Source organism: Electrophorus electricus, chromosome 13 (genome assembly GCF_013358815.1).
Source record: "Electrophorus electricus isolate fEleEle1 chromosome 13, fEleEle1.pri, whole genome shotgun sequence".
Lineage (NCBI taxonomy): Eukaryota > Metazoa > Chordata > Actinopteri > Gymnotiformes > Gymnotidae > Electrophorus > Electrophorus electricus.
Genome location: NC_049547.1, coordinates 10,149,621 through 10,293,321, shown reverse-complemented (window position 1 = coordinate 10,293,321; position 143,701 = coordinate 10,149,621). Strand labels below are relative to the sequence as shown.

The following is a 143,701-nucleotide window of genomic DNA, read 5'->3' as shown; positions in this document are numbered from 1 at the left end:
TTGCTACCAAACCGAAGTACGCTGTACTGAAGATGATCTATCAATAGATGCAAGGACCATTGGGTGAATGGGGGATGTATTAGGTAGCATGCTTCCTAGTTATTTTCATAGAAAGGAATGGTGATAACCTCAGTAACCCTTCTTCCTGTTCTGGAGTACCATCTCATAAATCAGGCAAAAACTTTTGTCATTGACCTCCTTTTATAGCTTTCCTCAGTGGCCATAAATAAGAACATTCTAATTGTCTCATTGATTATTTTGGTTAAACCTTTAAACAAATTGTCTAAGTAGTTAATTTCTAAATTGACCTGCTCATATAACCTTTAAATAGTTAATATATGGGGAATGTCAAAGTTTAGATGCCAATTCAAAGTTCAGGTATTTGATGGAGCAACTTTGCCTCTGTAGGGATACCCCTTTGGTGGTGCGATTCACTTCTTTAATATTATATGTTTTCTTAAAAAACTGGTTCAATAAAAATCCAAACACGAATTACATATTCTCATAATCATAATAGACATGTTGAATATTGAATAGAAATGAATGAATTTGAATTAATGAAGGCCTATAGTGTAAAGTGCTATTGAAATGAGTCAGGATGAATGTGGGTGCAGGATCGTTGCTATTCTGCATTAGTCCTGTCAGCTGTTCCTGCAGGTCAGAGCATGAATATACGCTGAGGCCCAGGGTCTGGGAGTCAGACTGCACTGGAAGGGAAAGAGATAACATCTCACAGTACATTAGCATATATATACTACACCCATGACCTCCTGTACACTGTGCGTGCACACACACACACACACACACACACACACACACACACACACACAAACAGCCCATCAATACACACAGCTTCTGGGAAAGATCGATGGGTTTAGTGTGTGTGTGTGTGTGTGTGTGTATCTGTAGATGTATGTGCACATGTATTCACCCACGCTTGCTCTGCAACAGGCACTGGGCTAGCCAAATGCACTGGTCTTTTCATAAACTAGTGCCAAGTGTGGGTAAATATTTAATGACATATGGGCTCTTACAATTGGGTGAAGAACAGAACCTTTGACACCACCCAGAGCAACAATATGAATGATTGATTTACATTCAGTACATTCAATCCTTAGTGTGGGAATTACGCTGTGGTATTCTTCTCACCATAGCCAGTACTGTTAAAGGCAAATTAATATTTTATAAGTATCCCATGAGAATTGCAGGTTTTCCCAGCTTAGTCAAAAATCTGTCTCACTCTTTGTTTGGGCTTCTGTATAAGTTTTGAGGCCTTCTGTGTTCAGAGATTTTGTTTCCTTAATTGGCACAAAATCTTTATCATACATCCTCCATTTCATAACACAATTTCTCTCATTTCTTTTAGAACCATAATGATCTACAGATAATTCTGAATAAGTGCTGTATTATTTCCCAGTGCGGTGCAGGATCTCTTCATACACATACATTTTGAACTTTGTTCCTGGCCTATAGGAGACTGTCGCCTGCCTACGGTTGGGTTTTTATCTCTAGAACTGCAGTGCCAATTGGCTCCTCCAGCCCCAGTTTGTTTGGGATTATGATAACAGTTTCAGACTCTCTTGATGCGGGCTCCTGATAAGAGGCTTGATGTCAGGTCACACAGAATCAGATCTGGATCTGTAGCAATTTTACCCAGACCTCTGAAAGTATAAAGGGCGAATGGCTCAGGTTTAAGAGGTGGCCACTTTGTGTGGTTTAGAGGATTTCAGTGTCATGACATTTGGTTTTTAGAAATCCCTACCTCGACACATACACACACACGCACGTGTACATTTCCGCTCTTTTATTGCATGTGGACATCTCTGAATGTGTGATCTTTATCATAAGGTGCATGTGCGGACCAGACGTGTGCTCCTGTGCTCTTCCTATGCGTGCGCATCTCACTGAGACACGTTCCTGCTGAGTGGCCTCACGTCGCACATGCTATCCAGCTGCTTCAATCACTCCCATGTTATGCACAGAACACTGTCATGAATAAATGCAGAAGACATAAAGACGTGAGAATAGGCGCCTAGTTAGAGACGTTCATGTAGTCAAACTGAGTGATTACGACGGCCTGCGTTTCACATAATGTGGAAATGGTTGCTATGGTGGTGCACCCTGTAGGCTTCTAGACCACAGCTGAAGAAATCTCATGTCTAGTCCTGATTTTATGTTTGTTATGACAGTGATATGGATCATAGTGAAATGTGTTGACATAATTTCATGCATCTGCTCTTGAGCCTTTGAAAATGCCCCCATGCTCCCTGTGATCGCCCTGTGCCTCACTTTTCTGCACCTCTGGCTTTCTCTTCTCATTCTGGCAATGGCATAAGAGAACATGCTTGCCATTCCTTCTTCTTAGAGGAAAAAACACTCTTTGATCCAGCAAACCATGTGCTTTCATTCAAATATGATAAGCACAGGCCATTAATTCATCTGGTGCAACTATGAGGACTGTTTTCTTTGTTACTTGTTGTCAAGGCAACTGTGCCATCTGTCGTAACAAGAAGTGTGTTGAAGGTTGATATTGAGTTTCTGAGGAAAAAGCACACAACCCTCTTTAATCAGTCAAAAAAAAAGCTCAGCACCCCTTTGTTAAGGCCTCCTATGATATCAAATAGCTGTTTAGGTAATAAAAATCCAGCCACATAATGGGTATTGGACCCCTTTCTTTAACAGCCTCCATCAGTGTTGAATCTCACCAGCTTTCTAGATGGCACTATGTCATGCTTTCTGCTAGAATTCTTTAAATCACCATCTCATTATATGTATAGTAACACCTCCAAACTAATTATTTTGGTAATTCTAATATACCCTTTTGTACATGGTTAAAACACACACACACACACACACACACACACACACACACACACACACACACACACACACACACACACACACACACACACAGGGGCTCTTATCCAGTTGAGGCTCCTATCCAGTTTCTCACTTGGGTTTGTCTCTCCTAGAGAATCAGGTAATCACAGGCATCAGACTGGTCGGCACCAGGCTTCTGGGTAACCTTGAAGACATATAGAGCTGGACAAGAGCAATATGCAGCCAAATGAGGTGGGATTGCAGGCCCCTCCATCAGGCAGTCAGCCCAGACCTATCACTCTGCTCCCTGCCCTGCTGTCTACACTGGAGACAATGGAACAATCACACCAGGCTCATGCGCTCAGCAGACCATGTCGTCTTTGCCAAATCTTCACTTTCAAACGTTTGATTCCCAATTAAAACAATAAAGGGAACAGCAAAAGTATTGCTTTGCTTATTGTTTGTTTTGTTGTTGCTATTTGTTTGTTGCTTTGTTTTCAATTGATGTGTTTTTATTGACATTTTTCTCCACAATGATCCTAATTAGGTTCTTCAGTGACAAATGATATTCTCTTACATAGTTTGTAATCCTTTTCCTAATGCTTGTGCTTTGGCTCTTGCCACTTGGTTGAGTTCTCTGTCCAACAACGGCAGGACAGCAACAGTACCCTGGTGCCAAGATTCTCCTGAGCTTACACTTTCTAGCTAGACCAGGAAGACCTGAGTTCATCTGTGATCATCTCTGGTGATCTTATCAGCAGAGGTGTTTATTTTAGCAGCCATCACAGCTTCAGGAATTTACCCTTGACTAGAATATGCATCAAAGCATCTCAAAGCAGCCCGCTTTGTCCAAACAAGCTCCACTTGTCCTTCGACCAGGACTGGTGGAATGGTGAAATGCTGTGAGACTCTTCCGTCCGCCGTTTTTGCTTCATAGCTCATTTGGTACACAGTACATTACTAAATCTTGCTTAACAGCACATTTGTTCCATGAGCAAAAACAGTATGAGTATGGGTCTCACAATATTTTTCTCATAATCAACATTTTCCAAAATCTAACTGTATATTTTTTTCTACCCATCTCATTTCTGCTCATCTCAGATACTTACATTAGTCCCATTCAGCACCACAACCCTGCTGTGACCACCACCATGACCACTGATGTCTGTTTTGTGAGAATGGCATGGCATTTGATAGGAGTGACATCCACTTTGTCACTGCAAAGATGAGTGACTCTGTGAAAGAAAAGCAGACAGTCGGGGATGGCCTCTCCCTTTCAACCACCAACAAGACAACCACTGGAAAGAGCGGATGGCCTTGAACTTCAGACAAATGATTCATTGTGTCCAGTTAAAAGCTATTGTTTATCTAAAAGGATGGCAAATTCAATGTGCTTGTCAATCACTTGACTTTTAACCAGTGGGTCTTGTTCAATGAGAATTTGAGGAGATGACAACCAGATGGTCACTACTAAAATGAAATTTAGCCAAAGATACTAGAATGAATTTGATTAGTTTGAACCAAACTTTGCTTGCAGCTTTCAGGAACTTCCTTTTTAGCAGTTTACATAATACAATTGAGTATTTACCAATAGTCATTAATATTTGCTTAGCACTGACTTTGATGAGAAACAAACAACCACAAGGTATTTATTTTTCTTCTGGTGCCGCTATGCAGCACTTCAGATGACTGACACATGCAGTCTGCTACAGGAGGGCTTTTTCAAGTCTAAGGGTTTTAATGCATTGTTAACATTGGCTATAAAAGCTGTTGATATTTCAGGGTAACTCAAATGGGGCCTCGGGAGGGACAAAGGAATACTGGAGCCATTCCCTTTCCCAAGTTAAACAAACAACAAAAAAGAGACCACAAATCTTTGTGTAAATGTCTAAGCAAAGAAATCTCTTGTCTCACATAAATGTCTGAATGGTAGCTTATTTTAGCAGAAGCAATCTGAAAAATTCTGTCCCATTTGGTGAATCATAGCTAAATGAATTAGGAACTAAATCCTTTTTGTGGACACGGGGCCAATTTAGGCTAATTTGACCTAATTCACACGTGGTTGCTAATTGTGCTAGATGACTTGGAATGGCTATACATTAGATATAGCTGTTGATTGGGTCCTGAATAAACTATGCTGTGTGGCTGTTTCCTTTCAGAGACACACTTATCAATGTCAACGCAGGTCCTTTCATTGTAGACCATTTGCCCACCAGGCTCCTGTTGGGGCTGTGCTGTAATGGGCCAAAGCTAGACCCCAGATGTGTCATCAGCAGCTGTTACACTGTCTGACATACATGGGATGCTAGAGGTGTGAGGAGAGGGGGAGGAAACCAGTACTTGTTTGGTGGAAAAATACTTCAGCTTCGCTCAAAGCTTGTAGGCTCATAAATGTAGTACTGGTTTGCAACAGTGATCTTTCCTCATTAGTAGAAACAGAGTCTCATCTCCTAAACTACGTGGTTTGATTTCCCTTTTAACCGGAAACCTACTGAATGTATTCCTTTTAGCCCATTTTTTGGCCTGGTAATAAACATACCTCTGCAGCAGTGGATTTTCAAACAGTTGAGGGATACCACCATGCTGTTTATTTGAAGACTTTTACAAAACCTTGCACTCAAGATTTCAAGTTCCAGAGAACTCTGGTCACTTAGACAAGGATACGATACTTACTATGACAGGACAAACAAGCATGCTCCACATATCATATGGCTCCAGTGAAAATATAAACAGATAACTGTCCTTTACCAGAAATAGGCCAGTAATCAAACAAGATGTTTTAATCTGTTAGACTGAGAAATGATGTTTTCTATAGTTTTTGCTCAGTGGCAATGAAAGGCCTGAGGAATAACTCTATTTGGTTTTCTCATATGGAAAAACACTTTATGCAGCAGTAGCCACTGCTATATCCCTTTAAAGTGACTCTCCTTCATTCCTAATTGACCAAGTTCTGTTTTATCTCTAAAATGTTAGGGATTTCAGATGACACTGCTAAAATACTCTCACCAATGTGCTCCCAGCCAGGAAACGAATATAACAAAAATGAGCCGATCTGAGGTTAAAACTGTTCCCTCCCTCCACTTCCTCCTCTGTCTGCTTCGTTAAGTGTGTTCTCATGATCAATTACAAGGACATCTATTGGCCATTCAGAGCCTCCAGATGGTATAGTGTTTTTGCTAAACCACAGGAGAAGTCACAGTGTGTTAGGGACCTGATTCAGAGGCAGGTCCCCTTTGTAAATTTCTCCTGTCAAGTCTACCTTGTCATTGTGTGTAACGGGATATGAACATGACTTGGAGCAATGCCAGACTGTTTTAGCTGGTAAATGACTAGCCGTTGCTAGCAGCCACATCTAAATTATCTAAAGTGTTGACAAAAAAAGCCCTGACTGGAGAGCAGAGCTAATATAAGATTTCCATTAGAGATCCTTCAGCACTATAATGTTTGTGTGTAACCATCAAACCTCAGTTGTGGCTTTACTAAATCCTGGCTGTTAATAAATTAGCTGAACTATTTCAAAGCTATTGAGTTTTTTCATTTGTTTCTTCCTTTATTTTTCAAGGACTGATGTGTTTTAGTTAAACTTGCATTTGTATAGCTGTTTTCCTTTGACTCAGATATGCCGTACATACATATCAGTTCATATTTAAGATATACTACCTCATCGCTTAAACAACAATTCTGTATAGCGTTAAGTGTAAAGGCCTTTATCTGCTTGGCATAAACTTTTCTGGAGTCTGTAATCTTATATTTATTACATTTACTACCACTTGGGATTTTTCCATTTTCCTAATGTGTCCACCATTCTAGACTTTTTCTGTTTCTAGATTCATGATCCTATGATGCTCCAGCACCTCACAGGTTTCCCGGTGAACTGAAGTGCTGAACAAAAATGTTGAACTCAAATTTTGAATGGACTGTAGGAATACTGGAAACACTAAAGGTGATCAGAACTGGAGCAATCTCTCTGGAGTCTGGCTCTTACTGTAACTGTCAGATCAAATAGTCAGTCCACCCTTAAAATTAAGTGTGCTCTCAATACAGAAAATCTTTGATAAACTCTTAAAAAGTTTTTCTTGGCATTTTTAAAATGTAGGGGATAACGCTTACCAATAGCTACAGCTGTGATGTAAACAAAATCTAATTTCCTCCTGGATCTGATATCTTTTTTATTTATTTACAGTAGTTGCTTATCTAATTTAATTACAACTCATGAAGGTCATTCGGTAACAAGTACTCATTTTTACACAGCATTTAACAAAAATTATAGTTCTTCTTTGTACTGAGAATATTCCAAGTAAGGAAATTAGAAAAACTACTTAATTTAGCAATTTTATGAATATTATTTTTGAATTTTGTCACATGCTTCTCAAAACAGAGATTTGTACACTATGACTAAATTAATAATTATTTATGAGTACTTTCACTTGTTATTACAAATGTCACAAATATTTGATTTCATGATCTATCAATTAGATTCATCATCTAAGCCATATGTGTAGTGTGGTTTATTCCATAATAATATTCATCAAAGGAATCTGAATTTAGCATTAGCATTTGCTCTAAGCCATGTGCCTTGGAACACACCACTACAGAAATAATTTTACATCTAGAGTCTCAAGAGTTCAATTAGCCAGTGTTGCACCCTGTAGGCCAGTGACCAGGCCATAGCTGTGCGCTTGTTATTCAGAATTCAGAATTCCATGATGTTGTGCTGCGAACTAAATCTTCAGTGGATAATTAAATGTGAAGCATGCCCCTTAGGGAAAAAAAGGCTCACTGAGTCATCATGCACACACACACACACACACACACACACATGCACGTAAACATACACTTCTCTGCTTTATGTTAAAAAGCAAACACAGAGAGAGAGAAAGACATGCCTCCTTGACTGTTGTCCTCAAGGATGTTGGAGGGCAGCTGTGAGATAATAGTTGCATATAAATAATCAATTCCAGTTTAAATTTTTCATATGCTCCTTACCTGAGGGGAGAAACAAGTTGACAATGATACATTCATTCTCTCTCTCTCTCTCTCTCTCTCTCTCTCTCTCTCTCTCTCTCTCTCTCTCTCTCTCTCTCTCTCTCTCTTGCTCTCTCTCTCTCTGCAGATCAGGAACCTGAAACTGCAGTGTGGGGTCATCTCTTTGTCACTGTGTAGTTCCCCGCCCTGCGTCTTAATCTGGTGGGTCCTGTTGGGGGTTAGAGTTCACTGCTGGGACAATCTTTATTTCATTTATTGAATCCAAATATCATTTCCTGAGACGATGGATGTTGAGTAGGGGTCAAGCCAGTGCTTCCTGGTCTGGCTGGTATTATTCATGCATCTGCACTAATTCCATTGTATTAACATTTAACTCATTCAAATGTGAGTAAGAAGCAGTACTGTTATATGATAAGTAAGGATGCAGTACTGTTACATGATGAGTAAGGATGCAGTACTGTTACATGATGAGTAAGAAGCAGTACTGTTACATGATGAGTAAGGATGTAGTACTGTTACATGATGAGTAAAAAGCAGTACTGTTACATGATGAGTAAGGATGCAGTACTGTTACATGATGAGTAAGGATGCAGTACTGTTACATGATGAGTAAGAAGCAGTACTGTTACATGATGAGTAAGGATGTAGTACTGTTACATGATGAGTAAAAAGCAGTACTGTTACATGATGAGTAAGGATGCAGTTCTGTTACAAGTAAGGAATCTGTACTGTTACATGACATGTAAGGATGCAGTACTGTTACAAGTAAGGAATCTGTACTGTTATATGACGTGTAAGGATGCAGTACTATTACATGATGATAAGGCTATAGTACTGTTACATGACAAGTAAGGATACTGTGCTGTTACAGAGAAGGCTACAGTACTATTACATGATGAGTAAGGATGCAGTACTGTTACATGATGATAAGGCTATAGTACTGTTACAATGAAGGCTACAGTACTATTACATGATGAGTAAGGATGCAGTACTGTTACATGATGAGTAAGGATGCAGTTAAATGTGTCTCTATATAGTCGTACTGCAGCAAGATGAAGGAGTGCATCAAGAGGCCAACTTTTATGAGTAGAATTTAAGAGTTTTTATATTCACATGGTTAAAATGGGCTCAACACTAATAACACTTCAGATATAGTATCTTAATTACAGTCTGATGCTGACCTGGAATAAACAGCTAATGTATTCCAGTTTAAAACTCCATCTTCCCACAAGCAGTGCTTACTCTCGCAATATTTATATTATTTATTTCAAAGTTTTTAAAAGGGAAGTATTAACTATAAGGTTAATTTACCAAATTAAAAAAATATTCCCTAAATCGTGTAGGTAATTGCCAGTTCCTCCTTGTTTCGGTGTTAGTAGAATTGCTTTCTATAATTTGCGGTAAGTCTTATTTTCTCGAGGTAAATGGAGCTGGGGTTGGTGGGATACTGGAGTGGAGATGGCACTAAGTCCTTTTGATGTGAAAGCCAAACACAGGCCTGTCTCAGAGCTTCACTATCCTGATGGACATGCTGGAGAGAGCCAGCATCAGAGACGTGAATCAACCTGCCTGCTTTATCAATAAATCAGATCAGTGCTCTGAGCCACAGAGAGAGAGAGAGAGAGAGAGAGAGAGCGAGAGCCTGTTTGTGTTTGAATAATCCCCATCTCTTCTGCATTGAGCAGCCCTGGGCCTGGTTTCCTCGACTCAGCTAATGTTTTGCTTGGCTGAGCGTTGCTGCTGAGACCCAGGCTTCAGAGAAAGCGAGAACGTGACATCATAATTGCAGTCCTATCAAGCGATCAAGCTTTTCCTCTGCTAGGGTTGGCATGTAGCCGTTGCTGTCGTTTGTTTTATATTTGAACGGGGATTAAGTATTTCACATAATTGAACTTTACAGGTCTAATTTGCTGCACAGTTTATTGTGGGCATGAAGAAGAAGCATGCTTTAATGCTGTGACCGCGTGCTGTTAATTGTCTTGACGGACTGCTGGCAACGATTCGATGTCTTGGTGCATGAGCTTTCTTTTCTTTTCACATCCATGGCTATGTGTTTCACATGTAGGTCATCGCTGGCAGACTCCAGGCCTGCACTACTTAATCAACGGGAACAACATTAGGCCTTTAGAAGTATTGCACAAAACCTGACCTGAAAATTAAGCCCTGAGGATCTGGACCCAGCCCAGCATGCTGCATGAAATCCTGGACCCCACCTGGTTCTCTAAATCACCATTTATTTTTACATCTAAACTTTGTTTAGAATTTTTGACAGGCAAAACAATTCCAACAGTTAAATCTGGCAGATGTTTCGTACGTCCAATAAAATGACAATAGATTATATAATATTTTGGAGGTAGCATCGAGACTAAATCATGAATCAGAGTCAGAAATGTCATTAGTATTAACCACAAAACTGCTGTTAGCCACATCTGTGGCTTGAAAAGCAAATTGCTGCTCAACTCAGATATTGTTTTACATTGTGATTACCCAACTTACACCCGAAACAGTGGTTCCTTTGTCCATATCCTGCAGAATTACTGAATGTTGCAGACTGCCACCTCCTAGCATGGAGGAATAAACATTAGCGCATGACTCTGCCAAAGCTGCCTGTGACATTCTCAGAGGCTCTGCAGGCAGAGGGGCAGTTTGTCACAGGAACAGTAGTGTTGTCAAAGCAGAGCCCAACTCCATACCTCACCCACAACTAACAGTATACTATCGCTCTCTTTTTTTCTCTCTGTGCTGTACTCATGACACAGTTTCAACTGTATAGAAAGAATGATGTCTTATCCACATTATTGTTCCCCTCATAGCTCAGTGTTTCACATGCTAAACCAACCCAGTGTGACTCTCTGATGGAATTTTGGTTAGGCTCCCTGGAAATTGTGGTACTGGTCACTGTGTTCCCATTCGCCTGCTCCTCACTGCTTTGCTGGCCTGCAGGATTACTGCTGACCAGGCATCGGTGCGAAAGGCAGTGCGTCAAAGCGGTTTAGGTGAATACTCAGTACATGAGTAATGTGCAGCCAGTCCCAGCCCACAGAATCCCTAATCACCATCACTGATGAGTGTACTGCCTGACTTTGGTATTTCTTAGTCCTTCGCTTTGGTTTCTCATCTGCAGTGATCATTTGACTTTATCATGCAACCCCCCACGGGCCCTGTTTTTGTCATTAGACATTTCCCTGCCAATAGAAACATGGAGTGGCCAAGCATTAGACTGAAGTCCAACCAGAGGAAGAAAGGGACCCTATAAATAGTGATATCAGTCCATCTAGGAAAAGCAGGATGGCTTCAGCTTTCCTACATTGGAAATTTGATTCATCATGTGTACACAAAATGTACCAATCCTGCTCTAATATTGGTGGGATACAGTTATACTACAGTAAAGAAGAAAAATTGCACTGAGTTCATTTTTACAAGTTTTAAGTTAAACCAAAAAACATGACAACACTTACAAACTTTTTTCTGATACTCTGGTTTCCTTAACATTGTATTACATAAAACATGACGTGTGTCATTGACTGTGTGTGGAACATTAACGTTTGAGCTTCATGAGTGGGAAATGATTTCGGCACTCAGATTCAGCGATGCCTGTGGAGGTCTTGGATCTGGGCTGAGCAGAGTCTTCCTGCTCAGGCAGGCTTGGATAACAGCAGGGATACACGACTCTTTTGAATAACCTCCAAATAAAACAGAGAGGAATTCCAGGGCGCGGCAGAGAGAGAGAGAGAGAGAGAGAGAGAGAGAGAGAGAGAGAGAGAGAGAGAGAGAGAGAGAGAGAGAAAGAGATGGAAGGGGGGTGAATGTTGTATTTGCAACAGTCGTGTATACAAAGAGTTTTTGTGCAGCTCTTCTCTGACAGCAGAAAGCAGATGCAGTGCTGTGTCCCTGGCCATGATGCCTATCACAGCCCCTGAAATGTGAACAAAATGAAAAACTGAGAGATGGCTTTTATTTTGACTCCTCTGAGACAGATATGGTCTCCCATAAAACAATTACACACTGGTTGTTATGCCTTTGTAGTTTTACATGGGGAGAAAACAGACAGACAATCTAATTTGCTTTAACAAACATGCTGTTTCTGCCAGTGTTAACAAACACACTGTTTCTGCAAATAGAAAATTATAAGATGTGTTATTTGAGTTGTTCTGGAATCTAGGCCTATAAGCAACTGGAATACAGTTGTAGAACCCTGTGCAGAATTCTGCTTTTCCTGCTGTGATCTTCTGTTTCAACAATGTCAATGATTAGATTCACAGAACATGGAGCATCACATTCCTGAACTACATCAATCATTTTTACAAACTGTTCTTTGAGAGCCCAGGAGCAGACCATCAGTGATTCAGTCACACAGACATTTCCAAAACCGTGAAAGTCAGAGTTGGCCTTTGGTGCCTTAACAAAGGGATTTGTTTGTCCAAAAAGAGAATAACAAACTTGGAGTGTTACTCCAAGACTACAAAAATATGACATAGAATTTCTCCAGACGAATAAGCCAAATGGGCAAAAGTTCGGAAGATGGCAGGATTGTATTCTTAGGACCAAGTGTTTTTTTTCTGACGACTCCCCCATCTTTTCTGCTTCACAGGATATTGAACGGTTTATTAAAGTTGTGTTTTTGGACTGCTATTTTAGTCCCCACCTATTCATTCACAATGATCAGTTCCAGTAAACCATAAATGTTAGTTCATACAGGTTTCACACGCATAACATCTCTTGAATAACATGGAATAACATCTAAATAACATGGCGATAGTCATAGGCTGACCCCTGGTGTTCATAATTATCATTACAACCACTTCATTTCCACCTCTTGAATCGTCTCTTAATATAATGAGGCTGTGTATAATTAGGTGACCTATTATACTCCACGAACTGAAGTGTTTGAAATTAGTGATCAGACTCAATTTAAAAAAATCTAATGTGATGTGATAATTCTTCTCCAGCATTATCAACATAACTTTAACAATAGCAAAATAATTTTTTGCAATGGTTGACAAATTAACAAATTTGCAAACACAAATGGCATCTGAATTAGTATCAACTAAACAATGCAATGACTTTACATCCTTTTGTAGCACTAAAATTCTCAACACCAGACAAGCCATTAGTATGTCTTTATCCATCACTGAGCCTGTGACCTCTCTATCACCATGTAAAGTTATCATGAAAATGTCCCGGTTTAGTGCTATTAACTATGAAATTTTAATTGATACAATGAGTTACACTTTACTCTTAATGGGTATTTTTCCTAATTCACCAAAAACTGCAGTGGTAAAGCCTCTATTTAAAAAAAAAAAATCTGGAAGCAATTTTGTTAAGTAATTACAGACCTGTTTCAAATCTACCGTTCATTGGTAAAATCATTGAGAAAACTTTCAAGCAACTTACTGGTTTTCTATCCTCAAATAGCTAGACAAATTCTAGTCAGGATTTTGGCCTATTCATAGCTCAGAGACTGTTCTAATTAAGGTATTGACATTCACTTAAATTCAGAGTCTGGAAATGTATCAGTTTACTGTTGCTTGATCTCAGTGCAGCTTTAGATTCCATACAAAATTCTGATAGGCAGACTTGAGAAAAGGGTTGGACTCTCAGGAAAAGGCCTAATATGGTTCAGTTCGTACTGGAATTACTTGGTCAAAGTAGGAAAATAATGTTTCTAAATGAGTGCCAGTGTTTTGTGGTGTCCACCAGGGTTCAATTCTTGGGCCGCTCTTTTTTAACTTAAACATGCTTCCTCTTGGCCAAATCATACAGGATTTTACCATGTCTATGCAGACGACACTCAGATTTACTTAGCCCTCTCCCCATACAACTATGTTCCCCTTGACTGTTTGCAAGTGTCTTGTATAAAAAACAGAGATTATTATATTTGGCAAGAGCAGTGAAAGGTGCAAACAAGCTGCCTTTTTGGACGTGAAAACCCTAAAATCTAAAGAGCTATATTCTGATCTTAGTTTTATTAGTCATATGAATCAGTTGCTAAATCAGCATTTTATCACCTTAAGAACATCAAACAAGATCAGAGATTTTCTGTCAAAACCAGACCTAGAGAAACTCATCCATGGTTTTATCTCCAGCAGGGTTGATTATTATAATGGACTCCTAACAGTACAATCAAACATCTTTAGCTGATTCAAAATGCAACTGCTAGACTTCTCACTAGGAGCAAAAGAACATATCACTGCCATTCTTAAGTTGCTACACTGGCTAACAGTATTACTACAGAGTTGACTTTAGGTATTATTACTGGTCCTTAATCACTTAATGTAAAGGACCATTGTAATCTGAGCTGGCCAGAACTCTCAGATCATTAGGAACGGGTCAGTATCTCCGGTAAAATCAAAGCATGGAGAGTATATTTGAAGAGTCCCAGCGCTAGATGTTTTTAAATTGAAACTGAAAACATCCTTACTTGGCCAGGCTACAATGCATTTTTACAGTGTATTTTTATTTCTTTTAACTCTCAATTCTTCATTTATTCTTAATTTATTCTTTATATGTTTGATTGTAAGCACTTTATGTTCTTTATGTTCTAATAATATTTATTTTAATTCCGGTTTTTTATCTCATTTAATTTTCCTTCTTTAAATTAACTTTAACCATTTTAACTTTTTGATGTGATGGACCAAAGTATGTACTAAGCTTTATTATATTTCTATATCTGATGTGAAGCACTTTGAATTGCTGCTGTGTATGAAAAGTCTTATTGCAATTTGCCATGATAAAATCTGTTGTTCTGTGATTGAACTATTGAGGAAGTAGATCTCAATCAGTGTATCAGCATGCAAATGTTTTTATTCATTCTACTGCCACTCACAATGTTTAACCCATAGACCAGAAGATTAACAGCTAGGGATTTCCATAGGTTACTGTACCCAACAGTACATTTCTACAGATTAAGTTTGCTGTAACATATTGAAAAGATATTTAAAAAAATAAATAAATAAATAAATAAAAAACAAAAAAAGCATAATGTATGCGGGAACTCTACATTTTCAAATGATTTAAACGTGTGAACATGTTTTAGCAAAAAAGCCACATATTTAACTTTGTCTTTATATTTAACACATACCTTGATATTGATCAAGTCCCTATTACAAGAATCTAATTGTAAAATATATATTTAAACTGTTTAATAATCAACATGTAACCAGTTGAAATGTAATACATGAATTGGTTGGAAACAATAACAACTCAGTGAATTTAAATGGTGCATAAATGTAAAATTTCACTAGACTCTGACCTTTTGATATTTTATGGACAATGTACATAGGTGTAGGTCTTCAGGTCTTAAATAGTATGCACTACTTATCAAAGTATAAACTCCTCACTAATCTGTAAAGTATGTGCCATTTAAGAACTATGCTATAAAACAGGCGGTTAGGTTCCATACCACTTAAATAATATAATACTCCAATATGACATCTAATCCTGTAACCTATAGCTAACAACTGCTGGCACATTTCAAATATGGCCTTGTCAAACCAATTTGTTTGAATTAAACCAATACATATGTAATGAATATGGAAATATTGGACCCATTTACGTTCACCTATTACCTACCGTTTTATTTGGCACACTTACTGTTGTATCATGGAGTAAGGAATGCACATAAATAAAACAAAATAAGATGCAATAATCTTTCTGTTCACTTTGATTAGGGAAACTTGGGAAGACTCTCCTTCTCACGCTGCTTTCACTCTCCGTAGCAGAACATCCTGCAGATTACGCTATACAAATTATGCTATACAACATATTTGCCGTTTTGGTAGACGAAGCATCCTCTAACTGCCACGGGAAGCAAACACGAGTCTTCAAGTGGAGAGTTTAATGAAACGAACGAAACCAAACGTTAAAGTGCACTAACTGGAACGCAAGAAATCCAAAGTAATTTACGTAACGACATAACATGACCGACAGCGTTCATAGGAAACAAAAAGGGCTTATAAAATGATAAACATACTAACATAACAACCCCCCGGTGGTGTAGTGAATGAGACACAACACACAGACCACCTGTGGGAGGCACGGCAATAAATCAAAACAGAGAGAACAATAACAAAGCTTAAACACAAAGCTACGTGCAACGCCACCGCCGTCTAACGGAGGCTACCAGCAGGGGGCGCCGTCACAATAACATTCATGAGAATAGAGAATAGCAACGTGTAATTTACCAGTTTGTAAGCAATATGTAGACACTTTGTATTTTACGTATACATAAATATATATTATACATACAGCAAAATAAATAATGTACATCTCTTTCTGAGAGTTCAATAACAACGAAATGGGATAGGTAATCAAACTTTGTGCAATATACAACACTGTAAATCCACTCTCAGCCACCAGTATCAGCAGTACCACTCAGTGTATTCAAAGCCACATCAATGGAAATTCTAGAAAAACTAATCATAAAAAAGAAAAACAAAAAGCAATAATCTTGTAAAAACCCAAAACACTGTTAAATTTGAAACAATTACCACGCGTTTTCCATACATTTTATAAATAATCAATATTCAATTTAATTACATAGACAAATGATAGATATAAGGTGGGCTTGAACCCAGGTCAGGACACCAATAGCCTACTGGGTGAGCAACCACACTCTAACAGTGTTAGGCCTGTGTGCAGAACAGTTAGAGCTTACATCAAGTAAAACAGAAAGAAAAAAAAAAACTAAGCACTACACCGAGCGTGGAAAAAGGGAGAACAAAGGACACCACGGGAAGAAATGGCAACCCTGATGCACTGGGGAAAACCGCGAGGGGACCCAGGACTGCTCCTCGGGCCCGTATCCCTCCCAGTCCACCAAATAGTGGACCCCACCACGAACCCGTCCAAGAGGTTGACCATGTACATGGGGCACCGTCCACCATATGCGGACCTGGTGGGTCGGAGGGGTCGGTGGGGAGGCAATAGTTGGGCCTTCTGTTTGTTAAAGGTGTCCCCGAGGTCCCAGTATTCCTGGAGGACCTGAGACAGGTCCGGACCGCCGGGACCATGACCAGACCCAGACCAAGGCTTGGGTAGCTGCAAACAGGAGCTCCGACATGACAAACCCAAAGACAACACTGACCGGGTCAGCCAGTCCACATGGGGATTATGTCACTGAAGCCAGGGGTATCCCAAAATCAGTTGCAAGTCGGGAGCATGGATAATATACAGTGCAATCTGTTCACTGTGTGGGCCAACTCACAACGTGATTGGACGAGTCTGATGGCGACTAACCCCTGGCTTGAGGGACCGACCATGGATGGCAGCAATGGGTAAGGATTTGTCCAGTGGGACCAGCAGCAGGACTAACTTGTTGGCTAACCCAGCATCGAGAGAGTTGCCCACTGCTCCTGAGTCGACGAATACCTGGAGACGTTTCAGACGTTCCCCAAGCAATTGTGATACTTAAGAACAACCCCTGAGCTCAGGTAGGACTGGTTGAGTCTGTCAGAGGTCCTCCCTCCCCTGATGGACATTTCCTTTTCCCTGGAGCTCAGGACAAGCTGGGCGGAGATGACCCGAGCTTCCTGGTTGAAAGCGGCCATCAGTGCTGTGGGGTTTCATCCACTCTCTGCCGCCACAGTGCAGAATTCAATCACATAATCAGCCACTGATCTTTTCCCCTGGCATGTATTAAAGAGATGGGAAATCATCTCCCCTCCAGTGACTGGATGGTCAAAATTCCACTTAAGGGCAGCTGCGAATTCTACTGCAGTGGAACATATGTCAGTTTGGTGCTCCCAGACCCAGACCAGAAGGGAGATGATGTACACCACCTTTTCGCTCTGTGGGGAACCAAGATGTTTGAGAACATGAGCAACATGCCTCACCAGCATAGCACTGAGGGGCAGGGAGCAATGGCTCTGAATGTGAGGTGGGCAGGATTTGGGCTAGCTCTGCTGCTACCACTGCCTCCTGACTAAGGGCAGCCAAAGGCACTGGTGTGTGTGTGTCAGGAGGTCTGTCAAGACCTGCAACTGAGAGGCAATCTGTTGAAGGGTCTGCTCATGTCAACCAACAGTCACCCCTGATTAGTCAGAGCCACCTTTACCTATTCCAGATCCAACTGTTGAGCTGGGTCTTTCTGCAAGATGGGCTTGAACCCAGGTCAGCTAGGTGAGGACACCAATAGCCTATTGTGGGTGTGGGTGAGCAACCACACTCTAACAATGGTGGGCCTGTGTGCAGAACAGTTAGAGCTTGGATCAAGTAAAACAAAAGAAAAAAACTAAGCACCACACCGAGCGTGGAAAAAGGGAGAACGAAGGATGCCACAGGAAGAAGTGGCAATCCCGATGCACTGGGGAAAACTCAAACTAAAATTTCCCAAACAAAACCGAAAGAAAAAGAAAAACCAAAGAAAACAGGGAGGAACTTGAATGGTTAAGGGAAGCCTCAGGAGAGAAAGACACCCGAGAGGGGAAAACTGGAGAAGGGAGGGGACGTGTAAAAACACTGACACCCTCACAGAGCAGAAAAGAGGCGTAGCACAAGGGCTCACAGACCTCAATACCCAGAGTTACCGGCTAGGAGCTTGGCTCAAAACTTTAGCAAAAACCCAGCACCAAATGACTGGGTCACTGGGCTTATATAAGGTCTAGCCCAGCTGTTGGGTGTTAAGCCTGTTTAGTGGTATGGTTGACTCAAGGCTTCCCTCTGGTGGCTGGAGGGGGCCTCGGCCTGGTGCCAACCCTTATTAATAATAAAAATAATAATAATAATAGACATGCCAATCTCATATTCAAACAGTGTTCTGGGAACAAATGGAAATGTATTTTCAACATTAAAGAAGTGTCAAACAATGCAAGAGCAGGGCTGACAGCAATGATCTGTTGTTCATTTATATCATCTTTCCAGTCAAATCCAGTGAAGTTCCCTAGCAGTGCAGGGTTCCAACAAAATAGCATAGCTACAAATAAACCTGGAATACCATCCTGTCTGTTCAAGGAAAGAACCTAACATGTGGGTGGAGCTTGTATGACAGCAAGCATGTGATCAGGACCTGGTTGCAGATCAGCAGTCAAAATGACATGGCCAAGAAAAGGAAGCTCTTTTTACCTAAAGTCGAATTTTTCCATGTTGCGCTTAAAACTACAATCATCAAGGCAGTCTACTTTCATGCACTTCACCATAAATGGATGTCATCCAGTCCAACCAAGACATCCTCTGACATCCTCTGCAATGCACTTCATGCAGAAGCTACAACATAGGGAACCTGGGTGAAATTATATAGTTCCTGATATGTAACAAACACTGCAAAATCTCTACTGTCTTCATGCAAAGTTATTTGGCTGAGAGCGTGGCTGAACCCCTGAAATCTACAAAAACAGGTCAACCTACAACCTAAGTCCTCACAAATCTCCTTTGTATTATCACCAGGTGTGATGCTCATGCAAATTAATCTACTTATTCAGTTATGTCCTCCAGTTCCAGCTTTTTAACTCCAGTGATACTGAATCAAGTATGGGAAATAGTAGTCTGCAATGCTTTGGTTGTGTCATTGGGAAATTGCTGGTTTGAGCCCTGATGATGCCACAGCCATAGCCAGGTGTGCAAGGGAAAAACTGGTGCTGCTCTCTGGGTGGGAGGGATGGAATTCCTCTACCCCCTGTCATTCACTGCGACACTAGTCGTCTGTTTGTTTGTGCTTGCTGGTGCGTTAGGTTGCCCTCTGTTGCAGCATGGACTGCAGTTCCAAAAGATGTAGTGCTTAGTGTCATGTGTCTTAGAAGGGGCATGTGCTGCTGCACTCTCCATGGTCGGTAGTTAATTGGTATAATTATTAAAATTGAGAGAAAACAGGATAAAATAGATTTTAAAAAACAATTAATTTTTTTTGCCTTTGCCATGCTTAACAGGAAATCTTAGATACTTGCAGTGTGTGAGCCCAAACCACAGCATGTCTGACCAGCTGCTGTTATCTGAAAACTGGCAGATGTAGTTTGCTACATCAGATTTGATATGCATTTGATATAGCACCTGCTTCAAACTGGGGACACCACCGGGGCTTTTCAGGGGAATGAGCACATGCATGTACAGATTTGACCACAAATTTGCTGGTGCATGCATACATAGTTCACAAGCAGTGCACAAAAAGCAGCTACATAATGTATAATTCACCAGGTCTTTGTGAATGCTGACCACATTGTGTTGTCACACAGAACATCTTCACTGCCATTAACACAACAATTTAAGTATCATCCACCTCTTCCAAAGTGTAGAAATGTATCATCATAGATCAATGGAAAGAGACCATCATAAATGCGCCTTTAAATTGAAATCAAATACAAAAAATTAACCAGAACACCTGACCATGACTGGAGTTATTCATCTTGCTCAAAGTACACTACATACAGACTTAGCAAAATGATCACTGTGAAAGTAGGCCATGTTTACATTTCTTTTCAATAAACAGTGCTATATGTGTTGACAGCTATTTCAAAATACTGTGTGAAATACTTTGTTTTGGTTAATCCAAAATTCTGATGTCTTATGTTGTTGTTGAATCATATTGAGTATTGGAATTTAGTATACTGCAATACATTTTCACATGTCAAAAGTTTTCTTTAAAATGGGTTCATTTATTACCATGTACGTGGACAACTGGAGAGAACTCATGCTTTTGTTTTTAAGTTGTTATTTAAAGTTATTTAAAGTTTATTCTTTTTTCTCTGAAGATATATTTAAATTCATATAAAAAATAAAATAGAAGTGAACATCCACTATGTGACCTAAAGGTAGAGAAAAAAGAAAAAATGTAAATTACATAATTATAATTTCTTTACTTTTGCTTTGCTTCTGGGTAGCATTAAAGGACATTCATGTATAATTTAATTAACTCAAGCACTTTATGAACTTGTTCAGGAAAAGAGTTGTACCTAAAAAAGTGTACAGTGAGTTTATGTGCAGCTGAGTTTTTGAAAATATGACTGACACACCTATACTAACTGGATCTTCAAATAACAAATATTAGAAAATGCTTCCTTATGTTTGAAAGAATTATTATATAAGGTATAAGAATATAGCTAATATAGAGTTATAGACAGACTCTAGAGTTGATTTATTTTATTTTCAAATTGTTTAATTGTGACTTAGGACTGTTCATTAATTCCAACTAAATTTTGAAATGTTGGACTTATTTAAAAAATGTCTACAACATCATTTATCAAAAATACCTTCTTTCTTACAGAGCAAGGAATATTTGTACAAATGATAACCTTTTTGTCATCCTGATTTGACAATATAATCGATATTATTTAATAGATACCAAATAGTGGGTCAAAGGACATATCCATCATGGGGGTTGAAATATACACATCAATGAGCAGGGTAACCAGGGCAGGTGCAACACATAACAGGACAACAGGTTAAAAGTACCTGGCGGGGCTGAACCATGTGGGTCAGGACTTCGTGGGACAGGCCATGACAGAGCCACACCACAAGGGCACATGGCCTGGTGGAGCCAAGTGGCCAGGCATGCCAAGGTAGGCCAACAAGCACAGGTTAAGGAGGTCCACTGCCGCCAAAACCATGCTGCTCACCAAGAGCTATTTCTGCCCATTGGCCTGTGTAGCAACATGTGCTGTCCTTACAGACCTCGTCTCCTGCTTAGCCCCTGAATACCTACCAGACTCTGCTGCTCTGAGTCTATTGATAGCTGAGTCACGCTACATGCTCTTGTAGGCTGCTTACTCCGGCATTAAACCTGTCACACCTTGATCCTCTTGTATATTGAGTTTTGCTATCATCACAATATCCAGCTTGTCAGTGCTAATATTGTCTTCATGATGGCTAAGTTGTTTGAATAAATCAGTTGTGTCTGATCACACCTCCACCCTCAGATACCCACAGAACAGCCAAATAAGATGCCAAATGGACACAGTTCTTGCTCTTTTACATGTTCAGCAAGCTACTTGCACTGCCAGGTAACAGCACACTTCACATGAAAACCTGCTTTTTCCATTTTAACATTAATAGTCTTAGACTTGGCTGAGCTAAGATACTGGTTAACTGCACCACCAGAGGGGAATTTTTATTTTCAACATTATGGTGCTTCACTAAGTCACCCAAACTTCAAAATATAGAAAAATATATTTAACACTTACCTAAAGATCCATAAACTAGCAATAATTTTGAATAGAAAATAATTTCACTCAGGATATGATTCAAAGAACATTATAACCGTATAGATATTAACTGGATTTTATGTAAGTCTAATTCCCACCTCACAATAGAAAAAAACAGATCACGCCTTCCAGAGGATTAATTTAACATCTCGCAGGTATTAAGTTCTACCCTCCAGCAGAAACAAGGAAAGGAAGCCTATCCTTTTCTTCTACGTGAGCAATCTCAATGGAACCTAAAAGGTCTGCTGGGAAAGTCACTTCAAAAGACTGATCATCACGCACAATCAGTAATTCTCAAGTGGATATCAGGTTTATTGTAGAATAGAAGTTGTATGTATATATCAATAATAGACAGACAAAAGAAGAAAGAAAATAAGGCAAATAGTAAAAGCTGAACCCAACGTGGGTCCAATCTGAAAGAGCAAGACCCAGCTAATGCCTGGCATCAGGATTTAAACACAATCAGACCTTGATGTGCAGCAATGATGAATACACAAAGAGACAATAAAGAATAAATGGTTCCAAATAGCTACTGAACATGTATAATTAGTAATCAGTGATGAACGTTAACGTACTCTGCTAATTTGAAGTGCTAATCATTACATAATGATTCTCAATTTTCAATCTTCTACCAGTCAAGCATATAGGTTACTGCTCAAATACACCGAACCTGTAGTGTAGGGCCTTACTGATCACAACAATTAGCATGTGCTTAAGGGTTCTGCTGTCTGTGGTCATCCCACCAGTTTGTAGACTCTTTCACTGATTGTATTACAATGTGCACAGAGGGTGTTTCTGTGTATGGGCCACACTCTCACGTCAGCTAAAATCCATGGCTGTGTCGCACGCACATCCCTGAGCGTCCTCTGTGTCCATGGTTTACTTTCATGTTTTCTCATTTGGTTTCTGTTCTCTGTTCCTCTGTTCTGTTCTTCTTTAATTCCAGATGTTTCTAATTGATCTGATGTGTCTTCCTATTTAACCCCCTTGTTTGTCTCCTGTCTTTGCTGGTCATTCTCTTCTGTTCTCATTTCTCCCTGAGCTTCTCATGGTTTCTTTCTGGTCCCTGGTTGCTTTGTATTCTCTTGGTCTTCTTATGTGGTTCATCTGTTTGCGTTTCTCATGTTTCAGTTTTTTTCTGCTTGCTCATGCAATTCTGGTTTCCCTTCCCTCGTCTTAGCCTGGTTTGTACTTCTGTGTTCCTCCTTTATTTAAGCTATGTCCACTTATGTTTCTTCTGTGTTAAAGTAAACTCTCTCTTGTTACTAGTGTCAACTATTACTCTGCTTCTTGCTTTGTTTTACTTTTGTTTCTAATAATGTGCACAAGCCATGTTCCTGTTTACATGTTTAGTTTACTTATTTACTTAATACTATCTTGCATAACATTATTTGTTCTGTACCTTCCATTTGTCCTTAAACCCACTCCTCTTAATTCCACCCTACTGTCATTAGTCATGGCTTTATCTCAGATGTCTGACTTAGACTATCTTTATTCTCTTATACATGGCGATAGTACTCCAATCTCACAATCGTTACAGGCTGACTGCAGAGGTCCAGTTAATACCTGTGATAAGTCATGTGTTAAAATACAAGAAGTCAGGTTTTCTTCGCATCTGTATTGGCCCTGGCAGGTATTCCAACATGTTAAAAGAGATGGATCACTGTACACTTAAAAACCAACCTGTCCACCTTCACTATTATCACCTAAACTGGTACATGCCTTGTTTTGTATGTTGCACTTTCGAGGAATGTCCCACTCTGTGTCCTATATACGGCTGGGATCACAATGAAGCAATTAGGTGTGTCACGTTGTCCGGTGTGCTTTATTTATGCTCTAACTTGAAAAATGATATATACAAGCTATTGCTGTGTAACAGATATGTGGTGGATGCACTTTTGTGAGTGAGATGCACTTACTACCAGAGCTGGGAAACCGACTCTCCTGTATAGTGACTAAAGTAATGTAATATATTATTTATAAATGCTTTCAACACTATAATACCCCTGTCCCAATAGGCCTCTGTACTAAGATACCTTCAGTTTTAAAGCTAAAACCTCCAAACATTTTGTATGCTTTCAGACTGTTAGTTCAAAAAATGCTTCTCAAATATCCCTCATACCTACTTCCATAATCCACTTCCCCTCATTACTTCAAATAACTTGTATAGCTCTAATACATAAAATAAATTTCAAAAAAATGGAATCCTCAAACTTCTAATTCAGATAATAGTAGAATGTAACTATATTAAAAATATTGGGTTTAGTATCTTTGTACATTTATACCCTCTACATTTGTCAAACTTTATCCCTCAAAATTACCAGATGGTAATGCTGTCACCCAGTTCAACTCAAATAAATTGCTGTAACATTTTCATCTTAATGTTAATATCACCCCAGTGTCATCTGGACCTTTAAACCCTAACTACTTTTCAGACATGTCCCACCACAATATTCCCCTAAAAGTAAGATGAACCCACACTCACCCCCCACCCCCGACAGTCTTTTACACTCTACATCTGTTGTCCATGTCTTCATGACATCTTTTTGAAGTTTGTGATTGCTCTCTAGTGTCCATAATGATATTTACAGACATAATACACCACAGCTCTTTGAGAGCAAATACACTCATCATACTGTAGGGGTTGCAGTGTAGTTGAGTAAAGATCAGTATTTGTGTTCTCTGCCTCAGTAATGTCAGTGTGGAGATGATAGTGTAATGTAGGTGGAGCTCTCACAGAACATAATCTGTTGTTCTAGGATTTAAATGTGAAAGCAATTGTACCATCATCCTATTATTCCACTTGCAACTTTTAATCCTCATACAAGATTTTCGATATGACATTAAAATGGGCTATTATACGTTTAATACTAACTTTCAATACATTTGTAATTACATTTTTGGGGGAAAACAATCAATGCATTAAGGAATTTGGTTCTCAATGTATCAATAAATCAACATTTTGATTCAAAATAGTACAACCAAGTCATTGCTCGAAAACATAGCCTTCGATATTTTACTAAGGTTTGTAGGAGAATCTGGCATGTTAAGCAGGTCAAAAGCATGCAGGAGCAGTTTTTAATATGGATATCCAGCAGCACGTGCTTGTACACAGACACAGTGTGCTGAATCCTTCACCATCATAAGCCATAAGAAAGACTCTGAATGCCTGATCATTCATACGTAGAGAACGGCAGTGCCATCAGTGCCGTTTAGTGGTATCACCACGAAGAGCCCTCCCCAGCTCATGACTGCCTGTTTCTGACGAATCTCCTGACAGACCTGTTTGGTTACATTTGCATGTGAAACTGACCACAGCTTACTCTTGGCAAAAGTTCAAAATGCTTACGTGTTCATACTTACAGAGTAGTAGTGTTATCATTTCCATCTAACAGCATTACCATGAATAGCCCTCTTCCCACTTCATGACTGTCTGTTTATGAAGACTGTCCTGACAGACCTGTTTGGTTGTATATGAGACTAACAACAGCTCACTCTTGGGAAAGGTTCAAAATGCCAGAAGCTGTAATTTTATAATGCACAAACGCAATGCAGTGTAATTAAGGCATGTTAAAAGTGTCATCTTAAATCAGGGTGGAACAGAAGTTAGCAGGATCATGTTTTATAGGAATATCTGACATCATATATTTGTACTTATATACATTGAGCTAATGAATATGGTTAACTTTTTACTTTCTGCCTAAGGAACAGATTTACAAATGCCTTCTTGTGAAAACATTTTCTTGTGTGTTTGCACACAAGGATAGTGACTAAAAATATGGTTGTCATATTGTATGTGATTAGAATTTGTGTATAAATTAAATACTTGCTTGTGAATAAATAAAAGTTTTGTTGCAGAGCAGGCAGGTATTATGGAATATATTTAGAAAGACAAAATTGTCGTTATTCAGATATTATCCTTTTGCTTTTCTGAAAAACCAGTGCGATTAAATGCAATTTGTAAGTCAAAGGCAATGGCATAATTAAATATACAACTTATTATGTGCATGTCAGGAAGTGATTGTAAAAACAATGGACAATGAAAGCCCATTGTTCATAATTGAGACAACTAAGTCTTCAAAGCAAATATGTCACTCAGCTCCTTTGATGTTTGTCTAGTTAGTGGCCATTTGAATGTTTATATAGCAGGTTGCCTGTTCAGGAACTGTGTGGGTTTCTGCTGGATGTACACTCATACATTAGTAACATGCTATTCACGCAAACATATTTACGTGCTACATCTCAGATACATCTTACACAGTCAGAAAGATATATGGAACCCGCTTGACTCAGTGTCACATAGGAGACAGTTTATGTCAAATGTGCACTCTGCAGTCCTTTCCCATGATTCAGCACAGGTGTGGTTAATACAACAAATACTTGACAGCTACACAAAGGCCAACCCCAACAACACTAAGACCAAGGCTCTTAGGTTATTACTATCAAACGTGAGTGCAATTTCCTCCAGTTTTACAGCATTGTGTGTAAAGTGTGTGGTGATATTTTGCTTTAGGCAATGGCCTTGGTTCTGACAAAGATTATGGTCTAAAGCCAAAAAACACAGAACAAGTTCACCTTTGCCACGATCAAGACCAGCACTTCAATTTTTTAATTTTCTTGAGCAGACTATACAGTAAGATTAGAAACAAGAATAGAAGTATGCCTCTAACTGAGGTTAATCAGTTTTATATGCACAAAATAATATTTTACATACTCGCAAATATTCAGCAGCTTTATCAGAAATATATTACAAAACCTTGCATTTGTAGCTGCAAAATTCATTACATACACTTGTATTATAAATGCAATTATATAATAGAAGTTGTTCATGCTTGTAGTTGTTGACTGGGTTTTAATAATATTCATGTTTGCTGCTCTGGGACACCAGTGGTAGTGGTTTTATCCAGTTACTAGACTCTTTTAATCTTGTACAGTGGATTTGAGGGTTCCACTCAGGAAGGTGGTCATACACTTAGTCTTATCCTGAATTTTGGGATTTCCTGCAATATGAACATACAAGAGGCTGACTTTTCTGATCACAGGCCGATGGTTTTTGATTCATTGCTAACTGGAACAGGTAATCTGTGTAGATCTTTGGGCCGTTATTATCACTGTGGCAATCATAACACATTCGCTCTTTTCTCAGCTGCTTCTGTAGAACCCTTCTCCCTTAAAGGGACTATTAACCTTCAATCATGTATGGAGGACTTAGTAATATCTTTAAATAATAACTGTTCTGGTACTTTAGATTCAGTAGCTCCGATTAAACTGAAACATAACAAGCCTAAAGTGAAACCTCAATCCTGGTTAAATTATACTCTTCAAGCCCTCAAGCAAGACTGCAAGTAGGCTGAATATAGGTGGAAAAAAAGATCATTTGCCAGTGTCCTTTCAGATTTTGAAAACATGCCTAAACAGATTTCAAGAAGTGGATACATTAGCAGGAAATTAACATTTTTCTTCTGTTATCAAAAATAATTGTCACAGACCAAATGTTCTTTTAGTATGATCAATGCTGTGCTTAACCACTGAGACCTTGTGAAGACTTTCATGAGCACTTTTTGGGAATATTAGTATTCATATTAGTAGTAAATCTTTTGTCTGGAAGAGATAAGTATTGAACTGTTCAACACAGAGATGTAGTCTTGTTTATGACCTAATAAAATTGGCTTTCTCATGGAAAACTCAGAGGATTTTATCTAGAACCAAAGATGTCTCAAAAATCACAAATAGGTGAAAGAGTCTTTGCTTTGTTGTTTTTGTCACTGGTATTGACTTGTAGGGTTTCCTGATGTCTGGGCTGGGTGTGGTCTCTTCTAGGAACTGTGAGAGAGCAAGGGGAGGGACCTTTGGGCCGAGGGAGAGCATAAATACGCTTCTCCTGGAATTCCCATTAAATTGTTTTGTCACCTGAGCTACATCACTGTGCCAGATCACATCAGGAAACAGGTAGGTCTAGCTGACTATGATTGATTAGCAGTGCTCTGTTCTCTCACCTTTCTAACCTGTGGCACACTGGTGTTCTAAAAGATTATTCGGTACACTTGTAGTTCAAAAAGAATATTAACTTCCTTATAAGCTAACTGCCATGACAGATTGTCAGACCTGTTACTGACAAAATATGCTCATTTCCAAAATCCCCCACTGGTAAAATTACCAATAATGCATACTAGAAGGATTTTAACGATGACTTTTATTTTATGTCGTCTGTTTTTTAGATATCATGGATGTAAGTGTACCTTTATCTCTTACTAAATGAACTGAAATAATGGAAGTTGGGAGAAAGACCACAGCCAAAAAGCCATCATAGCTGAGTCAACCAGTTCCTCTGTTTACTACCAACATTTCACAATCCCACACCTATTCACTTCCACTTCCCCTAAGCTTTGGCATCTGTTATATTTACCTGTTGTGATAAAATTATTATTTATAATCACATGGTGTTTATGTACTATAATGTTACATTTTTGTTATAATTTATGATAATTGAGAGGATTAAGTTCCATAGAGAGGAATGTCTGGCCTGCCCTCTGCCACTCAACGTAGCTCCTGAGTAGCTCAACCAACAAAGACTCCATTTCTATAAGTTCTAGAACGAAATCTTATGGGCCTTTAATTAGCTTTTGTGAGGGTGAAAATGTTTTTATATGAAGTTTTCTTGTTGAAGACATCTGTACATATTTAAAATGTCTATCTGCTCTAATGAAATGTAATTTTTTTTTCTATTTTCATTTTTCTGGACCCTGTGTTGACTGATCAGCCTTCTGCCCCTCAGAATGAGCTGGTGAGAGATTAAATATAATGGAATAATTATCTGAAGTTTGTGTTTTGTCTCACTATTTTTTCCTTCTTCAGAAATTATTTGTAATGTTATCATCTTATTAATGTCATCAGTCTTTAGCAATATTCACTACTACTGAAGGACTATGTAGTATATATTAAATTACCAATTTAATTCTAAATGTTAATCTTTCCGCTAGTCTGTCCCATATGAACAGCTCCTGCCCAGTGGAGTTTATGACGGGCTGCTCATTACTGTCCAGGGAGTGGTCAACCCTGATGCTGAATTGTAAGAACAAGCATGCATGTTCTGTGTTGATCAGCATTTGGTAGTGTAACTCTGCAAACATGACATGAAAACAATTTATAGAAACTCTCTTAGCTCTTGTAACATCCTGAACATGATGACAGATCAGATCTAACTATATGTGGTGACACTACTATATGTACCACTATATGCGTGTACTACTATATTTATTTTCAGTAAATTAAAATCAGAATGCACTGTTTTCCTATCATTAGGTTTGCAATCAATCTGCACAGAAATGAAGACATTGCGCTTCACATTAACCCCCGCTTCAATGAATCTCCAGCAGTTATTGTGAGAAACAGCTTGATTGACAACACATGGGGCACAGAAGAAAGAGACTGTCCCACATTTCCCTTGCCCAAGGACAGCCTTTCGATGTAAGGACAGTGTGTGGATATATTTCACGTTATTGTTTTGGTTCAGTTCACTTCTTTTTTTTTTTCTGTAATGCTAGAAGCCTCAAATATAAACTTTTTAAATTAAGAGGAGGAAACGGATATCTAGGGAAATAGGGATGAACCGGTTCTTGTTCATTTTTTTTTGCAGGTTCAGATCTTGTGCACTACGGATGCTTTCAAAGTCTCAGCGAACAACACCTACCTGCTCGAGTACAATCATCGGATTCCCGAGCTCAGTGAGATCGGCAGACTGTCTGTCCTCGGTGGTGTCACACTTCAGTATGTAAATACAGTATAGAAAAACTCCCCTGAGACCCTTTAAAGTACCAAACTATAAACTATATTAGCAAATTAAACCCACCCGTCTGTGAAGGATCGTCAGTCTTTTTTCCTGTAACTATACTTGAAAAAAATAAAATAAAACATCTGAACATCTGAAATTCTTTGATTATTTACAACCCAATCCCCTAAGGTTTCCTGATCTGGGGATCATGACATGGTCCTGGGGTGAAGGCTGGATGATCTGGTCCCTAACAAATTAGACACTCCTTAAAAATCGCCAAAATATGGTGATTACATGCAACTTCAGTGTAATGGCTCCACCTGCAGGTCATGAAATGTAGCAAGCTTTTTGTCGAGTTCTATTGATTTAATATTAAACTTTTCATTAATATTAAAATGTTCAGCATAGACCTTCATTCTGTGTAGAACAGTAACAGTCAGCCTAGCAATGGAGTGTTTTTAATAATGCACTGTAATCAATACATGCCCAGTCATCCACTTAAGTGAGTAGGTTTACAATCTGCTAATTATATTTATTAATTACTAAGCTATAATATGACAATGTTTAAATGTGTGGGTGTGTGTGCGCGCCTTTGCACATGTATGTTTTCAAGAGGTGGGGGACAAAATATTAAAAGACCACACTTTTGGAAGTGCTGAGAACAATTCTGCTCGACACACTTTTTCTCCAACCATACTATAGTGTTGTAATAGCTGCTAGCAACCACTAGATGGTTCTGTTAAATCTAATTTGGATATGTCACTCCTTTTCATTGTTTTATATATTTAATTATACAAAGAGCATCACAGAGTCAAGATTTTTTTTATAAACCAGATGTTTGTTAGATTTAATGGTACTGTATAAAAAACTAGTCAAAATGCAGGATGTTATACTGTTATTTCAAAAGATCAGTTACAAGCCATTGTCAAGGGAGCATAATTTCAGCATGAAGCCAACACTACTAACTCTCAAACGGTGTGGCTATAATCTTTGACACTACTTACTACTATCATTTATGCAAGCTAGCCAAAGTATTGCGCCTGTTAAATCTTAGACCGGGGACAAGTAAATAGTCTGAACTGTATCAGTTGGTCAGTAGACTTGTAAACTGAAAGACAGACTAATGACTTGATTAAAAAAACAAAAAAACAACTCAGTGGTGCCCTCTTTGTGAGCAGCGTCACAGTACAAAGGTGCGTTTAATGGTGTTTCACTGCAAGTGTGGGGATCATACTTGTGGGCTTTCATTTTTGCTGGATTATATAAACTGTGCATGCAGACATTAAAGTTTTCTTTCAGGTGAGTCTTTTGTCTATGCTAAACACATACAGGTATATCAACCCGCTGACTTCATCCTTGCAACAGTCTGTTGAGTTCTCTCAAAACTGAAGTTAGCACTGGCTACAAACATCCAGGTTTTGAGGTTAAGTGGTCTCTCCACAGATATTGAGCCATTTGTGAAATTACAAGAAAATGAACAAATTAGAACAGCAAGGAAACACACATTTTAATATTTGCATAGTGTTGGGTAGAAAGAGTTTACAAATAATTGTGATCAAGGAATCACACTATATTACAAGTGTACTTAGAGTCAGATTACAGTAACATTAAAATGTATAATTTGATTTAGTTCTTAATTATATTGACTTTAGTTCTTGATTATATTATTTCTCCTTGAATTACATAAGGCACTGATGTTCACATCCAGTTCTTAAGTAAATGGCTGAGCCCTATGTGGTAAGTTGATTTCCTTGTTGTACCAAAAAGGAGTTCATACATGAAATAACTTGGCAAATAGGGGCTTAACAAATATGATGAGTTGACTGTGGGATATGGTGAAATTAAGATCAGTCATAGTTTTTTCTTCCAGTTTAGTTTCCTAATTTGGAAGTGTGAAAGCCAAAAAGATATGTTTTTTCAATCCAGCAATTGAATACAAATCTGAGTTATACTCAACCAGGCACTAACAGTAATTGAAAGCCAAAAATGATAGATAAAACCAGGACGTTAGCTGATCCTAAGATGTTTGATGAACAATTATGAAGGTTCACAGTCTCTCTAAGCATGGGGAGTATCAGCAGTCTTAAACTCTCAGACCTCCATCAGCATATATAAACAATGCTACACGTGCACTGGTATAAATAACAGCAGTGCTTTAAAAAGTGTTGCTTGCTAAGTGTGAGGATGGTATAAACAGTGGTGTTGCTTAAAAAAGTGCTGTTCTGTGTCGACCAGACAACTGATGGCTTGAGTAAGAAGGTTTTCTGTCATATAGCTTACTGCCCATCCTGGTGTGGTTGTAAATGACAGAACTGTGATCAAGATATTTACATAAGTATTTGTCATGTTTTGATTTGATTGACAAGGACAGCTTCCAACTTTTCACTATGATCTGACACATACACCTGACACATGCATTCACTATGATCTGACACATACACATGACGCATTCACTATGATCTGACACACACACGACACATGCATTCACTATGATCTGACACACACACGACACATGCATTCACTATGATCTGACACATACACATGACACATGCATTCACTATGATCTGACACATACACATGACACATGCATTCACTATGATCTGACACTCAATTCTTGGGTATCTTGAAGACCAGGCTGCTACAGAATTATAAAGCGTGAAGTCAGATCAGTGTTACATTTTTAATGATGGAAACAGGTAATGACAAAGTACCAATAGTAATATAATACAACGTAGCTAAATTATTCACAAGTAATTATGTTAAGGGCTTAGAGCATCCAAAACTCTATCCGTGATCTATCAGTGTTTTAACTGGAAGTCAAGAAGGCAGCTACTTTTCCCTGTTCCATTTTGCGGCATATATTTTCTACCTATGGAAACAAATGCACCCCCCTATATATATATATATATATATATATATATATATATATATATATATATATATATATATATATATATATATATATATATATATATATATATATATATATATATATAATGTGGTGTAAAATATTGTTAGTTATGAATCATAACTCATTTCTAACAAGTGCACTCAAACATTTGATGAGCAGTGCCATCAGTGTGTGTGTGTGTGGGGGGGGGTGCATTTGTTTCCATAGGTAGATATATATATATATATATATATATATATATATATATATATATATATATATATATATATATATATATATATATATATATGTGAAATGTCTTAAGTATACACACACACACACACACACACACACACATATATATATGTGAAATGTCTTAAGTATACACACACACACACACACACACACACACACACACACACACATATATATATATATATATATATATATATATATATATATATATATATATATATATATATATGTGAAATGTCTTAAGTATAAAAATATAACGGCTGTTATGGGTAGATAGTGTCTGAGTAGATAGTGTCTGTGCCTGAGAAAATGTTTACAATTTAGAAGTTCCCTAACTATTAGACCTTTCGGTAGTTAATGAGGTGAAGAGTATTGCAAATTACCCCTCCCTACACGTCACTGGACAATCGGGCTGTAACCTGCGCGCGCGCGCTCCCCGTCGTCTACGTCACATCGGCGCGCGCTATATCAAGCGGCGGGTGTTCCGCTGGTCTGTTTGCGGTTCTAGTCTTTTGGATGTTGGGGGGCATAGGAAGAGAAACAGAGCATGGAGCGATCATTGCTTTACCCACTAGCATTCGTCTAAAAGTCAGCTCTGATAATGACAGTTTTACTCATAAATCCACTTGGATGGTGAAGACCAAAAGAACAGTTTGGAATTATTCAAGAGAATTTCAACCCATTTCCGACTTTTGCACAGGTCATCTTGACTCGATTCTAACTCTTGCTGCCCGGTGAGGGCCAGCGGTCAGACATTACTGTGTTTTCGAACCCAGTGTTACAGACTCTTGTAAGTAAGTTTGACATTTGACCATGTTTTTTCTAGATAAATGCATATACGTGTTCGTAATTGTACTGTAGAGCGAAAGCAACGGGCTGGCTAGTGAGCTAGGCAGCTAACCCTCAGCTAAATAACGTTGGAAGTCGCTGTGGCCTCATCGAGTGTAGATAACGTTAGGGTTAGGTCGCTAGCTGGCTCGCTTGTTAAAATGGATTAACCTAGGTGGCTAGGGTTCCTGTAGACAGGATCCACGACATGGTTAACCACTTCCTTAGGATTGTTTCTACAATTTGGCGAGCGGAAACACCAGTGTATAGGATTGTAAGGCTTCATCCTTAAGATAATTGTGATTAAATTAACCTGGCTAGCTGGCTGATGATAGCTGGACGAGGCCCTGTCAGATGTTATTAGCGTTGGCCAACGACATACCCTGTTTGGCATGTTGTCTTGCTTTAAGTGGCCTACCTATCTAGATACGGTGTAGTCCATGTACAGACACTCTGTCTCTAGCTAATAGATGAAATCTAATTATGCTAGCTAAGTAGCTACTTGGTTACCTAGCTTGCGAAGTACTCTGTGTGATTGGTATTACTATTGGATATTCTTGGGATTATTTTGCCATTTTGGCGGACAGTGGGGAAAATTTAATTATTTGGAGTAGTAGTCAGACCATAGTATTTAGTATTATTTGGTTAATACTGGTCTAGTTTGATTAGTGAAGTTTCGTCCCTTTTAGAGTGTCTTCATCTTGGATTGTTTGGGTCACGATAAACACAAGCCTGCGTTAGTTTGGTAGAGCGCCATACGGATCTCTCTCTAGCTCACGTCTGACGAGCATTTTGACACAGAATGAAAAGGCTTAGCTGAATAGGAACAACTACCTTATTCTACGGAAACACTGTCAACGTTTTTGACACCTCAGACTTGCATCACATCTGAGGAAGTGGAGATTAAATGGGTGTACAAAACTAGTTGAGAAATAAGTTAACATTGAATATGGTACTAATGATTCGCTTTTTTTGCACGGGCCAGTCTTTTCGACGGTCTTTAACTTTGAACTGACCCCCGCTTTTTGGTTAACAGGTCTCAGCATTTAGAAGTAGTGGTCGGATCCAAAAGCCTGTTTTTGTGTAATTGGGGAAGTGGGATGAGCATTTTGGAGCCGACAGTGGCTGTAATTTTAGGCTAGCAGAGACGAGAGTGGCTTTTGTGTCTATCTGGTCAACTTTAAGCTAAAAACCTTGCTGACTTGGGTTGTTTGAAAATTATATGCTCTTAAGGGAAATTGTAAACTTCCTTCCTCGTATATTTGCCCTATATTAAACAAGTGAAGTTTAATGTCAGACAGCTTGTCATGAGTTTTGCAATTATTTTTTTTTTACTTGATTTCTTTATTCTGAATCTCTCAGATATTTAGCCTAATTTAAGATTGTCTGTGTGTGTGTGTGTACATGCAAAAGCTTTGGCTGTCTTTTAATTTGTAATGTATTTTGTTTGCTGACTAATAATTGGATTTTTGTCTGAATGTAATAACGCAAAAGCATAATTGAATGGTAATAACCCAGTCTATGAATAATGCTCATGTATATTTAAGACAACTTATTTTTAAGCATGATAATAAAACATGCTTTACATTTTTGGACCAAATTAGGTGTATTGAATATTGCTGCTTGATATATAAAAAATATGAGGAAAAAAAAGAAATATTAACTTGACCTGTACTGCATTCATAATCTACATTTAATAAACAGGCTAATTGTCATGTTCAAACCTGTGGAACTATGATATCCTTTTAATGATGCTTCTGACTGTGAGAATGTGTAAGATAAATGATGCCTTTTGCATATCTGGCAACCACTGCACTGCACACCCAGACCACCTGTTTTAGGGCAGTAGGGCCTCTGGCTCACGCAAGGGGCATCTAAGTGGACTTCCTCCACAGCCTTTGGAAAAACCTGTTGGCCTACTTTTGACTGGAGTCATGTAGCAACTGAAGGGACTTGTGCAGGGAGGTGTAGCTTACCTTGCATGACAAGCCTCCCAGAGCTGTTTAAAAGACAGTCTTGTAGGTAAGGCAAATTTTGTACAGCAGGTTGCAACAGGCTTTTGTCTTGCAGATAAGGGACGTTTAAGCATGTCGTTCTGACTGCTTTGCCTACTCATCCTTTTAATAAGTTTGCCATCACTTATATTTTGTAAAGCTGTAACAGTCTTGATGGTTTGTAAAGATTAGTGGGTAATATGCTACTATAAAATGTCAGCATGTTTGATGCATTTAGCATTAGACTGGACCTGTGAAATGTAGAACCAATTTTTCTATATTTATTAACTTAAATGTCAGTTGAATTTAAAAAATTTTTTTTTGTTATTACCAGTACAGAATAACAAAGCTTTGTCACTGCAAAATTTGTGTACATTCAGAAAATACTAAAATGGACCTAGACAGACATTACAATGCAGACAGTGACAACCAGATGTTACACACAAAAGTACTGGTTAGTAAGGCACCATAAGGTATGATGAGGTACTGAGTAGTATGTTATTACACATTATTGCACACATTATTATTTTAGTAACATGCACAGTCCTTTGGATGTATAATGCACTGTTTTGCACTGGGCAGTGTTCACTCAGAGCTCTTCAGGTACTGTTTGTACAGTCGGTGCTTGCACCTGAGTGTGGGTGTTTGTGGATGCGTGTGAGCGAGCACCCATGTGGATGCATCTGTGTGCTCTTGCTCCCTGGGTGTGTTCTACACCGTTACAATGCAGTGCATTCCAGAAAGACTCTCTGATCTTTCCATTCACAGACCCGTTTTAGTTCTTGTTGTGACAGAGCTGACAGTCCAGTCAAAATACACACTGTGATGTATTATGATTTAGGGTTTAGACATAGCAGGTGCTCCCTAAATAATGCTGATATCAATGTTAGAGACATGCACTGAAGAGTAATTTCACAGGATGGAATTTGACCTGGGAAAACAAGGTTCTCAAGCCATGCAAACTGTGATTTCAAAGTATGATTTCAAAGTCGTGTTCCCACCTCTTATTTCATGCTAGCTCCTTGCACATGGCTGGGTGGGCCTCTTTGCTTTTTGACCTTGCCTTACTATTTCTGGCTTGTTGTCAGAGCAAGAGCTTTGAGCTTGTCTTTGGAGTGTGCTAGCGTGTGCCCATGGACTTCTTTAGAATCAGCTATGAAGCTAGTGTGAACTACTCTGTGGGATTGTGGAATTCAGAGCCTAGGATGGGGTGGGAGTGCAAGATGCTTTAGTGTTTTTAAAAAAAGTTCCTCCTGGCACTTGGTCAAAGAACATGTAATTTGCTGACTTTTTAACAGATTGTGACAAAACTGATAAAGCAATAAATCAATCATTAAGCTTCATACAGGCGGTCAGCAAGGCAGCCCGACTTTGGGTTGTTTAAGTGCATCCTGGGGTGTGTTGTGTGTGTGTGTGTGTGTTTTTTTTTTTTTTTTTTTTTTTTTTTTTTTTTTAAAAAAAAATGCTTTCCAGACAGAGTAAAAACAGTAGACAGATGCTGAATATTTATCACATAGATCACTTCCATCCACTTCTTTTGCTCAGGGATGATGTTGAGAGTTGGTACTAAATGATTTTCATATCACATATAAGCACCTCTTTGTGAAATCTTATGCAGAAAATTGTTGTATTCCCACCTTCACAGAATGGAACGCAACCTTGTGATGGAAAAAGACAAGCATGTAACACAAGAACACTTAAGAGGGCAACATGATTTACAAGAGGTGAATTTATTGTGCAGCAGCTATGTAGCCATACTGCCCTACATTTAAAAAGCCCCTTGATGGAGCTGAATGTAGAAAACAGCTCCAAGCCGTTTGCCAAGTGTGTTGAAATAGCAAGACCACAGTGTGGGAACAAGAATTTTCAGTTTTAGTATCGGTTCTCTTGACACAAGATTATCTCGAAGCCAGAGTTGTTCGGTAGAGATATGAGGCACTAAAGTGTGCTGCAGAGGTTTTTACAGGGGCAGAAATCTGGGACACTGCTTTAGAGTTCTACAATAAAGGATGATGCATTTGAAGTAGACTAATGCCTTTGTGCCTTTCGGGAGGGGGTGTGGGAATGGGACAGGCTAGAGTCTCAGTTTTGCACTCTCTGTGTGTTTACTGATTTTATAAGCCTGTGCTTTTACGGGATCTGGGACATGTGCTTAAAAGGGGCTCTAAAGGCAGTTGTAGCAGCAGGGCTGATTTGGTGCTGAAAGATGTTTTAGAAGCTACATTGTGTAAGCTAGCTGGCCCCACCTCCTGAGTCAGTGCTATTGTTTTTGGAAGGCCTTGGAAAGTTCAGGTAGGGGAAGTGTGATATGAAAGCTGCTTGGAGGAGCACAGTCTCAAAGGAACATGCAGCAGACCCATTAATGTGTGCCTTTCAGTACGAGACTCCACTTGTTTTTGTTTTTCATCGTTTTTTTTTAAACGTGTGTGTGTGTCTGCATGTGGGCTGTAGTGTGGTGAGCCCGACACCCCCCTTTTTTTAACATAATCTGTGTCCTGTTCTTTTCAGTGGTATTACAAAAGAATCGATTATTGTTACCTTATATAGACATGTGAGGACAGTGAGCAACCATTGGCTCCTTATTATCCTGCTTCATGCAAATGAATGCCTGGTAGCAGAGCCATCCACAGCCTTGCCAGCCAAATGCAGTTAATTAGGTGACCTTCACGAGGAGTTAACCATGTGCTGCACTGGGATAAACAATGTATTTGTATGTGATGGTGGTCACTTGTCATGCTCTGCTGGAACTGAAATGCTACAGTGGAATGCATAGTAGCTTCTAAATGTAAGTATATCTCTCATAGCAATGTATAAAGGTTTACCCTGTAACATGTACTAAATTTATTTTAACTGATGAAATGGTTGCTTTGCAAGAATCTTTTTTTTTTTTCTTTTTTTTTTTTTTTCTTTTTTTTTCTTAAGAATCTCTGTGCTGACTTGTTTAGCTGACGTCCTTGGGTATAAAAGGAAGTGGTTGTGTATGGGTTTTGTACTTTGCAGTACAATTGGTGTCCATTTTCAAAGTGTGATGGGCCATGGTGAACCCTCTAGCTCCTGTTCCCAAAGAGACTTCTGTTTAGATTTATCTAGTCTTCACTGCTGATGGATATTATGTCTTTGAAAACAAACCACTCGCCTGTATTTGTACCACTCTGTGTAATCTTTATATAATTCTAACTAGTATAGCATTCTAGTGTTATGACTGTTGCAGATATGCTATCAGATTGGAGATATGTCACAAATTTGTGTCATGTGGTGAGATGAACCTGTGAGATTTTTCTGCCATCAGCTCTAGCTTACAAAGTTTTAAGATCACCTCGGGTGGTCTCCAATTAGCCTGTTTGTGTTCTCAAAATTCCCTGCAAGCGTTCGCAATAAAGCCATTTATTTTTGGCTCTATTTGGTAGGTTATCGGCAAAAGGTTTAGTGGAAAAATTTATTTGTGCTGATTGCATGTGGCACTACTGTCTACTTGAAGTTAAAAGTGTTGTTGTTTTTTTTAAACAGACTCAAAGGGGAGATTTTTAAAAAGGAAGTGACAAAACCCTAAACATTGTATCATTTAGGGAAATCATTGTTACTGTACATGATTGGGTTACTGTATATCAGTATACCACACTTTGTAATCTTGACTGCTGAATTGTGGAGAGTAATCACAGCACATATACAACTAATTTTGGGTATGCCATGTGTGGTTATGCTCTGTATATTGACACACTCTGTAAATTAACTGAGTATGGATCCAAAACGGCCAATATAAACCAGATTTGTTTGTCCAAAAGCCATAGCTATAATCCTATCCATGTTTTTGTATGTTGCAGTGTGGCTGAAGGCCTGAGACCTGGAGAGAAACAGCATTCTGCACTGGAGGGAGGAGCCTAATGCCTCAGAAATGTGAAACTGTCAGTTACTATAGCCCCACCCCTTACAGGGAACCACGGAAACGAGCCTCCAATCTGCAGACAGTCTGGAGGTAAGGTGTTCTCCTCGATTTAATGTTGGACTGTTATTCAAAGCCTAGGACATTTTTTGCTTTGTCTTTCCTAATAATGATGATTGCTTTGTATTTCCTATAATGTACCTTATTTAAACATGTTGCTCACAAAGGCGGCATTTCCTGAGTGCTCACTGAATTGAGGCGTTGAACCTGAAAATAATGCAAGATGCATCTAACCCAATCTGTTGCCCTTGTTATCCTGGAAGACCTCACTCACATCAGGACATAAGTGGACGTGAATATCATTTTGAGTTGGGCTATCTCTTAAAATGGCTCCCTACTAGCCTATAGTGTAGCAAAGATCATGAATGTTGTGCTTAGTGATCAGAAATGGCAACAGCAGATCAAAGTGATCATAAACTATTTTTGAACAAATAGAGAAATGCTGACTATAAACTGCCAATGACTATAAAAACAGACTTTCTGCGTACTTTTATTTTGATTGAATGCAATTGCTTTTAGATTCCTCAAGCCCCTCCCCAACGATGGCTGTCTTTTTAAATGAAGGCTGTATGGTTTCAGCTATAGACCAAAGAAACACATGCAGAGGCATGTGCAAATCCAGATGCCTCTGCTTCAGAAGAACATTGTTACAACATAATTGGCATAAACCAGACTCCACAATGGTGACCTCATCTCCCACCCCACCCCCTCCCTGAGTTGGATGGGATCCTTGGCAAGGCACCCTATTGAGGAAGTCATGGGCTTTTACAAGAAATGGAGGATAATGATCTTTTAGCTAATTGAAGCAGTGCTGAGTTCGACATGAGCTCACCTATTCATTTAACATGATTCACTCGTCGGTTTTGCTTTTTGCTGTAATATGTTATTTTTAACATAATTTAGAGGTGAAAAAGTAGAAGAATATTATCATTAGCTCACATGCATTTTGGCACTGGGTTTTAAGGAAAGTCTGACTTGTGTGGACAGGGAAGGGTCTGTGGCTTGGGCTATTTGTTTTGCCAGATTGTGTAATGGGTAAAAATCAGGCATGGAGAGACATATGAAGTGACTTCTCTCTAGTGTTATCTTGCTCCCACCCAGCAGTGGTACACCTCTTCAGTTCTGTACTAGTTGATAGGCACTGTGTTAATCGAAGTTGAGCATTATAAAAAAACTAAACCGATTGGATTGTTCATTGGTAAATGCACACAGTGAGGTGGTGCTCTTGGAATTCCTGCTGCTGCATGCTCTTAAACCACTGGCCTTGCGCTATCCTCAGACTCTGTGGCAGGAATTTCACAGGTTAGTGTTGTGTAGATGAAAGAAGACCATGGCACAGCTGTGTTCAGAATAGGTGGCTTCTATACTTGTCAGGCATGCAGTATCTTCAAGTACTTTTGTCAAAATGAACTCAAATTGCTCGATTCTGTACTGGAGTGAACATGTCACTTGTCCTGCTGCCCTTGCCTTCAGTTACAGTACAGGCACTTCTAATGTTGTTGTTGTTGTTGTTGTTCTCTAGCCATCAACATACTGTAGTGCTCTTAACAATTCCCTTCATTAGTTAAACTATGGACTGATATTCTTATTTTGTGAGTTATCCTGTATAAAAGATTGTTTGAACTTGTGAGGTCGATGTGATGGCATTTGCAAGTTTTCAGTGATGTATGACTGAAGGCACATTTGTCTTCCTAATCTTTTAATGGCATGTTTCTTTGAAATAATTCCAGTACTGGATTGAAGCAGTTTTCATCTAGTCTTAGTTAGCCCCACCCCAAATTCTGCGCCACACAGACGGCCCACACAGAGAGCGAAGGAGGAAAGATCTTTTACTTTCTTCTCACCCAAATCATCTAATGAAGCAACTCTGTACACTTGTGAATTCCTGATAAGAGAATTGACTGATCAGACTTGTGCAAGCAGTGTTTTATCTTAAGACATTAATTCAGTGAATTAATTGTAAGTTCATTTGTACATGCCCTTTAATGACATTGCTGCTGGAACTGCAGTGCAGGAATGCCTTATAAGCACTTGTCTCCAGGCATCTCGCTCATGTGGCAGCTGCTGGTTGTTGTGCCACAGGCTTGTTGGAGCAGCTGGGCCTTTCTCTTCTTGTGTAATAATCCAGCTGTGTTTGGACCCAAGTGTCCCTGCTCCTATTATGTCAGTCCAAGGGCCGAAGGGAATCGCTCTTGTGTAGCGCAACACTGCTTGAAACCTCTGCTACTGTACTTGGGGAGAGGGGGTCGTTGGATAGCATCTTTGCTGCACTTTGTAAATTGTTACTTTCATTTAATACCAGTAAGGGGTGGGGGGGGCGCGAAATCACCTATTCTTGTCTGAACGTCCTACTTCGTGAGCCTTACTGCTAGAATTTGAAACCCTACTGTCTTATGACATGTAAATCTATAGGTATAAATCCAGAACTGAAAAACAAATCAGTAGTTTGAGATTTAGTAGCCTTACATAAATGAGTGGTCATGCGAGATTTTTGTGTAGAAGGATAACTAATTTAGCAATTCTCTATGATTAAAAGAGGGTGCGGGAGTTCAGAGTTTCAAAAAACTTCCCCCTTTTTTTTCTTTTTTTTTTTTTTTCTTTTTTTTCTTTTTTTCTTTCTTTCTTTCAGGTTTACCACCATGCACCTAAAGCCATATCCCAAGCAACAGGATAAAAATCTTCACCAGGAGGGAGGGCAAGATGGCACACCAAATCTGCATGTGCATCAGCAGGGAGTACTTGGAGCTGAGTGGGGCGTTCGCCAAGCATGTAGCTTTATGGGCTCGCCTGGCAACGGCACAGCCAACCGGTGCCCCCTCAGTGTCATTTCTACCAATACACTTAAATGTGCCACCAGTTGCAGCACACCACCCAATAGAGGGAGTGGGTATTTCTCCAGCTCCTGGACCCACAAGAGTAAAGCACCCTCCTCTGTCTCTACATTGACTAGTTCCTTAGTTCTTCTCTCATCACCTGCCTTGGAGAATGAGGGCTCACTAAGAATATATCAGGGAGAGGATAGCGAGGCATATTTAGATATATGGGCTGTCATTAAACCTGGGAACACAAAGGAGAAGATTGCAATTTTTACTGCCAAGAAGTGTAGCCATGCTGGTACAGGTGGCAGCAACAATGCTCCAGAGAGAGAGGTAACCCTTTCAGACATGAGGACGGTATCAATGAAAAACAAAGGATGCTGGGATGGTGATTGGTCCATAGCAAAACGCAGAAAAAGGTCTGTAAACCCAGAGAAGCCAAGAAGCCTAGAGGCTCCTGGACTGAGGCCTGCACCACCAAATACTGCAAATGAAAACTTGGATCCTTGCTTTGTTATAGCTGAGGAGATCACAAGAACGGATGGAGAAGAGTGTGGAAAGAATCTTTCTGTTGTGGAAATGGTTGCATATTTGGAGCATAGGGCTAGCAACCAGCAGGCAGATCTGAAACCTGTATCACTGCGAAGCTCCAGTATAGTTACTCTATCCAAAAGTGGATCTGTGGTACAGACAACAGATCAGGTATCCAAAGGCCAGAAGTTGCCAGAGGGCAATGAGGAGGAGGAGGAGGAATCTGTGCGAGTGCTGGACATGGTTGCCAAGTTGGAATCTCAGTGCCTAAGCAGACAGAGCCTCAGAGAGGGAGGAGATCTCTCGCGCAACAACAGTCTGAGGAGGAGGGTGGGACGGGTTTTGCTGGCAGGATCTGAACCATGCTCTGTGCCCTCGCAGTCAGCATTGGCCAGCCTCCCTCAGGATGACCGGATAGAGTGCGTCTCTGAGGAAGTGGCAGGTGGAGTAGACAGTGGTTCACATGAAGCCCCTGTGTTGACGGGCAACTCAGTTTTTTATGTCAACCATACCAGAGGAGAAGAGCAAGAAAGCAGTAATGCAGCTGAGCAAGAGACGAATGCAGATGTAGAATTGATAAAGGACGTGCAGTCTCTAAACAGTCTGGTCCCTTCAGAAGCCAATAGCTGCAGTGAGGATCCTCTCCCAGGCATGCTGTTCTTTGCCCGGTTCCCCCCACAGGCTCTTCAGGAGCAAAAACCGCTCTTGATTTCCAAAAATATTCCCATATCTCAAAGCATGGAGCTTGCCTCTAATGACCAGGAGAAGGAACATGCACTGCCATATAAGCAAGCACTGGACTCTTTCTCAACTGTGGAGTCATTCAGAGGGGAGACTGTGGATAATTTGGGAGCTGATCATGATGTGAGGGGAAAGGTAGAAAGTGGGGTTAATGCAATTAGTCGGGATTCTGTGCCTTTGCGTCGCCTAGTGTCTCACGAATTCTTGGAAACCCGCTTCAAGATCCAGCTACTGCTGGAGCCTCAACAGTACATGGCCTTCCTACCCCACCACATCATTGTCAAGATCTTCAGCCTGTTGCCTACCGATAGTCTGGCTGCTCTCAAGTGCACCTGTCACTATTTCAAGTTCATAATTGAGAGTTATGGTGTGCGGCCGGCTGACTCCCGCTGGGTGAGTGACCCACGCTACAAAGACGATCCCTGCAAGCAGTGTAAGAAACGCTATGGCCGTGGTGATGTCTCTCTCTGCCGCTGGCACCATAAGCCCTACTGCCAAGCATTGCCCTATGGCCCTGGCTACTGGATGTGCTGCAGGGGTTCCCACAGAGACACACCCGGCTGCAATGTGGGACTCCATGACAACCGCTGGGTCCCTGCCTTTCACAGTATCAATATGCCAATTTATAAGAAAAGCAGGGATGGGGAGGAAGATGCGTAGTGTGCTAGGGGAGGTAGAGGGTGTGAGTGTTTTGTTTATTTCTGTGAGGGCTGAGTGGATGAAATTGTTTCTGGTGCCTCTGTGCTGTCATATGAGCATGTGCTTCTTTTTTGATGTTAAATTGTCTTATATGATTGCTGAGACTAACTATCTCAGTTGCTGTATTTATGCCTCTGATCCTCCCCATAAATCAAGCACCAACTCCTCTCTATACCCTCCTCAGGTCCTTAAATTCGGTCTGCACTTTAACTTTTAAAGACTGAATTCTTATGAATTCTGTCAGGGTACCGCTTTCACAGACTTCACTCCAACAAGCATTAATCTACTTTTCACTAATTTATTTCCTCAAACACCTCAGATATTTTCCCCAATGATTGCATTCACTGTTATTCAGAATACCAGACCTGAGTAAGCCTTTTGATCCAACGTACCTTTCTATATGTTTAATGCATTATCTTGTTCATAATAGGGACATTTGCTTAAAGGGCTTAATGCAAGTTTTTAAAAATGTACTCAATTCGTAATCCCAATATCATGTCCTGGGATTATGATGAGGTAGGTGGCTTTTTCTCTGGCTGGTCTGAAGGTTGTTCTGAGCCCAGTTGTTTACATTGTACATAGCACATTCATATCATAATAGGGTGAATAATGATTGCACAATCAAAGCTTGAAATGTGTCTTCGGGTGGAACACCTTTTCATGCCAACCTGTGTATCATACACATCGCTTGCTCATTTTACAGTGGGTCCTTTTAATTTAAACCACTGTAAACTGCCAGTGAAAAATGCAGTGCCTGCATTTTATTTTACATGTGGGCATCTTCCTAATGTTTCTCAAAGGGAAATATTATTTGAATGTGGACAGAACCAGTTAATCTTCTCATTGACGAACTGGATGGCGTCAGAAAAAAAATCCATTGCAATGGAAAGAGAATGGTCTCCAAATTGTTTCAGATTTTTAAAGATCATAATTGTAAGTTTGCTGCCTTGTAAGGCATTTTACTTCAATAAAGTGTATTCTTGGAGGATTTGTAAGATGCTCTCCTATTCTTCATCTCTTGCAATATCTTAAAAGCAAGCATGAATTACACACAATATAATATGAACTTTTATGTATGCTTTGATTACAATTGGGAGAGACAACCATTCATGTATAAGAGTTTGTATTTTAGAAAAGGGTCAAATAAACCTATTGCATTAATAGTTAGCAATATAGGCTAGGTAATCACTGGATTATTTTGGGGGACACCATTTCAATTGGGCTTGATGCTCTACTGGTCCATAGTTTTGGCTTTTCTTTTTTGAGAGGATGCTATACTGTTAAGCAAATTCAAGATATCTACTTAAAATTGGACTGATAATTAATGCTATAAACTAAATGCTTATGTTTGGGGAGCTTAATATACAAATATATAAAAGTGTTGAAATCAAATGAAGTGCTTTGTCTCTTTTCCTCCTTTAATGATGTGTGTGTATATATGCTTTGGGTTTTTTACCATATCTTCCCCCCCCCATGTGGCCTTGGAGTGCACAGTATAAATGAGTGAGTGGATATGCAATTTGACTGGGTAATAAAATGCATAAATATCATGTTTGATTTTTTTTTTTTCTCTTCCCCCTTGAAACAAAGTGGCCTTGATTACAAACCAATATAGCAAATCCAGTACAAGTTTGACATTTTTGCACATGAATGTGGGTTTATGGACAGGTGCTTTAAAAGATGATCATTTGGAAGAATGTATAGATAAATGTGTGAACTTTCTGGTATTCAGTGCTTCAATTGGCTCTCAAGATTAAAGTGTTTTGAAATTGTCTTCAGTTTAATAACACTCCTGTTTTGGCCAGACATACAAAATATTACTTGACACATTTACATGTGTCCTAAAAATACACACACTTATGCCACCTTTCTTGAGAGTAAATAACACCAAAGCCAACAGAGTCCTTTTAAGCATTACTTGAGCCTTCAGGTTCATGCCTGACAACCCATAATAGTAGGACAGGAATAGGAAATTGTAAAATAAGTCATGAGTGTTATAAAATGATCATTCCTACTTTTATTTAAGTAAAATGCCTGGTCTATATTTAATAAAATAAACATCAATAATCCTTTCCATTCCCCCAGACTACTATAACATTTGTACTGTAAATTTTGTTGAACAGCTTGTTGCAATTTTTCTCCCCAAGCCAAGTCCATCTTAAACAGCTGAGGTGAGTGACACACCATGCCTTGCAATAACTATTTTTGCACTGCTAAAATGCCTGAATACAACAGGGTTATTCTGCATGACTATTCTGAACTGGTTTTGAGAGGCATCTTGTACCACAAGAGGTCTAGAGGTACAGGCTTTGTCAGCTTACCCAGCACACAGTCCATGCTTCATTCTTCAATAAACAATGTAACAAGTCCTAGGATGTGAAATTGAAATCAGTTTCCCCAAGTTGCCAGATTCTCTGGTATATATGGTCAGGTCTCCTTGCTGTTGTCAAGCATTAAAGTACACAGCAAAAAGGACAGTTGCCAGCAGTGCATAATGATGGGGCTTCTACAGTGGTTGTGAGCTACAGAAGGTCAGACATCTCAGCGACAGCTATTCACCATGTCCTATTTATACATTAAAAGTTAACCCATTCTTATCCCCCCCAAAAAAAAGTTTCATTCTCTGCATGCAGTCAGGTGACAACATCCCTTTTCCCAATGAGATCTGCTAAAAGAGGAGGGAGACAAATTGTTTGCATAGCTACAGCAGTCAAACTCCCCCACCCACACGGCCGGGACTCAACGGCGGAACCAGGAGCTGACAGAGGCGGCAGCTGAGGAGATCATACCCCCAGCGTTTGTTGCTGGCTGGGAAGCCTGCATGGCTGTGCTCTGGGACATATCCATGGGCTGCGAGGGGATATCACAGAAGCGGGGGCTAGGAACCGTCTCCCAGTCTGTACCCAAGTCTGTCTCTTCATCCGACACCGCTTCGTCTCCACTGTCCTCCGTAGGGCCTGCTGCCTCTGGCTCCAGAAACTCCATGGAGTCTTCCAGGTCTGCACTCACCTCAAACGGCCCTGTCCTACCAAAGTGGATGGGGAGCAAAGTGTGTAAAGGAAAAATTACAGGCTCAGGAAGACGGATTTAGCTGTGTAGGAATTAGAGGTTCTATGGGTTCACATTTTGAGTTTGGTAACTAAAAATTCAGAACACAGAAATTAAGAATGTTCTTCCTGTATTCATCTCCTGTATTTGAATGCTACGCAAGTGATTTGTTTTGATATATCCTCATACAAGAGGATGGCTGGAGGAAATGTCTCATTATTTCTCACCTGCCCAGGTTCTGATTCTCTGGGGAGACCAAAAACATGATGTTTCTCAGTGTGTGGTGGGGGTGGAGCATCTCACTGTCCACATGCTGACAAAAGCAAAAGGCATTGTAAATAAAAGAGTTTGCAGCTTAGCAGAAGGTTGCATTTAGAGATGAGAGGGCGAGTTACCTGGGAGACACACAGATGCAGAATGTTGGTGTTCAGTTTGTTGACAGCACGGGTAAATCTGTAACGGCTTAAATTATCACCGCAGAATTCACTGTGGAGAGAAGAAATCAAGCAGTGAAGACAAGACGTGTGACAAACTACACTAATGTCAAATATATACATTTCAGTTTTCAAAGTTAGCAATGTATGGACATTTGACTCAAATAGAACAACATTTTAAATGGTGATAAGACATCTTTCAGGGGTATTTACCTGTTGCACAGCTTTTTGGGCAGATTGACCTCTAAAATGTGAGAGAGGATGTTAACAAGCTGAGTGGCATAGCAGAGGGCTGCACTAATAGTATGAGCTGGGTTGATGTGATCCATTTCTAGATAACCAAAACACACTGTCAGTCACAAATGTTCAGCAATAAATAATTACTATGAATGCAGCGCAGTATTAGTGGTACCCCATCACAATCTAATGTTTGTTAAAATTTGGAATTTGATATGGAATGGGACATTATTTTACAACCCCAAAGTAGCTTCAAAACAGAGTTTGCATTCTAGTAAAACTTCTGAACCACATAATTTAAAAAGACAAGTCTTTATGAACTGACCGAGGCCTGTTGAATTCTTACTCCACCTGACATTAAACAAACACTGCTTTCAACAGATCACTGAACCAGGGTCAGGGAAATAGGCTGACATTGTTCCATTATTCCCTGCTCCAGCAGCTCCCGGCAGTTTTACTCAACCAAACACACCTCGGCATTGCAGTGTCCCCACCAGCAGTGGTAGCTGGGTGTGAACCAACATCTAAACAGGAAACCATGTGGCTTCAGAAAGTGTACCTGGGCCTGGATTAGTGTTTTTCTCCTCCACCCAATTGAAGTAACCGGAGCAGTCTCCATTGCTGGGCAGCGTGACAGGAGGCCCAGTGATGCTGATGCTCGTCTCTCCATTCTGGTCATCCCAGATCCAGCGGCCGGACATGTAAGTTGTCCGCCGGGCCTCAGCTAACTCGCTCACGGTGCTAGACGTGAGGGCAAAGTCGTACTCTGCCACAGCAGGATCTGCTGGGTCCCTGGAAAACAGAAAAATAGTTAGAAAACCCCCAACTCAAGCCCATATCTTACAACAAACCTCATAGGAGGCCATGACTGTTTTGGGACACGAGTCCCTCTTCAGTTAGGACTATTTTAAGAAGATAGATCACATTTCCTTAGGCTGAGCCAAACCTATTTTCTTTTTCTTTACAGTCGGTTTATAAGAAACTTTTATTCTAAACTAACCTTATTAGAAACACCTACCTTGTACCTGCAATCACTGGTCACTTTCTTGGGCCAAATGAAGGCCATTTATTGTCATGCCTTATTTTACTGCCACATTGTACCCCACTAATTCCACATTCATAGTCACTTTCTGTCCACAGGACCACTGCTGATAGGTTAGTATTTGTGAAACTGACAGGGTTGGAGCACTGTGTTCTGGAATGACAGCAGTGTCGCTGAAGGTTGTGTTCTTTTGGGGGTTTGTTGTATTTTACAGGCGTCAGTTACAGTGCTGGGTTTAGATTTACCAAAAAATATCTAACAAAGCTGCCAAACAAAAAGCAGTGGTCAGAACATGGTCATTGAAGAGGTGGAGGATGATTAAGCGATGCTTTGCTAACTGTGCACAGTCTGTAGTTTTTAAGTACAGAGTCTCTAGGTTCTGCTAAATAAATGGTTAGTGCATTCTGGCATTGTGACTAAAGCCAAATGACTGGTATAATACTACAGGACAAAAGTCAAGCACACAGAACAACATCACTAACAGGAACAGCTTGGCATCATACTAAACTCCTGGTTTTCCGACCTGCTGCCCTGCTTCTCTTCCTGTGTGGGGAAGATGTAGGTTCCGAGTTCGAGGATGTGTCCCCGCCGCACCTCAGCCAGCGCCTCTAGCCTGCCCTGCATCTCTTTAGCCCTCTTGTCCAGCAGCTCATTCAGCCGACGGTTATGACGCTCAATCTTGTCTCGCTTCTCCTGGTGGCGACTAGCCCGCCGCTGCAGCCTCTGGCCTTCCTCCTGAGAGCGGAGCAGCAGATCTTTGCCTTAAGAGAGCGAGAGGAGGGGAAACTCACATCTAGAGTTTTCAAAAAGGCAAACAAAGATCAAAATGAGATGAAAGCACAGCAGCGCTAATGGCTCAGGATACACACACACACACACACACACACACACTGAGCACTCACCACTCTTCACTTCTTCATTCCCATTGCATATTGCATCTTTTAGTTGTTCAATCTTCATCTTGCATGACATGAGCTTCCATTTCTGTCAAAGTTGTAACCAACACTGAGTCTGGGCAAGTAATAAACTCTCTTCAAAGTTCACATAACTGTTTCCAACCTGGGAAAACTACATTCTTTACAAACTTACAAGTTGGTCTGCATGGACCTTCTTGGCCATGGCTTCAGTGACTCTAGAACGAGATATGACACGTATAAGCATACCTAGGTAATGCAGTTTAATTTATTAACCACGTATTACTAAGGCTCTACGTAAGTAGTGTAAAAATTCACGACGGGTCATTTGATCGTAACGTTACCTTTGCTGAAGCTGCTCCTTCTCGTTTCTCATCTTCTGTAGTCTTTCCAGTTTCTCTGTATACCTGGACACATGAATTGATTGGATCAGATGCACCAATACGTCGAGTTACAGAAGGAAACAAGAGTCGAAAAGTGGAAACTTCATGATAACATGCTTTGTTTCTCTTCCAATGCAATTTATGGTCATAGAGGCCTAGTTTTAATTTTCGATACTAGTTATTCTGGATTTAATTAAAGAACGCCAAACAACCTTCAACAGTACGGAGGATGGCAAAAATATCAATTTTAGGCTTATAAATAAATGGCAACTAACATGAGTTGTATACAAGAAAGTAACGTTTTAACGTTCAGCCTAACACTGAACTTATGACTTAGCTAAGTTAGCTAACCTTGCTGCTTCTTTGCTAACAAAACGAGCTGGCCACTTGTATAACGCAGGTTGTCACTGTTGCAAAGTTTCTTTGCGGAATTAGCCAAAATGAGCTTACTCACGTCAAGATGTAGACCCCAATTGTCGCACTCGTTAGTTAACGCTAGCCAACACAGCCGTCTTGCTAAAGCAACCATAGATTTCTTGTGTGGCTTCGCTTGGTTGTTGAGCTACAGTGTGCCAAATAAAGCTGTTTACATAAACCACTCGCTAATGTTAACGCTAGCTAGCTTTGGCTAACAAAGCTACTTCAAAACACTGACTAGCTAGTGATATTACCTTCCTGCATAATTGTTACGCATTGTGTGGCTATTTAACAAAAAAGTAGAAAAAAACAGAAACATGCACTATCTTAGACAGCCAACAAAACATACCTTTCGACATTTCTGCCGTCGAAATATACGAAGTCACCAGCCTGAATGCATCGAGCACAAGTTAGCCTGCGTCTCGCAGTGTTACAGAGTGGACATCTCTCGACTGCAACATACAGCCCCTCCGCATCGTCTACTGACTCCACCATCAGAGATCCCGGCGAGGCGGCGATGGCCGTCGGAGATGACTGATACTGCTGAATATGCGGCCGGGCCCCCAATGTTCCTGGTGTTCCTTTTTCCGAGGGGCCGACCACCCGGACACCGCTCTCTGAGGGGCATGCCATTACTGCCGGTTGTTTTAAGCGATATGACGCCCTACAAAAATATGACTTTACGGTGTCTTCGATAACATGTTTTTAGCTAAAAGGCTGCGTCTCTACTTACAACCTTCTCGTAGTCAAAAGAATACGCAAGCTAAGTGACTAATAGTGCCGTGTGCCTGGGCTTTGCTTTACCACGTGACGCATTTTGTTTATGTACGTGTCACGTGTGCGCAGCAGTCGGTGCGCGCGTCTCGTGTCCGTGCGAGGTCCACCGCTGAGGCGTAGCGCGGAGAGAGCAGAGTGGGGAAAGCGCCTCTGCGACAGTAGGAATCGTCCAGTTCACAGTATCGAAAAATTAGCGGCACTCGATGGTGGAATATAAGACTTTTATAGTTCCATGTTAGTTTACCAAAATACGTTAACAAAGCATTTCCAGTTCACAATTTGCCTAATACACTCAAATAATACTCAGCGGTCCTGAAAAACAAACAAGAAAATGTCCTTAAACAATGCTTCGATGACTGTCTCCCTTAGAAGTTTAAACTGCAACTATAATTACACACACACACACACACACATATATATGTACATATATAATGATTATAGTTGACATTTGATGGCCTATATCGCTCTTCAAAAAAGCAAAAAAAGCACTCTTTTTCCTTTTCATTGTTTCCGGAATCCCTTCAGAATCGGGTATATATTCTCAAAAGCTTCATAGATTTCCGACCGATCTTTAGCACCTGGATTTAAACATGGAGGAAACAGTTAAACAGAAAGGGCATCAATGTTTTTGTGAAACTTCTAACACTGTATACATTCCTTATGCAAATGTTTAAATATGCTCTGTGAAAACAGCAAGGATTAAGGATTAAGCATGTACTTCAGAAGTATAGAAAAAACAAGCACATAGGAAGGAGTGCAAAAAAAGTGCATGCACTGACCAACACTAAAAACAGATCAACAGACCTCATCCCTTCTTACCTGTAAGAACAACTTTCCCAGACACAAAAATCAGTAAGACAATACGTGGCTTCACCATGCGGTAGATCAAACCAGGAAACAGCTCTGGCTCATAGCTTTATGGGGAAATGACAGTAGTTATACAAAGGTGAGTAGTTCTAAGCATTTGCATAAAGCCAATACTACTTGTTTGGCAAAACCTGCTGAACTGTTGGTGAGTCAAAACCAGCCCCTCCAGACGGATGGGGAAGCACACATCACAGCTGCCAACCATGTTCTGGATCTTGAAGTCAAGAAACTTTGCTGGAAAGCCAAGCTTCTGCACCACACGTGCATACTTTCTCGCAGCAAGACGGGACTGCTCTTCACTGTGTCAAACGAGACAAACTCCAGTTTAGCAACAGAGATGACCTAGGCAAGAATGTGGTAATAAAAACACGACCATCACCTGACAACATATGTCTCTACATGTAATCAATGTCAAGCTATGCTCAGGCTACTCGAAAACCAGATCACACACAACAAATATGGTTGCTGGTATATAAAGAACCCAACCTCTTTGCCCCAGTGCAGACCATCTTTCCAGAGCTGAATATGAGTGCAGTGGTCCTCGGTTCACGGATCCTCATTATGACAGCAGCAAATCGCTATCAAAGAGAAGGATTTGGACATGGTAGAGCACACGGTATTAAACACTATTAATAACGTACTTCCATTGATGGATATTTCACCCTATTCTTAATATTTGTGCATATTTAATACATTTAATTTACCCCCTTAAGTCTCAGATTCAATGCCTGAATGCACCATAAAGAAATACAGTTTTATTTGGTCCAAATTAAACTTACCTTTGGGTTGTACTCAGCATTTCGAGCCTGAAGAGCAATGGCCTTCAGGTCCAGAGGACAAGCCAGGTTTACCGTGGACACAATATTTCTGCACACAACCAAATACAGGTGTATTACTCATCAAATAATATATAATCCTACTCAACCTAACCATCCATCAGACAAAATGCTAGAGTTTGCCAACAGTAACTTGGCATTATCATAGGTATAAATCACATAAAAGTGACAAAGGGAATGTCTTAGCATCAGCAAACAGGCATACAATCAATTAATCTAGAGTTGGATAAAACACTTAGTTTTCTGAATAATCATGATTTTTATTTTGTCCATCCAATATGATATTTTTCAGTAATCCATCATGCCATAAACTGATGTTCCATATCCAACATTACTTCCCAGAAAATCTCTATAATAAGCATTAGTGGTATTGTAATTCGTATGTCAAGTTGTATTCACTGTATACTTTGATTTGTTGAATACTTTCTTCCCAATATACTAGTGTATGTCACTGCACAATTTGTGGTTGTTTAGCTAAAACAACCCTACTGTGTTGTGATACAGTGCATCGAGATGTGCTGAGATTCATTCATGTGAACTGTGATTAGTACTCTCCTCTCATATGATTTTCAACATTCATTTATTTTTGTTTAAAAATATTCACGACTTAAACAGACTCTTGATGAAAGTAAGCTAAATGTTTAATTAAAAACAAACAAAGTCTCACTGTAGCTGTGGGATAATTCCAGAACTTACTGTAGCTGTGGGATAATTCCAGAACTTTCAGAAACGGGAGCGACAGGGGTCATGGGGGTCATGGGGGTCATTGGTAGGGAGCAGAAGGGGGAGGTTGCTGTCTGTGCCCTGCTGGGGTCAGCACCTGGAACCGCAGCCTCTGGAGGTGTACAGTCTGGGTAAACTCCGCTGTCCTCATTGAAACTGGCACTCGCCTTCTCTGGTGTCTCATCCTGGGCACTGAGTTCATCGGGCAGGAAGCTCAGGTCCAGGTCTTCAGGGAGGTCTTTCTGCTGGCCAGAGACAGACGATGACAAAAAAGAGGGATCCTGCAGCTGTGGGGGGCCCTGCAAGCCCAAGTCTGCTTCAAAAATGTAGTCAGATGAACCCTACAAAGTGCACAGATAATCAATTATATACATGCGTGCATGGCATTAGAAGGAGGAAAATAGCCTCGCTCATATTTTTTAACATTATTAACTGGTACAAACGTACAGCAATTGACTGGTCAAAGTAATTCTCAAGTGATGCCTCTTCATCCATGTTGCAGTGGATCCATCAAAGGAAATGTAAATATACAGAAGAAGAAAAAAACTAAGTGTATAGACAATATCAGTCTCGGGTAGCTTTGCCACACATCTCGCCTTCGCTTGCGCAGCCTTCACTAATTGACACCAAGTGTGAAGTCCCCGTCAAAGAGTGACGCCATAGGCCGTTGTAACGCTGTAACGTTGTTAGACAAACAACGATGGCGTTAGAGTCTCCATCCAGCAGAGGGAGACATGATCTGTGTTGGCAATGAAGTAACTACAACCGTGCGCAAGAACGGAAGAGATCAACCACTAAGCATGCGTTCACGGATTAAGTACTTGTGTTGAACTGCAGTAAATGGTTCTCAGTGGCTGCATATTGTGGTATAATTGCAGGCTGTGTATGTGATGAGCATGTAGCTCTAGAATTGCGTTAATAGGCTTAGTTGCGTTCTTGTTTTATGAGTGTGTTCATGATCATTCAAAGTGTCCCGATAGTTAGCTAATGGTTTTTTTGGACAGGGAACTTGAAACAGTAAGGTTAGATCTTCTGCCCTTACCAAAATGACATAAATGAGGGTTGACTATGGAAGAAGTAAAGAACTATTTGAGAGATTTCCCAAAAGAAGCCCGTGGTGAGTGAGCCAATGTCAGCTTTTTGTCTCCTGGTCTAGTTGAGATATAGAAAATGCAGATAATGAGAACTGGTTCTGATCAAACTAGATGCAACTAGATATTTTCAGACCTCATAATACACAGAAACAAGTTCATATTCATTTGTAAACACTGTACTAATGTTCTAACTAAGGAAGTGTTCAGAGATCAGTATTTCCTTTCACACATTTAACACATCTTGGCATGCTCTCTCCCAGTCTTTTTCATTACTATTGGGTAGCTTTATGCCAGGTCTGGTGCAAAAAGTTCAAGCACATCAGCATTGTTTGATGGCTTGCAATCACATTCCATAGGTTTTCAATGGGGTTCAGGTTTGGGGATTGGACTGGCCATGACAGGATCTTGATGTGGTGGTCCTTCAACCATACCTTGATCTGGCATGGAACAGGAACTGCTTGTCCTGCTGGAAAAACAATCCTCATAGTTTGGGAACGCTGTCAGTGCAGAAAGGAGCAAGTATTCTTCAAGGATAGCCTTGTATGTGGTATGATTCATGCGTCCTTCAAAAAGACAAATCTGCCAAAATTCCAGCCTTGCTGAAGCACCACCAGATCACTGATCCTCCACCAAACTTCACAGTAGGCGCGAGACTTTGTGGCCTGTAGGCCTCTCTCGGTCTCTGTCTGACCATTAGAAGACCCGGGTAAAGCTGAAAATTGGACTCAGAAGGTGACCTGACTCTAGTCTTCTATGGTGCAATTCTTATGGTCTTTTTCAAACCTCAGCCTGGATCTTTTTTTTTGCTTTTTTGCTTCCCATTGGCTTTTTTATAGCTTTGCACAACTGCAGCCCTGCGCATAAGAGCCTGTCTTGAACCATACTTGTTATTAAATGCTTGTCAATAGTGAGATAAATGACCATTCAATTAATAATTATAGTACTGTAGCCTGCCCTAGATGTGCTACATGTACATTTATTAACACATCCACTTCAATAACTAGCTCAAAATCAGTTATCATGCATTACTATGGGAGTTGTCTACTGTATTACTTGCAAGAGATGTAATCATCTTTACACTGGAGAAAAGAGAAGGCTTGCAGATTATTTTGTTGAATGCCTTCAGACAATCAGAATTGTGGATTTGTCATTTCCAGTGGCAATGCATTTTAATTCTAGCAGACATTACATTAATGACTTAGTTGTTTGCGTTGCCAGTTGTTGCTATGGCAGCAGTGAAGTTAGTTAACTCAATGAAGAACTTATCTATATTCTCAGAACTTCAGAAAAAATGTTGTGAATGTTATGATTTAAACATCTATAGTACACTGCAGTTACTCACTACTCATTTTATATATATATATATATATATATATATATAAATATATATATATATATATATATATATATATATATATATATATATATATATATATAAAATCCCTCCCAGGTGAATAACTGAAGTGTACTGTCATAAGAGATGTAAAGAAAGTCAAAATTGTATATAAAATGTATGATTTAAGCTTGTGCAACTGTGCAAACAAGGTGTGTGTGTCTGTATATCTCTATCTATCTATCTTATATATATTCAAGTTTTTTCCAGTTCTCAGTGAATTACATTTTATACAGATCTTATGGCAGTGTGTCCTGTACTCTTCAGAGCTTTACTTGAACGAGTCAGTGCCATACCTGGATGGTCCCCTTATGCCACTACAGTTCTACCGTGACTGGATTGGTCCAAATAAGCCATGCATCATTCGCAATGCAATCAATGATTGGCCAGCATTGTCTAAATGGAACCCCACATACCTCAGGTGAGCTAATGAAATTAACTAAAAATGATCCCCCTTTTTTTAATTAGTCACGCTTCAACAGGTAATTTCCAAGTGCTTTATTTTTTTATTCCCTCAGAAATGTGGTTGGCCAAAAGGTCATCAGCGTGTCTGTTACCCCAAATGGCTATGCAGATGCTGTAAATGGAGATCGATTTGTGATGCCTGAAGAGCGTCAGATGACCTTCTCCTCCCTGCTGGACATTGTAGAGGGAAGCGTGAAGAATAGTGGGGTGTTCTATGTGCAAAAGCAGTGCTCCAATCTAACTGAGGAACTGCCAGAGCTCACTGGGGATGTTCAGACTCACATCTCGTGGATGAGTGAAGCACTCGGTAGATCCTGTTTGGGTTGTCCTTTGACCCAAGTCCAGAGCACGTAATCCCTTAGAGACATTCACACACTGGTTCGACTTGGACATCTCTAACTTGATGCCACAGTCATCATTTAAAATCTAATTTATTCTCTATGGGAAATTAATTTCTATAAAACAAAATATTAGTTTGTCTGATCCCATTGCTTGACAAGCAGTAATGAGGTTTATGGATTCTGATTTCTGTACAGTGGTTAGACTCCTTCAGATAATATTTATTCAAGGTTTTCGTTCTTGATATGCAGTCTAGTCATATCATGGACTGCACCTTTAAGTTGATTTGAACCTTATGTGTCCCCTACAGGAAGACTGCCTGATGCTGTCAATTTCTGGTTAGGAGAGGAAAGAGCAGTTACCTCAAGTAAGTTTGAATTTATTCATAGTAGAGGGTTCAGGTCCAAACAGAGAACAAAATGTTCACTAATCTTTTCACAGACCAATTTCTAACTAGAAATGTAACTATATTTACCTTGCAGTGCACAAAGATCACTATGAAAACCTATACTGTGTCATCTCAGGAGAAAAGAAGTTCATTCTGCTCCCTCCCACTGATCGACCCTTCATACCATGTGGCAAGGAGTTCTGATATTGTGTTGTAGTTTTACTGTCTTCTTCACCCAGTCCATGAGTTCCACCAGAAGGTTCTATATTTAGCCCTGACCTAATGCGCTGGGAACTTGGACAGAGCAAAACTGCAGAACCTTCCGGTGGGCCCTAAGGACTAGATTGAGAAATAGTGCTTTAGATTTATGATCCGTTGTTGCTTAGTCTTGATATCTGGTTGGTTGCAGTGGTTCCACTTGCCTGTCTGTCAATGGAAAGTCCCACGTACCTTTTGAAACCACCCTTATGTGGCTTCGCTTACCTGGCGTCATTTGAGTTGGAGTTGTTGCATCTTTTATTTTTTCTGTAGTCCCTTCATATTCACAGAGCTCCTGTTTGAATCCCCATCTTGTTTTTACATGATCTTCCATCATATCTTATGTTGCAGTAATCCTCTAAGAAAAAAAGAAAGACCTGTCTGAAAACGTAGGGCTCATATCACTGTAGTGGTTTCTACTTATCCTGGCAGTCTTGTACCTGTTCTTAAGAAATGTTGAATGAGATTGTGCTGTTGTATGGCCTTATGTTTGGCTTTGTGCAGAGCTTTACAAACAGGCTACATACAAACAGAAACAAGATGGCAGTTTTGAAATAGTGGATGAAAAGGATTCAGAAAAGGTGAGAAATTACTTTTCTTAAAGCGTTTTTACATAAAAGACTACCATGCAATAAAGTTACTTTAGCTGCTCAAAGTAAAAAGTAATACGCAATGGTTTAATCTTGCGAGTTGTGTGTTATTAACAACGTAAGGGGAATTAAAATTTCAGCCATGTCAGAAATGCTCACAATGGAAAGCTTTTTGACCAAAGTAACTAACTTGCATTTGAAATGTACTGCTTCCGGTAAGTCTCTTCATGTTGTCTGCTCATAAATGATCTCTGTAGGTACCCTGGATCCCCCTGGACCCCCTGGATCCAGATCTGAAGCGCTATCCCTCCTACCAGCTGGCGCAGCCCCTCCACTGCACTGTAAGGGCAGGGGAGATGCTTTACCTCCCATCCCTCTGGTTCCACCATGTCCGGCAGTCTCATGGATGTATAGCAGGTACTGTAGTAGGAACTTTTAAGGTGCATTGATAGATTAACCCATTTTCACATGGGACTGACCAAATCTGAGTACTCTTCCATGCTTTCTTATCTTAGTCTGGAAATCGCATGCTGAGTCTTGTCTAAATGCAGGAAGTTTGGCTAATGCAGGCCCAGTCACTCTCCTTCATCTTTTTTTCCCCATCCATTGCGTGGCAAGCACATAGTATATTGTTCCCCAAAATTAAGACCAAATAATGTGTTTTGTTGTTTCATTGCAGTAAATTTCTGGTATGATATGGATTATGACATCAAGTACAACTACTTCCAACTGGTGGATTCACTTTCTGGAGCTGTGGGTTCAGTATGAAAACTTGACCACAGACATAAACCATCTTCACTGCTCAACATACAAGCTGTAGTGTTTTTAGTGTCACTGAAATATTAACAGTGATGCACTGTATGCAGGAAAAGACTAATTGGGTTTCCTCATCTCCTCTTGGGAATATTTCCAAATCCCCCTTATTGTCCCAATACCAAACATTTCTTAAAGATGTCATTCAATGGGAACAGGCTGAAGGATCCCAGCTGTGACACTCGTACGTGATCAGGACATGATGATCAAAGTTTCTTTATTCAAGATTTGTTCTGACTGCCTTAATGATTAAATGGCACATATTTTGAACTTGTTATAAATTAAACTATGTTCAAACTAGTTCTCATAATACTGTAAAAGACAAGGTGTAGGTATATTACAGAAGACTAATGCTAAATCAGAGTAACATTTAAAGCTCTCTCGAACATTTGATGTGACATGCCTTCACTTCTTAGTACTTCCGACCTCTCTCTTCTGACTGTTGATCTCATACACCTTTATCAGTGAGCCTGTGATGTGTGTGATGGATCTTTCCATCCACAGATGATTTCTCTGATCAGAAACTCTTATCACTCAAACATTTATTAAAGCTCAAAATTAGAAGGTGTACTCACGGAAAGGAAATAAATGACTTCTGGATATTATGAGTGTCCTCAATAAATACTGATTTGCTGCTTAATAAATACAAATTTATTCACATCTGAGATTTCATTTTTCATCAGATGACACTAAAGATAAAAGCATGAAATTTAGGAGCAGTGGAAAACAAATCAAGTCATGGGTTTTCAAATGAGAAACCCACACATTCTGGTCCACCTGTAGCGCGAGCCTCCAGTACCCATGCAGTAGCTTCGATCAAGCCCAGGTCACCACGCACTTGCTGGCAAAGCTCTGAATGACTGCCGACGAGGCAGAGCCAATGTACAACCATGCGTTCTATGTTAGAGAACAGGTCAGCCCTAAGGTCCTCTGCTTTTCATGCATACATAGTATATTCATGCTAGCAGTAAAGTTACAGTCCTAATATTGGCTTTAGATGCAATCCTACGTCTTTGTTTCTGTCGCAGTTCAGCTAAATGATTAATACACCCACTTGACTGATTTAATGTTTCTCTGAATATTGGACATGTGCATTCATTTGCGATTACTGTTCTCATGCATATTGATAGGTTCATGGTTTTTAAAAAAAAGCAGCACTTTTGTACTGTAGGTGATCAGAAGGTAAGAAGGCATTACCAGGGTTAAATGATACCTGAATAGGACTATTACTCATCACTGAGATTAAATGCTAGTATAACTCCTCTCTAGCACAAGAGGACGTCACTGAGGCTTGGTTGGGCTGAGCTTGTACAGTCGCTTGGTTTCGGGTACGGAGCAGGTTGACGGACTGAACTAGCGTCTCAGTGCTTTGTTAGCTGCTCTGAGCATAAGCACCATGTTCATTAGCAGTATAAAAAAGTCTGGAAAGTATACAGTACACACAAGTCCATTAGAAACTGGATTCTTATGGTATCACAAACCTCTCACTTAAATTACCATCACTTTAGAATAAAAGTGCTTCACGTCGTCATTAACAATATGATTAACAGAAAGGAAGAAGCGTGCCAGAGGCTAGAGAAACATGTGAGAACATCTCAACCCAGATGTGCACTCTTGTAAACGAGTTCAGTCTCAGGTATTAAGACGCGAGTGTGAAAATACATTTTTGTTTAACAGTGCTCTTCAGTCTAGGTTTAAATCTAAGAAAAACAGACAATTACAGGGTCAAACCCCCAGTGAGTGTGTCTGGATCATTTTGAAATGTTTTCCTTATGATATGATGACCCTGTTTGTGTCACCAGAACAATGTCCTTTTCTGTTCCTTTATCTGTAGCAGTTGTGTCTAATCTTCTGTCTGGAATGCATCATATTTGAGGAAGACAGCATCCTAACAGCATTCAAAACGTGACTTCTCCAAGTTAAAATGTCAGATTAAATACAACAAATTGCTGGTTACAAATTAAGGCACACATATTCTTCAGACATTTATCATGTCAATTTTTAAGTAAAAAAAGCCTCTTGTATAAAATTGTCCCTCAAAATTCATGCAGGAGCCATGGATGCTGTTTTTTTAAAAAGCCCCCAATCTAATGTTTGTAAAGCTCTCTGTAAAGCAGATTTCTTTCTGGTGACACCAAGCTCTCCTCTGGCCCCTTACCAACACTGGGAATATCCAGCGTCAGTAAGCAAACACACACACACTGTACAACATAGAAAACTGGGTATAAATAACAGCAGTTATCACGACAATAAATACAGTCACACATCTGCAACAAACACACCATACATCAAAAAAACCCATAATGCATATAAAGGGGGAAAAAGAGAATAGCTCTTCTGAGTAAGGATTTAAGAATAAAACAAAAATAAAAACAAAAACTTGTCATTTGCTTGAGGATCTTCTAAGCAAACAGGTGGTGACCACTACTGTTAGTGGAAAGCGCACTTCTCATTTCTGAGCTGTTAAAAAGCCTGACAAGCAAAGCTCTCACCCCCTTGAAAACATGCAAGTCTGTAGAGTCAATCAACGCTCCTATACATAAATATCCAGATATACTATTAAAGTGAAAGCCCACAATTTTTGGCAATGAGGCTGAGGAGGGGCAAGTCCATCAGGTGCAGGTACAGTGCGCTGACAGGAGGTAGGGTGTTAATGGTGTGGTCAAGCTCACCGGGGTACGGAAGGCCTGAGTTGTACCACCTGTGTTGGTCAGTCAGAAAGTTTTAGCGCAGCAGGACACACTCACCAACTCTCCACCAAACCCTCACAGAACAAAAAAAACCCCCAAAAACACACAAAACTGATCACAACAGGTAAACTAGTCGAAAGGAAAAGTGAAATAAAATGAATACAGATCTCATTAGTGGAATCTTTTTTAAAATGTGATCTGTTCACGAACTAAAACCCTCGGTTAAGAGTAGCGGCAGCTGGGGTTGGGATCCGGCCTCGGCGCACCGCATAAGTATGTGAAGAGTGTGTGTGCAGGGTTTAAGGAGCGTGAGAGAAAGGTGTAGATGTCACACTCTGCTGTCCATCCTCTTCTCCACAGCACGGAGCAGGAGCTGGGAGTACTGCTCCAGCAGGGCCAGGGTGCGGTCATCGCTCACGCCAACCCCCATGCCCGCGCCCAGTGGCGTGCTGCACACAGAGCTGCTGCTCCAGCCACCTGACACAGGGCAGGGCAGAGTGTTCAGCTCCATCTGCACAGACTGGAATGCCTCCATCAGAACATGAGACATCTCCTGCTGCTCCCGACTGGAGACTGGGGAACTGCTCAGCTGCCCATGCACAAGCGCGCACACGCACACACACACACACACACACACACACACACAGGCATGTGGATATACATGTACACTCAGGTTTTATTTAGCTAAACAAGAAAAATATATAAAAAGGCCAAAATGACAGTGTCATAGGTCATCCAGTCATGTATGATCATGTGACCACACAAGCGATGAGTGTCTTTTTTATGGAAAAAGCAGCTATTCCTCCAAATGTGTGGCCACTTCCAATTATAATTTCCAATTGTAATTTCCTTTGCTGCAAAATTTTAAAAGCCAAGGATTCAAAGACCCCCTAGTGGCCAATTTATGTCACTCACTCTGTGACACAGCACAAAACATTTACAGTAATTGTAACTGGTATCAGGTTTAATAATTCATTAATATATTTTTAATTGTAAATGCAGCACAAATAATAAAATTGTATTTAATCCCGTTATCCTTCTCAATTTAATTTATACATACATACAAATTTACTGCAGTGATAAATTACCATCCTGTAGCAGTGCGAGGCCTTTTTAAAACAGTTCTGAAGTTCACTAGCCACCAGTCTGCATGAATCCATACTGAGAGAGCAATCTGACAAAGACAAAGAAAACACACTGTTACTCTCTCTCTCTCTCTCTCTCTCTCTCTCTCACACTCACAGGCACACACACACACACACACACACACACACACACAATATGCCTCAAAACACATAGAAGAGTTGATTGCTCTGTAGGTCAAATGGTGTGAGTAGAGGAGAGGAGCGCAGTGTCAGGCATAGTAGGGTGGAGAGGGTTGCGTGCCAGTCTGAGGTGTGCAGTGTTAATGGAAGCACAGTGAGAGCGGAATCAGGCCTCACCCTTCAGCCAGTAACAGTTAATGGACGGACAGCGTGAAGAGAAGATAAAGCAAGTGATGGAAGATATGGAGGAAGAGAGGGGCCAGAGCCCGCTGGTACAGATGTGCTCGGGCACATCCAGCCACGGTGGCACAGATGAGACAACGAGGGAGGACTGGCACCGCACACCTGAGTCCTGGGCCCCGCCATCAGGCTGCAGCCGCTCCGGGCTGTGCTGGCTCCTCGCCGAGTGCCTTGGCTGGGTCTTCTCCAGCTCGGGCTCTTCCTGTGGTCTCTGAAGCTCCGCTTGGTCTTCAGGCTGCCTGGGGCACAGTCTGTGCTGCTCCGGGGCACACGTGCTTCGCTGCGGGTTGCTAGGCGGTGTTCGCGCAGGTCCGCCCGCTGGGCTCCAGCTCTGGCCAGGCTTCACCATCCTCCCGCTGGGAGAGAAGGAGGCCACGCAGGGCTTGTCTGGGAGCGGTTTGGAGATGTCCAGGTGCAGCGGTGCGCGAGTGCTGCTGGTAAGTTTGCCCTGCAGGCCTTTGGAGGCGGGGCTGGAGGCGGAGCCGACAAGGAGGTTGGGGATGACAGCAGCGTAGGGCGTGGAGGATCCTGGAGCAGGAGCAGCACATGCAGAAGACAGCAGCACCATGGGGGAAGAGGCCTTGCTCTGACAGCTACCGCGTGGGGTGCAGGCATCTGAGCTCTGGCGGAAGGCCCCTGGGCCCAACAGGTCACTGAGTTCACCCACATTCAAGCTGTCCCCCATGGAAACAGAGCGTGACATCTTTGCCATGGAGCTGGCTGTGGGGCTCATGTAGGAGCGAGACTTGACCTTGGTGGGCGTGGCCGGGTCCCTGGGCAGGGGAGACGTAAGGTTGGTGGGAGGAGCCATGGGAAGAGAGCAGTTAGGCGAAGGGGGTGGAGCACACTCGTAATGCCGGGGCTGAGGGGAAACCTCCTTAGAGGGGCGTGTGGATGTCTGAGAAATATCAGCTGGGGAAAAAAAAGGGTAAGTTAGGAAAAGATTTGGATACATAGCTAGACAGACAGGCAGATGGAGACAGACAGAATTACCAGTAGAGGCAGAGTGAGAAAGGGGTTAACGAACTAGTGGGGGGGGGTTATAAATAGAAAAGCCAAAACCATTCATTCAATCTCCGTCCATACAGTATAAGAAAAGAAGAAAAATAACATTAACTACTTCTTTGAAAGAAAAACATTCACGCAGCCTTTTGCATAAACTGAAATACTACCTTCATCAATATTGTTCATTACTGAACTGGCTCTCATTTCTGATGGTAGATGCCTTAGGATGTCTTACCCCCTGAGGAGAGGTTGTGTATGGACTGGGCTTTGCGCAGGCCTGCACAGGCAGCTCGAGAAGCTTGGGCCATGGGGTCAGTCACCACGACGCACTTCCTCTGTGGGGTTAAACGCAGGTCTGAGCCCATCTCAGAACCCTGGGGCTCCTGCTGCCCGGTCTGCACCCTGTCCTCCACCAGGGGGTGCACCTCTGAGACCAGGGCACATGCCACTCTGCTGCCATCCTCGCTCACAGCGCTACTGGTTTCGGCGAATGCAACTGGCTCCTTGCTGAGGAATTATGAGAAAAGTATTCTCAATTTGCTAAGTTACAAAACGTTCTCTGGTGTCCATTTCTGAATGTTATTTAGAATGCTGTTGTAGCAGCACTTTGCTCTTACCAGTCAGCAGAACACTGAGACAAAAACTTGGACGAGATACTAAAACTGTCAGTTGAGTTTAGGGGTGGTGGAGGTGGGCTCACTGGGTCATCGGAAAAGAAAGCAAACAGATAAATAAATGAGAGAGAGAGAGAGTGCCTGCAGATGATTGCGCCCCTCCCCAAACACACACCTGAGAGGCTGAGGTCTGTCAGGTTTTCAAAATGTCTCTTGAGGAAGGCTTCCTGGTCGGGGGTTGGGGGTTCTAACGCCTTGGACTCACTCTTCCTCACACCCTCTTCGTCTTCCTCATCGAGGTCCTCCATGTCCAGTTCGGATGAGTTCCCATCCACACTTAGTGGCTCCGTGGGTTCTGAGTCTGGCAGGCAAATACGAAGGCTTTTCATCTTCAAATACTACTACTTTACATCGATTATACAATTAGATATGACATTTATAATGACCTGTAACTGACTTTCAGTGTTTAGGTGTGTGTGTGCGCACCTCCGTTTGTGTGTGTGTGTGTGTGTGTGTGTGTGTGTGTGTGTGTGTGTGCGCCTCACCCTCACCCGGCCGCTCGGGGCTGGACAGGCAGCTGGTGGAGTAGTCCACAGAGCAGGCACTGTCAGGACTCTGCTTCTCCGAGCAGGAGGTTCCTTTAGGCAGCCGCATCTCTCTTACCTGGAACTCACTACACACATAAAACCGCACACGCAAAACCACCGTGCACACTTAGGAGTGTCGGTTAAAGCAGGCTTAGGTGTTGTCTGACCTAAACTGCTTATAATAAATAGTGAATTTACTTATGCATTTAAATAATGAAGTGCATTAACATTTGTGTAAGATATAAAGGCGAAATATGGTTTGAAAAACCAAAAAAACCACTAAATACAACACAATAAAATTCTCTATCAGAGGACAGAACAGTGCATGCATGCATGCGTGTATGTGTTTGTGCGTGTGTGTTAGTGCGTGCACTAGGACTGACCTGCTTGCCAGACTCACTCTGTCCTCCCAACTGTCAGGGTAGAGCACAGAGCCCTCTACGTCTGGGCTGTGCGGGGACAGCGGGATGAACTGCGGCCGCGTGTGACCTCGCGGGACATCGGGTGAGTCCTGCTCTTTGGACCCCTCCACCTGCACACAGCATCAGAAATAAGTATGAACAGTTTCGGTTTCTTTTTGGGGTACTGCATAGAATTATAAAATGATCTCAATCAATTTTTATAATCTGTATTTTTATTGCATTATGTAACAGAAATGGCCAAGCACGGGGCACGGGGCACAGGGCATGTGTCCACCCACCCAGCAGGCTCGGGGCTGCAGGCTGATGGTGCTGCCCAGGTCCAGGTCAGAGGTCAGCAGAGGCCCTTGGTCCATGGCAGGAGTCCGGCAGGGTGACGGTGGCACTGCAAACGACTCCAGCTGCCGCAGGTCAAGCATAGACTTCACCATCAGCTCCATGCTGCCCACGCGCTGGGACCAGCGGCGCCGTGGCCTCGGAGATGAGCCCTCACACCCCGCGCTGCTGTCGCAACGCTGGGGGAGGATGGAGCAGGTGGTGGGGGTGGAGGGAACGAGAACGAGAATGATGAGGCTGGACCCGAACAGGACGCAGACCTCGTTCATCTCGCCTAACAGCAGTCTTACCTTTCTTAGCCCTATGATGTGGGAATTGTGCTTCTCCTCTGATGACCCTAAACACAGTTTACAAAGAAATGTGTTTTTACAACTAAATTATGAGAAGAATTGTTATAGGCAACAATTAAATTAGGCAACAACTGGGAGAGCCACTGCAGTCAGGGCTACAGTATGTCCTAGAAATTAGTCACCTGTCCGCTCCCCTGTACTGCTACAGGACGACAGGCAAGGAAGGTTCTCCTCTTCATCATCTTCTTCTTCCTCTGCCTCTTTGTCACTGTCTGAGGACATGGTGCCACTGTGCACTTCTGTCCTAGTGCTTTGCACAAGCAGCAGACACTCGTTACCAGGAGACACCCTTAACCACACACACCTTTAGTCATCGTTTTCTTTCCAAACCAGTGTTCTCAAGCCAGACTAACAATAAGTGTGTGTGTGTGTGTGTGTGTGTGTATATATTTCCTACCTGATTGATAAATATTGTGTATGGATTCCCAATCTGAGCGTGCGATTGCTGTGTGTGGGTATCCTATTCGATCTTTGATTGCTGGGTATGAGTGTTCTACCTAATTATGTGATAATTGCTGTGAGTGCGCGTCTTACCTGACCGTGTTATGTTTGTTGGGTGGGTTGTTCTGAACAGGTCTGTTTTTCTGTTTCAGGTCAGACAGTCTCTGTCTCATACTGATGGTCAGCTCAGGGTTCAACCTCCACACAAAGATACAGCTGAACACACAAACACAGACACACACGCACGCACACACATCAGAATGAATAAATACCTTATTCTATAACACACGTGCACAAACACACACTTATAAGCTGTTAAGTCCTACCTGTCCCCTGACACTGAAATTAGATGCTTGCAGTCGTTGGTAAACTTCATCCCAGTCACAATCTCTATTTAAAAATAATTGCAACAGCAACAAAAAGATTACAGTGTTTTGAAGAGACATACAATGATGAGAATTTGTGTGAGGAGTTTGAGGGAATCTAATAACTCTCTTTATGTTTTCACTCGAGTCTGAGGAGTCTTACCAGAGTGCCCAAACATGGTGGCCACACACTCCCCTGTGTAGAAGTCAAAGATGCTGATGTTTTTGTCTGAGCAGCTGGTAGCCACATACAGCCCGGATGGGTCTGTCTGAACCTGAGACACATTCACACAACACTCCTTTCAGTGAACACATAAGCAACCTAAGTGCATTAACACAAGTTTCCATTCAACTGAGCTGTTTCTGTAAGCAACGCAAAACAAGGTAGACAAGTTATTTACATACCAAGCATCAAACATACCATTCAAGGTGCTCTAAAAATAAAACTATTAAAGAAAAATGGTTTAAATAGAAAAGATAACACAAAACATTGTATTACAATATAGCAAAGAAAACTCCAGATCTATCAGAACGATCAGTAAAGTGTTTTGGGGCTCAGGTTCTCTCTTTATGACCTGCTTACCCTAATGAGAGTGCCGTCCTCCCCCTGGGAGCCCTTGTAGATCTTTTTCTGCTTGCCATTACTGAGGTTGAAAATCCTGCAGTAGAGGGTGAGAATATGGATCAGCTCCAGATAGTTGTGGACATTTAAAACAGCCACTAGGGGGCGGCCTAATAGTGGGGTAAGCGCTTGTGCCACACCAGCTGCGGCAGCGTGCCAGAGCAGGGAGGAGCACCTCCGCAAACCACAAACAGGAGAAAGCACTGGTGGCCAGTGAAGCCCAGCCTGCAGCCATGGTAATACTCCACTAAATGCTCCAGTAAGATCACCTACTGCCACGGACACCCTGTCTGTCGAGCCTCTGTGTCTGCACCATGTTGCCAGAGCAATCGTTTACTCGTGCCATAAGACAGACGCTGCTCTCTGAAAGAAAAAATGCCTGAAACACAGTACAGCATTTCACACTTTTTGTTTTCGCACAATGAAGCATAATGGTGAACACTGGGCTTGAAAGAACCTAAAGAATCGCCGTTTAGAGTCACATGTAGTAGTTCCATCCCAATGCTTTGTATCACAGTATAACTTCAGCTTGAACTAGGATCACACTAATTCAATTTAACTAGAATCACACTAACTCAACCAAGTTTGGTAATACAGATTATTCTTGTTAATTCCTATGTGACATTATTACAGACACCAGGAATTCTTTCAGTCCCGGAGTGCAACATAATACTGCTCTCTGCAGGATAATCTCCCCAGTGACAGTAGAGTGACAGACACCAGACTCCAGTGTGTGCACATGCTCGCAGGCATGTGTGCGTGTGTGCATGAGCACATGGCTCTCAGCATGCCTGCGTCTGCCGGAATAATCTGACAGTCTTCTAATCCCTCCTGCTGCACCAACACCTGAGCAATAATCCAGCAGGTTTGCTAACAGCACAGCAGATCACCAGAAACCTCCCCAGTTTCCAAACACACGCGCACACCGACCTGCTCACTACAAAACTGATACCCGCTTGCTTTTCATATAGGGAAAACAGCACCAACGTAAAGCCAGCAAATATAGGCAAAAGGCTTCGGCAGGAGAGACTATATAAATAATTCAATGATATTCAAGGTTATTCTAACACACACACACACACACACACACACACACACACACACACATACACACACACCTGATGCTACGGTCCTGGCAGCCAATTGCAGCATATCTGCATGTAGGGTCAATGTCCATATCATAGAGAGTAGTCTTCCTCACAACATGGTGGGTGCGTGTGAACACAGTTCCTTCATCTGTCTGTAAGATAAAATGCAATGAAGGGGACAAAATAACATAGAAATGAATGAGTATGGCTCTATTAATAATAGACACAAATATGAGCTGTGAATAAATATGAGATCTGAATATAACTGGTGTGCTACTGTTCGTATTTACCACAGTTTACTACACTGCCCTTATAGGGTGCTTGGTGAAAGCATCCAATCAAGAATCTTGTTCATATCTGCATCTCAGTATTTTCACTAAACGATTGGACATAACAGAAACTGAGCTGATGATTGAAGATCTTGGTTATAAGGGATCCAGGAGGAGCGTTTGGCTCAGCCAGGCCTGTAAGCAGGCTCCTGAAGGCTCCTGACAGTGAGCACAGCCTCCACCAGCTGGCAGGTTTATGCTGAGAGTAAAGGCCTGGTAGGAGCACTGATTATGGCAGGTACTGAACCACGGAGCCGAACATTTAAACAATACAGCGCAAACAAAAAAAGATCAGAGAGCTGCTTCATCCCTACAAGAAGACATGGATATAACGGTGGTATCTGAGCAGTGAAGCTCAGAGATAAGGCTTTCACGTAGTCTCCATGGAAAACTAACTCAGAGAATGAGGAAATTCCTGAGCCTCGTGATGTGTAGTACCATGTGCCACTACTGGAGAGATTAGAAACTTCTTACATCTAAAGCAAAGGTTCCAAAATAGAAAAGGCAAACAAACAAGCAGCTCTCCCAAAAACTAGAGTATGGAACTAGCCAAAAAAAAACTAGAGTATGGAACTAGCCAAAAAAAAACTAGAGTATGGAAGCACAGAAGCAGCATGTCTCTGAGCTTCGAGCTAACGCTCCTGTGTTACTGAGGCCATGTTACTGCATGTTCCAGACACAACATGGCCTTCTGTTACCCTGCAAGATGTAATTTGTCTTTCCATTTCTTTTCCAGACTGGCTGCTCTCATCTCCTATTTAATGTTGTGTCATCATCTTCAAAAGTGTCACCTACTGAAATGACTGCACTTGTAGAGGATTCCCCTGCCATGAGGCACTTCAGTCTGACTTCCTCTCTCTCTGGACATTTATCCAAATTCAGAAATACAGTATGCACTGCAGTATGCATAGCTTTAAAGACAATACAGTATGCATAGCTTTAAAGACAACTTCGTGGTACTACACATCACGAGGCTCTGGAATTTCCTCATTCTCAGAGTTGTTTTTTTCCAGCTCTGATATTTCTCAGGCCTGCTTGCTCTAGAATGCTGAGGACAACAGGACCATCTCCCAAGCCCCCCAGGGACACGGTGGCGTGTAGGCCCACCTGACAGGCTAGGTGAGCTTTATAATACAGCACACATGTCTCTCTAAAAGACATGTGCTGAAATCAGTAAAGAAACCGTGAAAAACATAATGAATCAGTTCATGTGTGTTTTTTTCAGACTAGCGTATCAGAAAGTGGCTACACATCTCACCTTCTGTGCTGTCCGGAAGTAGATACTTTTGTCAGCTCCACAGCTGATCATTCTGACTTCGCCATCGTTCGCTAAGAGCAAAACATGAATTCAGAGGAGATGCACTGTTTATACACACGTTTGTTAAGAGTGAAAGGAAGGTATGGGATTGGCAGGCTGTGTGCGGGTACCCACCAGCAAAGCGCACAGCAGTGATGGAGGATGAGTGATCGTCCAGCGTTTGCAGCAGGCTGTACTCGCGCTCTGCATCCAAAACATGGATCAGCCTGTCTCTGCTCGCTGTAGCCAAGAGCCTTAGGCCTTCCCCCCACACACATACAAAGACACACACACAGCGGGGAAAAACAATACCATTAACACCCTCAAAACCAGTCTTCACTGACTGCCAACACATGCAACACTTAGGGAAGCCTCTCGTTATCTCACATCTGGGACGGAGGCTTGAGCAGAGCACTAACAGAACAGGCATCACACTAACCAAGGCCATGTGACTCCCACTGCACACGGCTTTAGCAGCACAACATTACACTTACCAAGCGAACATAAAAATGTATCACTGAGCATGTGAGTCTGCGTGTGTGTGTAGTAGATGTGCTGTCTCTCTGGGGGCCTAGAGAGACTATCTTGCTCTAAGCAAAACATACACATCCAACTAGGACAACATATACTGGAACCTATTTAACACTTGAAAAGTAATGATGTAGATAAAAAACACCCCACAAAATCCTATAGCAGCGCAAACATGTTACAGCACCGGACAATAGCATATATATGTGTTTGTATGTGTGTGTGTGTGTGTGTGTGTGTGTGCGTGTGTCAACACTATTCTCCAGTGCTGTAACATGTCCGTGTTGCGGTCTGCAGGTGTTTGGGGGCAGAGCTGCTGTAATTGGGCTACACCTCCTCACCCGTGTCAGGCTTGGAGTACTCCAGGCAGAGGATCTCTGAGTCATGGGCCTGCACGTTTAGGATCTCCTCCAAGCTTTGTAGATCATGGATCCTGGAACAATATAAACAATAAAACATGCTCAGCACACTGACCATAAATACATCTCCACTCATTTGCTGTTCAGTAGACACGACCCACTGAACCTCACTGTGCTACCACCATCACACCTTTGTCAAGAGACTTAACAGCTCGTCCCACACAGTGCACCCAACCGACTGATCTAAGAAGTTTGTCTTTTATATTGCTGCGGTGCATGTCATATGCGATTTTACACACCTGGATGACCAATGCTCACCAAGCACCTTTCGGATCACACTCTGCTCTTTACATTAAAGCCTCAGTGGGTCAATTATCCCAAATCAATTACCGCAGATGTGCCAAGCAGCCAAGGGTAAAAACAACCACTACCACAGGGACAAACCTCAGTATTCCGTTGCGGTCACCTGATGCCAGGTGCTGCCTGTCTGGACTGATGCACATGGTCCTAATGCCTGTCCTGTTCTCAGAGGTCTGGGGGTCAGCCTTCTCTGAACTGCTGGAGGTGGTGCAGTCTGTGTCCAGCAGAGGCGTGACGATGTTGTCCATGTAGATGATCTTCTGGAGGTCCTATATTGATGGAAGGAGTGAGCAAGAGATGGAGAGAGAGAGAGGGAGAGGAAATATTGTTAGGTGTCTGTGGTAAGGGTGTGTGGTCTGGTAACGTGGGCCTCCGGATGTGGATGTGAGACTGACATTGCTGATGACATTGTGGTTGAGGGTGGCGCCGTGGGTGTCCAGGTTCCACAGGCGGATGGTGTTGTCGGAGGAGCAGCTGATGAAAGATCCTGGCGTGAGGCAGGAGCGCTCCCCCTCACCGCTCTGGGGGTACATCTGTGGAGCGGCAGCAGGCCATGTTAACACACACGCACCCATGTGGAAGTGCAGGCATATGTACTCACACGCACACTCGCATCCCACCAACAAAACGCGCATGCCCCAAGTCCACATACACACATTTCTGCAAGCACACGTGACTTACATGCAGTCACCATTTGTTAAACAAAAAGCATGCCCATAATCTTTGTAATGCATGTCGTATAAACAATACTGCAAAATATCAAACACTGAATCATACGTACAAAAGGAACACTCAAAGAGGCATATAAGGTTTGTCATTAGCATTACTAATAAATAAAATAAAGCTACAAATAAAACAACTATAATGAAAGAAAAACCACTAAACTGTCCTAACAGACATGAAGTAAACCAAACAAAATCCTAACAGATTAATTCAAAGTCTTTAGATTATGCTTGTATACATCACACACACAGACTCCTGTAAAAACCTGAAACGCTAAATAGCGTGAATAATACAGATTGACCAATAAATCTAATTATTTATACTCATGTTCTTGCAACCCTGCTATGTATGTGATACACTGCGCCTGCCCATGCTGGAGCCCTACCTCCACGCTCCACACACAGGAGGAGTGGTACAGGGCGGAGTAGACCTTGCCCACTTTGCGGAGGTCACGTGTGTCCCACACGTACAGACTGTGGTCGTTGTAAACGCATGACAGCCACCGGTTGGTGGAATCGTAGGACACGGCCACCGTGTCAGGGTAGCGGGTGTCAATTTTGCAGGCAAAGAGGTGGCTGATGGGAAGAGATGATGGATGAGTCATGAGCAGAACCAGAACTCCCAGGCCTAAATGTCAGTGTGAATAGGCTGTGAAGCCAAGTTTAATTGAAACCCACACTTTGGTTCAGAGGCTACAAATGAATGGCATGCACGCTATAGTTTAGTGGTCTCTTTTCGGTCAGAATATCTTCACAAATTGGACTATAATATGGACCTTACAAGCCCCAAGCCTGCAAGTCTTTACAATGGAAAACTGAAAGATCCATAATCTGGACAACACACAAACAAATGTGTTTCTACAGCCAAAGCATATTCCTCCTGAAATCTAGATGAAAAATGCATCCTAACGCAGATGGCAGAGGGAAACAATGGTGTCCATCGACTGGCGTGCATTTTTCTGGGTGCTCAGCCACCCAAATCCTTACGAGGTACAGTTAAAGACGACGTCCAGCAGTGCTGTGAGCCTGTCTGTCCGGGCCTGGAGGGGGCCGAGGGGAAACGCTGAATACATGCGACAGGTCGCGCAACTCTCACAGCCCACTCTCTTTATAAAACAGGAGGAAATGCCTCCGACATTGTTCAAAACCATTTGTTGCATATGTATGACCGTGGATAAGAAACAAATACCAGCAAACCCACGCTGACCCAACTCACACAGCACAATGAAAGCATTTGTACTGTTCAGCTGATGTTGGAAAATGAGATCCGATATTGAGAAGGTTTTGATTATGCTGCTTTGTCCGAACTTTGAGCAAAGAGCACAGCTGGATGCAGTACTACCATATGAATCTCAGTGTAATGCCTCTGCTTTCAGCCCTTATCCGGTGGAAGCCCCCCTGAAACACGGGGCACATGCTTCGCGGTCTGACTGCACGGACCCCAGCGTGGGGCAGTGGCGGCTCACCTAGCCTCGGTCAGGGCTGCGATGTCGGAGCCCAGGCAGTGGGGGCGGGGCAGAGTGCAGATGAAGTGCAGGTTGACCGGGCTGAAGGCTCTCACTGTTCCATCCGCACAGCCACAGAAGATCAGATCCTCCGTCACGGACAGAGAGGTGGCCAGGCCCGTCTGGAAGAGATGTGGAGGAAAGGAAAGCATTAGGAAAGCTCCCCATACCGAAAGCTGTACCCGGGCACGGGCGAGTGGCGTTAGCCCCTGGGGCGCTAACAGGGATGGACATTTACTTTAAAGCTCTGAACACTCAGTTAACAAAGAGCACTGAAATGTGGCGTGATTTCACTGCATGGCAGGGGGCAGGCATGTAGTTTCTGAAGTGCTGACTGTATTATTGATTCAGTAATGAAGCTGGTGAAATGAAGACCTGTGTATACAGAGCAAAAATTCTGATGGGGTTGACAAGGTTATGAACAAATTGTATTATTTACACTGTACAAATAGCATTGTTGTTTTTTTTTCCCCAAAAACCCAAAGCAAGGAAAATGAATACAATCAAATCACTGAGCAGAAAGGTAGAAAACCCCAGGGGTAGCAAGGGTGGGTTTGTGCTTCAGTTAGTGCATTTCAGCCCCTGTAAGTAGGACACCACCTATCTGCTGTCCCACAGCTAAAGGGGGAGGAGATGCAGCCACACAGTTCAGCACAGAACCATGATGGCTGACCGGTGTCCTTGATTCAATCAGACTAAGAATCTAATTTTAAAAAACAATTAAATAAAGTTTAGTGTTCACATGTTGGGTATAAAAAGGTACAGAAAAGGGGACATGATATTCACAAACATAAAAATACATTTTTCAGAAAATCAAATCAGAGCATGACATGGAATGTACCACTGTCCCCTACAATTGATGGGTTTTCAGAAAGAGAGCCTTTAGCCTTTTCTCTCCTATTTGCACGCATGTGCACACACACGCACGCACGCAGGTCTGCGTAGTGCACAAGAGCGGCCACTGAAGCCCGGCTGAGCTGTGCAAGATGCTGCCTGTCGTATCTGATGAGGCAGCTGCAACTCTGCACCTCTGTACTGCCCCTCACTCCCCTGGCTCTCTGAGCGCACGCCACCCCGAGCTGGGGGAGTCAACACTCTTTTGCTCCTTCTGGCTTTCTTCTCTCGCAATTTGCCTGGAAACAGACCGGGCCGGACTAACGCCACACAGGCTTGGCAAAATGTTAATGAATCTTCAGCAAGGCAGAGTTTCAGTGAACCAGCCTGTGGCCCTACTCTGAGTGGCATATGTCAGGAGTGGAGACTGACTGAACAGGAGATGCATAGTGACATAATGCAGCGTGAACACAAGAGAGCCATGAGTCCATGAAAGGCTTCCGGAATGGCCCGGAATGCCTTTTTCACTGGGTAATGAACCACCCGGGCGAGATGAACGGGTCGGTGTTGAGAGCAGTGCTGGGAACCATGAACACCAAGATGTGGGGGTGAATGTGACTGGCACAGCCCAGGAAAACCACTTACTGTGATACTGTCGCTGTTCTGGACAGTGCAAGAGGAAGAGAAGCAGAACAGGCCAACGTCAGACAGCAGCGTGGTTAACCAACACACAAATACCTCCACAGGCCACAGGTGAAAAGCAGGGATTCGTCTCACGCAGCACACAACAGCGGAACTAACAGTCCCAAATATAAAGGTGGGCAGAGAGATGCAGGGCGCCAACATCCCAAACAAGAAGTCAGACAAAGGCAGCTTCAGCTGCAACTACAATAGGAGGACATGCATATTTACACAGAAGTCACACAGATCAGTTTCTGAACAATGATGTCAGCCCCACCCACTCACCCTGAGCTCCACCCACTTGTCCAGCAGCCTCTTGTCGTTGAACTCGCACAGCAGGCCTGAGGACGTGATGCAGAAGGTACTGTCAGCCTTGCGGCCTTTGCCGCACGCCACGTCACTGAAGAAGTTGTTACGGAGCTCCCCCAGCAACCCAGAGCGGCCCAGTAATGGCACCGTGGCATTGACCTGAAAGCGTGTGATGGTAAACAAAAAGAAGTGGACAATGAGCGAATACAAAGATGAAGACGCAAGCGTCGGTAAAAAGTGGCCGTGAGCGTACCTTGGAGGACTTGGCGTGGTCCAGGTACCAGAACTTGACATGCCTGTTCCCTGCTGTAACGAAGTAGGAGCTGTCGTCTGAGAACGACACGGCCGTAACTTTACTGGACACTTTGTTGGCAGCCACCACTACATTTTTCTGGAAGGATGACGGAATGAAATTCAATGTGACATAACTGAAAGTGGAACTTTCGAGGTGACATTTCAAGCGGGCCAGATCAGGACCAGGCCCGATCTCCCCAATCAATCAGGATCTCCTAATGACTCTTGCATTCGTTCGCGTGAGCTAAACATGTTGAGCACCTTCCAGGCCCAGACGTTGACGATCATGTCGTGCTGGTAGCCCACACTGACGATGTACTTGCTGTTGGGGGAGAAGGCGACGCAGGCCACTCCATACTTATGCTCCTGCAGCTCGGCCACCTGGGTCCTCTCCGTCACGTCCCACACCCGCACCGCCGGCACATGTCCACTCTGAAGAAAATGTTTCAATAATGTAGATGCATAGGACTTTAGGGTCTCTTAAATTTTAATTTTATTTTTTATTGACAATTGTATACATTGCTAATTTGGTCCCTTCATACTCATTATATTTAGGTGACGGGTTTGTTGATTATCCAAGTTACACAACCCAATCAATGACTGGTCAGGAACCAGTGACATGAGAGGATTTACTGTTGATATTCTTCTGATAGAGACAGAGCAGCCTAACTGCGATTAGTATTCAGCACTGCCACAGCTGAACACAGAGGCTACAGTCTAACAGAGAAAAAGCTATTTATGCAATGGCCAACCACAGCAGCCAACCACACGCTGAGACCCTTATGCTCCGGTTCCCCTCCCATTTTCTCTCTCCCGACACACTCTTCTCTTCTCCCTGGTTCTCGTTCTCTCCCTACACTCGTCTTCTTCCAGGTTCTCCTTCTCCCCTACACAACCTCATCTCTCTCCCTACACACACCTCATCACCCTGGTTCTCCTTCTCTCCCTACACACACCTCATCACCCTGATTCTCCTTCACTCCCTACACACACCTCATCACCCTGGTTCTCCTTCACTCCCTACACAACCCCATCTCTCTCCCCTACACACTCATCACCCTGGTTCTCCTTCTCTCCCTACACACACCTCATCACCCTGGTTCTCCTTCTCCCCTACACACACCTCATCACCCTGGTTCTCCTTCTCTCCCTACACACACCTCATCTCTCTCCCCTACACACTCATCACCCTGGTTCTCCTTCTCTCCCTACACACACACCTCATCTCTCTCCCTACACACTCATCACCCTGGTTCTCCTTCTCTCCCTACACACTCATCACCCTGGTTCTCCTTCTCTCCCTATACACTCATCACCCTGGTTCTCCTTCTCTCCCTACACACTCATCACCCTGGTTCTCCTTCTCTCCCTACACACTCATCACCCTGGTTCTCCTTCTCTCCCTACACACTCATCACCCTGGTTCTCCATCTCTCCCCTACACACTCATCACCCTGGTTCTCCATGTCTCCCCTACACACTCATCACCCTGGTTCTCCATCTCTCCCCTACACACTCCCTTTTCTGTCCTCCTTTCACCTCTTGCTGACAGCAGGCAAAGTCTGTGCGTAGGCAGGCACTGTGCTGCCTGTTACCATGGCAACCCGGGTAAGCCCAAGCTTCGTGCCACTTTCCGATGCATCAGAGGCGGAGCCTCCTTATGAAGAGAAGGGATCTGGTCTCGTACACCAGTGGAGTTCAGTGACCCGCCGGTGTGTGGAGCAGCAGAGAGCAACCAAAGCACCTTCTGCTCCCAGCCGGTCAGGCTAACCGAGGTCAGCTAAACCAAAAGTGCTCCATACACGTGCCTGGGAGTGGGAGTTAACGTTAAACTAATGATGTGTATGGTTGCTTCAAATACTGTAAACACTAAAAAGATATATTGAATGGTGTGTAAACTGTTGATGAGAAAGGCAACTGGATCCTTCCCACGTTTGCATGCAGTATAAAATCTTTCATAAGGTTTTCAAATCCCTGCACAGTCTGGCACCTTGTTACCTTTCCGCTCTCCTTCATACATGTTCATCTCACCTTCTCAAATCACACTGATCCTCTGGAACTCACCTGCAATCTACCCCCAGGCCACATACTTTCAGAGACACAGTAACAAGAAACCACGAGGGACAGTGTTCTAGGGTTTTAGGGCCTGCTCTGTTAAAAGCCCTAAACTTTGGAACAATCTGCCTTTACACCTCTACTCTTCTACATCCCTCTCCTCATTCAAAAAACACCTGAAAACCTTGTCCAGATTGTGTTTACATCTACTTATTTAATTATCTCTGATTATACTATAGTTCCTCTCTTCATTTTCTCAAGGTTTTTACATTGTTCTTATCAGTTATTTTTAGCATGATTTTTCTTTGAAAAAACATGAAATGCATGTTAGTAAATAAAAAATGCTGACGCGTGGGAGGGTACAACACCATGACACCGGAACATCTCAACATTCACTACATGCCTGTTATATCCGCCCATGAGCAGTGCACACAGTCCCTGAGAGTGCACATACTGCAGGTTGCAAAGAGGGACCTGTATTGTGTTGCATAACACAGCAGTTTTCAATGTTCATACTTCCCCAGCTGTGGTTTTATTATCTGACAGATCGAGGGTGCAGATCTGCCTTTGTCTCCTGTTGTAATGACCCATATTCCAATGCCGCATGCAGCCACAGCGATAAGCAAAGCAGCACATGAGCGCAAAAACTCACCTCTCCTGTAACCACATGCTTGCCGTCGGGTGAGAAAGCTAGAGTGGTGATGGTTTTCCTGAGGAGAGAGAAAGTAGAGGGAAGTGTTTCAGTGTTCCAGCTGAAGTGAATGCTTCCTGTCTGCCCAAGAGACTTCCTGTTGATCAGTGCTCATTGCAATAATGGCAGTGATTCACTCCAAGATCAAACTCATGTATACACCACTGTAATTTCAGCTAGAAACAAAATTGGATTGAGGATAGTAGAGACACTACTGTGGGACTCTGGTAATGCTGAAATATAATCATAAAGGAGCGCTTTTAATGAGAAATCTATGATTCTAGAAACTTTTCAGTTTTACTATGTTCAGTGTAGGTGTAAGTTGGCCCAAGGAGAAACAGGGACATCAGAATTTGTGAAAATATGCAGAATCTTGACTGTATACAGGTAAACATCTAACTTCATTTCAAAGATCATGTTTAGAATATAGGTCACGTTGCTAAAGGGATGCCCAATGCTAAACGACAGCCTGCACAATGACCAACAAGAATGACTCAGTTAGGTGACTTCCTGTCTTGGAGAGGTGAGAACAGGAAAACAGGAACTCACTGTAGTTCATTATAGTTCAAAAGAGCAAACTGTAGTGTTGAAGTTAATGTCTAATTCTGAACCCATTATCACTGTAAATACAGGATAATCAACTCGAAGCTCTAACAGCTGGTGTGGAAGACGACACCAAATTTGCATGATCACACTCTCAACACCTCTACTTGTATGCAGATTTTTAAAAATCCATTTTATTTTCATTGAGCTTTTTATAAGGGACAAATTAACTAGCCTGTCCAAACCACAGGAATAAGCCACCCGGAACAATCCAAGCTAGCAGGCTGCAATGAGGCTGCTATTCAGGGCCTGGAAGCCTCACCTGGAGTTGTTTAGAATATGATACTGTTTGCTCTTCTTGGGGTTCAGCAGTACCACCACACACCTGCAAGAAAAACAGAGACGCTCGTTAACACCATAGGCCTCTGTGTACTCAGTAAACAACTCCTGTGAAGACACAGCAGAGCCGTAGAGAAGCAAAATATAGAGCAGACACACAGACCCGCATGCACTCACACACACAAACACACCTTATTTCACAAGAGCCAACGTTTGTACACACATGTACTGAGAACACATGAGCTGTTCTAATACATGTGATTAAGCAGTGAACACTGCATTTATTTCCCTATTTCCTACAGATGTTGGTCTGAGTGCTCACACTGGAGCAAAGCCCCATATGTGCCTGTGCAGTGTGTGACACAGAGTCTCAATGCCTGCTCCGCTTCTCTCACCTCCTAAAACGAACAAAAGTCTCAACAAACGCCTTTCCAAAGACCTTTAAACAAACCCTGGCTGTTCCAGCTGTAGGTCAGTATGGCTGAGAGTGTCAGCAGCAATAAAACAGGAGTTCGGTGCTCTGCAGCATTACATAGAGAGTACTGCACTGGTACAGAATAACACTGAGAGTATACAGCACTGGTACAGAATTACACTGAGAGTATACAGCACTGGTACAGAATTACACTGAGAGTATACAGCACTGGTACAGAATTACACTGAGAGTATACAGCACTGGTACAGAATTACACTGAGAGTATACAGCACTGGTACAGAATTACACTGAGAGTATACAGCACTGGTACAGAATTACACTGAGAGTATACAGCACTGGTACAGAATTACACTGAGAGTATACAGCACTGGTACAGAATTACACTGAGAGTATACAGCACTGGTACAGAATTACACTGAGAATATACAGCACTGGTACAGAATTACACTGAGAGTATACTGCACTGGTACAGAATTACACTGAGAGTATACTGCACTGGTACAGAATTACACTGAGAGTATACAGCACTGGTACAGAATTACACTGAGAGTATACAGCACTGGTACAGAATTACACTGAGAGTATACAGCACTGGTACAGAATTACACTGAGAGTACTGCACTGGTACAGAATTACACTGAGAGTATACTGCACTGGTACAGAATTACACTGAGAGTATACAGCACTGGTACAGAATAACACTGAGAGTATACAGCACTGGTACAGAATTACACTGAGAGTATACAGCACTGGTACAGAATTACACTGAGAGTATACAGCACTGGTACAGAATTACACTGAGAGTATACAGCACTGGTACAGAATTACACTGAGAGTATACAGCACTGGTACAGAATTACACTGAGAGTATACTGCACTGGTACAGAATTACACTGAGAGTATACTGCACTGGTACAGAATTACACTGAGAGTATACTGCACTGGTACAGAATTACACTGAGAGTATACTGCACTGGTACAGAATTACACTGAGAGTATACAGCACTGGTACAGAATTACACTGAGAGTATACTGCACTGGTACAGAATTACACTGAGAGTATACAGCACTGGTACAGAATTACACTGAGAGTATACAGCACTGGTACAGAATTACACTGAGAGTACTGCACTGGTACAGAATTACACTGAGAGTATACTGCACTGGTACAGAATTACACTGAGAGTATACAGCACTGGTACAGAATAACACTGAGAGTATACAGCACTGGTACAGAATTACACTGAGAGTATACAGCACTGGTACAGAATTACACTGAGAGTATACAGCACTGGTACAGAATTACACTGAGAGTATACAGCACTGGTACAGAATTACACTGAGAGTATACAGCACTGGTACAGAATTACACTGAGAGTATACAGCACTGGTACAGAATTACACTGAGAGTATACTGCACTGGTACAGAATTACACTGAGAGTATACTGCACTGGTACAGAATTACACTGAGAGTATACTGCACTGGTACAGAATTACACTGAGAGTATACAGCACTGGTACAGAATTACACTGAGAGTATACAGCACTGGTACAGAATTACACTGAGAGTATACAGCACTGGTACAGAATTACACTGAGAATATACAGCACTGGTACAGAATTACACTGAGAGTATACAGCACTGGTACAGAATTACACTGAGAATATACAGCACTGGTACAGAATTACACTGAGAGTATACAGCACTGGTACAGAATTACACTGAGAGTATACAGCACTGGTACAGAATTACACTGAGAGTATACAGCACTGGTACAGAATTACACTGAGAGTATACAGCACTGGTACAGAATTACACTGAGAGTATACAGCACTGGTACAGAATAACACTGAGAGTATACAGCACTGGTACAGAATTACACTGAGAATATACAGCACTGGTACAGAATTACACTGAGAGTATACAGCACTGGTACAGAATTACACTGAGAGTATACAGCACTGGTACAGAATTACACTGAGAATATACAGCACTGGTACAGAATTACACTGAGAGTATACAGCACTGGTACAGAATAACACTGAGAGTATACTGCACTGGTACAGAATTACACTGAGAGTATACTGCACTGGTACAGAATTACACTGAGAGTATACTGCACTGGTACAGAATTACACTGAGAGTATACAGCACTGGTACAGAATTACACTGAGAGTATACAGCACTGGTACAGAATTACACTGAGAGTATACAGCACTGGTACAGAATTACACTGAGAGTATACAGCACTGGTACAGAATTACACTGAGAGTATACAGCACTGGTACAGAATTACACTGAGAATATACAGCACTGGTACAGAATTACACTGAGAGTATACAGCACTGGTACAGAATTACACTGAGAGTATACAGCACTGGTACAGAATTACACTGAGAGTATACAGCACTGGTACAGAATTACACTGAGAGTATACAGCACTGGTACAGAATAACACTGAGAGTATACAGCACTGGTACAGAATTACACTGAGAATATACAGCACTGGTACAGAATTACACTGAGAGTATACAGCACTGGTACAGAATTACACTGAGAGTATACAGCACTGGTACAGAATTACACTGAGAATATACAGCACTGGTACAGAATTACACTGAGAGTATACAGCACTGGTACAGAATTACACTGAGAGTATACAGCACTGGTACAGAATAACACTGAGAATATACAGCACTGGTACAGAATTACACTGAGAGTTCTTACACTGCAAACATTCATATAGGTGAAAAGATGAAGTGGACAGAGATGATACTTCATTTTGTTTTTCATTAATCCTGCATTAATCCATTACAAATCCAAAACACATCCCATATAATAACGCAACCTTCTTAAAAACACAGCCTATTGAAAACAACAGAGGTGAAACTGAGAAAATGACAGTGGGAACAAGGCAACGACAGGGTGTTTGTGTGTGTGTGTGTGTGTGTGTGTGTGTTAGATGGGCCATTTCAAATGATTCCCCTACTTATTACACTAATCACCGACATCACTGCTACTGTGTGTTACACACCCCAGGAACACACAGGTGGAGTCAGAAGCTGGGGGATCCCATGACTACTGTACAAGGGGTTGCTCACAAAGATGTGTACCAAAGTTCAATTTCACCGCATCGCAGATCCAACAGAGCACAACGGAAGAAAGGGTATGTTCGGCCAGAGGAGGATGGGCACCCCCTTTTAAGTCTCGGTTCCTCCCAAGGTTTCTTCCTTGTGCTCTAGGGAGTTTTTCCTTGCCACTGTCGCCCTTGGCTTGTTCTCTGGTGGCTTGGACATTTGTAAAGCTGCTTTGTGACAACATCTGTTGTAAAAAAGTGCTATATAAACAAATTTGATTTGGTTTGATCTGCCACTTTGCCTTCCCATCAGGTAGTCCTGGACAGCACAGCTGTGTGTCCTTCAGCAGAGGACTGATACCAGACAAATGATCAGTAGAGATGCTGACAGCCCTGCAGTCACACGCTCCTCTACACCCCTGAGCAGTTAGCACATACAAAGCGAAAGCAAATGGGACTCGACCAATGACTAATACTATTAATGGATTTCAACAGTTGTTATTGCAAAGTTCCTGATAGGACAAACAGGGCTCGGACCAGAGCACAGAACTCAGCATGGTGGAGAGCAATTACTATTATTTACATTTATATGGTGCCTTTGTCAGACTCAAGGAAGATTTCCAGACAGACATCAGCTGCATGGTTATGACACACAGCAAAGATGGCAGAATCTGGTACAGCCTAGAGAGAGACACCCCCTCCCCCTCCACAAACACACAATGCACACACACACACACACACACACACACACACACACACACACACACACACACACACACACACACACACACACACACACACAAACACACACACTGAGCTCTCACCCAAATAAAACCCTTCTGTATTAAAAAGAAAAGAAAAAGCACACTCAGTAACATTTTGCAAAATTTGCAATAATCTGACTGAAATCAAACAGAACTCCCTTTTTCCCCATAAAACCTGCTCTGTTAATGGTGAAATTTGAAAGGCTGAAAACATTTAAACTGGATATTACAGTTACAACCACAACAGTAAAAAAAATTTTTTTTACGTCATTATAATTAAGTGACTGTGAAATAGGTTTCAGACAGTACTTTAAACATCAGGGTATATTTTTGTCATTGTGCATAAACTGTAATTACCGGAGAAATACAATATATTACTGAGATATCACCCCAACTTGGTTCATCACCAATTACACACTTACCCATAATATTTTACTTAGGTTTTACTAGAAGCAACCAGCAAATAACGATCACTTACAATATTTACTTGTAAAACAAGTCCACCCTGCCAATACAAACAGGCAAACACAAAACACTCTCCCTCTCTCTCTCACACACACACCCCCCTTATGTTTAAGAAAACACTGACCAAAAAAAAAAAAAATCCAATAGTCTTCTACAGTGTCACAAAGCTGAGGTTTGCACATTATCATTCAAGGTTCCACTGCAGCTGAGCCATTCATTACACGCTGTTGACTACAATAACTTTTTCCACTCCGACATCTGACCTGTCTGCTGCTAAACAGAACCTTATGCAGCAAGCTGTGATGCAGTGCGTGTTCTGACATCATTCTATCATAGCCAGCATTAACTAATTCTGCGGGACTGGACATAACGGGCTAGTCTTTGCTTCTCATGCACATTCAGTGAGCCTTTGGCACTCATGACCTTGTTACCCATTCACCAGCTGTCCTTCCTTACCACTTTTGGTAGGTACTAAAGGAACACCCCACAAAACCTGCAGTTTAGAAGATGCGTCAAAGTTGCTCAGATCCTTACACTTACTCATTTTCCTGCTTCCAAGACATCAAATTCAAGAACTGACTGTTTACTTGGTGCCTAATACATCCCACTACTTGTCACGTGCCACTGTGACAAGATAATAATTTTGATCCACATAACCTGTCAGGTTTTAATGGTTTATGTATACTCCACCCCATCTCTGTGTGCACATCCTTTCTTAGGGAGAGAAGCTGCTCGAACCTGACAGCAAGGATAATACAGGCAAGCGCGCACGCACGCACACACACACACACACACACACACACACACACACACACACACACTGAGCTCTCACCCAAATAAAACCCTTCTGTATTAAAAAGAAAAGAAAAAGCACACTCAGTAACATTTTGCAAAATTTGCAATAAATAATCTGACTGAAACCAAACAGAACTCCCTTTTTCCCCATAAAAACTGCTCTGTTAATGGTGAAATTTGAAAGGCTGAAAACATTTAAACTGGATATTACAGTTACAACCACAACAGTAAAAAAAAAATTGTTACGTCATTATAATTAAGTGACTTTATTATAAGCAGTGCGTCAGCATGTTCCTCCCTGCAGGTGAAGGCAGCCTGGGTAATGACATGACATAAAAGGAAAAGGAAAAGAAAAATAAACAAAACACATAAAATAAAGACAGCGGTCTGCGGTAATCATCAGTGTAAACTCTCCTCCCCATTCCCTCCCACCTTTACATAAGTTTGCTGTGACCAGAAGCAGCCAGACTGGTTATGTGTCAATACAGGGATCAGTAGAGCACATGTAACTACACACTATATGAGATTTTCCCACTCACTGCGCTAAACTGCTCTTATAGGGACACTATAGCTGTATTCAAGATAACCGAATTATTAAACTGGATGTTACAGTAACAAAGTTACAATTCAAATAAATAAATGTGTTTGTGACCACTAGCCTTGGGGCAATAACATATTACAATAATTTATTGTCTAGTTTAAGCAAATCATCATCTTGTTGATTTCCATCACGTGCCCTTATGTCACATTTCTTTAGTAGTTTCTCCTTTATTTAACAATTTCCTTTGTACAAGCAGTCTCATCTATGGTTAGTTATAAATGTATCCAGTAGAAAAGACTAGATTTAATTTGTGTGAAACAAAGACACTCTGGTACATGTGACCTGCTCTCCGGTATAGCGTGAAAAATCCATAAGAAGTCCATAAGAAGGGTTTCAGTGCGTCGGTCTGGCAATGTTGTGGTTTCAAACCAAATGAACAATGAGAATATGTTTACATATTAACAGTGTTACAGAAACTATAAATAAAATCAACGCAAATTTCTGTCATAAGTACAAAAATACTTGTTGGCATGAATAGCAAAAAGGTTAAAGGGATGATCATTTTAGCAGCATGTTCGTGTTTAAACCAGTATGTACTGAAAGAAACTGGGGAACAATACCTAAATCAATCTCACTAACATTATGAATTAAGATTCGCTATCTTTTCATTTTCTGTCATTCTCCCACTGAGATGCAGCAGTTCACTTAGGAAGCACCTACAAGTGTCACATTACTGAAACTATGAAAGGCACCGTAATGCTCACATGTGGCACTTTTTACCTGAAGGTGCAACATGATATCATTTAGCCCTTTAATCCTGGAGAAGATAATCGTTTGTCTAAATTTACATGAATGCCCAAGCCTACTGGACACACACCGGCCGTACTCAGACTCTGCAGGGCCATGAGACAGGTGTGTCCCAACTGTTAGACAATCCGATCTAGCTCATTATCTCACCTGCTTGGAAACCCAGTAAACTTGTTCAAGTGCACACAAACTTGTAGCTTAAACTAGCCCCGCGGATGTCAGTGCTGATTTAGAAATATGGTTTATTTTGAGTCCAAAACATCACCAAACCAGCAATGGTCATGTACTGCAATACAACGTGCTACTAGTGTAAATCTCTGGATAATAAAAAGTCTGCGGTGACAGGCCAATTAACAGAGAAAGGGAGTTCCAGTGCACAAACAGCCTCAGCTGTGATAGGAGATGCCACTGAGCCTTGAGGGAGACCAATAACTCTCACACTGAGGAAAAGGAGGAGCTCACGTTGAACTGGAAAGGTGCCAGTTTACAGATAAAAGGGCATGAACGGCACTCATTGGTAGAAACTCATGCTACATTAGTGCTATAAGAAATAGCACAGGCCTGTGCCATAACAGTGGGGCCACTTATGCAACACTCAAAAAAGGCACCGCGACTGGTGGGCGTGCAGACGCCGCCCATATATAAACCCAGAACTGGAGCTCAACACTTACACATATGTGAGGAATGCTTGCATTTATACTTTCTGTGTGCTTGTGTTAAAGGGATTAGATTACTGCCTTCCGACTGGTAAGTGGAATAAACCAAAAGGACAGGTGGTTAAGCCTCACACACACACCCACACACACACACACACACACACACACACACCCACACCCCCATCCAGTATTACCATCAGATGGACAGGAGAGCATTGATTTCCAAGTGGGAGCCCAATGCATGACGTCCGTTAGCAGGGCTAGCCCACTGATCCCAGACACTCAGAGAGCACACAGACTCAGTTCTCCAATCCCATTAGCTCTCAGCCCCGTCCAGCCCAGATAAAGCACCACCCCCCGTTAATACGCCCACACACTCGCAGTGGTTCAGCTGCTGGGTATTTTCATGCACAGAGTCAGCGAAATGTAATCAATCGTTTCAATCCTAATAGTCACCTCTTTAATATAAGCAGTGTGAACATTTTCATGTAATATCTGTGTTTAGATTGGACTGCTCCTCTCAGATCAGTACTACAAGATGTCACTGGGGACAGTGGCTGCAGCAAAGCTACATTCCTGAAGTGAACACTGCAGTGCAGCACAGCCGCTGAGTGAAAAACTGCACTGTTCAGCACACGCTACAGAAACCGAGGAGAGGGGTGTGTGTGTGTGACCTTTGTCCAGCCATGTGGTGATTCAGCCCAGATGATTCCTTCATTCTCTCTCTACCAGCCTCCTCTCCTCTAGATTTTTAATGCTTCTTTTTCTCCTCTATTGTCTCCCTCCGCTACTCTTCTTCACTCTACTGACCCACTTTACTGCGGTAAGAGAGAGTGAGAGACACACACAGACATAGAGAGGGAGAGAGACACAGACAGGGAGAGGGAGACAGACACACACACACACACACACACACACCCCGACAGAGAGAGGAAGAGACTCTGACCCCCATTTTCATGAACATTAGCCTGACGGAGTGCTATTAATGCTGCATACAGCTTTATACAATCATGTTTCTGGCCATATTAGTGCACGCAGAAAGGCTTTTTTTAATGGTACATTTTATTCTATAAAAATGAAATGCTATTAATGATCAAAAAAATAGTAAAGTTATTATGGAAGCTATGAATGCCGGGGAATTGCTATCAAAGTCAAAATCAATGTTATAGTAATGTTGTAATGTTAACAGGCTTCTTATAAGCAGACAGCACCTTAAAAGCTGCGCTCATTAAAGTATCTGTCGGGAGGAAGGCACTGGAGAAACCTACTGACTGCCATGGCACAGTGGCAACCGTGTGTCAGTACCCCTATGAGATGAGGGTTCCTGAGCACCCAAGCAGTGTGCTAGCCCTGCTCCTCACATACCCCCTGTGTGTGCAGGTGACTGAGAAGCCAAACACACTGCAATACTGAACCCTCAGGGTGGGTTAATCCACTCAACAACTCCTAATATGAATTTTTACCACAAAATGTCCTTTTCATAAACAGCAGTTAGAAATATTGTTTGGGTGAAAAAAGAGGACAATGTGTCATCTAGTGTCTTATACAATATGTCCATAGTGGATTCAAATCCTGGAGCTGGATGTCATATTTCATGTGCAAAATGACACATTCAGCAGAAGAGGGCCTGCATGAGAAACACTAGGAAAGGACAAGGTCATGTATTTTAAGAATTGCCTATCTCTGCAACAGGGGACAATAACATCTGCAAAATATTATACAAAACCCACTAACAATTGTTTCAGCGAAAAGACCAACCAAACACAATGAGAGCACTTCAAGTGAAGAGAGCACTCCACATTTTTCTTTAAGGTGCACTTCAGGAAAAAGGACAGCTCCCCACTGAATGCTTTATGTTTAATTAACTAATGAAATTAGCTGTTCTGTCTGAAGTTGACAGATACTCAGTTTCCATTACTCACTAAACCCACTCAAAGGAATCACCAAACAATTGAGTTTGGCCTTTTGACTGCACTTCTGACTTGGCCAATATGTGAAATCTCTTTTAATTAGATAAAACCACAGATCAAGGACCCCAAATAGCAACTCTCCAGAGTTCTCAAATTATCAGTAAAAACCTGGATTAGACTACATCCTGAAAAACTGCCCTGAGACAATGTCTGTTGTTAAAGCAAAAAATCTGATTATTACACACACACACATACACACATACACACACCCACAAACACACACACACACACACACACACACACACACACACACACACACACACACACACACACATATATATATATATTTTTCTGAATGAAATAAGTTGAATTAAAAGTCTGCAATGACATTTTTAATTTCAGACCTTCTATGCATCAAATGACCATGTCATGTTGGTTCAAAATTGAGTGACGTCTAACTGGGTGCTGGTTTCACCATATGAGTAGATGTTGACATTAGAATTTAAAACTCACCTTCTGCAATACAGGTACAATTATGGTAAAACAAGTACTGGAGAAAAGAAGACTTTTGAAGAAATCATTTACACTTTAAAATCTGACTATAACAGGAAAAAAATCCAAACAAAAAATCTTTCCTAAGCTTGTTTCAACGATTGTCTGCATCGCACTGCCTCCAGTGCCTGATGAACGAGGCTACATATCAGTAGAGTGGCATAAACTTCAACATCAAAGCGCATGACGGGGGGTTCCCTGCAGTCCTAACACCTATAAACTGTAAAACTTTGACTAATTTCACAACTCGTCGAGTTATGGTGGTGCTCAGAGAAAAGACAGAACACTAAAATGATTTCAGTTCCTATGGAAGTATCAGCTGACGTAGGAAGCCCATTTCTGAAGGACAGCTGCAGGGTCTCATCTTATTGACACAGGAGCCCTACACATTTGCTCATACTCCACACCCTGTCCGTAGCAGCCCATGGGCAGATGTTGGCACCAGTTGGAAACCAGGTTTCATCTGCTGAATTAAGTGGTCCCCTGTTAATACTGCTTTTTTAAGCTTGAGATCAAGATGTCAATCTGTCTGGCTGTGTATGAAACCACTAGACTCTGAGGCATTTTACCTTTAAGCGCCCTCTGACTGAGGAGTGGGACTAGACATAAGCAGTGGTGGAAGTTGTGGGAAGGCCTTTCTCCTTAATTAGACAAACTCAGTTGGTTTAATTAGCCAACTGGACTGTGAAGGGTTGTTCTGTGTTCACTAAGTATCTTCATAGTTAAATCAAGTTAGCTTTGTCAAGATCCAGAACTAATGTGTGCGCAACACTGTGTTATGCAACAACCCAGATGTGATGCCTGTTGAGGCAAAGGGAAAAAAACGTGGCAGAGAAAGAGGAATGTTTCAAACAGAGGGAGCACTTAATGACTAACAGCTTAATCATATTATGGGTGCCATGTGATGGCTGAGAGGAACATCTTACCTCTCATGTGCAATCTGACGACTGCTACTACACTTTAGTTGTCAGAGAGCAGTTTTAATTTTCAACTCAACAGTCACTTTAAGAAATTTAGGGTTCGGTATCATCATCAGCAAAAACCCAGATGCAGTTTAGAAACCCAGATGCAGTTTAGACAAAGCAAACAACTGAATACACTTTAAATCAGAGCTCTAACTTAACGACACAGACACCCTCCTTAGTGTTAAATCTCAGCTCGTCAGACACACTCTTCAGTGTTAAATCTCAGCTCCACAGACACACTCCTGAGTGTTAAATCTCAGCTCCACAGACACAATTCAGTGTTAACTGTAGACAAGGCTGGAGTTCCAAGACAGAGGAGCTGCCATGGTGGAGGAATGCTACAGCCACAGGATGTTGAAAATGCTGGATCCTTCCTATTTAGGGCTGGGTGAAAACCACAGCTGGGACAGCCTGCAGGCATGCAGACAAACCTGTTTCGACTACGCACCAAAACTCCTGGTGCACCTCAAAAAATAAAACCCTGCTTCCTGACCCAGCACTTCCTGTTTATGTATAATTACACAGTTTTTACCAGGAGGGGGGAATATGTCAAATCAGAGTGTGGTCAATGAAACAAAGATAATGTATAAAATGACAAGTGGTTGATTCTTAGTTTGGACTCATATTGCTCACCCTGCGGGATAGGCTACCAAACCGGAGCGGGGATCTGAGGCCAAGGCACGGTTTCCTGCAGCAGTAATCCCCAAAACCTTTTCAAGAGTCACCTGCAGAATGACAAAGAAAACACATCAAACGTCTGTAGCAAAGAGCAAAACTCATTCAGAGGAACATTTAGTTTTTGGTAAAAAAAAAAAAAAAGTTTTTTAAAAATCAATAACAAGACAGACGCTGGCCATCATTTCTGGGTCAGTGAGAAGGAGAAATAGGTGCTCTGTCATGGGTTGATTTGGAAGCATCACATACACAGGATAGCAACTGGTGAAAGTATCAGTAAACAGCTTTTAATAAACAAAATGCTTTGGTAGCACATTGCTGATGACATTTACTGTCACAACACCCCCCCCAAAAAATGTCAGAGCCCTGGCCTTTATTATGACCTCTCAAACACTCTGCAAGCATCTACAACGCCCTTGTTGACTCTGAGTATAAATTAATTTCACACTGAGAGAAAATCATATGATAATGAAATACAATATTCTACTATCTGCCCTGACTTGCTAAGAAATAGTGCAGTTTGCCAGCTGCACAGGATCATGCTTGAGGACATAACGAGAGGCACTATAGTACAAACTTACTGGGTAGTTTAAAAGTGTGATTTCAGTGCCTAAAGAACACTGTCAACAATGCTCAGAAAGAGTTCGTCATTTGAAATGAAAATGTGGACTTAAGAGTTTCTAGAATGGTAGGAAGGGCTAAAGTGCAAAGACAAACACTGTCACAAGTAAACTCCCCCAGTCTTTGCCAATTCAAACGCAGACCTATATAAAAGCAATGCATCTGCATTTAGAAAATTATTTAATTAAAATACCCTCTATCAAAAATGCAATGTGCTTTACCACACCATGAATATAAAAGCACTTACATCAGGTCTTTTAGCTCTCAACAGGCTCTTCACAGGAAACATGCACTCCCATGTTAAGGCAGTTAATTATACCAAAGGGTTATTTTTACATAATAGCCTTGCTCTGAGCAGTTAACAGATCAGTGCAGTGGAAATAACTATTCCTTGGATGAAACTAAAAAGCCATGTGAACAGATCCTTGCATTGGAGTCCTTGGAGGGTTGGTAGACAGAGCAGCTGATGTGTGCATGAGTGGTCTTCCCAGCAAGTGTATCTCTGTTCATGATTACCATCACTTCTCTTCCATCCTGTATGGGTCAATCATGCTAGATCGTGTGACACAAACCACAGCCAGTAGGTTTTCTCTGCTCTCAGAGGCACTTTCAGTACTATGGTCAGTACGTTAATCAAACACTGCAGTTTTCCTGCTTTTTTTTTTTTTTTTTTTTTTTTTTTAAGTGTAGGAAAAGTGGAGGATTCATGTTCAGGCAAATATAAAATAACTTATTCAGGCCCATCTAGCACTACACTAAGGCCATACAGCAATGAAACTGCACTAAAACTCTGTACTCTACACAGTGCAACAGTTTACAAATGTTTCCCATTGCTTCTCTGAACAAATAAACACTATGCAATGCAAAGTACAATACAAATATGTAGAAAACATGAGAGTTACTTTAAGTGCATCTTATATATGTCATTAGGAGGTTTAAGCAGTATGCATATAGTAGTAGTCACTACAAAACCAGAAAAAGAAATAACACAGAAAATACATGTTTTAAATGAAACCATGCAAAGGTTAGTGCCAAAGAGTTTGAGCTACAGACTACATTTAAACCTGATATTTTTAAATAGCCTTCTCATTCAATTTGTAGTTGAAAACACAGGGAAAAGAAAAAGAATCAAGCCAAAGGATTAACACTGTCCACCATTTTGATACCACCAAACTTGAGCAAAATTACTCAACACACATACACACATACCCTTTGTTTGGCTGTTTATCCAAGAAAATCTTCAATTCCTTTAGGCTGGACTAGAATGCTGTCTTATAAAGAGTAGAGGTATGCTCTAGCCTCACTCCTCATGGCACCAAAATTATACTTGCTTAATATGTCTGGCAAGTCAAAGATATTTGACAAAGGATATACTATAACAGAACAAATATGGACATCAAGACAAATCATTAAGAGCTTATAAATGCTCATGCTTGAATTTGGACTACTGTGGAACACGTTTTATATTGAGATTTGTTATATCCCCTAATCAGGTCAAACTTGCTCACCCTGAATAACAAAGCTTCACACACTGACTAGTCGATTAACACGAACTGTACGGCACATATACTGGCGTCCCTGAGTACGCTGTCGGGAGTGACTGGTGTTTGCTGGATGCAGTATAATGGAGAGAAGGGTTCGAAACTTGAAGGAAGGTTTTCACATGAGCTTAAACAGAAAAGTACTGTCACCATTTGACTGCGGCAGTAAACAGAATCAGAACGGAATGCAGCGTTTACTTAGCAGCTTGCATATAAGAACACTGGCACACAAAACAGCTTTAAAAGTACGCAAGAAATTGCAAAAGAAGATATTAATACATACAGTTAAACACTTTTAACCATATAATGGAGAACTCGCATGCTTTTTATGTGTATAACTGGTGAAGAGGCAATTGCACGTGTAGTTAAAGGTTTTTGCATTTGCATTTGATACAATGACTGGATAAAATCAGTATCATAACGGATGTGTCCAATAGCAACCTATAATTGTACAGTGTGGGGGTTTAATAGCTTTTCACATTTCATTAGCAGCAAATAACAGTTGCATATGAATCCGTCCTAAGGCACACGAACAGTGGCATTGTTTCGAACCAGTGGCAATCTTCGATAAATGTACTCGGCATAATGATGCGTGTATCTTATGCAAATACTAAAAAAAGGCAGAAAATGATAAGCTACATTAAAATACCTAGGACATATTGCACACACTGGGCTACCAATACCCAGCTATCCTACATGTCCTAGTTTTTCAATAGCTAACAATTAGGCTACTGTGACAGGATGAAGAACATCACGTTTTCCTTAATCAAGAATTACAGTAATATGCGTACCTTATTTCCGAGGCATTCTTTGTTGTTTCCAGTTTTATTTTTTCTTAGTTTGATTGACGGCGAGCGGAGCAGATTCTTAATCCTATTTTTTATAGTAGAGTTTTCCACCGTCATCTTGGTTTCGTGTCATGGGAATATTACCTATTTGCAAGATCAAAAACTGTGACGGCTTTGTAGCCCGTTTTAGAAATTTTGTATACGTTCAGTTAAATAATATAGAATGGAAACGCGTCGTTGGTCATTTTTTCTAGATATAAAACGAAGTCAGCGGCACCGTAATGAAGCTGAGATCCTCTTCTTTGCAGTCCAGCCGTTCCAGCTAGCGACAGACCGCTCCGGTGGTAAAAATGTTCCCACTCACCGCATTGGATGTGCTGAAACTGAACATGTTTCATTCTCATAGCCAGCAGTTCATCGGAGAACCGATCATAATGTCTTCTCTCGGGGGAAATGCCCCCAATCCTGTCCCCTGCACACAGCCAAGGATTTAAAAACCTGCCGGCGCGGCAGGAGCATAGGGGCGGATTAAGGTTTAGTGGACAGATGTTTGCCAATTTGCATGTGTACAGTTTAGGCAGCCAGCCGGCCAGCAGCTAGCAGGCAAGGTAGTACCCATGCCTTCGCTATCTAAAATCAGTAACAAAGGTCCAACGAATGAAAACGGCAGTGAGAGAATAAACACAACTGTTTAATTTTGGCAGTGTTTTGTGCATATATGTTAGCTGACAATTTGGTTAATCAGCTAGCAAGGTATCTTAAGTAATGCTGACATCTGATAGCTAAGCTACCTAATGACACTTAATTTACAAGTGTGCGCACCCCGGGGTTTGCTGTAGATAGCTATCTTAGGATAGTTAACTAGCTATCGCTACATCGTTCAATGGTTTATTACAAAAGCTATTTGCGATTACCAAAATAATATATGATAAAATACAAATGAGCTATGGCCACAGCTTTCATGCTTTGTTTTGGTCAAGCTATTTAACATTACTTCTAAATTAAAGTTAGCTAGCTAGCTGTTAGCTCCCTTGCCTGAAAGCTAGCTAAGCTGGCTACGTTTGGAAATGGCTGTCTTTACGCAAGTCACTAATATTATTTATTGCGATATCTAAGCATGGTCGTCGTTTATCGTTGGACCTTACCAGACTACTGCAATTGCCTATCGTTGTGTCTGTCCAAGTTAGTTTTATAACTAGCTGGCTTGAGTCTGTGCGTTAAAAACAGCAGTGGCCAGTCGGCAACTCGTTGATTGCTGTTTGGAGGACAATTCTGCCATCCAGTGACAGGCAGGTTTGCAACGTTTCAGGCGAGAAATAATAACTAGCTAGCTAGCTACCTTGTTTGACCAATTTGTTTAGGGTGCAAACGAATAACAGATATAAAAATGTTAGCTTTACGTAGTTAGCCTTAATACTGTTTAGAAGGCAAAACAAAAATGAAATCGTTAGCTACCCTACTTTGCAGATTTCCAATTCTTTTAATGCGAACAAAGATTGGTATTTTTAAATAACAAAGCACAAATCATCTTCACCAGAATGAGTGAATATACTGCAGTAAACTGAACTTTTATTGAACTAAAACAGAAAGCTGAAAAGCAAGTTAAACATAATTTTACACGTTAGGCATGTTACATCCAACAATTATAGAATAATTTACTCCTTCACAAGAACACAAAGAAAACGTGCAATACTGTACAAATAATCATCGTGAATCTGTAAATTAGTTGACTGTTTTTATGGAACAAACGGGTATTTTTTTGGATTCCGAAGTTGGACCACACTTAGGCTCCACCGCAAGAGCTGCCTTGTCTTTCCCCCTCACCCTCTGCAACCACCTTTGTCCACAGCTGGTGACCCAACCCACAGCCCTGTTGAGCCGGCCCGCGTAGGGCTGGTGCATGTAGAAAATGAGTGGATCAAGGCATGCATTGAGACAGTACAGCAACTCGGAGGCTTCCACTAACAGATTGACCACCCAGGCCACCCAACAGGTGTTTTCGCAATTGTTCAGAGTGAGGAAGGTTAAGCAAGCGACGATGTGCAACACCTGCCCTGGAACCCAGCAGATCAGGAAATTGGCTATGAAGACCATGATGAACAGTATGGTCTTGTCGCGAACTTGACCCCACAGATGTCGGGACTGTTTCATTCGGGCCATGATCTTCAGATATGAGGGAATGATCAGAAGCAGAGGTACAAAGACCTGGATTGAGTAGAACGACAGGAGGTTGTATGAAGGCTCGGTAGCATTGTACCTAGAGACCACTACCACTCCACAAATGTGTATGCCATTCATCCTTGCCCTGTAAAGAATGCTGGGATAACTGAAGTAGATGAGGAGGGCACTGATGGCCCAGAGGAGCAAAGACACCAGGACACTGTTTCGGGTAGTGCGGATCATTCTGGATTCCAGTGGGAAGACAATGGCCAGCAAGCGATCGGCACTGATGGCACAAATGAACATGGTGCTGGATGTTAAACCCACAAAATACAGGATATTCATTAGGATGCAGAGCAAATGTCCCATTCTCCAGTTGTAGTCTGCACTCATGTATATAGCCCATGGTGTCATGGAGACCAGGTATGCAAGGTCACATATAGCCAAGTTCAGGACTCCAATGGAGCCAATGCTCCAAGGCTGGGAGGGTCGCAGGCAACTCCACATGCTCCCAAGGTTCCCAATTATGCCAAAGAGAGAAAGCATGTGAAACAGCAGAGGAATGAAGGATACAGCATATTTGCGGTTGTAGGGACAGGGTATGTATGGAGTTAAAGGGAGAACAAGATCCTGGGTGTCAGAGCAGATGTTCCTTGAAGCACTGTTGTTCACTTCAGACATTTCTTGGGTTTGGTACAGCCAGATTTGCATTCTACTTTAAGCTACAGTGGGGAAAAAAAGTCATTTGTACTACTGAACTCACCATAGATTCAATTTATACAGACTGTAATTGAAAAGAAAAACAAAACAAAACAAGGTGGGGGGAAAGGCTTACCTTGAGGCTTTTATATTGATCTGAAGGTGTACCAGACTTGTGGTCCTCTACGCGTTCATCTACTGTTTATAAACTCAGCATGTTCCTGCGTCATTCCTCGTAGGATTTAGTTAATTCAAATATCAGCAGTTAGGTAACCACAAGGTAACAATTACTTGTTTAGGTAATTCTCAAGAGCGGGTCTTAAATGGCAAGTGAAATGCTCAGCAGAGCTGAAGCACATTAAAAGGAAAACAAAACTTTTCAAGTTACTTTGTTTTAAAAGTTACAATTAGCAGTAAATTTGTATATGTGTGTACTGTGGTTAAACGTGTAGCAGTAGTAGAAACTGCAGTGTAATCCAGGTTTCCAGAGAAACAGGATGCATCAGATAGAGGTTCTTTATTATATGTGCAAGTAAAGTGCTTACAGTTTTGCTTATACAGCTGGTGAAGCACTTGTCCAAAATGTCTGTTCTCTGGAAACCTTGTGTACTACACTGCCATTTTTACTACATGGCTAAACACAGTACACAGATTCAGAAAGCATTCAGGACCATATATATAAATCTTTTGTATGTGTATACAAGGTTTCAAAAATAAACACATTTTGGACAGCAGTCCTTCCACAGCTGTGCGAGTAAAGGGCTTCTGAAGTTACAGAATGTCAAAACCAGTTCAGAACAGTAGACATTTAAATCAAAATTAATTCCATGGGATTCTAAAGTTGAATGTATAGATTAGTTTTTTCATGTCCTAAACTCATTGCTTCCATAGCAGCAAATGGCTGCTATATAAAGAAAAAGATCACACCTATACTCTGAGAACATTTGGGAGTGGAGTTTTAGAACCAAGTGCGATGAACAAATGTTTTGCACCACTTTGTGTCTCAATACTTTGGTTGTTTATGTAGAAGTATGGAGCTCAAAATGTGGTAAGTATACAGCGAAAGTATTTCGCTGTCCCACTTCTTCCAGAAGGCACAGTGGTGGCCAAATTCATGCTGGGGACTGCAGTATTAAATCTGAAATGGTTCTCATTTTTACTTCAAACTTCCATGCGATTAAAAATGTGGCACACCCTGATTATCTTTGATACCTTTATTGAATTCTGAGGTTACTATTTTACAGTCATCATTTCAGAGAACACTGACTTGCATATAAAAAAATAGGACTCTTAACACATAAAAAGCAGCAATCTACCTTGCAGAGATAAGGTTTACGTATTTACATTTATCAAAAGTTTGCACGTTGTCCAATCATCCCCCCACCCCCACCTTGTAAATGTATACAAAAAGCTTTTTATATTTACAAACCAAACAAAATGCTGCACAAAACAGAAGACATCATGCTACATCATCTAGTGAGAATACCATAATCCCCACTTCTCACAACTCTTCAGTTATGGTATACTGCACCTGCATGTTAGTCCAGACTGTAACCTATTGCATAGTTATCAGTAAAGTGTTGCATGCCCATCCAGTGTTTCACTAGGCGATGAGACAGAATGCTACTACAGCTTTAAAAATCCTTTAAAAGTTAAGAAAACACTTTAGATGACAATTCTGGCAACATTATTACAACTACGGAAAACCATCACTGCATGAAAAAAGGGCTAAATTAAGTCAAAGACACAAATCTGTGCCTTTATGCAAACCTTTGAGTGTCTACTTCCAAGACCAAGTAAAATGCAAAGATATCCATAATGTAAAAAAGACCCTTACCCTTTTTCTTTTTTAAATTAAGAAGGTATCTAATGGAAAAGATACCTTTTTATTGTAGGGGGATGGGTAGTATTACTTAATGTTTGAAGTTAACAGACTGCCATACTGGATAGGATGTATATTATTGCATTATTAGTATTTAATTTTGTAGCTTTTCTGTTTTCCTATTAGCAAATGCATTTCAACTGTGTAACTACATTAGAATAAAGTCCCTGGGCAAAAGCTTCTAATGCAAAGGTCACTAAACAGAGTACCAAACCCCTTGCACAGAACAAACACTGCAACCTTCAAGATCAAGATTACAAAAAAATAAAAAATAAATAAAAGTATGTGTGTGTGTGTGTGTTATATATATATATATATAAAAAAAAACAAACAAAAAAAAAAACATGTGCAAGCAGAACTAAATTGATCATTTCTGGACAAAAAGTTTACCAAAAATTAAGACCAATTACCGATATAACCAATATTTCAATTCTTCAAGCTGGACAGAGTACTCTAAACTGATATTAGGTTGGACTAAAAATTGGTCCAATGTAGTTTTAGTTTAATGAATAAGTTAGATCTACAGCTAACCAGCTCATTAGGACTAGGATAAGGCCACAAATATCTGTTACCACAAACAACCCACTCACCTACCCAGCCACCCTTCAAACTATTCATGTGACTATGACTACAAGCTACAGTGGAAAGCATGTTTTAGTTATCATTACAGGTGGTTGGCTCAGTTACAGCCACTTTGCTTCAGTCCATAATTACATAACTTTCTTAAAAATGTCAAAATGAAACCACAAAAAAACAACAACAAATGAACAATGTAAGCTTAGAGGCACTGGTTGTACTTCTGTCCAGCATTACTGCTGGTCTGTGGCTTATCACACCACTGCAAAAAGAAGAGAAGAAGAACCTCCACTGTACCCTTGAGTAACCTCCCGGGGGGGGGTTCCATAAGCTTTTCCTACTGAATTGAACAACAACTGAAACAACACACATGCATTAACCTGTCTTAGCATTTATGATCTTAGTGTATATTAACCATGTTGCACAATCTCACACACACACAAAAATGTGCCCAGATCTGTTACTTCATTCACCCAAGACACCTCTTCTAAAATAAGAGGAAAAATGGAGGAAAAGTTTCACAATCGCTCTGACGCGGCATACAATTACCTCTTCATTCTGCAATAAAATGGGAAAAACCAAAAGCAACTTCTTTGGATTTAACAGAGGCACAAAAGGTAGTTCTTGCTTAAGCAGGACAAAAAAAACAAACACTACTCAAAAAATAAATAACAGCCCTATGTAAAATATATACCTGCTGAGGTGAAAACGACAAACATCCCTGATTAATTGGTCATTACGTATTTGCACTCTGAAGACTAGGCAGTTTAGAGCCAGGTTTGACAGCAAGTGAATTCATCGCATTAGGTGGCCCAGCCTCCTGGGTCTTTAGCCCCAGAGGGGCCAGCTTGGGCATCGGCCGCCATGCCACACTGGCTTGCTCTTTCAAAGAGTCTCCAATGGTGATGCCTCCAGCTTTCATCTGCAGCAGAGGGGGCAGAGATGGGGCGTCATGTTTAGCAGGGCCCACTAGGCCAATGGAGACACCGTCACTGACCACTGCAACAACCTCAGACTCCGATGAATTCGGAGGAGAGTCAGACCCAAATATAACTTTGACGAGGTCATCCACCTTTGGGGGAATGTCATCTATTTCATCACCTTTCGAGGTGGTGGAGGCTATGAGATCCTCATCCAGCCTAAGGAAAAGAGGACTGAGGGAACGCTCGTCATCTACATCCACACCTGCCTCCTTCTCAGTCAGCAGGTCTGCTGGTACCTCTCCAGCCTCTGTAAGATTCAGCGCACCACCTTCTGGCTGGGTGGACTCATTGTTCAGCTGCTGATTGAGGAAAACAAGCTCGTCAAGCAACGACATAAGATTTTCGTCATCTGGCTCATTGCTGCCAGCTGTATTTTTGCCCTCTTCTTTTCGGCTGGTTGCAGCATCAGTGATGTTGACCTTAGTACCCTGTTCAGGTTGCTTGGGCACAATTCCTTCCTGCTGTCTGTCTGCACCCTGTCCCTCCTGAAAAGAAGGGACTACGTTAGAGGAGTGGCTCTGTAGAGGCTCCAGAACAGCCGGCCTGAAGCCTGCCCGTCCCTGGCTGACTGCTGTAGCATCAGTCTTCTGCAGAACAAGCGATGGTGGTATGACCTTTTCAGGTGGCACCAAAGAGACAACACCAGAAATCCTGGGGAGGCTTATAGGTTTAACTGAAAATAAGAAGGAGGAAAAAAAAGTGAACAAAAGGGTATTATGATGATCTTAAAGTATGAAAACGACTCTTAAAACAGTTTGGTGTGGAGCTACCTGGTGTGTTAATTTTAAGTGGACTGTTGGTGATCTTGAGGACCTGTGACTGCAAAATAGGAAATGGATTCTCCACTCGTATTGGATGGGACACAGCAGGAACAGATATAGACACAGATGCAACCCCTTTTTAAAGAAAACAAACAAAAACCCAATATAGTGTTAATGTGCACATTTAATAATGGTTCTCAAGTCATGAATTAAAATTAATCTTGGACTAAATTGCAGTGGCATTGATGAAACACTATTGGAAAATTTGTTTGATTAGGTTTAGGCCTCGTCTATCCATTTGTTATTTAACTAATGGGTTTGAGTGCTGACCTGGTGTAGTTGATTGCCTTTCTTCTAAAGAAGCAATGCCAATGGGTTGAAGAGGATTACTTATAGCGATGATCTGATTGCATGGAACCACTGCTTGTACCAGCGGAATCACTTGAGGAACAAACACTGAAAAAGACAGTGTGACATGACAATATAAAAGGGGGAAATGGAATGTAAATTTAAAATATATTAATAACACATCATTTTTTAAATACCATGCAGCTAAGCTTAGATGCCTAGAGAGTGAGACACTGTTACTGGCTTAAAGCTTAGACAATCCTGACCATATTGGCTTGATTATATTTGCCTGATGTTGAATATGTCATCTGTCTATTCCCCATTCCCAGCCACCAACCTTGATCTTTAACTGGAGACACTGGTGGCATTTGGGATTTACTGCGGGCCAGGATGTTGGGTCGTGTTCGCTCACGTGATGCTGGAAGGCTGTTTCCCAGATGTGGTGTTTGATGAGAGGCTGCTGGAGTGTCAAGGCCAAGCATTTTATCTGGCTGACATGGCCTGGGAAAAGCTTGTGCTCCTTTATCATCAGCCTCAAGTGTTTTCTGCTCGACACTGTCATTATCTTTCCCTTTGTCCTGGAATACCAGAGTTTTCTGCTTAGTGATGCTAAGGTCTATTGGTTTGGAGTTAGATGACAGGTGGGCATGTATAGATATGCTATCTTTCATTTTCTCCTCGAACTCCAGCTTCTTTTTTGCGCCGAGACCCATCTCCTCAGAATCTATTAACTGCTCAATAAAGTCTGGATTGGTGCCTTTTGCTTTGTTCTGGCTCTCAAGCGCTTTCTGTTTAGCGACAATTTCATCCAGCTTCTGAGAGATGGATTCTTCACTCTTTCCTGTGGAAAAGTATGGGCGTTAGTCAATTGCAACAAATCATGGCAATACACACCACAACAGGTTTCATCATTCATCAGACTGAGTCCAAGATATATAGAGCAGAAATATGGGTCCATGGAGCAATACCATAGAGAGGAAAGTCAGGAGCAGACCAAAACCTTTTTAGTACCTGTTAACTGAGATGCTACTTGAAGGAAGTACACTCTCTTCTTCCTCAGCTTTTTTTGCACTTTCACTAACTGATTTCTTTTTTTAGTAAGAGACTCGATTTCGTCTTGGGCCTGTTAAGAACAGAAAAATGACCAGTGAGAAGATTAAAAACTCCTAATCAGAAGAGGAAATCAAATGTTATAAAAACAGATGTAAAGAGGAGATGTAAACAAACCTGTGTCAGTATCATCATCTTGGAGGCTTTATGATTGCAATTGCTGAGTGTCCTATGCAGCTTGTGAAAGCACTCCTTCAGTGTGCTGCGTCTAACCCTTTCCTGTGTCCTCCTCCTACATTTACCCTATAATACCAGTGATGTCACACAGCATAATCCAGTGTTTTAATCTAGGCCCTAAAGACACATGCTGTCGATAGGCCCCTGCAGAGAGGGTGTTTAAGGTTAAACAACCACAAAGAACAAAGCAGAGACATACCGGTGATTCGTCTCCACTCTCCACTTTTGCTTTGTGATTTGGATGACTGTTGATGGAAAATGAAAGAGAGAAAAAGCAGGCTGATTTATATTTGATGCCTAAAATAAATGGCCAGTTTTAATTTGTAAAAGACTCATTACGTGAATTTAAGGTCAATATTATGTTCACATTTCAGACAAGTTAAAAGTAGTTTGCAAGAGTAGTTGTAGGCATACTCTGCCTTAAAGAGTCTGTTTTTAGAATTGTCTAGTTAGAATTGGGTGCTCTTTGGTGTCAAATGAATAAATATTGAGGAAAAAGAGAAAAAGTCTTCAACCAAGGAGCTTCTTAATTTAAAATGTCTATTTTAGCAAAATGTTTTAGTACAAATGAAGTAAAGTGGCAGTGGTAGCTGAGTGGTTAAGGTACTTGATTTGTAATCAGAAGGTTGCAGGTTCAAGCCCCACTGCTACCAAATTACCCCTGAGCAAGGCCCTCAACCCTCAAGTTGTACTCAGTCATAACTGTAAGTTGGATAAAAGCATCAGCTAAATGCCATAAATGTAAAGAACACACACATACAGGTGCCTGGTTAATTAATCAGGCACCAACACAGGTGCTTATGATGGTCAGGGAGAAGATGCACCAACTAAACTTTACCACCAAAGCAATTCTATTAGCTAGACAGTCAACCCAACTGATTTGGGTGTGTCTCAAATATTTTTCCCCCTTAAAAACAAGAGCTGAAAGAGAAGATCGTGAGCAAGTCATACAAAAACTGCACAAACAAGTAAACTTTACAATCATCACAAATGGTGTCTAGACCATTTCCTTATTTAAGACATGGGTATTCCATTCAATCTCCAGATCCATAAGGTTTCACATTTACAACTTCAATCCATCACCTTTGTTGTTTTTAATAAAAATGGAGTACACTTCATTATTGTTGCAGATTGCATATTTGTGTTCAACAAAATGTTTAAGTTAAAGCAGTTAATTTTTAGTGACCCAGTGACAATGACAAAAACAAAATATTGAAAGGGCTTCAAAACATCTAGCTTGTCTCATTTTCAATCTTTCAAGCTGAATGTGAACCAAATTAAAGTTAACCAATTAAAGTGACACGCTGACACTGCATTTGGAAACTCAAAGCTTCATACTTACCCTTCATGCTGCTTCAGCTCTGCCAGTGAACTGCTTCTCTCAGGCCTCTCATCAAGGGTTTCAATATCAACCAACTCCTCTTCATCCTTCTCAGTCAAATGTTGGAATTCTGCATCCACAAAGACCCGTTTCTGTGGCATATTCTTTTCTCCTTCATTAGAATCCTGGAAAGTAATTAAAGAACAGCTCAACTCAAAACAGCAGATGTTAGCAGTTGTTAATACTTGCAAAGAAATTATAACATAGCACAAAGATGACAATATTATTATTTTTCAAAAATTATTTATTTATTTATTATTATTTTTAAAAAAATAATTTTATCCCTTACAGTTACTATACACAGGTCCTCCTGGTCACTGGACCTAGCAGACTCTGTGTCATCATACATATCCGAATCTTCAGTCAGTTCTGTACAATCTGAATCGATTTCTCCGTCCTCCAGAACTGATCCTGTCTTACACCCATCCTCATTCACCACAATTGCACCTGTGGTAACAGATCCTTCACCCGTCTCAATAGGACCCAAAGCCAGTACCTCCTTCAGCAGCATGTGGGATCCAGAGATGTTTGCAGGGTCAGACCCTTCTTTGGGTGCATCTCCGACCATTTGGGGTGAGCTGCCACATTCCTTTGTTTCAAAGGTGTAGGAGTGGTCTGCATGAATAGCCTTATCAGGAGACTCGCTTAAGCACTGGGAGGGTTTTGAGTCCCGTTCTGTCCCCCTTGATGGAGTAGCAAAGGTATGGCCAGTGCTGTTAGAGCCCTGGAGGACTTGGCTCTGTGTGGTTTGGGGTGTAAGCAATACAAAGCCTCTGTTTGTAGGACTAACATCTGAAGAGTTTTGATCTGAGGTCGCTGAAGTTGTGATGGTGATTTTGGGATCTTTCACCACTTTGGGATCCTGGACGATTTTCTGAGGTACAATTCTTAAGGTGCTTGTATCAATATTGTGAAGAAATCCTGGGACAATTTTCACTGCATTGGGCTGGCTGCTAAATTCCAAGGACTTGGAGCCAGACAGAGAAATGACTTGTTTTGCAGCCACAGAGGACGTGATGGTTGTAGTCATAGTGACAGTTGTAGTACTGTGCACAGGGGTCAGACTCTGATCCTGTGTAGTAGATGTAACAGTTGTGGAGGGAGTGATCGTGCTGGAGGTAGAGCTGACATTTACAGGCTTACTCAGAGGGACTGGCGTAGGTGTAGGTAAACGTACTAGTGCGGCTGCACAAAAAATGTGCAAAAACAATTAATTAATTATGGACTGATCTCAATGGCTAAATAAAAATCTATACACTTAACTCAGTTACTATCTCTATTTTGTCAATCCAGCTGACTAGTCACTGATGTTCAAATTAACCATGACTTCAAAATGAGAGGAAAGCTGGGCTGTAATTTGACTTTTTACAATAAAGTGATTAGACTAAGTGTTAATAACTGCTTCAAACCATCTACACAATATTATCCTTTTAGACAATACATATAGTGGTCAATATGTTCCTTTCTAATACACATTAACACTTCAAACAGAGTAGGAATTTTTTTCCCGTACTAGAATCTTGGATTTGCTAAACAGTAATATTGAGCTAGAGTACTTACTTTGTTTTGGTATGAGGAGGTTGGGATTCAGGGCTCTGAACTGGCTGAGGGGAACCAGTTGTATGAGCTGCCCATTAGGATTGCGATAAAGTGTGTTCCCATTAGAGGTCTTTAGCATCTGAAATACCATCCTCTGGCCTGGGACGGCCGGGCGAGTGGAAACTATAGGCTGCATCAGCCTAATTTCACCAGCAGGCTGCGCTGCACATGGACCAGAAGCACCAAGTACAAAGGTCTTCTTCTCTGGTGCAGCAGATCCAGACCTTGGCACTGCCTTAGTCACTGGTATGGAGCCATCTATTCAAAGAAAGATTGAGGCAATTCTGAAACACAGCCATGTTATTAGCCATGCATAGGAATTACAGAATTGGACAGAATCAACTAAAGAAATTTTTTTTTGTTAAGGCATGGAACATGACACACACAATGGTACAAATGACCAACTACCAAAAAGTATAAAATATACATCCATATAGCCAAGAAACATGAAGGAATCTGTACTTTAATTTAACTATCTGTACTTTAATACTTGATTAATATTAAATAAACAATAAGTACCACGTGCATATTTCCTATATTTTACACAACTTACCACAAAACATGTCATGACTCTCTAAGCACAAATACAAGAAAACTAGAAATAAATGTATATATAAAATGGAAAGTGGTGATGAAGCCAGAGAAGAAACCGATGATGGGTCTGAATGGCTATAGTAACAGTGACAAGTCACATGCCAAATTATCAGCAAGTAAGAATAATGATGAAAAAAGTAAAATAAGAACATTTCAACCAAAACCCATATGAACACTAAGACACAACAGCATCCAGTCACAGGTACAAGACGAAAACAATCTCACACTCACAAGCCCACCCTTTAGAGAATGTCTAGAGGGCCTGACAAAAGTTACAGTAACAGAATGGTAACATCAATTAAAGCTCTTGTGCAGTAGGTAAGGAATGTGCAATATGGTGGTATATATGGTCGTCGCAACATAATTGGGTATCCTGAAAAAGTCTGAAATACTGTGATCTAGCCTAAATGCAGCCCATTAATATCCATTACATTGCATCAGATATTTTATAGACGCAAGTTACAAATCCTTGGTAGATGGAAATATAGTTTTCACCATATTGCCCACCCCAATTTGCATCTAGCAAGACATGGGGGGCTTGCAGCACTGGGGACAAATGAAAGAATGAGTGCAGCCAGTCAAGGGAACAAAGGCTTACCCAGCGGCAGGTTAGAACAGTTAGAGAGAAGGGTGACTGGTGAAGCCGGCACTGTTACTACAGTAGCAAAGCTGGAGGTACCTGTGGAACCAGGCGTGGTAGATGCCTGGAAAGCCATATCTGCTTTTGGTGGTGTTTTAGGGGAAAGTGTGAACCCAGTGGCTCCAGTTGACAGAGAAGAAGTGGGGATGATGAGATTTTTAATGGTACTCTGTATATGCCCTGCACTAGTACAGGGCAGCTTTTGCTGTTGAGAGTTGATATGGTTGAGCACAACCTGGGTGAAGACTGATCCCACTGGGGGCTTAGTCACTGTACAGAGGAATAAATTGAGGATGTGGTTAAATCTCCCAGTTAACCTTTATGAATACAATTTGTCCTACCATATTTATGAGGTAAAACTGAATATTGTGTTCTTTTATGCAGCTTGGTGTAGGCTTAATTTTCAGTAAAACATCACCTGACTAACACTTAGAATTTGAGGACGCATTTTAGATACAAGTTTTTTGATGAATTCAAAGTATTCCTAATCCCAATGTAAATGTGGCACTCGTGACAGCTGGCTTCATCAAACCTTAAGATAGTGGGGTTTTGGTATGCTACCAATGACAGTCTTGCTCAAATATTTTTAAAATTCTAATTTAAAAAAAAGTAGTAATTAAGGAGAAAAGAGGAAAAGAGGTGGAAACCTGAGCCTACAGAAAGAAATCGTGTTCATGTTTAACATCAGGTGGTTTTACCAGCTGTGATTTTTACCTACCTGTGGGCATAACAGTTATGACAGTGGGAGAAAGCGTGTTGGTAACAGAAGTTGTCACGGCGACACTGGTGGTGGTAGTGGTAGGATTAGTTGTGCGAGACATCTTCGAAATGGTGGCTGTGGCTGCGATATTACTGGCCTGTTGTTTAGCTGTGTACACCCTTCCTGTGATATAAGCCGCCAGTCTGTTGGCTGGGTGCAAAGCACCCATCTGGCCCAGTTCCAACTTGGCTTGTGGATATGGCTTTCCATTGACCTACAGTCACAGAGAGTAACAAAAGTTAAGAAGAGACATTTTGACTGAAATTCTTTTCAGCATTCAGAAGTTGTAATTTCATTTATGATTACTATTATTATTAACTATTAGATAGAATTAGTTAGATACTTTTAGTTCAGAATTAGCTCACTGCTATATTAAGACAAACTTTATAATACTTATTGCTAAGTTCTATAAGGGTTATGTATACATACCCATATCTGCCCTGGAACTCCAGGCAGCTTTGTCTCAGCCTTTAGCACACCTGCAGGAGTGACCTGAGAGAGGAGAGGGAGGCCCTTCACCTCACTCTTCCCAATGGTCTTAATCAACAGGGCTTCTAGCTGTTTCACCCTCTCATCTTCCTCCTTCCTGACTTTGCTGTCCACCAGATGGGGCTCAGAGATGACAACCTTGTATGTGATGGTTGATCCTTCCTCTGTCTCTTGTACAGTCTTGGTGACTGGCTCAATTCGGTACTTGCCTATCCAGAAAGGACTATTAAGGCGGTCCTGGGCCATATGCTCACACACCACACTCAGAACGATGTTCCTGCTCCCTGCTGTTGCCCACTTGCACCTGGACACAATTTCCAGCCGTTTTGTTGGGCCCAACAGTGAAGGGGGTCGAAGTTCCCCCTCCTCCATCTCTGCAACAGGGAAGTCAACAAGACTTCAATGGTGGTTCTGGAACAAATGCTTTTGGTCCGAGTATAACATTTTAAAATCGTAACCAAAGTCTGAACTTAATAAAATATGAAATGAAAACCGACTTCACAATCTAAGTACCACTCAGGGTACTTATACCGACCTTGAGCTGAGCTCTGTGAACAAAGGTGTGGGTCATCTTCCTGCAGATAACAAACGTCATCAGATCTAGACAAAACTAGGTATCTAGATCTAGGCTCTTAAAAGAATGTTTATTCTGTATAATATTGCCCTGCCCACATTAAAGAGCCTCACCTTAATGGCCCTTCGTCCAGTATGAGAAAGTCTTCTCCTAGAGAATGGCCTCACACGAGCACATGTAAGCCAGCTCTCCTTGCTATCTTTGCTCAGGTTCAAATCTCCACTGTCCATCTTGACACAAAGGAGGACAATTTTTTCCCAAAAACGCAGGGAAAAAAGGAGAGAGGTACTTAATATGACATATCACCAACATAAAAACACTAAGCAAATAACATAATTCACAATGCACTGCAGTGACTGTGCTTGTGTTATTATTCACTGTATGGTTTTCTAAAGTCATTTTAGGTAAGAGCATCTCGTAATGTGATTGCCATTAACACATGACTTTATGTCTGTTGTGTGCAATGTTTCAGTTTTTCAGTAGGACACTGTACTCAATTATGAATATGAGGTCATTTAAATGTACTAAATGAAATGCAGAATAAATTGACACACTACCACTTTTTTAGGTGAAGAACAGAGAAAGTTATCCAAGTCTTCTTGCAATTCTGGAGATAAGAGTGGTGGACAGTGAGGCTGGGCAGGAGTGGGAATAAAAACACACTCTGAATCAGAGTTTTTCCGATCCCACAGCATCTTTACACGTGTGGCTGGCTCAGGTGCTGCTTCTGGACCTGACAGAACTAGACAACAACATGATGAGAACAATAAGAGTCATGAACTACTCATTTATGAACAAATTATTTTGAAAAACTTGGAACTTCTTGCACGTTTACTAATTTCTAGCTCTAACCAGTTGTGAGGATACTAACTGTAGGTTTTCCGCCTTTTTCTCTTCTTCACTTTAACACCATTTTCAGCTGATTGACCCTCAGGTTCAGGCCCTTCTTTTGGGCTCTCGTCTTCAGCAGGCGTCTTCAACAGGACCACTTTGCGTCGCAGGCAGTCACAGCCCAGCATACACTGTGGTTTGCCACAGTGATGCTGGCGCCTCTCCTGAGCCAGACTGCCACATACACACCCCAACCTACAGAAGTCATTGAGGCATGGTGGTGCACGTCTTTTTATGACCGTAGAAGGGGTTCCTGTCATTGCAGCCTGAAAGAAGAGAAAGCGAGAGAATGTGAGGGAGGAAGACTGCAAGTGTGAGAGGAAGCAGGACTACATACTGAGTGTGTGGCTTTAGTGTTGTAACCAATATGACCAAAGCGCATTATGAAGCTAGCCACCCTTAGCTTAGTTGTCATATACCTCAACTGTCACAAGAGAAGACAAAGCAATGGCTGCCCGTTCCTCAGTGATACAGGTACGATGTTTGCCCTCCCAGACCGCACCATCCTCAACATCCATTAGTTTAACCAGAGTCTTGGGTAGTCCTGCACTGCGACCGCCTACCGTGCTTGAGCCAGGGGAAGCAGAAGTAGAGCCCTGTGATATACCATCCACAGCAGCTTGCGATGTCTTGGATCCCTTCTTGGACTTGATTTTGACTGATTTTTTGCTTTGGGACAAGTTAACAGCAGCTGACAGCTCACTGGATGATGTTTTTGATGTACCACACCTTGCAGACTTCGACAAACTGGAACCCAGCTTGGAGGCCTCAATGTGAGACATAGACAATGGCTTATCTGTGCTTGAGGCTGTTTTTTCTGTAACAGGTCTGGAGGATTTCTTTGATGTGTTCTCACCCAACTTGCTTTTAGAAACCAGAGTAGATTTTTGAGATGCTGAGTAAGGCTTGATATGAGTGATGGTGGTTGGCACCTGTTTTTTTAACACACTGTCCAAAGTTCGAACGTAGCTTGTGCTTTTGGTTGGCATCTGGTAAGCCACAGGAGAGACGGCAGCCTTGGAGAAGCTGTCAGCTCGTTCATCAATAAGTTTGCCTTCACTTTCCAGATACTCATCAAGCATGTCACTGCAAAAGGCAGAAAGGTTCTTCTGGCCTGTGTCCAAGCTGGTGCTGACTGAAGAGAAGACACAAAATCTTGATTATTTTCTTACCTGAATTTTATGTATACTTCATTCATGTTATAACAAGAGTAAGACATTCTGGTATTTGCATCAAATGCTTTTTCTTCTCTTTTTCAAACTGAAAGATTTTAAATGGGCTATCACAGAGACATTAGCACATTTTTTATTTCAATCTCAACATACCTCCAGGAAAGGATGATGATCCAGAGGTGGTGAATTTCTCTCTCCAGCCCTTGATTTTAGTAAAGTCAGTTGTTTTCCCTGTCCTAGAAACAAACCGGACTGAGAAGCCCAGAGAATGACATTAAGAACAACTGCAGTATTTCAGTTCATAAGTTACACGTAATGATAAAGCCTGACCTACACTTTGATACTCACTGCATGATGAGGCTGAGTTCCCTGGGCTTGCCCCAGGTAAGAGCACAGGTGGAGGAATAGGCAAGCACACACCCAAATACTGCAGGTCAATGGCCAGAGTAAGATCCAACAGGTTCAACTTCAGCCCAACTAGGAACATGATACATATTTAAAGATTTAAGACTTTTGGATTTTGATACTCTGTTTTCTAATTAGGGGATGGCTGAAAATCATCAGCTGAATCATACAGGAATCACAATCCATTTTATAGATATCTAATCCCCCAAACCGATGCCCCTGAAAAAACATTGTTTTTCAAGAGACATGAAAACAGCAGTGAGGTGAAGTGGTATAAAATTAGTTTAGAATCACCTGGTTGGAGTGTGCACTTCAGAATTCATCATGCTGCTATCTAGTCATATCAGTAAAGACTAACAGGTTCCACTGGCAGCTATATATACCATTGCCATTATGTTTTACAGTTGACGAGGTATGCTTGGATCATGAGCTGTTTTTTTCTGTTTTTTCTTTGTTTCTATTACAAGTTCACTGTCTGCTCATCTGTCCATAAAATTATTATTATTATTATTATTATTTTACTTCAACTGGCGTTTAATTTCTGGCAAACCCAAAACTGGACTTTCTGTTTTCAGTAGTTCTTCTGGTTAAACCTCTGGGATCGTGCTGCTGTATCTTCCCTGTATGGTAATCTCTGACATATATATTTACATCATTGACTGTGTTCTGATCACAACTCAAAGTAGCTGTGCAATACTGTGGTCTGCCAGATTGCTGGATAGTGTTAAGTCCACCAGTGTGTTCCCGCCTCTTATTCAAAATAGCAGATTTTCACACACACCTCATGTTTTGAACGTTTCTCTCATTTACATATTTCAGCTTCATAATGAACTGCATTCAAACTTGGCCTTCAATTTGAGAAAGGACAGCAAGTGCAAAGCAAATGCAACACTTAGAACCAAACTCTGCACCATTAACTAGCTCCATTGTACACTGCTAATGTTGCAATGACACGTCTTAAACAAGTGAACAGCCAACTGTCCCATTACCTTTGGTATCCTTAAATGGAAAAACTATACATGGTTCATAATACCCTGGAATTAAAGCTGACAGTCTGCACTTTAATCTAATTTCAAGAGCCAAAAGCAACCAAAACCATGCCACTTTAAATAAAAAAGTAAGACTTGATATTTATTAAATTTTCTACCTTCTTGCAGAACTGGGTGGATGACCTGTCTATGCTTCATCATTTTTAAGTCACGCAGTAGGACCTTTTCAAGTGCATCAATTCTTTCTTCTAGATTATTAGGGACTTCACCTGTTATATAAAATAAGACAGAAATACAACTGAGCATCAAATCCAATTTAGGAATGAATATTTCATAGTGAACCATAAGATACACTCTTTTCCAATTTACCATCAATTTTCTCTGTAGTCTCATGTAAATCATCTTCTTTAACTTCATCTCCAAGATGAATTTCAAGTGCTTTCTGTTTACAGAGAGTATTTCACAATAAGATAAAATATAGGGATGTGATAAATTGATTCAAGGCAAAAGCATGATTTATGCACACCACAAAGTTTCAAAAAATCCCCAATTCTCTTCTGTAGTTATGTAATAAAAATCTTTTTTTTTTTAATTGAACTTTTGAAATACCTTTGAGATGAATGAAACAAACAACTGTCCCTCTACATCCTCAAGGTTGGGCTGCATTGGGACAGGTATGGGACCTTCAGGCACCTCTGTATCTTCACTTGGCTTTGATTTCACACTTTTCCTTTTCAGCTTTGCTTTTGTGCTTGTACTGTCCTGCAAGTCCTGTGTGGTTGTCTTTGGAACACAAGATTCAAGGGAAAGTGCAGGACACGGCACCTCAGTACTAACACTGTTAACTGCTGGCTCTTGTTCTCCAGATGGTATTGGTTTAGTGATAAAAAAACTGTGTCGCACTATATCTGGTAACTCTAAAGGAGGTCTTGGTCTATCAAGTGTTAGACAGGGTGGAAAAGGGTCAAGTGACTTTCTTGGAGGTATTGGTCTATCTGAAAACAGACTTGGTGGAAATGGGTCAGGTGAAGAAGGAGCTGGACTTGGCAGAGACAAATCTGGAGATGATGGTGCATGTGATGGTGAGGACAGAGTGGCATCACCTGAGAATGGGAATTGTGGAGGACCAGGTCGAGAGCACGGGACTGTACCAGGATCAACAGCAGTCTCAGGGGTAGTCACTTTACTCAGTTCATTGTTTTGCGAATTAGGTGTAGTAGCAGGGAAGGGTTCATGAGCACAGCTACATGCAAGGCCAGAGGGAGCATCAGAAAAGACAGTCACATTAGTGTCAGGTGCAGTGGCTGTGATGGGTACAGAATTCTGCACAAGGGCAGCAGGGACATTTACATCCTCAGGGGTGGGGAGAAGCACTATATCAGGAAAATCTGCCATGAAGTCATGGCTGGTGACAGAATCTGGAGCTGAGGTAGATTTCTGTTTGGCAACAAGAGTAGGGCCAGGGACTTTGAGTGCATTTGTGATATCTAGGGAAAGAGAACACCTCAAAGGCATATGAATGGAAGGGAGATGGGGTGTAGTTGATGTAGAGGATAATGTAGTGGACAATAAGCTTGGAGACATTGTGGTGCAAGCTACAGTGCATGGTGAGATAATGGTTTCAGATGTAGGGTAAGCTGCAGTTTGTGTGTTTGACTGGTTGCTAAACTTGGATGTATAGGATGTGTTAGAATGTGCTATGTTTTCAGCAGCCAAAGTAGAATTACAAGAGTTATCAGTATGTGAAGAACTAGCGGTTTCAGATTTTGATTTGGTGGGCCTTGTTTTTGACTTCAACTGTTGTAAAAACAGTGCAAGGAGAGGTAGGGGAACAGGCTCTGCACGCTTCTTTTTCACTTCAATACAGTCAAGAGGTTTGACCACAGACTGTGAATTTTCCCTAACATTTTCATCTGATATGGTTATTGTTTCACTTAAAGCTGTGTACATATTTTCACTTTTGGATGTGTCTGAAATAGTTTTATCAGAGTTATTTGGCATGCCAGTTGTTTGTGATGATACTTCTGCAATATTTTCTATTGTGGTTGAGTCTTCAGATTTTGAAAATGACACTGATCCTTCTGTGTCCCCCTGTTTGACATCAGTGGTCCCATTCTCCTCCTTTGGCTTCCTTTCAGTTTCCTCATTGGCAACGGCAATGAATGAAATGTTTTCTGATTTACAGTCTTTGGATGCAAGGTCTATCTTTTTCTCTTCTGCATGGAGACTGCAAATGCTCATTGGCTGTCCACTGCCACCATGGACTTTATCAAGGGATATCCTTTTCACTTTAACATGAGCACCTTTGATCAATTCAGAGAGCCCCCCTGGCCATGGGCGCTTCTTACTGCTAAGAACAGAAAAGAGCGCTTGATTCAAGCATGTCACAAATATTAAAAAGAAGCAAACAAATATTACTATTACTACTCCTTTGAATACCAAGCTTATGTTATACAAATACAAGTTACTAGTTTTAAATTAATACTTCAGGGGGTTTAAAATTGTTTACCGTCTTCATACTTGTATACTTTCAGATACCAATAAACTGCTAGGGTCATGAATATGGGGCTGTGCCTGACTACCACAAAGATGGTTGTTTTTCTATGACGTCTTACGTGATTATCATGTTTCAAGATGATGTTTAACAGAAGTCAGAAATTAGTGTAAAGTTTTTTAAAGAAAAGTTAGCTTCTGAAAACACTACAAACAACAAACACTTAAAAATTATGCAAGATAGTACTGAAAGAGTTTCTGCTATAAAGAATAGAAAAATACTTACCTAGAACATTTGTCAGGCTCAGCAGTTGGGAGGGGATCACAATTAGCATTTTTAAGATCCCCATTATTGGGGACAGGGAGATTCTGTCCTTTGCAGACTTTTTCAGCAGCATTCCTCTTGGCAAACAAGGATTTAAGATTATTCAAAGTCCTGGTAGCATCATCTCTGAAACCCTTTGCAAAGGGGTTATAGTCAATCTTAAGCTGGGTGATGCACAGATTCTGGTATGCTGTGACAGCAAAAAACTCTGTTTGAGGAAAACTAAAAGTTATAACATCAGGTCCACTTAGCTGAATATCTGTGGCTTTATCTGCAGGTATGATGTGAAAACGGGGAAGGTACCGGTGCATAGAGTTTACTATAATATGGCCCTCTTGGTCCAAGGTGTTGTTGGTGAGCTTCAGTTTGTAAAACGAAACAGGATTTTGCATCCAGTTGAGGCCCGTTGCTGGAGAATCAGGGTGTACAAAGGAGCGAAAAATATGCAGGTCGCCTTTCCCATTGGTCTCCCATCGTCTGTCACTCCACCTATAGCGGTGGTTATCTACTGGTTGCATATCCATTACTAAAGTATACCTCTGAAATGGTTCCAACCCAGAGATGCGGAAGCGGCAATAAGGGAACATTCTACGACCTTGCTTGGTCAGAATCATCTCAGTTTGGCATCTAAAAAACTCATTCCACATACTATTGTTATCCAAAGTAACAGTTATTCCTTTACATGTAGTCTCAGCTGGCCAGTTCAATAGCTGGTTACTGTTATCGGAGGATGCCATAGCTGACAATGACATGGATACTTTTTGAGAGCCTGTTACACCTGGGTCAGTTGTGGATTTTCCTGCAGGACTTGCCTCCTTATTAGCCAAGAGAGCTCCTTCATCCAGCCTTCCACCTCCAGTATGTAACTGTTTGAGGACAACAAAAATTGAGCGAGCAGAGGAAGCTTGAGGTGTCAATGTAGATGTGGTTATGCCCTCCTGATGAAGCACCATTTTGGCCTGCTTATCTGTGATGGCCATGGATGTGAAGGAGGCATCTGAAGAGCTTCTGACCCCCTTACCTCAGGTTATGTGTGATCATTCAATAGCCTTCAACAGAAACAAGAAATATGAAGACTGATCAGTGGGAATTTCTAAACCTGTTGATTTTGCTAGTTATGCAAGAAAAAGAATCAGCAACTGCAACAGAGAAAAACACAGAGCAAAATGGGAGATGAAGGTGGTAAATGTAGAATTTTTACTTCAAAGCAGTTCATAACATTTGTATTTCACACATTCCAGTTCATGTAAACTTTTTTACACAATTAATGATTGCAAATACAACACTGAGAATGGCAAACCGATATAAAATCATGGCTTTTGGGCTTTTGATAAAAAACAAACAAAAACCACTGGAGTGACTCAAACAGCCTAATTCTTTAGAAGTCATTTTTCAAAGATTATGTTTATTTGATAAGGTTCTTATTTGGCCTCCTGTCTCTCCTTTTGCTCCACCAGAGTTAAATCATACTGATCAACAATGGAGAGTCCAAAAAAAAAAAAAACCCCACTTGAAAAGACAATGGATCATATTTAGATAATGTCTCTATTTTAGTCTTAATGGCTCTGCACAGTATTTTTCCAGCTTACTCAAAATGTTTTACTAGCAGGACCTGTGATTATTTCCATACTTCTGTTTCAGTTCAACATTTACTGGGCACTGTAGAGTGCATAAAATAACCCCTATTTTATATACAGCATCCTAACTTTAGGAAATACACTTTATTTTGTTATCTTCCATGGATAACAACAACTGACTATAGCAATTCATAAGGTACCTTATATTGCATGTTCATGAACTGTGAAATCAACTGACCTTCACACACACTGTATAGCATTACTTGAGTAACATGGCACAAGCATACAAATGCTGTTTTGGATGAAAGCAGAAAAAAGGTTACTCTACATTTTATTACAGAAACAAGACAATCAAAATGGCTCAAATTTCTTTCTGGGGCTGAAGTGACACCATATCTAGAGTTTGTATAAGGCATTTTACTTCGAATTCATTTGAAAATTGTGCTCAGCGCAGTTCTGGATTTGTCAGCCAACTAAAGCTTAAAACAACAGCTTTTCCAACACTTACTGGAGGGAATATGGATGACAAAGTTGGTAAGTCTGAATTTTTTATTAAGTAATTGTTTTCATGTGACATTTTGTTCAGTAATGTAGCAAGCAATGAGATAACAAAACATTAGTGCATGCTAACATTTGCTAATTTTGTGTGTTTTAGCTCAGCTACAAATTTAGTTTTATGTTATATGCTTCACTTTTTTAAACTACATTTTTAAAATTACCAATTGTCAGTGACTTTCACACATTTAGCTCCTGCTGTGAACAGTCAAAGCCTGTTTGCTAGACCGCCCTCTGCAGTCAATGACTGTGCTGCTGCGTCTTTTTTTTTTTATGTTTCACAATGTTTTTATTATTGTTGTTGCAATAAGATCGCCTAGAAATATGGATAGCCTAGAAACATTTCCTGAATCTGTGGAAGCTTCCAACATTGTCGACAGTAAGAATAAAGAGCCCAGAAGGGGTTAGATATAGAGGTTAGATTATAAGTTAGGATACACATCATCTGCCTCTCACTGTAAGATTCCTGTGTTCGTGTCTCACTCGGGTCTTATCCATCTATTCACCGTGATAAATGAATTTGTGTTAATCTGTGCGAAACTAACCAAGAAACAATCATGAAATCACTAAGCATTTACCCTTCCTGTCAGAAACATTTCTTTTCTTGTTCAAACCTTGTCTAGCTACCCAGCTAGCTAAAATGTTGTGCCACAAGTGCCCAGCGGCTGAAGTTGCAGAGGTTTTAGAAAGTAGTGACAAAGGTAATGGAGCTTTAGAGCCTGAAAGGTCTTATTCCTTTGATTAAGGATAATACAAAAACAAAAGAGATCGGCGAAATTAAATGTTATTTTACAATACCACTACAATAGCAGATTTAGATAGCTATGGTCACATTTAGGCATGATGTCTGCTACTAGCTAAATGCTGCTTCTGTACAAAATTCGTGAAAATGATTTCTAATACACTTGTCATGACTAGTATGACAAACTTTTACTAATCGACGATTGAGTTTATTTGTTTACTTTGATGCATTTCTAAAACTGACCTGATATTTTCAGCTTTATGGCCGTCTTTATGCAGTACTCTAGGGTCAACTGTTACTTCCTTAGGAAGAGAGCAGAGACTGGTCTGAACATTTTGATATGAAACATATGGGCATCACGCTATAAGTAAGAACCTCTAAAGTGAATTTAAGAAAATATGCAAAAACAGAAAATGCCCTTAAGATTTCGAAGCTAGCTAGCTAATAGCTTTAATGTAAACATGATCAATAGTTTAAAAAAAAAATGGACAGATGATACCGCTCTGAATACATTCTTAAAATATACTCTAGTGTCCTCTAATTTGATTAGTCTCTATTTAAATATATGGCACAAATTCCACTTCTAACTGAGACCCACTAACTGCCTTTCACCTCTTCAGGTTCAGACAAGTAAAGCCATGGTGATGCAATCTTTTTTTCCAGCCTGTTCCATACTGACTAACTGGGTTGTTAAGTTTAACACTGAGACTTTCATTCAATCCACTCGGGTCCATGCCCACTCAGCAGAGTGGTAAAAGGCGACAGACAAAAAAAAGAAGAAAAAAAAAGAAAATTCAAAACACTCATTTTAATGTCATCTTAGGGTAAAAATTGGAAGGCAACTAGAATATAACATTCTTTGCAGGAATATTTCACAGATTAAAAAAAATAAACACTTGTGCAGAGCCTTTAGGAAATTCATAACTGCTAGGTAAAAGCAAGCACAGCTGTAATTGTTAACCATATTTAGAAAAATAGCTTCATGCACTTACATTTTTATAGCCTTCTCAGCTAGCATTAGGTTTGTCTGCAATTTGCTAATACTGGGCATCTACAAAAGTATAGCTATTGAGGGTGTATGATCAGAAACAACTTGCTAACTTTTGCTCCAAACAATTGGCAATCAGCCGATTTATTACTTCAATTTTGGCCAGTACATTGTGATTTTATGATGTGAATAAAAGCCAGGTAAGAGCACTCACTTTGCTTTTAATTGCTGCAGCTACGTTGCTATGACTACAATAAAACATCAAAAACATTTGTTTGAGGTGTAGATACAGCTCTGATTTTAGGCAAAACTAATTTGTGCGACACTTACATTTATCGCACCAGTCAACAAGGCGAAAACACCAAAATGGAAAAAAGAATCAAAGTAATTTCACAGAACCCAATACCATGATGGAGTATTGAGGCAAACGGCATCACCAAGTTACAAAGTGACGGAAAGTTACCCGCCGTTCTCAGTAGCGGATGATACGGGATTTTGCTGATTATTATAAAGTATGAAATGGCAGTTTTGCTAGTTAAAACTTAATTATTTACAATTTACATTTAATTAATTACAAATTAAAATGTGGTTTCAAACTGGAAATATGCTAGTGTGTTTCATGTGTTCATAAAGCCACCCCCCAGGAGGAAAGTTGAGAAGGTGTTAAAGAAATCAAAATTGGGATTGGACATATAAATTCATGATCAGTGCATCCCTAGTAGCCATCTACATTGTAGGTACTACTATGGATTTCAAAGTCCATGTAGAACTGGCTGTTGTGCCCAACATTATTTTAAACCTTGTCTTGAGCCTATAATTGAATATTCTACTTATAATACAATTAGAAATCCATGCTTCATTCAGCTGATACACCGAACACTTTTGAATTGGTTATCATTTATGTAAATGTTGTGCTTTTACTTTACTCTGACCACATTTCTTCAGAAGTAGCTTTACTTTTATTTGAGGTGAATCTTGGAGGATTTTTTCCAACACCTCGTCCCCAGAAATGTAATCATTTTTGAGGGCAACAATCCACACAATAGGGGGTGCTACAAATTTAAGCTAGAGGGATAACCAAACATTACTTTCCAAAAATCCACTGAACTCCCAAAGAGACCAGTTTAAAGACACCAGTGGTGTACACCTGCAGTTATGTACTGATGGTTTAACTGTGAATATAAATGTATAACACTTATGAATGTGGGGGTGTTTTATGGGCTAGTTTGGATGATTTTATACATCAGTTTCACCCCATTCAACAGGGATCCATTTAAGCCCATTTTTAATAAAATAAGCACTCACCTAACATAAGAGATCATACCCTCCATCGATACAGGCTTCCTCTGCAACAATATTACCAACTTTTACTGAAGGGTTTTACAGTGCATTTGTTGTTGGTGTCTTATAATGGGAACCATATTCACTGTTTCAAGAGTTCTTCACAACTAACACTAGCCGACGGTCCATTACTGTGGTAAATTACATGTTTGAATAGCTGTAGACAACACTCTTGCATTTTAAAAAAAATGTAATTCCATAGTAAATGTTTGCCACCAAGACAGACGCTGGACAACGTCGCCATTTCAAACTGCCGCCATGTTCGTATTCTCCCGCGGCCTACTAGGTTGGTTAACCTAGCTATGTAAAGGGTCGGGAGTTTTCTTGCTTGTTCTTTAAAACAAGAATTACAATAAACAGCACGGCAGCTGTCTTTACCGTTTTTTCCAGGTATTGTCTTGACAGGACCCCAAATGTCAGTTATAGCTTTCTTAAACTTGATGTATACTATAGACCTAATTGAAACTTAAATATCGCCAACGACTTCTACTGGAGTAAAATCCAAGCTTGTAGCCAATTGCTTCACTATAAATTAATTAAAATGCTTTGCACGACATACTAACCAGAATGAACACCAGACTTTCCTGTTGTGAATACATTCTTTTGGGAATGTAAGTTACCGACTGTACGCTCTTGAGTTGCCCAGTTTAGTTTAAATTAGGTAGCTTCGTCTTAAGTAGGCCTCCCCACAAGCCAACAAAACGTTAACCAGTAACTGCCTACAGCTGACATGTGTTAACTGGTTAAGTATTTAGACCTCATTAATAACCTAAAATAATGAGTAAATCAATAGTTGTAGCAATAATAGCTGGCGTTACAAAACAACATAAGTTTCAATCACCTTTGAATCGCGGACGTCGAGTTATTTTCGCCGACGTCGCGTATCTCAACAAGGCCGGAGAGATGTGCTGCGCGTGCACTTCGAACAGTGTCGAATGGCGGGTGAATCAGACGCGCGCAAGGTGGGCACGAGTCTGAATAAGAGATAATACCAAAGCACGCGATCGAATCAAACCGCTCTGTTCCTCAGTAAGAACATGTTTCTACCCAGAGCAAGTGTTACCTCTTGTAGAAAATGCGCAACGCGCAATATTAATTGCTCCTCCTGTCTTCGACTACAACGTCCTTTTAGGGCTCAACACTCAAAACATTATACCGTACGTCTCACCCTCAAAGCGTACGTGCATGTTGTGACGCACGGACGTCGCAGCTCGCACCGAGCGGACTCGTTTACGTCTCCGCGCGCAAGCTCAGAGCACAAGCACGTTTCAAAACAAGTGAGTGCGCATGCGTCTACTTAACACTTCGCGCTGAGTCTGTTCGCTTGTTGGTTTGTTTTCACGGACTGTTTTTTGTGTTTCTCTCGAATTTACGATGGATGGAATTTCAGAAACACGTGCATCATGGATGAATACTAGATAGAAGGTTCTACATTTTCTTTAATTAGTGTTTTGTTCCGACACTGGAAAGCACACTGGCCGACGTTGCTAAGACACAACCTTGGAAGGAGCCCCAGTGGATTCAAGCGTAGCTGACATCCTTTGTTCGCACCTCTGCCGCGTATATATATTTTTATACTAGCTATCTAACCAGTGACACGTATCCACTGAACTATAGCAGCTGGTTTTCTTGCAGTCTCAAACATTTTTACTTTGTATTTAAGAATGTTAGCTGAAACTTAAGAGTGTCCTTCGAATGAGCACTGCGTTTCTCAACTCTAGGTTTGCTAGCTAGCGAAAACTAAATGAGGTTAGGTCACCTGTGTTACATGCTATCGAAATGCTTAAAGTGACCTTGGGTTATAGTTCGTGAGTAGAGAATAATATTCACACTGAAATTGCATCAAAATTCAGTTTTATTTATCATGACTGTTATAATCGAAATGTGTGCCACAATTGTTCCTTCCCAAAATTGAATTTGTAATTTAACTTTTTTGGGGGGCGGGTGGGGGATCGGGCATCCGAAATCCTCGGTGCTCAATTAGACACAACAGGTAAAAACTTTATTTTATTTTTTTAAGATTACTAGTTTCCCCCAAACACTAGCCTGTAACGTTCGCCTGTAATGTCCTAGGTGAATTCGCCACGGCCTACAATGGACACGTAGGTACATTGTATGACCAGCGTTTTTGTCCTGAATGTTTTGTGCATGACATTAGTGCAAAGAAGTGTTGTCTTTTTCTAATGTGTAGTTATTCAAATAAAATAAAAAAAAATCTAACGTGTACGGTAGCTAGATGTCAGATTAGTTATTCATATATTTGTTTGTCCTGATAAGTCGCTTTGGATAAAAAAAAAAGCGTCAGCTATTTTGGAAAGAATAATGTAAAACATGTAAAATGACAATCATGCAACGCTACCCTATAAAAAAAAAACGCAAGCTTGAATGTCATCCAAGCTTGCATTTTACTGTATCTATGAGCCATTTTATCAAAAATAAAAACAACTGGTATCTTAAGATTGAACCTACTTACACCAAGTTTTAATGTCTTTCATACACGGAACACGCTCCTGTGGGCTTCGGGATGACATTCATCAGGCAATTATGCACAGAACACAGCACAGCAGTAATGCCCTTGAAACATCGTCTCTTAAATGTACAGCATTGTTTTTTAAGCTTATGTGCAACAAATTCATAGACTGATATTATAAAGTTCCAGATCTATAATGCCATGTAAAGTTTATCTTTGCATGTATATTTGCTGCAATTAAATGTTGGTATAGAAAAGGCACCATCTAAAAAAAGGCACAGAAAACAACAGTTTTCATGGATCATATACATCAACATAAATTAGATATATTGGTTAATAGCCTTAATTGGGGATTTTGAGAACGAAACTTGGTTATTTATTTTTATGGTAATGAATTGTAACCTCTTGTTATTGCTGGAGCCTTGTCTAAATTAATTCGCATCTGTTACTTTGAAAATTAGTGCCTAAAGGGTCCCTTTACTTTATGGTATTACCAGATGAATCGATCTTCATGTTGACCCATAGGGCAACATAATAATCATGTCCATTATTCACTACCACTCAAATGCATCCAGAAATCGTGCATGATGTGTCACCCTTAATGCGTTCTTATGCTTTTTTTTTTTAAATCAAGGCCACCTTCTAGGTAGCAGCCTAGGTGATTACTCGAGTAAGCAAGGGACATATTCAGTCTCCTTTTCACAAAAGGGAAAAAGTAAAAGTTCACACATTTATGATATCTTCATCCCGGGTATCCTCCGACAGGCCATCCTCAGAGTGCCCACCATCACCGTCCATGACATTACATGGGCCAGTGATGTAGCGATAGTCTCCACCAATTGCCAGTACAGACCCCGATGACCCCACAAGCCAGTCTTTTTCATCCTCCTCCATTCCAACACACTGCCAAGGCACTGCCCTCAAAGGCTCCCCACTGACTGTTGTCCCAGGCCCGGCCCCAAGCCCAGAGTCCACCTCACCATCCATGTTTACATAGAGCAGGGGCTCCTTTGCAGGTGTTGGAGGCAGTCCAGCCCAGAGGCCATCTAGCTGGGCTATCAGGTGTTGAAAACTGGGACGACACTTGGGCACAGGAGACCAGCAGCTGTGCATAATCTCATAGCTGGAGGGAAGAAGCCAAAAAAAGGTTACTTGAATAATGAATACATTTATTGGTCTCAATTTTTCAGGTTACATCAAAAACCAGTTTGACTACAGGATGGATTAAGTTATCAATAAGGTCAACTGCATAGGTACATTTTACATAGATATTGTTCGCTGCACATATCGCATAAACTCAATAGTTATCTGAACACTAATGTATTAAGCCACATTCAATATTCGAATATGAATAGAAAAGTTATCAGGCAGAGAAAACACTGGATTTTCCACATGTACTGTAATTAGGCACAACTGAGTCCAATTGAGGCTAACTTTCAGTTATATTCATGTAATATTTTATATAACACTTGATTATGTAATTTGCATACCTTTACTATAACTCACATAAAAGTGCCTAGTAGTTCATATCCTCTCACTGTATTGCAATGGTTTGAGAGAACTGAACTATACTGCTAGTGATAAGTTAAAATGCAGTTCATGTTTTATAAAATACAGAACAGAAATGGGTTACAGCACAAAAAAAAAAACCAAAAAAAAAACAAAAACTCACACTTCAACTGGACAGTCAGGTGGCTGTTTGAGTCTCTCGCCCTTGATGAGGTACTCGTAGATCTCAGAGTTCTCCACCCCAGGATAAGGAGTCTGCCCCAGAGCCATTGTCTCCCACATGGTAACCCCAAAAGCCCACTGAAATACAGCCAATATAGCCATAGGTGATTTAAGATGTCTCTGAAGCTACTTTCAGAAGTCATTGCCTGACTACATGTAAAGCTAAATGACTGTGCAGCACAGTGTGGTGATTCCCCTGCTCCAACACACCTACTAAACCTGCTAATGAACTGACGAGTTAAAACTGGTTTGAGAACGTAAATCACCAAACTGTGCTGGGCGCTCACACTCAAGGCCCTGCTACGTAGAATAAATGGAACTGAAAAAAAAACAAAAAACAAAAAAAACCTCTTAAATCAAAATTTAGAGTCAAAGAAATGTAGTAATGTGTGAAAAGATACTTGTTATAAGGGTCTATATTTAGTGAAGCATATTACCACATCGCTCTGCGTTGTATAGACGTTGTCAGCCAAACTTTCTAGTGCTATCCACTTCACTGGTAGCTTGGAGACAGACCCCTGTCTGTAATAATCACCAGTGTAGATCTTCTTGGAAAGGCCAAAGTCTGCTACACACACCGTCATGTTCTCATTCAACCTAAACAAGTAGAATACAGAGGGAGGCCAGTAAAAATGTAGTTCACTTAGGTAATCAAGACCAAGTTGTGAGATCTGGCACATCAACTGAGATGAGAAGAACCACCATTGAAGTGTTACATCAGATTGGAGAAATGCTCAGGAAAGTGTAATGTAACTGGGTAAATAAGGCCTACATTCACACTGCAGGTAAGGTGGCCCAAATTTTGTTTACTGCATAAGTCCAATTTTTTTTGCTTGCTTGTTCACAATACTTTTCAAATGTGGAATATATCCAACATTAGTCTGAAATGATCATGCGCCTGAACTGACCTGCATGCACAAATGAACAGTGCTTCACACCACACCCTCATCCAGATGTAAACAATCAGCCAACCATAGCAACCACTAGTCTAATGCTCACGTTCATCAGGCCAGCCGCTAATTCGGCAACAAATTATAATGAGGGCAAGAAGGCAGAAGAGGGTCAAGATTTTAATGAAGGCTGTGGACTCATGGCTGCTACTTCAGGAATATCTGGATTCTTCTGAATGTTGAGCTGGGTTAGAGTAAAAGGCACATGAAATTTTATGTTATAACAGCAGTCGCATGCCCTAAATCAGATACGTATATGAATTCACTATCTGATGTGTTGTATGCTGTTCACCCTGACATGCAAATCACAAATCTGTGTCATATGTGGAACCACAGAACAGATTTGTGACACTTTTACCTGCTGTAGTGTGAACCTGGCAATGTGCATCCATTTAAGGAAAAAAAAGAAACAAACATAGAACATGGAGTCACCATTCATATTTTTGATACCGAGTCCAGATTTAAAGCTCTGTGAATGCGGTTTAGATTGGCCTAAGTGTAACTGCAAACACTCACATGCAGTTGCGAGCAGCCAGATCCCTGTGGATGATGCTTTTGCTACTTAGATACTCCATCCCCCGTGCAATATCCAACATAAACTGAACGAGCGTTTGTAGGGAGAGGGTCTACAGAAAAGACAAAGACAATACAGAGCCACTTGAAGAGTTGTGTTCATCCTCTTTAAACAATGCAAGATCAGAATCAGGAAATTAAATGGGTAAATATAAAGATACAGTTTTCAACCCATGATCTAACTTGTTTAGACATGGGTAAGAGCGTATGAGTGTCTGTGAGTATGTGTGAGTATGAACAATAAGCGATCAAAAACTCATAAGAGCTGGAAACACTCACAAAGGGCTCATCCCCAAGACGGGACATGAGGAGGAAAGTGTGCAGATCACCATGTTTCATGAATGGGAGGATCACCATGGGAATGGGTAAGCGCTGCTGGGGCCGTCTGTGAAGACTCACCCCTGATAGAGCAGACACACAACATGGAGGAGGAGACGCATCCCGTGCTTTACGTTCAGACAGAAATGTCAGACTCCGAACATATTACATGAACTTTAACAAATGTCATTCTCAGATGCTATGAAGCCTGAACCCAGTTCAGGCCATGAATCTACAAAGCTGAGCAATGTTTAGAGTAATATTGTAACGATGACCATCTATTAATCCAAAAGTGCATTCGCTGACCTATTAGCTGGATCACGTTGGGATGGTGGAAATCCTTCATGTAGGCAGCCTCTTTCAGGCACTGTTCAATATCACTTGAGGTGCTGATGTCAGCTTTTACCCCCACATAAATGATGGAGACACATCAGTACACAACAGCAATAGGTAGTGAACCAAACAGTAACTGGGGGCTTAGCATGACCCACTTTCTCATAATGATAAACACTTCATGTAACAGTGCTCACTTACTCTTTAGCACCTTCACTGCCACCTGCATGGAGCTGTCCTCCATCTTAAGAAAGGCCTCTCTCACGGAGCCAAACTCACCTGCATAGAAAAATTGATTTTCTACAGATTTTATAAAAGAATTTCCGAGGCAGACCCCTAGTACAATTTCACAGTAGTATTTTTTCGGAACTGAGCTGCATGTTGTTTGTTTATATACAGATCAACACTGAAAAGGGTGGAGAAATGTTTTAAATACATACATTCACAACCCAAAGCACTAAACCTGCAAATTTCAGCCAAGGTCCTTTGTGTAAAAGCTTGTATTCTAAAATATAATGAGGAAAGGCTGAAAATCCCAACCTTTCCCTAACATTTGGCCAAGGGTAAGGAGCCTTTCAGGGATGAGGACATCCTGCAGCTTGGTCTTTAAATCATCGTTGATGCCTAGGCTGTCCACTAGAGGGAGACAGAAAAAAACCGTTCAAAACTTCATACCTTTTTGTGTTATTGTGGTATTTGTGGTGACAACACATGTGTAATATACACATACAGGTGGATTCTGGGAGCTCAGGGCCCTGTCTGCTGAAGGACCTTGCTGCTGTGAAAGTCACCACGCTCTCTGTCCCTGGAGTCTTAAATGCATATCTGCCAACAAGGCAAAGGGACACAATATAATCCATTTAAATATACAGGAGTACTCTCTGAATAATCTCACAATGTAAGGGCAAATTCCAAACTCTTTGAAACTCAGTAATTAACCCAAAGCTTGGTTATGGCATCTGTGGTTACTGTTTATGTCTGGCAGTGCGAGCTCACCCAAACTGTGTCTCTTTGCCTCTGCGGTGCACCAAGACAGTCAGCAGGAGACCAAACACTGCGACCACCAGCAGCCCTGAGACCAGGCCCACCCACATGTGCTCTCTCTGGGTCTGCGTTTGCATGGCTGCAGAAAGAACCAAAGTATTACATGGCACTTTACCTCCAACAAGTGATACAGTCATGTGACCTCTACAACACAAAGGTTTTGACGGCCATATACATTTTTGACATACACAAAAGTAGCTACTGTCGGAAAGCACAGAAGTACAAAGACATTGATGTTCAGTGAATAGAACACTATCAAAAATGCCAGCTCCCTAAAATCAGACCAGGCCCCCTACTGCACAGCATTCCCTTTCGTGGGGAGGGTGTACCTGAAGCTGGTGTAATGAGCACCGGCCGGCTCCAGGGCCCACATCCCACCACGGTGCACGCAGACACCTGAAAAGTGGCGTTGAAAAATCGGCCACCTCCAGAGAAATGGGCGAAGTTTTCCTTAAACAGAAATGGCTCCTGGGAATGAAGACAGGGGCTTGCTTAGAATAAACATCTAGTGATGTCCTGTTGACAGTAATAACTCATCATGGTTTTCTGGATTCTGGAACAGTAATAATACACCTAATAATTGTATGTGCTGAAACCTTCCTCCCACCTAGAGTGGTTTCTGGAAACAGTACTGCTACAATGAGATACATAAGTGTGTGTGTGTGTGTGTGGATATCTTGCATTATCAACTCAATGACAGACAAGTGTAAATCAGTTATTACGGCTATGATAGTGAAATATGCTTGATATGGCTATCAAGTATATTCCAAGTCAGTGCTAAATCACTGAAATTTCAGAAAACTGGTGCCAGATGGCTGCTGGGAAATTAAGCCAAGGAATTATCCAAATCTTACAACCATGTGATCTAGAAAAGGAACCAGAAACAGAGGGACCAGGACATTTTAAAGGAACAGGATTTATTTTAATACTAGTAGTGTATTTCCAGATGCCAACTATTTAACAGGAAGTAATTATTTAACATAAGTGTATGTAATTTAGTTTTAATGAAGTGTATACAGTGGTGTTGCCTTTGCTGGCAATAAGGTGGTACCTGACTCTCTCCTCCCAGGTTCCATTGCAACTTGTATGCCAGCAGTCGTCCGTTCAGCTCTTCTTCTCGCAGTGCTGCCCAGGTGAGAGAGAGCTGCTGCTCTGTCAGGTCAAAGGTTAGGTTCTTAGGAGCTGCTGATGGCACTGTGTAGGGGCGACACCAACAACCACATTACAAATACATTCCACCACACAGTAACAAAATAATCAGATAATTTCACTGGTTGTGTCTTTTTTTGATGAAAGCATTTTAAACCATTTTGGAGGTTATTCTCAGTCATGACCTGTGGGTGGCAGCACCGCAGGCCCTGCATAAGACCTACATGGAGATGGTCTTGGGGCAAGCACAATGGTGCATTGTACCATTAAGGCTGGAATCCACTGGACTAAAGCCAGTCCTGGCAGTTTACAAACATATAAACAAGGTCAACACCGGAACCCACCCCATCCCACTGCTACCCTACAAGTTGAGCCAACTCTTCTCTCCGCCCCCCACCCCCAACCCAAGCAGCTGGCATGAGCCTGCCAGTCCAGTGCTTGAACCAGGGTTCCATCTCTGGGCTGTATATGTACTCTTCAACTACTGCCTATGTAGTGCCAGCCACCAAGGCCAATGGGAATGAAAATACCATTCCCTTGTGACTGTAGGTCTCTTTCAACAGCACTCCGACTGCCTCTGTCGAGGATATAATCAGCAGAATCCGAAAACTTGTTAATGAAAAACAAAAGTTTCAGGTTGGGCATGTAAGCAGCCAAAAGGCAGGAAGAAACACTATCATAGGAAACAGCTCAGCATGAAATGATGATTCATTCCAACTCAGAGTTAATTCCAGAATTTCTTATCATGAGGTGTGTATACCTGATTCTGGAGTCTGAAAGTCCAGCCAAGGAGAAAAGGGGGAGGAGCCAACCTCATTATCACAGCGGATTCGCACGCTGTAGTTGGAGTGACTGCGGAGTCCTTCAATAGTATGCTGGAATGGAGGCACTGAAACTTCCTTGTCAGGACGTTTTAGCTTCTTTCTAGAGCTGCTAGACATCTAATGAGAGATTAGGGCAGTGTGGGGTGGGAAGATTCCATTCAAAACAAAGGCATTAGCAAAGACTAAAAGACCTGGTTCCAGGTGAATTGATCATCCCAAGATGACCTTTCATCAAAACCCCACAAATACAAAGGGTAATTACATCTATTATCCAGCTGTCTATATCATTATATCTTATTGTTGTACATAATAATAAAGTCATTATTAATGTAAAATTCCACAGGAAGAGCTTCAGATACAAGCAGACTGGAGAACAGCCCAAACGTACACAAGAGCAGTTTAAACCATGCATGCATGCATGCATTTTGCTCTGCAGACTTTTCAGCTTAAATTTTTTTTATATATATATAAATCCAATTTGTCTAAGCCATATATGGAGAGATCAGTGACTAGGTTTAAAATGAGAGAAAAAGGGGAAAAATAGGCAGACCCAATTATGCAATTTACATCTTTCACTACTGAGGGACTCTTCCTTCCTCTAACCCAACTGCAGTGAATATCCTTTGGCTCACGAGAGCATGGTGATGGCTAGCATTGCACTCTTTTCTGAGCTATCGGGCTGTGGGATCAGAGCACTACCGTACCTGAATGGTGCATGTTGACAGGGAAGAATAGCCAGTGAACCCTGGAGTCCACATCAGGGTCATATTATCAGACACCTGGTCAACATGAAGAGCTGTAGGGGAATCTGGAAGTACTGCCAGAGAGAAGATCAAAATAAGTTTCTCTTGCCCTGGGTATGCACTCCCACCACCTGCTGCCAACTCGATTAACAAGACGCTTTAGAATTGATTGACAGTTAATCTTTGCTAAAGATATTTTTCAACATCCAGTCTAATGTTTTGACAATGTGTCCAGTTTTCAGTCTACAGACCTCATCAGGTGATACAGAAATACCCAGCAAGCCTACGCTGATATATAACCCTGACTTGCCAGTGTGTCTCGTGTACCCTGGCCTATGCAGCATGTTTACTGTAGTTTATTTAGTGTTTCCTACTTGTTCTGCACTCCTCTTGTCCTGATGTTCATTCACACTTTGTAGGCTTGTGTACTGTGTTTCTGTACTGTTGTGCTTTTGTACATTTGTGTTGTATTTTCCATTGTGTGTTGCATTCACACTTTGTAGTCCTTTGTACTGTACTATTGTTTTATGCGTTTACACTTTGTAGTCTTGTGTGCTGTGCTTCAGTACTGTTTTGTTGTACTGTGCATTCACACTTTGTACTCCTGTGTTGTATGCTGTTGTACTTCTGTCATTTCCATCATACCAGAAGAAATTACATATAATTCCAATTTTTACAAAGGAGTGGGCAGAATGACAATAACACTTTAAACTTAAAACTTGAACTAAATGTTTTAATGTGAACATACCAGCAAATGTATCAGTAAACAGGATCGGATGGTTAACCATCAGATCTTGATTTAGCTCATGATATTAAGCTCCACAATTAAACTAACTACACAGTTTTTGCAACAAGAAGAATTAACCATAAGGAAAAAGCGGAGCTTACCTTTTATGTAAACAGTGCCAGTCCGAGACACAGAAACACCTTTGGCATTCTTGGCCTCACAATAAAACTTTATGCTGTCATTTACTCCTGGAGAAAAAGATGATTAAAACTGAGGATACCACCTGAATTATAGAGAACATGCACAGTGCACATAGTCTCTTCCCACTTTTGTATATCTCATTACACTCTTAACTCTTTGCCTCATTGCAGACATTTCTGAGTAACGGAATTGGGCACTTCAGTTCACCGAGGAGAAAGTGACTGGCCAGTATAAAATGTCCACCCTCCCACTAAATTGGCCAAACTCTCATAATTGCCTGGCAAAGTGCCTTAGCCTTATAACCTATGACTCAGCACAGGCCCTGACGCTCCAGGCAGGACAACAAGAAAGAAAACAATCAGGAGTTCATAAGGAAATGTAATTAATCTTCAGCATATACTAAGGAGTGGCTGCCTGGGCCTTATTCTCTGAGCAGTATTGATTTCTGCAGTGTGATTCAGAGCAATAAAGAAAAGCAGGTGCTCCAGTTACATAACAGGAGAATGCAGGCCACGGGACAGGACGCGCCACGGGACAGGACGCGCCACGGGACCAAGCTAACAAGCACTGTCTGGTCCTCCCAAGGTTTCTTCCTTCACCCAAGCAAAATTTTCCTTACCATCAACTCCTTTGGCCTGCTGATTAGAGCTCTACACCTGGCTCCTATAAAGCTGCTTTGAGAAAGTGACTATTGCAAAAAGCACTATATAAATAAAATTTCATTCAGTTGAACTAATGAACACAGAGAGGAGCTTCCTGAGGACAGAGTAAAGGAAACTACTCCATCCTTAAAACTACAGTGCTGCTATGAGCACAGCATCAGTGAGAGATCACAAAGGACTGCCAAAGGTCCCTAAACAGAAATAATAACCTTAAGAACAAACCTGGATGCATTTCTCTGCATTCATATTACAACATTCATATGAGAGTCATGTTGTATACCTTTCACCCACTTCAGTACCCATAATGGATTATTGATCTGCACCAGATACATTACACCAAGAACTACTTAAAGATCCAATTTGGGGCTGTAGTAACACATTTAAAATGAACACACATTAGCTATATGTTCTTTTCATAATTACCTAATAACTCCTTTCTCAATTCTTGCCCATTCCCCCCTAAAAAAGCACCTATGAAGTGAAGAAGTAATGATTTTCTCCTATTCTGCAATAAATGTACTTCAGGGTTATGGAACCTACGAGTGGTCATATAAACAGTGAAACAGTTTGTTGAGGCCCTGTCAGCATTTAGATCATTTTCAGATGACACGTTTTGACTTGTTGTATTTAGGTGGGTGGAACTCAATAACAATTGTTGAAGTGTAACATTAAAAAAAACAAGCAAGGCCAGAGATACATGGAATGTTTGCGCGGAAAAGCCTATCGATCTAACACAGAACATCATATCGGCAGCAGTATTCTCTACACTAGAACCCCGAGACTGATTAGCACAAGAACCCCGAGACTGATTAGCACAAGAACCCCCGAGACTGATTAGCACAAGAACCCCGAGACTGATTAGCACAAGAACCCCGAGACTGATTAACACAGCTATCAAGAACCCAAGCAGGTCACTGTCAGAAGGCATGTACAAGTCCATGTACAACAACAGAAAGCCATAAAGCCTGTTTAATTAAACACACCCACTAACTGTGACCTCTGCTCAACTGCCCAATTTAAACAGCCCCATTTAAATTTCACATGCAACACATTAGTCATAAGGATGATGAACACATGAACAATGACAATATCTATATAAATGCAGACATTAAGGGAGCACAACAAAATTCCCAATAGTCTGCATTTGTGCACATCAGTGTCAAACTGAGTCTCCCATTACTTTGTGAGAAGATAGTTACCTGGAACGATGAGAACAGACGGGGAAGGTGTGAAGTCTCCCTTCATCACTCCCCCAAGCCACCACAGCACCTCCACTGGCTCAGGAGGGCCAACAGCTGTGCATGTCAGGTTAAAAGGGGCCCCTGGAAATGTGGCTACATCCTGTGGTTCCAGTACAAAGTGAGGCACACCTAAAGATGCAATAAAATTTAAACAGCATAATGAAATTGGAAAATACACAAGTGCCTATCAATATTATAGAAATTCTTTCAGTGAAAGTGTAGATAAATAAATAAAATCAGCATTATAGCTTTGTGAAGGTGTGTAGCTTTAATAATATGTGTCTGCTAATGACCAGATAGAAAGCGTAAGAGGCTGGATCTGATCTACCTTCCACGGTGATCCAAGCCGGCTCAGAGGAGATAATGGCACCATAATTTTCAACCTCACACCAGTATTTGCCAGCATCTTGTTGCTGGACTGACTTTACGCTGGAAGTACAATATAACAACACATGCAAACAAGATTGATCAGTGCAGAGATTATGGTGCTTCAAGTACAAATTAGTGAAGCAATAATATATAAAATGGAAGGGAAAAAAAGCTGGAAACAGTTTTCATATTTTCCTATCATAATGTGCCAGAATGAGGGAAAGGATGAGCCTGGATGAAAAGGCCGCTCTCCCATATATATATATAAATACAACCCTATCAAACTTTCTATAACCACATGAGGATATGAAAATGCTTAACTGATTCAGCCTGTGAAATGACTAAGCAGAATTGTACATCTAGAACTAAGACAGTTTTGAAGTATGATAAAAAGACTCCAATGTAAGAAGAAGTGAACGAGTTCTACATCTATTCAGACCTGAAACCACGGACACAGTTTCTGACCAAAAACAATAGAGTTTCTGACTGATTCCAGAGTAGCCAGGAAGGAGGCTCTGTGTTCATGTATCTTTTGGTCCAGAGTCTATTTTATGCTGGGTCTGAGAGATCACAAGCTCCATCACGTCAGCAGCAATGACAATCATCTGGCCATGCATGCTCACATTCCTGGCAGCTGTTGCACTACTCACAACCCGCTCAATACATGGCAGTCACCCACTGCAAGAGGGGATGACTACATCTGCTTGCTCGTCATAACATTCTGGATAGCAATTTCCCACTAACCACTTTACTTTTTTGTTTGTGGTTTCGACTGACAAGTACCGGTCACAGAGCTTTATCACGTGGCCACATAAGTACGTCTGATTGCATCATATATCTCTGTGGTGTCCACTTTACATCTTCGTTGGTTTAGTTTTGAAGTTCATGGTTGTGTCTAAGAGAGAAGTCTCACTGGAGTCTCGAGACAAAACCCTGCTCTGAGCCCCAGCTCTGCTGGGGAAGGCTACTTAAAGCTGATTAACCAGCAGCACCAACCCTCGCCTGGATCCACGGTTTAATCTCTGAGTCCTGAAAAACTCCAACATGCAGCCAACACCTCCACGCTTATTTACACTATTACACTATCAATCACAATGCACCCACTAACAAGCATTTATCCTTAAATATGCTCTTTATTGTCACTCTTAAAAACAAGCATATTCTCCTTTCTTAAATGACTAGAAATCAGTAAGCCCTGCCATAGATGTTATAGTTAAATCATGAGCATTTTATTGGCGATATAAGATTACGTTCAGACAATAATCCCAATTATACTCAAATTAGGCTGATATACTCTCAGTACATTAATGAAATATGTGCCATAGTCTGGGATCATATGAACAGAATGCAGTAAAACATTTACAGCAGGAATGTAAACACCCTATGAGAGGATGATGCCATAACAGAAGTTCTAGGACCAACAGAACTATCTTAATGACAGATATCACAGCAGTTCTTATTTTAGAACTAGGTCATTGGCAACAGCCACAGAAGGCCAGGTCCAGTATCTAGGCTCTTACGTGTGAAAGGTCTCCCAGTGGTGGGGGTCCAGGTTGATGTACATCTGGTCTGTGCTGTACACCTTTTCCCCATCCTTCATCCACACGATCTCTGGCTCGCTCAAGCCCTCGATGGCACATCCCAGACGTGCCATGTTACCCTGGGTCACCGTGAGGTTAGCTGGGCTCTTGGTGAACCTTAACCCTGACACAAAACACACAGAACAGACAGGAACATCTTGACATGTCTTTGGTAAAAACAAGGCAGCAGCACCCTGATTTTGAGCCTTCATTTTAAAGTATTTTTTTTTTTGACAACTGGTTTAAGAACTTCTTAAAAGTGCATTACATTTAATGCTTTTCATTTACCAAAGTCCATTGTGGAACATAAATCGACACCACGTTTCTGCACCACTTAAAATTTTTAATTTCTGCAACCTGTGGAGCTCTTATTCTATTTTCTGTGGCCTCTGTTGTATCTGAGCTACCGAACAGATCCTTGACAGTGTTTTTTCAGACTCCAGCTAAGAGCTGTAACACAAGTAGCAGCAGGATAAAAGCTCTCTACTGTGATAGCGGACTACAGCTGGGTTCAACTATGCTCCAGTGCCAACCAAAACTGCCACATCAATGCTCATATTCATTAGCTGTGAATAGATTAATGGGGTAGCTACCTATTCAAGTGTTAACAGTCTTAATGTGCTTGAGTATAATTTTAAAAACAAAACTATTATATGTTTGTTTTTAACATCCAGTGACCAAAGCAATAACTGCATCTAATTACCACATAACATCTAGAATCAGTTAAGAGACGTTGGTTATGTTTACTATAGATGGATTGCATTCTCCTATAAACTACAAATTCCCCTTTAGCTTAAAGATAAGCCCCCATGAGAAAACATGCTATTATTATTGTTGTTTGCAGGTACGTTGCTCGTTATGCTTTCAAATATTTTTTTTCCTGTCAAATCTGTTTAAGGTTTGGACATCTAAACGAAGATTTCATAAACTCTACTATGTAGACTATACGTGAACCACAATTAGGCTACACAAATTCAGATTGCGCCGTACGTACATTATAACGTGATTAGACTATGAAATTCAGAAAAATATTTCTCCGACCACTTTAAACTTACCATGAAATCCTCGAGTGTGTTGTACAAAAATTAGTACAATCCAAAGATGAATCTCCATTATAGCATCCTCTTATCGAGCAATTCCATTAGCTCACATTAGTTTAACAAACAACTTCAACCACACGCGATTAGTACCCATCAGCTCTAAGACATGTGTACCAGTAAAGTAGCAACAAAAATACTAGACACTTGAGAGCAACAAATTCTGAGAATACGTCAATCTTAAAACGCTTTCCATAGTCGGGGTGAAACCAATCGACGTTTCGATGCTTGGATTCCGAAAATTAATAGGATTTTTTTAGGAGTAGGGAGTCTACACTCCCGTATGTTTTCACTCCTTGTGAGGAAGAAAAATGCCTCAAGTGTCTAATATACCATAATGCCCCCTAGAGACTCTGTCACGAAACGACACATTCCTGTACCTAGAAATGGCCCGTCTTTCTTACTCGTTCATTAGAATCCCTGCGACACGTTCTGCTTCAGAAAAAGAGAAAAAGGAAACCGCAATATCCTCTGTACACTGTAACAAACAAACCAGTACGTCACAGGCCAAACAACGTTCAAACGTCTCAAATGCAACCCTTGTTCTAGCACTCTGAAAACTGGTCACAGCTTTTGCTTCAATCTGAGACAAAAAACCAAAACGTTTTGAGCTTTGTTGTTCTTATCTTCCTGGGAACAAAATCATGGAGTTGAAATGATATTATTTTGTCAATTACATGGGCATATTTGGTTTTCTTCTACAGCATTTTTATGCAGAAGGCTTTAAATGAGGGCAAGATGTCCCTGGCAAGATATCTTCCATGTAAGATGCTTGACTATGCTTCTATTAGACTGACGCTTTAACTTTTATTAACCAAATGTTCATTGAATTGAGCAGTAGACCTCTGTCATCCATAACTTGAAGGAATCTTATACAGTTGATCTGGGACAGCTTTCCTGGGACAGTTGTCCAATGTGCACAGGCCAAAGAACATCCTCTAGACATGTTGGTTTTAGCAACATATGTGTATGGATGGCTGCCCATTATCTAATACTGAATTAGAGCAAGAAAGTTCTATTGTTAATTCCTGGTGATACCTCACTGCACCAGGATCTGGTCATATCCTATGAACACACTGATCTCTGCACTGAAAATTACAAGACACCAACTTATCATTCTTTGCTTATGTTACTAACATAATAACCATGAAGATTTAATATCAGGATGATTCAGCCATTTCTTTCCAAAGAAGCTACAGTTGCTTGCCCAGTCCAGTGTGATTTCAAAACTAGTTCAACAAGAAGCAGTTCTGTAAGTAGCTCTACCCAAGCAACAGTGATACACCCCCCTACCACCCCCACCACACACACACACACACACACACACACACAAAATGTATTGAAAATGTATTCGAATTATTTACCTAGGCAATTTGTTTTGTACTGTTTTGTACTAATGACATATATTTATTGATTTACTGATAACATTTGACACACTTGAAAAAGGAACAGTGTAGATCAAGAACTCCCTAGGTATCACTATCTGAAGCTTCTCAAAGCATGGGCATAACCTTGGACAACTAGTTGTCGTTCTCAACTCATGTTTCAAGTCTGACCTAGTCTTGCCGATTTCTCCCGTGTAACATATGACAGATTTGGCCCTTACTCGAGCAAGAAGCTGCCCAGGTGATTGTGCAGACTCTGCAACTTGATACTTGCTGGTCTTCCTCTAAGAGCCATCAGATCTCTAAAACTTGTCCAGAATGCAGCAGCACAACTGATCTTCAATCTCCGAAGTTCAGACGTCACTCCACTGCTGTTTCCTTCATTGGCTTCCAGTGGCTGCCTGCATCAGATTTAAAACCTTGATGCTTGACTACAAAGCCAAAAATGGACCAGCCCCTCCATACATGAAGTCAGTGGTCAAAGCCTGATCCGTACCAAGAGTACTTCGAATCTCAAGTACAGCTTGGCTTGAAACACCATGCTTCAAGTCTTATGGAAGACAAGCATTGAGACTATTCTCTGTCCTGGCTCCCAGATGGTGGAACGCACTTCCGCTGGCTGTCCAAATAGCAGAGTCCCTTGCAGTCTTCAAATATAGACTGCGTAATATTTAAATGACCACTGATCCTGCACCTATGTTGAGTACTGAAACTAACAGTTATTGTAGGGTATTGTTTATTGCACTTATTATTGTCTGTTATACACCTTATGTGTTTTGTACTTCTAGGTATCAGCATTGATCCCTATATTTCAACAGCTTTCTAGTTCAATGGTATCTAGCCTACTGTACTGGCTAGGATACATTCTATGAGTAACTAACAAAGCAATTTTGTAAGTCGCTATGGATAAGAGCATTTGCCAAATGCCATAAATGTAAATGTAGCTTGACAAGTGGACACAAAAAACACATATTTTGTAAATATATAGATTCCAAATGAGTAACTGCAGTCTACTGTAGTAAGAGAGTACACAGAGTTTCCAGAGAAACAGAACATTTCAGACAGAGGTCCTTCATCAGCTGTGCAGCTGTGTTTCTGTTCCTGTCTGGTCACATCTTTTTCCTTCCCCTCGGGCCTTCTACCAGAGACCTGGGCTATATTACAGCTATGATAGATGCTGGTTGGCATATGCCCCAATGGCCAACTATGCAGAAAAGGCTCCAGAAAGTAGGATTTATAAAACCATAACTTATTGTTTTATGTTTAATAAATAAGTTATGCAAAATTTGTGGTCATTTTATTTCTACTTTTGCTCAAAAGTACAAACCGCTGTAAACGTGCTGCTTCCAAAGATTCCACGGCTTTGCTTAAGCTAAGTAGGCAGTTTCCATGGAATCATGCAACACTAAAAAACTAAAATTAGAATATGTCTGATACGTTGATATATATATTCAACTAATGATTGTTATCATATTAAACAACAAAATAAAATAAACACATTAATGTTCACACACCCTCTTTGTTGCTGTGACCATTTTTAGTGTGTGACTGCTCAGATATTTACAGTATTTTTTATCTGGGGGATTCAATTTACAGTTCTTCATATTTGGTAAGTGCAGAGGCAATATTTGTAGCCTAAATCTAGGCTTTTGTGCTTGCACCCGTATACTGAAATTGCAAGCTTCCCCTGGGCCTGGGAATTTGAGGGTGCAGCGCAACATTTTTGCTGTTCCTAGTATTGTACTCTTCTGGACCGAGATTGATGTAATACCTGGGATCTATTTGAGCTACTCCTTCAGCTTAGGGGTAGCAATCTCAAGTGCCCCCATCACTACTGAGACAACATCGGTGTTAACCTTCCACATTCTCTCTATTTCTTCTTTCAGTTCCTGGTATTTTTCCAATTTCTCATATTCCTTCCTTATATGTTTCCATTATTTGGGACTGCCACATCTGTTAACACTGCTGTTTCTGCACTTGGGGATGTCGACCTCATAAGCCTTCCAAGCTCATAAGACTTCCATATGTACATATTTTCCTGTGTGTGTGTGTGTGTCATACATGGCTCTTTATTATAAAGGTATAAAAACTGCCCTCATCTGCCCTCTAGTGCATAAAATGGGTTCCAACCATTCTGACGTTCAGTTGCTACACTGGGGCCTTCGGGCTCTAATATGGAACGTGTCCCGTGCGCGCTGTATTGTAGGAAGTCGCCCTCGGAACTTTTAGGAAAGTCGCGCGGAGGACAGTTAGTCCTCTTGACGGTTTCCATGGTAAGTTCCAAAGATGTGTAAATTTTACACTGGGGCAGTTTCTGTTTCTACTCTAACACTAAACTATTAACCTGGATGACTTAACAGGCAGTTAGACAGCTAGCCTAGGTAGCTTAGGTGAACAACTCAAAGAAAGCATGAACATCATTGTTTTGGTTAGCTAGTCAGCTAGTAATGGCTAGCTAACAGTAAGCTAACTAGGGGTCGACATACAACAAAACAGAAGCTACCTTAACTTGCAAAATATAAATAACAACCTACTGCACTCAAACGTTTGCCACTTTATTTCTACTCTAAATTGCGACGTATTATGTATCGTTGGCTAGGCTCCTCATGTGGAGAGTTCGTTGTCCTCTCCTGTATCAAGTTGCATTCAAGTGTAAGTGGAGACGCTTTCATGTAGTCTTCCTGTCAAGTAGAGCTGACTTTGTACTCTTGATCCATGAATTCTAGAAGCATGGCACACGATGTTAAAAACGCGATTCAAAGGGCGAAACATAAAATAATCAGCTTGGAGAATGAGCTTTGTCTGAGGTGAGTAGCGTTAGATCTGGAAGATTGCCGTGCGCCGTTCAGAGTCCTCCGCGATCATCCCGGCGGTCTCGGCTCAGTGTAATGTTAGCGGCATGCCTTCCAGCTGCTTTCTAGGTCCGCTTTCAATGTACGCCTTTTATAAACTACCTAAAGTGGGATTCTGTAGATTAAGTACACTGCGTGGAACCTTCACTCTCTTTCTCAGTTCTTTTCTGTATGGGTTGTTGTTTCTGCCTTAAAGCATCTTAAAGCATCATGCATGTGTGGCCTCTGCTATTCTGTGTATAACTGTTGGCCACGGTGTTGTTGCAACAGCAATCCACTTAGCAATAATGAACATCAACCCTCAAATTTGTATTGATCATTGTCAGGGTCTAGTGGGTGCACAATCAACCACCTGTCATTTATGATGCACAAAAACATTTTAATGTTGGAGGTGCACACAATGGAGATCGTTATTACCATTTATTTTATATACCAGTGGATTGGCTGTTAATGTCAAGAGAATTGGGAATGTTGGCCCATCTGCACTTCAGCTCAACCCTAAGCTGGGAGGACATTGCTGAAGAGATTCATCTGACCCACACCTGCATGCATTTGACCATCTTGGTTAAGGACTTGGTTAAGAGACTAAGCCAAGTTCAGAAACACTTTAAAACTTGTTGCAGTGAAGGAAATGTAAATGATTGTCTAATATCATCTTCTTTTCTCCAATTGAGGGAGAGCTGTTCTGAGAATGAGGAGGAGCTCCATCAGCTGCCATGGAAACACAAACAAGAACTGAAGGATTCACTAGTTGATATGTACAAAGGTAAACTTTAGATTGAAACACATCAGTCAAAGAAAATGGTGATAATAATTTGGTGTTATTGAGTTAAAGTTGTTTGTCTCGCAGGGTAATCTTAAGCGTAATGGCAATCCTTTAACTGTGTTCCAGCCTAATGTAAAGTTAGCCTAATTTTTTAAAGTCTAAATTTTCTAAATTGGCTGCAGAGTGTCAATTTGTTTTTATGGTAGCTGCAATCCTCCATCTTTTTATCTTACTTTAAGCTGCTGTGAAAAGCATTCTTTTAAATGTTTTAAACATGAGGAATTTATTGATATATGCAAGGAATATTCTTGTAGAAGCTGTGGTTAAGTGTGTGTGTGGGTGTGTGTGTGTGTGTGTGTGTGATTGGGGTGGAGTCCTACTACTGGTGATTAAAGCTAAATATAGTCTGGAAATGTTGCAAGAGAGGCTCATAAATGCCCTTATGGACAGGAAAAACATCAAGGTAAAGTTAGAGAAAATGTGGCCACTAGAGGGCACCATTAGCATTTCTTCGTGTTCATCTTTACTCCGGTAATATTAGTTGATGTGAATAGTAGCCACTATTGGAGAGGGGAAAAAGTAGTAATAATAATAATAATAACAAATCCATACATCTTAAATTATGTGCTGAGTATCACACATCAAAGCATGGAACGAAGTTAAACCTATGGGGAAATATTTTTGAACATTAAAGGCTGAACATATATAGGATGTATTCAATTTATAGGAATAATTTCTTATAGGACATATAGGGCAGAACACTATATTCACACTCACTGAACAGGTGTGTAATATTGATTTAGTTAATTCAGTTAGAGTTTAGCACTTGGCTTGCACAGTTTGAACTGGTATTGGTTCTGGCTGACATTGCTTTTAAAATGAAAGAAGTTAAACTGCAGCCTGTATACGGGTTGCTGCCCAAGGAAGTGTCAGCTGCTCTTTGACAGTGCAGTGAAAGCCAAATGTCTGTTAGTGCTGCGCACGTTTGCATTTGCTGTAGTGCCTCGCTTGTCGTTACTCTGGTACGCTGTGACATCCTGGTGCAACACCCTGGGGTTGGGTGGAGGTATTTACCTGCATCATAGAGTTGGGTGGAGGTACGTACGTGCAACAGGATCTTGGTCAGCACATATCCTGATACTTGGGGCTTCAAATGAATGGTTGTACGGTTGACATGTCGTGTCTGCAGGCTGTCATGGCTGACTGCCTTTTTATGTGCGCGCGCGTGTGTTTGTGTGTCTGTGTACATGGGTGTATTAAGGGAAAATATCACATCTGATCCAATCCTTGAACAGTTGTCTCCAGCCCACAAGTATAAACATGTCTGTTCCGATAGCTAACATAAAGCTGTTATTTGCACATAAACAGGAATTATTTTGTATTGGGATCTAGTTGGGCTGTTTTTTTTTTATAGCTTACAGGGATGTCAGTGCTCCTCTCTGATCAGTTACAATTAGCTGTGAAACAGTGAATCCATCCCAGTCAAGATTTATCTGTCTTGTGGGTTAATTTAATTCATAGTTATTAACCTTTCACACTTGTGTGTGTTTCTGTGTGTTAGTGTGTGCGTGTGTGCACTGATGAATGTCGAGATC

The 143,701-nt window shown here is 41.1% G+C and overlaps 9 protein-coding genes across 24 annotated transcripts in view; 3 read left to right on the top strand and 6 right to left on the bottom strand.

Annotated features, from left to right (window-relative positions):
* Window positions 1–33,342: 33,342 nt before the first annotated feature.
* fbxo34 (F-box protein 34) lies at window positions 33,343–45,792 on the top strand. 3 transcript variants are annotated; one of them, XM_027013185.2, is made up of 3 exons: window positions 33,343–33,641; window positions 39,495–39,646; window positions 42,243–45,792. In XM_027013185.2, the coding sequence occupies exons 2-3, from the start codon at window positions 39,555–39,557 to the stop codon at window positions 44,359–44,361; spliced, it is 2,211 nt and encodes a 736-aa protein (XP_026868986.2). In that variant the 5' UTR covers window positions 33,343–33,641; window positions 39,495–39,554; the 3' UTR covers window positions 44,362–45,792. The 3 variants fall into 3 exon arrangements, with proteins under 3 accessions (XP_026868986.2, XP_026868987.2, XP_026868988.2); XM_027013186.2 differs by having other exon boundaries at window positions 33,343–33,645; XM_027013187.2 differs by lacking the exon at window positions 33,343–33,641 and adding an exon at window positions 38,030–38,458.
* A 600-nt stretch (window positions 45,793–46,392) lies between these two features.
* Window positions 46,393–51,711, bottom strand: atg14 (autophagy related 14). 2 transcript variants are annotated; one of them, XM_027013188.2, is made up of 10 exons: window positions 51,225–51,707; window positions 50,420–50,482; window positions 50,251–50,293; window positions 50,064–50,145; window positions 49,685–49,922; window positions 48,679–48,911; window positions 48,096–48,213; window positions 47,844–47,934; window positions 47,676–47,761; window positions 46,393–47,425 (listed from the first exon to the last, which is right to left on the bottom strand). In XM_027013188.2, exons 1-10 carry the CDS (start codon window positions 51,506–51,508, stop codon window positions 47,140–47,142), a joined length of 1,524 nt encoding a protein of 507 aa, XP_026868989.2. In that variant the 5' UTR covers window positions 51,509–51,707; the 3' UTR covers window positions 46,393–47,139. The 2 variants fall into 2 exon arrangements, with proteins under 2 accessions (XP_026868989.2, XP_026868990.2); XM_027013189.2 differs by having other exon boundaries at window positions 47,327–47,420; window positions 51,225–51,711.
* Window positions 51,712–52,058: 347 nt separating this feature from the next.
* tbpl2 (TATA box binding protein like 2) lies at window positions 52,059–54,617 on the bottom strand. The gene is made up of 7 exons (XM_027013201.2): window positions 54,526–54,617; window positions 54,052–54,419; window positions 53,299–53,386; window positions 53,006–53,097; window positions 52,651–52,818; window positions 52,472–52,566; window positions 52,059–52,230 (listed from the first exon to the last, which is right to left on the bottom strand). The coding sequence occupies exons 1-7, from the start codon at window positions 54,571–54,573 to the stop codon at window positions 52,154–52,156; spliced, it is 936 nt and encodes a 311-aa protein (XP_026869002.2). The 5' UTR covers window positions 54,574–54,617; the 3' UTR covers window positions 52,059–52,153.
* Window positions 54,618–54,857: 240 nt separating this feature from the next.
* On the top strand, window positions 54,858–60,076 carry jmjd7 (jumonji domain containing 7). Its single transcript, XM_027013204.2, has 8 exons — window positions 54,858–55,195; window positions 56,833–56,986; window positions 57,084–57,337; window positions 57,680–57,736; window positions 57,852–57,947; window positions 58,520–58,596; window positions 58,863–59,022; window positions 59,285–60,076. Exons 1-8 carry the CDS (start codon window positions 55,147–55,149, stop codon window positions 59,371–59,373), a joined length of 936 nt encoding a protein of 311 aa, XP_026869005.2. The 5' UTR covers window positions 54,858–55,146; the 3' UTR covers window positions 59,374–60,076.
* mapkbp1 (mitogen-activated protein kinase binding protein 1) lies at window positions 60,055–96,101 on the bottom strand. Of its 5 annotated transcripts, none has more exons than XM_035532603.1 (32): window positions 95,158–96,101; window positions 94,884–95,024; window positions 91,889–91,980; window positions 80,270–80,332; window positions 79,366–79,423; window positions 76,920–77,090; window positions 76,618–76,755; window positions 76,341–76,523; window positions 76,020–76,037; window positions 74,502–74,662; window positions 73,422–73,611; window positions 72,709–72,846; window positions 72,398–72,582; window positions 71,936–72,027; window positions 71,202–71,327; window positions 71,028–71,098; window positions 69,471–69,592; window positions 68,314–68,389; window positions 67,894–68,005; window positions 67,692–67,755; window positions 67,459–67,581; window positions 67,047–67,174; window positions 66,865–66,911; window positions 66,520–66,753; window positions 66,203–66,351; window positions 65,778–65,905; window positions 65,408–65,593; window positions 65,236–65,317; window positions 64,854–65,125; window positions 63,719–64,525; window positions 63,197–63,282; window positions 60,055–62,697 (listed from the first exon to the last, which is right to left on the bottom strand). In XM_035532603.1, exons 2-32 carry the CDS (start codon window positions 94,995–94,997, stop codon window positions 62,437–62,439), a joined length of 4,677 nt encoding a protein of 1,558 aa, XP_035388496.1. In that variant the 5' UTR covers window positions 94,998–95,024; window positions 95,158–96,101; the 3' UTR covers window positions 60,055–62,436. The 5 variants fall into 5 exon arrangements, with proteins under 5 accessions (XP_035388496.1, XP_035388495.1, XP_035388497.1 ...); XM_035532602.1 differs by having other exon boundaries at window positions 94,884–95,378; window positions 96,026–96,052; XM_035532604.1 differs by having other exon boundaries at window positions 65,784–65,905; window positions 94,884–96,101.
* Window positions 96,102–96,602: 501 nt separating this feature from the next.
* LOC113579359 (type-1B angiotensin II receptor) lies at window positions 96,603–97,547 on the bottom strand. Its single transcript, XM_027013221.2, has one exon. The coding sequence runs from the start codon at window positions 97,545–97,547 to the stop codon at window positions 96,603–96,605; it is 945 nt and encodes a 314-aa protein (XP_026869022.2).
* A 1,894-nt stretch (window positions 97,548–99,441) lies between these two features.
* On the bottom strand, window positions 99,442–122,284 carry mgaa (MAX dimerization protein MGA a). 8 transcript variants are annotated; one of them, XM_027013174.2, is made up of 26 exons: window positions 121,933–122,284; window positions 116,910–116,937; window positions 115,850–116,754; window positions 113,680–115,420; window positions 113,440–113,512; window positions 113,229–113,339; window positions 112,025–112,153; window positions 111,830–111,928; window positions 110,924–111,639; window positions 110,485–110,770; window positions 110,171–110,355; window positions 109,727–109,843; window positions 109,575–109,614; window positions 108,980–109,413; window positions 108,509–108,764; window positions 107,830–108,060; window positions 106,518–106,814; window positions 105,247–106,142; window positions 104,919–105,082; window positions 103,776–103,821; window positions 103,517–103,642; window positions 103,301–103,412; window positions 102,627–103,130; window positions 102,272–102,397; window positions 101,951–102,076; window positions 99,442–101,853 (listed from the first exon to the last, which is right to left on the bottom strand). In XM_027013174.2, the coding sequence occupies exons 3-26, from the start codon at window positions 116,638–116,640 to the stop codon at window positions 100,934–100,936; spliced, it is 8,526 nt and encodes a 2,841-aa protein (XP_026868975.2). In that variant the 5' UTR covers window positions 116,641–116,754; window positions 116,910–116,937; window positions 121,933–122,284; the 3' UTR covers window positions 99,442–100,933. The 8 variants fall into 8 exon arrangements, with proteins under 8 accessions (XP_026868975.2, XP_026868971.2, XP_026868970.2 ...); XM_027013170.2 differs by having other exon boundaries at window positions 115,850–116,937; window positions 121,933–122,065; window positions 122,155–122,284; XM_027013169.2 differs by having other exon boundaries at window positions 115,850–116,937.
* Window positions 122,285–123,550: 1,266 nt separating this feature from the next.
* Window positions 123,551–137,513, bottom strand: tyro3 (TYRO3 protein tyrosine kinase). Its single transcript, XM_027013181.2, has 19 exons — window positions 137,062–137,513; window positions 135,947–136,130; window positions 134,386–134,486; window positions 134,016–134,186; window positions 132,115–132,201; window positions 131,188–131,300; window positions 130,420–130,600; window positions 129,562–129,704; window positions 128,840–128,978; window positions 128,463–128,589; window positions 128,197–128,291; window positions 128,007–128,102; window positions 127,668–127,745; window positions 127,440–127,532; window positions 127,095–127,216; window positions 126,759–126,868; window positions 125,730–125,889; window positions 125,234–125,370; window positions 123,551–124,684 (listed from the first exon to the last, which is right to left on the bottom strand). Exons 1-19 carry the CDS (start codon window positions 137,117–137,119, stop codon window positions 124,285–124,287), a joined length of 2,595 nt encoding a protein of 864 aa, XP_026868982.2. The 5' UTR covers window positions 137,120–137,513; the 3' UTR covers window positions 123,551–124,284.
* Window positions 137,514–140,650: 3,137 nt separating this feature from the next.
* The window catches only part of mipol1 (mirror-image polydactyly 1), a 44,324-nt gene continuing 41,273 nt past the window's right edge, over window positions 140,651–143,701 (top strand). For both annotated transcript variants that reach the window (XM_027013192.2, XM_027013191.2), the window contains exons 1-2: window positions 140,651–140,761; window positions 142,015–142,106. In XM_027013192.2, the coding sequence (XP_026868993.2) occupies window positions 142,097–142,106 (10 nt within the window). In that variant the 5' untranslated portion in view covers window positions 140,651–140,761; window positions 142,015–142,096. The remainder of the gene's footprint in view (window positions 140,762–142,014; window positions 142,107–143,701) is intronic.

Bases quoted from the DNA above. Each gene is read 5' to 3' on its own strand.
- fbxo34 (XM_027013185.2), top strand. From the start codon at position 39,555: ATGCCTCAGAAATGTGAAACTGTCAGTTACTATAGCCCCACCCCTTAC. The intron at 39,647-42,242 runs GTAAGGTGTTCT...TCTTTCTTTCAG, and splicing joins AATCTGCAGACAGTCTGGAG to GTTTACCACCATGCACCTAA.
- atg14 (XM_027013188.2), bottom strand. From the start codon at position 51,508: ATGGCATGCCCCTCAGAGAGCGGTGTCCGGGTGGTCGGCCCCTCGGAA. The intron at 48,912-49,684 runs GTCGGAAAACCA...TCTGTTTTCCAG, and splicing joins GAAGAGAAGCAGGGCAGCAG to GGACCCAGCAGATCCTGCTG. The intron at 48,214-48,678 runs GTACACTTTCTG...TTGGTTATCTAG, and splicing joins AAACACTAATCCAGGCCCAG to AAATGGATCACATCAACCCA.
- tbpl2 (XM_027013201.2), bottom strand. From the start codon at position 54,573: ATGGATGAAGAGGCATCACTTGAGAATTACTTTGACCAGTCAATTGCT. The intron at 54,420-54,525 runs GTACGTTTGTAC...TGCACTTTGTAG, and splicing joins ACTTTGACCAGTCAATTGCT to GGTTCATCTGACTACATTTT. The intron at 52,819-53,005 runs GTTGGGTTCTTT...CGTTTGACACAG, and splicing joins GTCTGCACTGGGGCAAAGAG to TGAAGAGCAGTCCCGTCTTG.
- jmjd7 (XM_027013204.2), top strand. From the start codon at position 55,147: ATGGAAGAAGTAAAGAACTATTTGAGAGATTTCCCAAAAGAAGCCCGT. The intron at 57,737-57,851 runs GTAAGTTTGAAT...TTTACCTTGCAG, and splicing joins GGAAAGAGCAGTTACCTCAA to TGCACAAAGATCACTATGAA. The intron at 58,597-58,862 runs GTGAGAAATTAC...TGATCTCTGTAG, and splicing joins ATGAAAAGGATTCAGAAAAG to GTACCCTGGATCCCCCTGGA.
- mapkbp1 (XM_035532603.1), bottom strand. From the start codon at position 94,997: ATGACGGTGGAAAACTCTACTATAAAAAATAGGATTAAGAATCTGCTC. The intron at 69,593-71,027 runs GTGAGATGTGTA...TTTATCTTACAG, and splicing joins ACTTCCGGACAGCACAGAAG to ACAGATGAAGGAACTGTGTT. The intron at 65,594-65,777 runs GTGAGGCGCACA...TTTGCCTGCCAG, and splicing joins CCCCGAGCGGCCGGGTGAGG to ACTCAGAACCCACGGAGCCA.
- LOC113579359 (XM_027013221.2), bottom strand. From the start codon at position 97,547: ATGTGGAGTTGCCTGCGACCCTCCCAGCCTTGGAGCATTGGCTCCATT.
- mgaa (XM_027013169.2), bottom strand. From the start codon at position 116,868: ATGGCCATCACAGATAAGCAGGCCAAAATGGTGCTTCATCAGGAGGGC. The intron at 110,356-110,484 runs GTTAGTATCCTC...GTTGTTGTCTAG, and splicing joins AAAAAGGCGGAAAACCTACA to TTCTGTCAGGTCCAGAAGCA. The intron at 103,131-103,300 runs GTACTAAAAAGG...ACTTTTCCACAG, and splicing joins AGTAGCATCTCAGTTAACAG to GAAAGAGTGAAGAATCCATC.
- tyro3 (XM_027013181.2), bottom strand. From the start codon at position 137,119: ATGGAGATTCATCTTTGGATTGTACTAATTTTTGTACAACACACTCGA. The intron at 132,202-134,015 runs GTAACTATCTTC...CTTTTTCTCCAG, and splicing joins GTCTGTTCTCATCGTTCCAG to GAGTAAATGACAGCATAAAG. The intron at 126,869-127,094 runs GTGAGTGTTTCC...TCTTTTCTGTAG, and splicing joins GTCTTGGGGATGAGCCCTTT to ACCCTCTCCCTACAAACGCT.